This window comes from Coloeus monedula (assembly GCF_965178545.1).
Source record: "Coloeus monedula genome assembly, chromosome: 22".
Taxonomy (NCBI): Eukaryota; Metazoa; Chordata; class Aves; order Passeriformes; family Corvidae; genus Coloeus; species Coloeus monedula.
Window position 1 is genome coordinate 1,750,524 of NC_138802.1, and position 103,249 is coordinate 1,853,772.

Below are 103,249 nucleotides of genomic sequence, written 5' to 3' on the forward strand. Positions count from 1 at the left end.
ATTTAAAAAAAAAATCAAGCAAACTGAATTAAAAAAGAAAAAAATTCAGACAGATTTGGGAAGTTTAGTGTTGGATACAGTGAAAGAAACCTCAATATTTCATTTAACAACACCTGAAGGGGAAGTGTGAGGGAATCACACCTAAAAGGAAAATATTTCCAGATTTTCCAATGAAATTTGGGGTTGGGGGCAAAATATTTCCAGAATCCCAGATGAATTTTGGGGTTAGGGTTGGTTTTTTTTAAGACTTGAAGCAAAACTTGAAGCAAGTGGAACTAAACTGAAGGTTTTCCCTCAGCAGATGAATTTTGGGGTTGGGATTTGATGGTTTTAAAGAGTTTAAGCAAAACTTGAAGTGGAATGAAATTGAAAGGTTTACACAAACTCAGCTGCCTCTGAGGGAGCTGCTTCGTTATTCCCACTGAAATAATTGGAATTTTCCCCTTCCCAGGTGCTGTTCCCTCCATCCCCAGAGCCAAAAAATGCAGATTTTTGGAACACACAACCAACTCTCTCCATGGGGTGGGTGCACTTTTATTCTTTGTTTCACCAGTGGCCCCTCGTGATGAGAATGAACTGTTACAATTTCCCTCCCAAAATGAAAAGCTCCAAAGTGAACAACTCCAAACCAACACTGGATGTGGGAATTCCCACTGATTCCAAAGTTGTTGTTTTTGTTATTTTTTTTTGCCTTGCTGATGGCCAACTGCATTTCCTGGAGGCCAAAGAAAACCTGCAGTGATGTTGTGACAATTTTGACAACGCATTTGACACATTTGGTGTTGTTTTTCCCACTCATCTAATCACTACTGACTAGATATGCAAGGATGGGCATTTTATTTGAAATTAAAAGAAACCAAATTTCCTGTAAAATCAATATTCACCAACCCCTTTTCCCAAGTCCACGTGGAATCTCTGTTTGGATCCCTGCCCACCTGTCCAACCTCTTCCCTAAGGAAAATAAAAGATGCAGGAACGATGGGATTTTTAAAAATTCAATGGAGTAAAAAGTATGTGCTGAAGATTTTCCAATTTCAAACCACAGATGGGAGGAGAACTCTACAAATCAAAGCACTAAAAATGTAGTGTCTCATCAATAATGCTTTGACTTCTCAGCCAGCAGCAAAATCCGCTTCACCCAAACTCCCAACGCAACCCCATGGCAACAAATCCCAAATTTTATCCCAGTGCCAGAGCCAACTACCACTAAAATTTGGTCTTTTGGGGGTGTTTTTGTCCCCTCACTCTTGTGCTATGCTCCTCAGGACGTACTTGACTGTGTAGGCAAAGGCTGCAAAGCCCACGATGACAAACAAGTTCGCCAGGGCTCCTCCCAAGAGTCCGTGGTTCCTGTGGGGCTGCTGGAGCCCGGCGGGGTGGGCAGGGGCCAGGGGCACGTGCCCGTTCAGCAGGGGGTGCCCATTCTGCCCAAAGTGGGCATCCCCATCCGGAACAACATCGGGGAGAGGCAGCGAGGGCGGTCTGGAGCTCAGCTCTTCCTGTGCTTTCTGCTTTTGTTTGATCTCCTGCAGAGGGAAAGAGGAAATTCAGTGGTGAGAAGTGGAAGTTGTGGTGATTTGGGTGCTTTTGTTTCATCCTCTGCAGAGGGAAAGAGAAAACTGAATGGGAAAGTGGAAGTTGGATGAGAATGAACTGTTACAATTTCCCTCCCAAAATGAGAATCTCCAAAGTGAACAACTGGGATGTGGGAATTCCCACTGATTCCAAAGTGGTTTTGCCTTCCTGAAGGCCAACTGCACTTCCTGGAGCAGTTGGGTGCTTTTGTTTCATCCTCTGCACAGGGAAAGAGAAAATTCAGTGGTGAGAAGTGGAAGTTGTGGTGATTTGGGTGCTTTTGTTTCATTCTCTGCACAGGGAAAGAGAAAATTCAATGGGAAAGTGGAAGTTGGGATGATTTGGGTGCTTTTATCTCCTGCACAGGGAAGGGAGAAGCTTCCCAATCAATGATTAAAGGATTAAAGAAATGATCAAGATTAAAGAAAGCTCAGTGGTGGGAAGTGGAGAAATCAGAACACAAGTTCTTCCAGAAATGTGTAAGGTACAGTTCTTTAATTGTCATAAATTTATACTGAACAGCTCTTAAATGGAATAAATTTATGTAAACAGTTCTTTAACTGTAATAAATTTATAAGGTAATTTCTCTAATTGTAATACATTTATATGGAACAGTTCTTTAACTGTAATAAATTTATAAGGTATTTTCTCTAATTGTAATACATTTATATGGAACAGTTCTTTAACTGTAATACATTTATAAGGTATTTTCTCTAATTGTAATACATTTATATGGAACAGTTCTTTAATTGTAATACATTTATAAGGTATTTTCTCTAATTGTAATACATTTATATGGAACAGTTCTTTAATTGTAATAAATTTATAAGGTAATTTCTCTAATTGTAATACATTTATATGGAACAGTTCTTTAACTGTAATACATTTATATGGAACACTTCTTTAACTGTCATAAATTAACTGTGTTTCAATTGTACCAAGAGTTCCCCAACTCCAAAATGACCAAATTCAGTGCTTGACACCAACAATCACTGGTCAAAATTTTGCCCACTTTATTTTTCGTTTTTAAGACTTTTTTTCAGAAATGTCAAGTTCTTGTGTGTCCAGATTGGTTTGAACACAAGACATTAAAAAAAAAAAATTAAGGAAGCAATTAGAGGAGTTTAGGATTAGGACTCCAAGTATTCCATGTTAAAATATCTCCTGCTGCCTTCAGTTCACCAGGAAGCATCTCCCATCCTCTGGCATTTTTGGAAATGCTAAGAAAACACAATGAAACCCTTCCATTTCTAGTTCTATCTGCCTGAGGAAGAAAGGAAACAGAGAAAAAGCTTTTCTCTTCCAAAAGACAACAGAGGGAGAATGGGTCCTAAACCAGAGCTTTGTGAACTCCTTTAGGAACAGGAAGAGAGGAATCAAATCTGAAATCCCACACAGCTCAGGGATAAGGAAAAACCTGGAAAAAGGCTCTTCTAATAAATAATTAACACCTTTTAAAAGGTTTCCAAGATTAACAAATGAAGCTCCAGTCTGGGAAAATCCTGACCAGGAGAAGCTGAAGCAGCACAGAAAACTGAATTATTGTAGGGATAATGAATGATGAATGAATATTCCCTTACCTCCACCACTTCAGGGAAGAGCTCACAGAAGACTTTATCTTTTAAATTAAATGCTAAGCTCTGTGCAGCCAGCTGCCTTTTCTGGGGAGGAAACACAGATTATCAGCAATTGCATGAAAATTAAATCACTATGTTTCAATTCAACCCCTGATTCCCCACAGGAACGGTGCAAACCTGCAGCCAAGTGGTTTGTAACACTTAAACCATCAAATTTCTGAGTATTATTCACTAAAATATATGTTTATAGGCATAAATTATGTTAATTGTTGTTCCTGTGGGATCAGGGCTCTGTGCTAGAGGCTGGAAAGAGCAACAAAATCCCAACCACGCTTTATCCCTGAGACATCCCAAATTCCCAAAGCTTCCCCCAAAAGGCCATCCCAGCCTCTGGAACTCACTGTGAACTCGGATGTCTCGATGCTGCCCAGGGTGGGGCCTTTCTCCACCATAAAACTGAGGAGGCCTGTCAGGATTGTGGACACTGACCAGGCTGGATTCCAGGTATCCGGGTGGAAATCCGTGATGGAAAGACACAACCTTAAAAAAACCAACCAGGCACAGAGAGGGTTGGATTGGCCATGGGAATGCTGGGGAGTTGTGCACAGAGCTGGAATTGCTGAAGAGGTGGAAGGAAGTCCTTACCTTGTGTTACACTTAAACCTTCCATTGGGTGTAATCATATAAATACTAGGAGGTTTAAAGGGGAATTCTCGGGGGAATATTAGTTTTCCATGGTAATATCCACCTGCAGCACACAGAGAGAGGGCAGTCACTGCTTGGGCATCAAGATCAAGTCCTAAAGTACCCAAAAATGGGTTAAATAAACCCCTCTGATTCATTCCTTCTGCATATCTACCCCAAAAATGGGTTAAATAAACTCCTCTGATTCATTCCTTCTCCATATCTACCCCAAAAATGGGTTAAATAAACCCCTCTGATTTATTCCTTCTGCATATCTACCCCAAAAATGGGTTAAATAAACCCCTCTGATTTATTCCTTCTCCTAAACTACCCCAAAATGGGTTAAATAAACCCCTCTGATTTATTCCTTCTCCATATCTACCCAAAAATGGGTTAAATAAACCCCTCTGATTTATTCCTCCTCCCAAACCACCCAAAAATGGGTTAAATAAACTCCTCTGCTTAACTCCTTCTCCTAAACTACCCAAAAATGGGTTAAATAAACCCCTCTGATTCATTCCTTCTCCTAAACTACCCCAAAATGAGTTAAATAAACTCCTCTGATTCATTCCTTCTGCATATCTACCCCAAAAATGGGTTAAATAAACCCCTCTGATTTATTCCTTCTCCTAAACTACCCCAAAATGGGTTAAATAAACCCCTCTGATTTATTCCTTCTCCTAAACCACCCAAAAATGGGTTAAATAAACCCCTCTGCTTAATTCCTTCTCCCCCTCTCACTAAAGAAACCAAACTTTTCATCCTGGACCTCTAAAACTCAGGGATAATCATCCAAACCTGCTCTGGATTTACTCTGCAGGAATTTCCTCACATTCTCCCTTACAAACAGGGTTTTCTGCTGTCCAGGCTGGGATATATTTAAGGAAAACCAGCCAAAATATATTTAATCCAACACAAACTGGTCATTTTTCTAGGAATTAACTGAAGAATCCAAATTCCAAAGGCATTTTTGAGAGGTTCCAGAAGCCACTGTGAATTCTGTGACTACAACAGATCAATGAGGCTTTTACATTTCAACCTTTCTGCAGAAAAATTCCGAAACAGAATTTTAATCTCAGTTCACTGAGAACATTTCTGTGGTAAAAATGGGAATTTTGAGATTATTTTTGTCATAAATTAGAGAATATTTGCTGTAAAACATAATGAAATTTAATAAGAATATTTGTTGTTCAGTTTAACCTAAATTTTATTTTATTAAAGCCCTTGATAACAGGAAAATGATTGACAGCAGCATCACTGTTTCTTTATCTCTTTCCCATAGCTCTGAACTGGCACTGGAACTTTTTGGAGCTCTTTTTAGTGGGATTATTGTGCCTCTTCCCACCCCCCTGGAATTCCTGAATTTCCATGCAAACACCACAGGCAGGGCTTTACCTTCATAAGGGGTCAGCTCAGGCCCTCGCACCACGTAGTGCCTGGAAAAAAGGGAAATGGAACACTGGGAAACCACACAATATCCCAAAAAAACCCCAGGATCAATCCCAACCACACAAAACCATCAAAATCCAAAAAAAAAAACCCAAAAAATCAGGATCAACCTCAGGCAAAGTTTCCTTCTCCACCTCCCCAAACTCAAGGACAGAGGGAGCCAGACTTGAAAATCTTGTTCTGTCCTTGAGTGAGGAACCATCCACCCCAATTCCCACCCCAATTCCCTCCCCAATTCCCAATTCCCACCCTAATTCCTACCATTCCAGGATATTGGATGGGAGGGGCTCTGCACAGATGTAAGGCACTGGATCTTTTTTAATCCTCAGGTAGTCTTGTTTCAGCCTCTGGGTTGCTGTGGTTGGTGCTCTCTTATTGCTGTTGTTGCTCATCTAATCAAAACAATTCATAAATAGCATTTGAACAGACACAGAAGTTCATGGACACTGCTCCAGATTTGTGCAGAACTCACTTTATGGATTGTATTTGAAATATAAATTAAATTATCTTGGTTTTTAAGGAGCAAGAATCATGTAAAATCTTAATAACAAAACCCTAAGTGAACTGGATGATCCTTGGGATCCCTTCCAACTTGGGATATTTTACTCCATTCCTTTCTGTCCTAAAGGCCTTTTTGAGCAAATAATTATAAATTTACCCCTGTTCTAAATTAAATTCATCTGCTTTTTTTACTATTTTAACACACCCAGTTCTCTGAAATGAATAACAAACAAGAACCTGACTTGGGAGTGAAGGATTCTGAATTTCTGATGATTCTCTCCCAGGTAAATAAATAAAACTTCAGGGTGAGAGGAGGAAATTCCCTGCTGAATTACAGGACAAAGGAAGCATTATCCCTTATAACTCACCTACAGAACACACACTAATTAACAGCTGCTATTTAATTAACTTTCCCCTCAGGAGTTTGGGGAGTTATTTGATTTTACACAAGGAAATTCAGGCAGAAATAAATGAAAACACCAAGCAATGTCTCCAGTATGACATATTATTAAATTTCTATAGCTCTCTCTATTACAAATGGGTAAAATTTATTTTAAAAAGAACATTTAACCCATGAGTAACAGTTATATGTGGTCAAATATTCCACCTCAAGTCAGAATAAATTTGTTTAACCTGAATTTTGCCAGAATTGCTCTAAATCATTGATACAACCTACAGTATTTTATTTTTGAAGTCACACCTCTTGAAATCAAAAAATTAAAGATTTTTTTTTCTCTAAAGAAACCAGCTGTGACTTTAAAACATAAATTAAACAATACCTTTCTATTTTAACACAATTATTCGTTCTGATGCCCACTCCACAGCCACCTTCACCACGGGGCAGCAAAAAAAACAGCGAAATATTTCAATTATTGGGATTTAAACACGCCTCAAACCCTCACGTGGGTGAACATTTACATCTGAAAGGCGGAAAATAAAGGGCTACGACCGCAAATCCTCATTTCCCATCTGGGTAAGAAGACGATGGAGCAGAAGTGAGGGAGCACAGGAGGACAAAGAGGGAGGGGAGGGAGGGGGGAAAAGGGGAGAAAGAGGGAGAGAGAAGGAGGGAGGGGCTGAAAGGGAGAGGGGGAAAGAGGGAAAGGGGAGGGAAGGAATGAAAGGGAGAAGGGGAAAAGAGGAAGCAGAGGAGGAGGGAAGAAGGGAAAGAGGAAGGGAGGGACTGAAAGGGAGAGAGGAAAGGTGCACAGAGAGTGAAGAAAGGAGGGAAGGAGAGGGAGAAAGGGAGTGAGATGGGAAAAGGAGGGAAGGAGAAGGGGAAAGAGAGGGAGAAGGAGAAAGGCAGGGAGGGGGGGAGAGAGGGAGGCAGCCCGCCCGTTCCTCCCCGCTCGCTGCTGGCGCAGGCCCCGCTCACCTCTCCGCGACCGCCAGGCCCCGGGCGGTCCCTCCTGCCCGCGGCGGAGGGAGGGAGGCAGGCGGGGAGCGGGCGGCCGGGCCGCGATGGCGGCGGAGCGGGCGGGGCGGGCAGCGGCGGCCGCGGCTCCCTCACGGCTCCAGCCAAGATGGCGGCGCGGGGCGGCGCTTCCGGGAAGGAGCGGCGGCGCTTCCGGGGCGCGCGCGCGGCCTCGCGGCGGGTTCTGCTTCCGCTTCCGGTCCCGCCCTGGCGGGAAACGCTGAGGGGAGGGGAGGCCGCGCGGGGAACGCGCTCCTTGTCGCGATATAAAGTGACAGAAATACGCGATCGCGGCACGTCCCGAGCTGGAAGGGAGCCACAGGATGATCGAGTCTTGCCCAGCAATCCCACCCTGGGCATGGGAGCGTTGTCCAAACGCTTCCGGCGCTCTGGCTGTGACAACTGCTGGGTGGGGAGGGACTCACAAAGACCATCGGAGTCCAGCTCAGTGCTGTATTTGGAAGGGATCACGGCGTTGTCTGATTTTTCTTTCCTGAGGGATTGGCCATAGGCGGGTTTTTTTGCTATAAATCTGAATATTTTCCTCGAATTCCCGGTGTGCATAAAACGGAAGATGGAGAGAGGCTGTTTACAAGAGCGTGGAGTGACAGGACAAGGGGGAACGGCGTTAAGATTTAGGTAGATACTGGGAAGAAACCCTTCCCTGTGGGGGTGTTGAGGCCCTAGGACAGATTTCCCAAAAAATCTGAGCTTGCATCCAACCCAAGAGAGATTCCTGGCCAAAAGAGCACAGAGGTTATTTCAAATAATTACATCCTGCCTTCGTGAATTCCAGTTCCAGGTGCATGGGACATGCATCACTGCCAGCTCTGAGCAGTGGCATTTGCATTAAAGCACCTTTCCCGTCTGAAATAGCCCCATTTCCTTGAATTTTTGTTACAAATTTCTCATAAAGTGCTCCTGAGTCAGTGCTCCTTTAATCTTTGCCCAAAAAGCAATTTAGAGGTGTCTTCTTTTTCTTCTTTTGGGGATTTTGTCCTCCCGAGTGGTTTTATTCCTTTACCAGAGTGGCTTTTACTGAAAAAATTTCCCTGTGGTCACTGTTTTGTCACAGAAATACAATAGATTATTATCTAGCAGAATTGTGTTCTTTTCCAGAATCCCCCAAACCCGTTCCATTCTTCTTTTTCTCAACAGAAACTCAAACCTTGCTCATAAACATCTTTGACCCTCCGAGTGCCAGAGGAGGGCTCTGAGTCTCTCTGATTCATCGCTGAGCACGAGGAAATCCTTGCAAAGCTCCCATTTTTCTAAATGCCTGTCTAAAGAAGGGATAATTGGATTTATCCAGCTTCACTGATTCATCCTTTGGTGTCACCCAGGCTGAGCTCTCTGGAGCAAAGGTCCCACCTGGGTGAATCATCACCACCTTTCTTTTCCATCATCGCTGCTGCCATGATAACAATCAATGTTGTTCGTTTATAGGACAAGTTCACATTCCCAGGCATCATTCCCGCTGGGATTTCCTCCCTTTCCTCCTGGCTGAGCAGCACAGCAGCCAGCCTGGGGTGACCCATATTAAATGACAGCAATTAAAGCCAAGCATTGCTAAATCCCTGATAATTTTGCTGGAATCAGAGCATTTTTTCCTTTGATTTCCTCTCTTGAGCTGATGTCGGGCGTGACCTTGGTGCTGGGAGGGAGGAAATGATCCTGGCGTGATCCTGGCGTGATCCTGGTGCTTTCCTGACTCAGGAAGAGGAAAGCTCCATCCTCTTCCTTATTTATCCCCCCTGTGCTGGCTGAGCAGCTCCATCCCGAGGATCCAGCTCCCATCCTGCCTTTCCCAAGGGATAATTGGAGCCATCAGTGGCCTGGCAGTGACATCACCTGGAGGTGCAAAGCCACCTGCTGTGACATTCCATCACTTTCCCTGGCAGCCTTTCCCTGCTCCCACGTGCTCTCCCCTGGCATTTGAGCTCTCCATCCCCAGTTCCTGGGATTAAAACATCATTAATTTCTTAATTTATGTGTCCCTTCCAAAGCCATCCCAATGCCCGGGGTTTCTTTATTCCCAAACTTCCTTCAAAGCCAGGGAATCTTCACAGAAAATCATTCTTCGTGGGATCTGTTGGAATTCCATATTTTTGTGACAAAATATTCTGAATTGTTTAAAGCAGAATAATAGTTAGAATAGAAGAAGAATTTAGAAGATCCTTGCTGAGCTGAGCAGGGCTTTGTTTCCCTCACAAAATGAGCTGCTTTCCTCAATTTTTGGACAAATACTCCCCTCCCTCGAGCCAAAGGAATAATTTCCAGTGTTAACAGCAGGAATTGAGCCTTTCAGTGATAAAATATTCCCTGTAAATCCCTGCTCTCCCACTCCTCCTAATCAGTTTTTTTGATTTTATGCCTCCAGAATGGCTGGATCGGAATCCAGGAGCACATCCCAGTATTTTTCAGCCAGGAGTGGATAAAAGTTCCCCTCTTTGATGCAGTTGTGGAGCTGCTGCTTCTTTGAAGAAGAATTTTGGAGGTACTGGTACAAATAATTCCCAGAATTTCTCTTTTCCAGCCTGGTCTCTGGGCAATTTAATAACAAAAATACATAAAAATAAGGGCAAGGCAGGAGGAGAGTAACAGAATGATGTCCCACCTCTCAATTTATAGGGAATATTCATGGCAGAGTATCCTGGAGGGTTTTCTCCTGAGGGGTGCTCTGAACTCTGGGATGGATCCATTTTGTTCATCCCAAGAGCTGCTTGATCCTTCAAGTCAAAATCAACATCCAGGTTTTTCATGGGATAGGATGGGAATTTGAGGTTTGCTCCCCAAACCTGCCGGAAAACTCTGGCAAAAATGCCAGGGATAATGGAGAAAACCAGGAGAAAATGCCAGGGATAATGAGGAAAAGCAGGGCATTGTAACTTTCAAAAAGGAATACAAAAAGTATTGTAGTTTAAGTCAGTCCTTGTGTGAGGAGTGAATTCACCTCTCCAAGAAATTCAGAGTGTCAGGAAAAACAGCAGGGAAAGGCTCTAAACTTTCCCTTCTGGAGGCAAATGAAATGGATTGCACAGGAAATTCAAATTATAAGTGTTCCTGATCTCCAGATCTCTGCCAAACAGGCCTGGAAGTGAAAATAATCTCCAGATCTGATGTTCTGGTGCTGCTGGAGCGAGAAGAAAGTCCTTGACATTGAGCAATGGGCACTGCAAGGAGCTCATGGCAATGTCTGGAAGCCAAAAAATTTGAGATCTGATGCTCCCAGCACCCTTTGGAAAGCACAAAATAATCCCAGAGAACACAGGAGCAGGCACAGCCTCTCCAAATGCCAGCTGAGCTCGAGGAATATCCCATAAAAACATCTTTTTAACGAGGGTGGAATGACTCCAACGTGTCCTGGTGCAATTAGGGAGCAGTGGCAAAGCCATCCCAGGGCAGGTGACATCACCAGGGCTCTGGACAAACACCAATTAACAATTTACCAATTAACCCCTGAACAATGCTGCCCGTGTCATCAGGGCTGCCTCATGGGTGAAGCAACAGGGACGGGGGGGAAAAAGATTTGTCCGAGGTTGCACAGCCAGGGAAGGGAAGAGTTCAAGAGTTCACTGCTTCCCAGTTGGGTTTTTACAGGCTCTGCTGGAAGAGAGTTGGGAATTTGGGGATTTATTGCCACTGGTTTTGTGTTTCTGGTGAGTAGGGAAATGAAATCTCTTCTTCTGTGTTTGTTGTTTGTTTTGTCTGGGAGTTTTTTGGTCCTTTTCCTTTAAATGTGCTGGAAAATGGTCCCAATCCCCTTGGCAAACAGGATGTGAATTGAAACAAAATATTGTGAAGGATTTGTAGAGTTCTGCCTTTAGGGTCAATCCAGTGAGAAAACACAGAATCCCTCACTGGTTTGGGTTGGAGGAACCTTAAAGCCCATCCAGCTCCAACCCCAACACCTTCCCATACCCCAGGCTGCTCCAGCCTGCCCTTGGACCTTTCCACAGATGGGGCAGCCACAATTCCTCTGGAAAATCCATCCCAGGGCCTCCCCACCCTCCCAGCCAAGAATTCCTTCCCAATATCCCATCTTTGAAGCCATTCCCTTTGTCATGGCACTCCCAAGTGTCCCTAAGAGCATCCCCAAGCTCACAAACCACTCCTGATGCATCCCTTTTGGGGTTGGTTTGGGGATTTCTGCTGGTGCTGATCAGACAGGTCAGACCAGGAATATTTGTGCTGTTCAGGTGCCCTCCTCACTCCGTGTTACTCATGGAGGAAATGGGGCCTGGCAGTCACGTGGCAGCATTTTTATTCTTTGACTGATGAGTAAAGTCTTTTTGGGGCATGAAAAGAATTAAAACCAGGTTTTTAATAGCAAATCTTAAGGGTTATCTGGTGCTTTCTATACTTCATGTATGGAAAGAATGTAAATAAACACCCCCCCCCATCCATCAGAGCAGACAGACCCTGAGCACAGCAGGGGTTTTGGGGTCTCCCAAATAATTCCTGCAGGTTTGAATGATTCCAAACTAATTCACCGTTGCATTTGGCCTGGTGGTTTGGATTGCCTTTAGCAGCATTTAAAGGCTTCAAAATGATCTCTTTTTTCCAAGCCACACCACTTCCCTGAGGCTTTCCCTGCATCCAGGGAAATATTCCTGGGCTTTTCCAACTTCTTCCAGAGCTGTTTGTTTGCAATTCCCAACTCTGCTGTGGACAGCACTGCTGTGGGAGAAGGTGAGGAAATCCTCCAGATGGAAAACACGGCATTGCAGCTGGATTTATCCTAAAGAAAAGCCCCTGTCGGGAGAGGAATGGCAGCTGACACAGGCACTTATGTAATAGCTGGTTTCAATTAGGATTTGCTAATGACTGTTTTGCCCTTGCGCAGTTTGTTCCCGGTTTCTTCATCCCCTCCTTCCCTTGGTGCCACACTGGAGCACCTCTTCCTCTTGTTGACATCTGTTCCCAGCGGGAAAGGCTGAAGTTCCTGGATTGATTAACCCCTGGGAATTGCTGCTAAGTGTTGGGAACCAAGGTTTGGGGACTATTCCAGGAGCCAGGAGCGCTCTCCACCTCTTTTTCCAGGAGTTTGAGGCACTGCTTGGGAATTTTTGGCTTCATTCAGGACGGAGTGATGGTACCTGGGATTCCAGGATGGTTGCATCTTGCATGTCCACAGAGCAAGAAGGTTTTGCTGGTGTTCTCCAACCCCTGCCAGCCCTGATTGCCTCAGAATTCCTACAGACCCTGCAGCGGAGCTGGAGCAGGACAAAAACCCATCCACCAGCAAGCAGGATCTCATCCTGTGAATCTTTGGGGGACAGGTCTGGAGTGGGGGCACAGCGCTGATGAAGAGCTGGGAGTAAAGAAACCAGAAGAGGAAGAGAAGCCAAAAAAACAAAACTAGGAAGTGTTATCCCAAAGGGATGCCAGGAGCAGCTGCAGCCACCTTACTCAGAAAGGTGAGTGAGTGGAAATGAATGCTTGGTCATCCCGGGAGCCTGCAGGATTCTTTTTGGTGCTGAGGCTGGATTTTAACCCTCTGCTGGAGGCTGCACCGAGGGCAGGGCTGACGTGGAGCCTCCTCATTCCAGAGGGGTAATTAAGGAATATTTACACGGCTGGTGATTAGCAGATTATTCATGTGCTCATTGCTGGGCTCCAGAGGATGTGCCAGGGAGCTTTATTTTGGAAAACTGGGGATAAAAGCATGGCACAGGGAGCCCAGCACAGGTTCAGGGGTGTTCACCTCTGCCTGGAGCAGGTTTGGCAGCGTTGGGAGCTGCTCTGGCAGAAGGGACACGCTGCAACACCGGGGCCATCCTGATTCTGCAGGCACAAATCCATGGGATTTCCAGAGAGATCCCCCAGCCAGGCCTCAAAGCATGCCACAAAAGGAGATTCAGGGATTGTCAGAGGAAATGTTGGTGTGCAGAGCTCCACAGACATTCCAGGAGATGAGGAAAACATCCAGAAACCAGAGGAATTCAGCAGCACTTTTAGGGCAGGATCAGAGGGAGATGTGAAGCAACATCTGGAAGCTCTCCAGGACAGGCACTGCCTTTGTTCTGCCTCCTGAATAAACTGGAATTCTGCTTTGTAAGGATGACAGAGGTTTGGGAGAGCAAGAACTGGGAAAAACAGAGGAGACAGAGCCTGCTGGGAGCAGAAAGAGGGAGCATTGGGAGGTTCCTGTTCCTGGAGTTGCCCACAGGAGTTTGGAGTGGGAGGAGGGATGGACTGGCTGATCCAGTGGCCGTCAAGAAAGCAGGGAGAGGGAGGCCCCACAAAACCAGAGACAGAACTCATTCCAGAGAGGAGAACTGGGGTGGTGTGTGAGGGGACAAAATGTGGGAAGAGGGTTTGGCAGAGTAACCTGGGGCATTCCTGGGGAATAAACTCCATTCGTGCAGGAAGTAAAGGCAGATCTGCTCAAATGGAGATTAAACTGTCTGCAAAACCTCCTGAAGGCAGGATTTATCCCTGCTCCACATCCCCGCCTCTGCTCCAGGGAGGGGATGCCCAGGGCTGCATTCCATTCACAATCCAGAGGGAAAAGTGGGAACCTCTGGGAGAGACAGCAGTGGAAAGTCAGGAAACTGTGGGAGAGCAGGATAAGGTGGAACAAATGCAGTGAGGGAGAAAGTTCATCCCAAGGAGAGTTTGTGTGGTCAGTGGGCAGCAAATTACAGCGGAGCCTCCGTGTGGTGAGGCCCAGGGAAAGCCGCTGGAATTGGGATTTTCCGGAGTCCCTTCAGGTGGGGCTTTGGTTTTAGGCCCCTCAATGTTCAAGCAGCTGGGAAAGGCTGCAGGAAGGAGAGGCTGGAATGAGCTCAGGTGGGATTTTCACACCTCTGCCCAGTCAGAGCCTCCTCAAAGACCTCACAAGTTCTTCTTTGGGACATTTTCAATGATAGTGGGCAAAATATTTTAATATTTGAGTTCTAAAGGATGAGCCAGGCATGGCAAGAGAGGCTGTGGAAAACATCCCTGAGCTTCTCTCTTTCACTCAAGCCTCTACAAAACATTTTTCATGTGCACCAGCTGTAAGAAAACATTCAAGAATTTAAAAATTGATTGTCTGGCAGAAGATTTCCCTGATTTCTTGAGTCCATCCCACAAGGAACATGAATTTACTGCGTCACTTTTAGGTGAAGGAACTAAAATCTCCTACAGGATAATCCATGTGCCTCTCCTGCTATTGTGCCTGGCTGATACTGGCATCTTTTTATAATCTGATATTTATTTCTGCTTCAATAGTCTTATCAAATAGCTGAGAATCATTTTATCATCCATCTGAGCCTGTAAAATAAACATTATAATATATTATGGTATAATAATAATCAAGTGTAGGGCCAAGGACAGGGTTTGCACAGTTCATATGTGAAAGCTTCCAAGCCAAATGGCAAAATTCCTTAATTTTCTTTATCTCTGCTGTTTTTATCAATTAAATGGGATGTGATTCCATTAAAACCAACACATTAAAAACACCCAGTGGGAAAAACAACCTTCTGTACTTGCCCAGAGTTGCTGCTCCTCAGGACACACAAAGCATTTTCTCCTTCCCAGCCCTAACCAACATTTTCAGCCTTACTCAGGGTAATTACAGCCCTGCAACCCCACAGGACTTTCTCAGGGCTCTTATCTCCACAATCTCTGCATTTTGAAAGAAACACCGCATTTTTAAGCAGCGAAGGAGGTTTTTTTTTTCCCCTGCTCCTCCCACTTCAGGATCCAGGACTATGAGCCAACAGAACTGGGATCTTTTTGGAGGGATATTGATCCAGTTTTTCCCCATTTCCTGCAGGAAAAAAAAAAAAAAAAATTCCTGGAGGAAACTCTGAAGGGATTTTTCTGAGGTGCTGCCAGGGAATCTCTGCACTATCATGAGGCAACAGGAGCTGTCTTGTGCCTGCTCCTTGTGCAATAATTCCATTGTCACAGATTTATTGTTGCCATTTTGCATTGCACAACGTGGAATGGAGAGAGAAGGAAGGGTGGGGGACAGAGACACGAACGTGACAGAATAAGGCTTCCAGTGCTGGGAGTTTTTTAATGAGATTTTAGCTTTAGTTTTTTAATGAGATTTTAATGAGATTTTTAATGAGATTTTTAGCACGTGGCTCTGCTGCAGCTCTTCATTCAGTTGGGTTTCTCTTTTAATCGAAAGTTTCCAAAATACCAGGGTTTTTTAAAATTTAAACCAGGTTCCAGATATGTGTTTTGAAAATTCCTTGTAATATTGAAGAGGGGTGGAACAGAGTAATAGCAGCTGGTTAATAGGATTTGAGTTTTTAAAATAATAATTGGAAAATGGGAGGGGAACGTTCTACGTGGTTTGGGGTTTCTAAAGCAAAATCCAGCATAAATCAATCAAATCAGTCAAAATCAGGGGAGTTTGTTTCCCTTCATCTTTGTCCTTTCTCCCTTCTTTCTGAATCAAATTTCACAAGAAAAAAATCTCCATCTTTTTTTTTTTTTTTTTGCAAATGCTGATATTTCACAGCTTCCAGTGGGAGAGAAAACCCAATTTGGAAAGGCAGGCTCTTTTTTGTGGCTCTAAACTTCATCTGGATCCCAAATATTCGTAGAAAAAACTTCCTGCAGAGCTGTTTTCCACGTGGGAAAGTATCAGAAATAATTATGGGAATTTCCACCCTTCCAATGAATCCATTTCTCCATCACTTCTGCAACTCTTTAACTAAACCACCTCCTAAAACCTGATTTAAATGGGGTTGATTTGGTTCTGTTCCCATCTCAACACCTGAATCCTGGCTGGGGATGGGATGGGATGAGCAATATTCTTGGAGAAGCAGGAGGAAATCCATGTGTGCCTTGTGATGCCATGAAGATTTTTGCCTTTTCTTTTATACCCCTGTTATACCTTTTTACAACTTCTGTATTCCCAGTGCTTTTTGCCTCCATTCTTGGACTCGTTTGTCAAGCTCAGAGACTCAACATTTTAGAAGCTTCCTAGCCAGGGATCAGTGTGCCCCAGAGCCCAAGGTCCTCTCCAGAACACATCCTGTAAACCAAGATAGAACCATCCAGGGGAAGGTTCCTTGGGGAGGGGGGCTCACTCCAGCCTCTCATTGGGGAATCTTTGATAGATCTGCTAATTAGTAACACCTAGAATGTTATACCCAATGTTGGGAGACACAGAGACACAGACAGAGACAGACTGGGCGGGGTGCATCTCGATGCACATGACCTGGACGTGTGCACCTAAGGATCCTTAAAATAAATACCAAGGTAAAATCCTTTTTCCCCTTCTAACCATGTGTGCCTCTTGATTTTATGACCAGGAAAAGGCATCACTTGGAGTAGCTGATCAATTGAGATTACACTGAGGAATGCAATTCCTCAAGCACACCTTCACAGTTCCAATTCCCTGGCATCCTGCCAGGCTCTGGAAAACAAGGAAAGAAGGCAGAAATATCCTGCCTAGATGGAGAAATCCAGAGTGGGAAGAACATCCTGGAAATCCTGGTTATTTCCCTAGAAATGATAGCTAAGAATCCACTCTAATCAGGAGGGGAAAAACCCGAGATGAGCACGCCAGCAGCACTTAAACCGAGCTTAACTCCGGTGTAAGCTTCGTGTTAACCCGTCTGGCCAGTTTATTCACTTCCTATTATTCCCTGGATCATGCTTTGAATAATTTCCATGATCTGTTCCTCAAGTCCTGCCCCCTTTGATGTCACAGATTGGATCCATATAGGCTGGACAGCTCCCAAGGCCTCTGCACTCCCAAATCCCAGAGCTTTGGGCCAGCACTTGTCTTCTGCTCAGGATTAAGCCCAGGGCTGGGTTTAGTGGCTTCTCTAAACACTCAGAGATCAGAGTTTCTGCCAAGGTACAGTGAGGGGAGGGCTGGAATTTGGTTATAATTTGATTGTTGAATGTGTATTTTTAGATCTCTTATTCATTTGTAGCTATAAATACGGGGGTGTGCTGTTTTCCACATTACCTCGGGATTATTTTGCTTTCTATTTCTTTTTCATTCTAATTATTTTAACAATGCAGATTTAAATGGGATGAATGAGCCGTAAACTTAAAATCCCACTGACAACACCTGAAAACTCGGAATTGTTTCTGAAAACCAGGCTTTGTCTGGGGGTTTTAGAGTCACAAATAGACATTTTAAAAAATCTGTCTTTGATAAATTCTTTTAGCATTCACTTTGGGTAATTCGGGCCTTTTATTCCACATTTTTCTCACTGATAAAGACTCTGAGCTTTAATTCCATTATCAAAGAGCCTCTTGCAACAATTCTTTAGTGAGTTCTGCTCTCCTCATTCCCAAACTCTATCCCTGCATCCCTAAGTTTTTTTTTTATTTGGAGCTAAGGTTGCCCCAAAGTTTGGACTCAGTAAACTTCTCTTAATGACATGATGGGCAGGGTGACTCAGGGCTGCTGTAATGTTGGAAACTCACACCTCACAACACACGGTGTCATGTTCTGGACATGAAAATGTGACAACAATGTGTCCCAAACTGGCACCAGAGCCCGGGACACATCCTCAGCAAGGCTGGAGTTATCTCTGGAGTAGCACAGGAGGTGTTTTAATTACTGCAACAAAGGAAATGAGAGTTTTTATTTGGATTTATGCCACTCTTTTGAGTGATTTTCAATTTCTGTGCTTCCTTTTCGCTGCTGTAAAACACAGAGAAGCCTTAAATTCCTATTTCTGTGGCAAAATAGCTGTTAATAATATTAATTAATATTTTGGTGCTCTCCAGAAACACCCTGAGATCATTTTCTTTTCAGTGCTACCTACAATGCTTTATCCACACCCTAATTTGGCTCATCCCCTCTGTGGTTCCAACTGAGGTGTTTTTCTCCACTTCCATCCCTAAATTCCTGTCTGGACTCTGCAACACCCCCTGTATTTCATCTTGGAGGAGAGTTCAGAGGTAAATTAATCCTGTTTATTCTACAGAATGGGAGATCCTACAGCAAAAACGAAAAACCAGGTTCTAATTTATCCAGTTCAAAGCTGGATTTATCCCAATTCCTTGACTTAAGGATGAAGCCATAGTAGTAGTTTTAAGCCAGTCTTGTTTTAGGCCCATAAACCAGAATATTCCACTAGAAATATTCCCCTACTCATGATTTATAAATCTGTATGGATGCCCAATGAGTCAACACTTCAGGATTCAACCCTGCTCCTTGGAGTTCTTAGAAAGACAAAAATTCCCCACCCTTTTTGGCCTCAGACTTCCCAGCATTACTCACAAACCCACACTGGCAGAGAAATCCTATGGAACTGTGGGCAAACACCTCGTGTTTCTTCAGCAGCAGCAGCACAGCCTGAGCTCTTTGCTCCTGCCTGGATCCAGATTCTGCTCAGTTCTTGTTGGGTTTTTCTGATTGCAAACCCATTTGGGGCTTGTTTGGAAGAGACCCCTTTGGAAAAGGTCTCTTTGGTGTGTTCATCTTTTTTCCCCCTCATGGATTCCATGATGTTCTTCCCACTCTGAATTCTCCCACCAAGGGAGGCTCTTTGGAAGAGGCTTCTTTGGAAAAGGTCTCTTTGGTGTGTTCATCTGGGTTTTTTTCCCCTCATGGATTCCATGATGTTCTTCCCACTCTGAATTCTCCCACCAAGGGAGGCTCTTTGGAAGACGCCTCTTTGGAAAAGACCTGTTCAGAAGAGTCTTCCCCTCAGATTAATAAGGTTTTTTCCATCTTTTCCATGCCCAGAAAGACACTTAGAGGATGGAGCAGGAGCTGGCACGAGGAGAGGAAGAGAGGCAGGAAGGCCTGATCGAGTTTTACGACTCCTTCAAGGAGATGTTTGAGTTTTTCTGCAAAAACACCACGATCCACGGCACCATCCGCCTCGTGTGCTCCGACAGCAACCGCATGAAAACGGCTTTTTGGACCCTGCTGCTGCTGGCCAGCTTTGGCATGCTCTACTGGCAGTTTGCCCTCATGTTCAGCCAGTACTTGGCCTACCCCGTGGTGCTCACCATGTCCATGCACTCCGAGCCCAAAATGTTCCCAGCCATCACCATCTGCAACCTGGATCCCTACAGGTAACCTGAGCTGCTTCCCAGCACACCTGGATGGTCCCAAAGCTTTGGGAAGGGTCAGGGATGCATCCCCAGGATCCCTACAGGTAACCTGGGCTGCTTCCCAGCACACCTGGAGGGTCCCAAAGCTTTGGGAAGGGTCAGGGATGCATCCCCAGGATCCCTGCAGGTAACCTGGGCTGCTTCCCAGCACACCTGGAGGGTCCCAAAGCTTTGGGAAGGGTCAGGGATGCATCCCCAGGATCCCTACAGGTAACCTGGGCTGCTTCCCAGCACACCTGGATGGTCCCAAAGCTTTGGGAAGGGTCAGGGATGCATCCCCAGGATCCCTACAGGTGATCTGGGCTCCTTCCCAGCACACCTCGATGGTTCCAAAGGTTTGGGAAGGTTTGGGGTGCATCCCCCAGGAGGGACAGAGGGATCTCTCTGCCTTCAGCCATCCCCATCTGCTTCCCCTCACACGTGGATGGTCCCAAAGGTTTGGGATGCATCCCACAGGAGAAGCAGCCAGGTCTCTGTGCCTGCCCCAGCTGGAAAGGGACTGTTGTTGTTGTTTCCAAACTGGTTTCCAGATAAAGATCTTGTTGGGAATTGTGCAAGGACTTGTAGCAGTGAATTCCATGCGCTGAGTCAGGACAGAGGGAACGGAGCCCAGGCACTTGGTGGAAGCTGCTGGCTGATTTTGGGCTCTGATAAAATCAGCCTTTCCCTGAAAAATGGGGCTGCTCCATGGATTCCTTCCTAAGTCAGCTCCTGAGCTCTGGGATGGTGCGTGTCAGAGGCAGCTCTCCTGGGTGTCCCACAGAAACATGGAAATAACACAGTAAATGAGGCAAACCCCATGGAATTCTGTGTGGCTCTGCTTGTCCAATGAGGCTCACGCGACAGGGGCGAGTTAGCACGGAGTTTCATGTTACATAGTGAAGGAATTATGTAATTGCCTTGGAATAATTAGCTAATTGCTGACAGAAAGGCCAGTTTGTGCAGCTCTGCACAGCTGCAAGGTCTGAGGTTTCCAACAACTGGAAATTCAGCCACTGGAGCTGCTGATAAATTATTGCTGAGCATTGGCACCAGAATTCCCAGATATTCTCCCCCAGACTTCAAGGAACAACCTTTCCATGGATCCTGTGAGGGCACAAAGTGCTTTTTTTTCTGATAGAAATGTGAATGTTCCCAAATTCCTTCTGTTCCTGGCAGGTTTGAGCTGGTCAGTGAGCACCTGGTGCAGCTGGATCGCATGGCAGAGGAATCCATCACCTTCTTGTATGGAATCAACACCTCAGCCAGGTTATTCCACATGAATGACAGGAATATCCACGTCCAGGGTTTGGCCAACCTCAGCAGGTCGGGCTTCAAGCTGAGCCAAAACTTCTCCCTCTTGAGGATGTCGGACCTCAGGTCAGGGAAGAAACATTCCAGCGTGGGCTTCAGGCTGGTGAGTGGGGTCCTGGCAGGATTTCACTGGGAGCCAGGCAGGGAAAGGAGCTCTGGGTGTTCCTTCATGGATAGAGGGAGCCTTCCAGCAGGGCAGGATGGGGATTCACCCCAAAATACCTGAGTGGTGTCCAGGTCCAATCAAGAGTCCAGCTCATCAGGGAAATTGTGGAGCTGAGGGAAATTTAAGATCAGGATAAGAAATTGAGTCTGTGATGAGGCAGCAGCCCAGTCCCACTGCCCAAATTAGGGCTGGGATCCCCATCTGGGCTTAAATTTGCTCCTGGAAGTGTGGGTGGAAGTTCCAGGTGAGGCTGCTCAGGGCCTTTAAAGGTACATTTAAAAAAACCCCCAAAAAGAATGAAAAAAGAGATGATTTCAGAGCTGGGTAATGAGAGATTGGGGATGCTTCAGGACAGTTCATCCATCCCTGCCTCATCCCATCCATCCCTGTCTTATTCCATCCATTCCTGCCTCAATCCATCCCTGTCCATCAGTTTGTGCTGACCCAGGAACAGAAGCTGGGATTGATGTGGCTGGAAAGAGCAGCAATTTTGGGATGATTATTGAACTCCTGCCTTGTCCTGAAGTCCTTCACCAGCACTTTTGGGGTGATTATTGAACCCCTGCCCTGTCCTGGAGTCCTTCACCAGCAATTTTGGGGGGATTATTGAACCCCTGCCCTGTCCTGGAGTCCTTCACCAGCACTTTTGGGGTGATTATTGAACCCCTGCCCTGTCCTGGAGTCCTTGACTAGGCAAACTTTCCCCAGAACCTGTGGGTGTTCCCCTGAGTAAGAACAGAGAAAGCCTCTCTGGGCTCTGCTCATGATTCATGAGCTGCAGAGAATTCCCAGCCCTGTCATCCCTCCTCCCAAGCTTCAGCTCCCTCCTCCTGCCTCCTTCCCCCTAAGATGGAGCAGCTCCAAGGAGAAAACTCCTGAAATAATCAGAATTTTCACTTTGTGGGAAAACAGAGATTCCCCTCACCCCTGTCTCCAGCATTTCCTTTTCCCTGTGACCTGTCAGCCTCACCCTGAGCCTTTCCCTCTCTCCCAGTGCAATTCCACAGGTGGGAATTGCTTCTACAAGACCTATTCCTCGGGCATGGATGCCATCCTGGAGTGGTACAGGTTCCACTACATGAACATCATGTCCCAGCTGCCCGTGATCATCAACATCTCCCAGCACGAGGAGCACATCGAGGACATGGTTTACTCCTGCCAGTACGATGGGGAGCCCTGCAGGCCCAGGTGTGTGGAGATTGGGATTTGCAGGCAATTAACAGCTCATTCCCGTTATCCCAAACGCATCCTGCTTTAAATTAAGGTGTTGCCACACTCAGCATTAAAACCCCATCTGATCTCTCTCGGTTCTAGTGATTATGTTCACTTCCACCACCCAGTTTTTGGGAGCTGCTACACTTTTAACAGCAAGGGGACAGATCCCTTCTGGACAGCCACAAAACCAGGAATTCCTTATGGTGAGTGACCTGCCAAACTGGGGGAAAGGGCATTAATTAATAGAATTAATTAAATATGGCTTCTGTGTAGGATTTACTGACATGTTGAGGCCTCCTTTTTGGTCTGGTGGCACAGATTATTGGCTTGCCACAGGTGACAGCCATGCCAGGCACATCTGGGCTTAAAAAAGCAGAATATTCTTTTTGTTTTCGAGCAGAATATTCTTACAGTCGTTGTTGCAGAGTATTATGGGATTGTTGAAGGTTTGGAATAGGTGTCATTGCCACCAGGTTTCTAAGGAATAAAAATGGCTCTTCCGTGAGGGATTTGATCCATGCTGACAGTTCAGGATGTTCTTCTTTCACCCCGAGCTGTCCCACACTTCTCTCTCTCTGCTTGCCAGGGCTGTCCCTTATCCTGAGGGCAGAGCAGAAGGATCACATCCCCCTGCTGTCCACGGTGGCGGGGGTGAAGGTGATGATCCACAACCACAACCAGACCCCGTTCCTGGAGCACGAGGGCTTCGACATCCGGCCGGGCATCGCCACCACCATCGGCATCCAGCAGGTCTGGCACTGCCCCGGGGCTGGGAATGTCCCTCCTGCTGGCACAGGGACGCACAGCAGCCTCAGGCTCCTCTCCTTCCTCGCTTCACTGTGCTCAGGGCCAAATCAAATGGTCCCAAACGTGGCCTTTCAGCTCTCAAAATGTTGGAGCCTCGTTTGATTCACACTTTTGAGGGTTTTGCACCTCTCCAGTCCCATCCCAGCTCTTCCCAAAGAGCTGCCTGGGTGAATTGGGATCAGGACAAACATCCAGGAGGGATTTATTTGGACAGGATGTGTTGCTGTTGGTCAGCTGAGCCACTGAATCAGGAGGGGTTGGGCTGGAGACCAGGGAAAGGTTCTTCCCCCAGAGGCTGCTGGGCACTGCCCAGGCTCCCCAGGGAATGGGCACGGCCCCAAGAGCTCCAGGAATGTTTGGATAACACTCTCAGGCACAGGGTGGGATTTTGGGGTGTCCTGGGCAGGGCCAGGAGCTGTGGGTGATCCCTGTGGGTCCCTCCCAATACTCTGGGATTCCCCTGCACTCTCCCACCTTTCCCCTGTCACTCCCTGTGGTTTTTATCCAGGTCCAGCTCTGCTGCTCATTTAATTCCCTGCCCTCCCTGCCCTTCCCTGCTCCCTCCAGTGAAGCTCAGAGGGTGCTGGCTGGCCCCAATTAACACTGCTAATCACCCAGGCCTCTTTTCTGTCCCCACAGGACGAGGTGAATCGCCTGGGTGGCAATTATGGCAAATGCACAACTAATGGGGATGATGTGGATGTGAAACTGCTCTACAACAACTCCTACACCCTGCAGGTACAGCCTCAGGCCTGGCTGAGCCCAGCTTAGCCCAGCCCAGCTCAGCCAGGCTGGATGAGGAGCGAGCAGCTCATTCCTTCCTGTCCAGGGAGCTCTCCTGGCTCAGCAGTTTCATTGCTGGAGGTAACAGAGAGATCCCTGCCCATCCAAAAGGAGCTCCCAAAAAGGAGTTACAATCTGGGATGTGCTGGAATGAGTGGAGGATCCCCAGAGCCAGACCTGGGGCTCTTCTCACACGAGGCAGGGAGCACTCAAGGCAGCTGAAGTGTTCTAGGAGGATATTTTTGCCCATCAGGGCTTTATTTGTGTCAGGAATTGCTCCTGGCTCTGTTTTTCTGGGCTGTTTCACTGAGATGTCACTGAGCATCACGGAAAAGGGAGCTGGGAAAATTCTCCAACAGCATTTGCAGGGGTAAAGCCAAGCAATGAGGAGTGGAAACCTTTCCCATCCTCGTGGCTGGTGCCTTTTTGCTGTAACAAAATCTGTGCCTTGTCTCCTAAGAGCTGCATCCTACAGATTGGGAGTTTTCTTTGGTTTATCCAATTTTTTTTCTTTTTTGCCTTCTTTCTTTTCCAGGCCTGCCTGCATTCCTGCTTCCAGCACATCATGGTTCAGGAGTGTGGCTGTGGGTATTATTATTACCCCCTGCCTGCTGGGGCTGAGTACTGTGACTACAACAAGCAGCCTGCCTGGGGTAAGAGCTTTTCCTGCAAAAGGGGACACATTCCTGAATCCCTCTCTGCTGCTGGGACTCCTTGGATCACTCCCACTTTGTGCCCAAGCTCTGCTGAGGCTCTTCCCTCACATGGATTCGTGGACTCACAGAATATCCTGACTTCCAAGGGACCCACAGGATCACTGAGCCAACTCCTGGCTCTGCACAGACACCCCAGTGACCCCACCCTGTCCCTCAGAGTGTTTTCCAGATATTCCTTGAATCCCTGAATCCCAGCTGGATCCCTGGCACTTTTCTGGGCATTTGGATATCAAGTAGTGCTTAAAAATCCTGATTAAGGGCATTCATATAGGGTTAAACTCCTTCATCTCCTCAGCACTGTGCTGGTGTAGGAAATTTATGGATGAAATCCCTCTCTGGGAGGGTGGGGAGGCCCTGGGATGGAATTCCCAGGGATTTTATGGCTGCCCCATCCCTGGAAATGTCCAAGGCCAGGTTTGGAGCACCCTGGGACAGGAGAAGGTCCCTGCCTGGGCAGGAGGTGGGAATTGATCTTTAAGGTCCTTCTAACCCAGGATTCTGTGGTTTTATGATTTTAAGCTCTGAATTCGGATTATGATTCAAAATCTCTGCCTAAATCCTCTGCTCCTTAAGCTTGGCCCATCCTCAGCAGATCAGATCCGTGCCTGGCACTCTGGTGCCCCTCTGGAATCATTCCAAAGGCTCAGGAAATCTCTGAGCCTGTTCCTTCCATCCCTTTTTCCAGGTCACTGCTTTTACCAGCTCTACAACAGGCTCAGGAATCACCACCTGAATTGCTTTGACCAGTGCCCCAAGCCGTGCAGGTGAGTCCCAAAAGCAGGGCTCAGCAAGGGAAAACACACCTGGAACTGCAGGGAATTCAGTGGAAAATTCATGGATCCACTGGCATTGGGAGATTCCAGTTTGATGTTTGCACCCCAGAGCTGAGAAAGCAAAAAGATGAGAGCATTAAATTCAATTAAATTAAATCAGAGCTTTATCTGTGACACCAGAGAGATTTAAATCACCCTGAAATGTTTAATTAGGCCCAACCCAAACTCTTTGTGTCACTTTTCAGCCTGGAATTCTTTATTTTCACCTTTTTTACTGCCAATTTCAAAATGAAAAGATAATTTTAAAACAAAGTGTCAGATGTTTTCATTTTGGGTGCATCCCAGTGTTATCAGGACTTGGGAACCATTCTGATTTACCTGAACAATTTTCAGGCAACCTCTGGTTTTGTTTTGTGAGCTGACTTAGGAGGGTTCTCAAGAGCTGCCCCAGGAATTTTCTGCATTGTTAAATTCCCCCATGGTGAACATCTCTGCTTTTTCTCTCCTCAGGGAATCCCTGTACAAGGTCTCAGCTGGGACAGCCAAGTGGCCCTCAGCAAAATCCCAGGTACTGCACAAAACCCCTGAATTCCGAGCAAACTCACCCAAAAGCTGGGCCTAGGGGAATGATCCTGTGCTTAAACAGAAGGATACAATCCCAGACTGTTTGGGAAGGGGTTGGAAGGGATCTTAAATCTCATTTTATTCCACCCCTTCCACGGGCAGGGACAGCTCCCACAGCGCAGAGCTTCAGTCCTGTTCTAATTCCTTCAATCCTGTTCTAATTCCCAAATTCCTTGAGCAATCCCCTCAGTTCCCACCCCAAACTGGAGTTCCTGGCTCTGCTCCCAGTGGGAGCCCTGCTGTGGCTGTTTGGGAGGTGCAAACTCCTCATTTCTCATGTTCTAATGAGTAGGTAATTAACTCACCTGAGTGATGATGGAGATGCAAATCCAGTCAGGATGTTTTAAAAGAGGGAACTGTGTGGTGGGGTTGCCTTTAAAGGCAGAATTTAATGTTGTGAACACCTCAAAATTCAGTTTTTCCTTGATATCCTGGCAAATATTGCTTGGATTTGATAGCTCTCCCTTTATGTTATCAATCAATCAATTACAGCCTTTTTAATTGTTCAAAACTGACATTTTAGTGCTTAAAAACTGCAGTTTTAAAAGTGTTAAACATAAAAAACCTCAGGAGGTGGGGCTCCAGTGACAAACATTCCAATAAAAATGAGCATTCCAATAAAAATGAGGATTCCAATCACAAATATTCCAATCACAAATATTCCAATAACAACCAACCTCTGCTGCAGGACTGGATCCGCCAGGCTCTGAGGCACCAGAATGGCTACAACTCCACCAGCAACAGGTAAAACCAGGGATAAACTCCTCATCCTTGTAGGATTTGGGGCTGCCAAGGGAGGGCAAGAGGAAAATGGGCAGGAAAATCCAATCAACTCCCAATTTTTCTTCACAAAACTCTAAAATACTGAGGTTTTTTCCAAGTTCTGGTTGAACAACCTCAGGGTTCAGTTGGTGTGGGTGGGGGAAGCTCTTTTTTCCCAAAAGCCTGGAGCAGCAGCAGCACCTCCCAGCCAGGGAATGCCCCCCCAGTGCCAACTGCTCCTCTGTGCCCTGCAGGAAGGACATTGCCAAGGTCACCATCTTCTACCAGCAGCTCAACTACCAGGCTGTCAACGAGTCTCCTCTGCTCTCAGTAGGTTCCATCACCCCAAACTCTGTCCCCTGCCTTTCTTTTGGGGTGCTTGGGGTGCGTGGAGGGAGGGCTTTTAACAGCTGCCACCATGGGATTCTCCTCCTTGAGGAAAACTTAGGGAGTTGCACTTTTTCCACAATCCCATCGATTCTCCCTGGGTGCCAACAGCAAAATTCCTGTTCCCAGAGCTCTGCTGTGCCTGATAAAGAAAACTTTGGATTTTTCCCCCAGGAGAACCTGCTGCTGTCCAGCATGGGGAGCCAGTGGAGCCTCTGGTTCGGCTCCTCGGTGCTGTCGGTGGTGGAGATGTTCGAGCTGCTCGTGGACACCTTGGTCCTGTCCCTCCTCTTCTGCTACCAAAGGCTCAGGGCCAAGAAGACCCTGAGGGTCTCTCCCACCATCCCCAGTGTCAGCCTGGCCCTGGAGAACTACAGGGTGGTGCAGGAAGAGCCTGGGAAAGGAGAGGAGGGTGCCCGACCCTCTGGAATGAGGGACAGCACAGGGGAGCTGCAGCTGCAGCCCCTGCCCCAGAGGTGCCCAGAGGTGCTGCTGGATGGGTTTGGGTGCACCAAGGAGGAGGATTTGGGACAGGAGTGAAGAGCTGAGGGGCTTTTGTGAGCATGGAGAGGCTTGGAATTCCCTTAAGGCTGTGGGAAGGATGCCAGCGACATCCTGGATCCACAGCTGAGCATGGCAGCTTGGAATTCACCTGATGCTGCTGGAAAGGGAACAGGGACATCCTGGATCCACAGCTGAGCATGGCAGTGCTCCCTCAGCCACTGCAGGTTCCCCCTGCACATGCCTGAGTCCTGCAGCCAGAGATTTTGGATCCCAGGGAGTCTCTGGGAAGGGGAAGCTGCACTTCTGTTGTGGGAATCCTCATCAAAGGCTGCTCCCAGCTTTAATTTATAAATCCTGGTGAGGAAACCCCTCTGTGGCTCCAGCCAGGCCCAGCTACATTTCACAAACCTCCTCCAGAACTGGCTTTTCATGGGAAGAATTCCAGTGTGTGGGACAGTGGAAAGGGGGTTGGAATGGGATGGGTTTTAGGCCCCTTCCAACCCCAAACCATTCCCTGGCCCCATGATTCACATCCAGGGTTGTCCTGAGGGGATCAAAGCAAGAGGGGGCTCTGATTCCACCCTGAATTCCCAGACACCTCCTCACCCTTGCAGGATTTGGGGCTGGGAAGGGAGGGCAAGAGGCAGAGGAAACTTCTCCTGCTGCCATTTGAGGCCAAGGCTCAGGATGCTGCTGCTGAGATGCTTCTGGACTCACCCCAGGTCACTCCCAGTGGGTCTGACTCTCCCAGGGGGAAAGAAAAGAGAAGAAAATGGGGTTGGGAACTTTTTTAGGTGCCAGAAAAAGCATCCGATTTCTGTGGAAGGTGCCACAGTGCTGCGTTTTTGTTGCAGCCCGTTTACAAATAGAGATCATGTTAATATTTGACAGTAATTTATCTGTACATAAAATACAAAAAACAGCTTTATTTTTGATGGTGACTTTGCACAGGAGCATTTTACTCTGTTGGAACCTTGTTTATGACTTGCAGGAAACAAGAAACCCAAAAAGCTTTGTTTTTTAAAAATTTTTTTAATAATAAAAGGCTCTGGAATACAGATTTGGGGAGTTCTTTGTGACTTTGTTTTGCCTTCAGCTGATATTTGGGTTCATTTTTGCCTGACTGTTGTTTCTAAACATCTTAAATGCCCAGACACCTGAATGTACAAAGCCAAATTATGATTTTGGGACCTCAGTTTGCTGCTGGCTTCACTGAGAGCCAAGCCCCAACCTGATTTTGAGCCTTAATTTTGTTTGATTTGCTTAATCCTGGCTTCAATGCCCCCAAAAAAATCACTGCATCATGGAATTTAATTCCAGGAGGAGCCAATTTGGGGGCAGAGCATCAAATGCTTGGCCCAGGGGTCAGGAGGTGATTTCTGGTCTCGTGGTCAGATTTGGCACAGGAGGGCTGGGAATTCAGGACAGGGATGGGGAAAATCTGCCACCTTTAGTGGGATAAAATGGATTCTGAGCTCCTGGAAGCACAACCAACCAGTCTGAGGTAGCTCAGAGCTCTCTGCACTGAGAGCAGGGACTAATTTTGAGTTTAGGAGACTCCTCTTTATTCCAGAACCTCCCCCAGCCTGCTGGCTTGGGCAATCAGCCCCCCAAATTCTGCTTTAGGGTCACCCCTGAGGGCTTGGGACATCAGCACCTGCCCCAAATGGAGCTTTTTCCACCTGAGCTGGGCCCTTCCAGCAAAAATCCAGGCCCCAGAGGGAGTCAGTGACAAAACCCCACAGGAATGAACGCCAGGGGAGGGGATAAATCCAGAGCCAGGTCAAATCCGATTTTTCAGAGCTGCTTGGAGCAGGAACCAAACAAAACTCAAGGCCCAGGTGAAGGCACAGAGTTCAGGTGTCCCAGGACAGAACCTCCTGGGCAGGGATGGTTTGTGCTGCAATTCTGGGGGTAATTAAGCACCCTCATGCCATTAATGACGTCCCTGATTTCACATTTGAACTTTCTGGGGTAATTTTTACCTGGTGATGAACCCACAGGGGGGGAGAGAGAAGGGAGAGATCCCAGGAATTCGGTGTCCACCCTCACTCAGAGCTGCTGTGTCCCCTGGAGGCAGCAGGACAGGGAATTGCTGGGAGCTCCTGCTGATAAAATCATGGATAAATCCTAACAGGTCACTGATCCTCCTGCACCCCACTGAAATATCTGTTAGAACTCCCATTTTAAGACTCCCACTGTTGTAATAAAAGAGCAGCCCCAGGTTTTTGAAGCTATTTAAGCATTGAATTCTTGTTAATTAAGGAAAAAGGGTCAATCTTTTTCTGCAATCCCATCTCAGCCTGCAGTGTGCACCTTGGGGTGGTGTTTGAGCTAAAATCTCCATTTTAGGCAGGAAAACACAGCAGTGAAATAAATGGGAAAGGGACAGTGGGAGCAGGGCAGGCATCCCCCACATCCCCTAACTATAAATTCATTGTAATATCACAGCTCTACTCCCATAAATGCCTAAAAAATGCTCCTGATTTCAGAATATTCACCTTATTTAACTCTTCCACTGAGTGAATGAGTCCCCCTGAATTAAATCATTGGGATCTATTAAAAACCCAGAGATTATTCCCCAAATCTCCCCTTCCTGCCCTTGTTCTCTGTGCTAAGCAGGACAGAAATCACAAGGCCAGGCCGGTCTTTTTTCCCTTCTTCTTTTATTTTTCTGCCACAGACACACAGGATGGGAGAACCCAGCGGGGAAGGATTGCCCTGTGTGGGGAAAAAAAGGAGGATTTTTCCACGTAGTGCAAGGACAGAGCTCAGGATCCAGCACAGGAAGGGGTGGAATGGGGCAGGGGTGACCTGAGCCTGTCCCTTTTGTCCCAGCCTTCCTCCAGAGCAGCCTGGAGTCATCATCATCATCATCATCTTCACCACCAGAGAGTCACAGAAACCCCAGCAAAAAAAATCAGAATATTTATGTGCCATTCAGTGCCCCACAGCTCAGCCTGGAGGGTGCAGAGGAGAAGGGAAACAGGTTAAAAAAGGGATTTTAGATCCAGTTAATCCAGGCAGCAAGGCAAGAAAGCCTCCAGCAATAAAAGCCAAGAAGGAAAGGGAAGGATTTATTCAGATTTTTATTAACAGTGCTTCAAGAGACCATAGAAGAGAAAGGAGGAGAGGGGGGGAGGAAAAAAAGGCAGACGGCACAGCAAGAGCTTTGAAATTGTACAAAGGTAATTACAGAGAGAATATCTGGTTTTCCAGAGGTATGGGCAGCACAGGCTGTGTGGGGAGAAGGATTAAAAAACCTGGTACAAAGTGGCACCGAAAGCAGGAGGGTGAGGGAGGGGAGGGGGGACAGCGGCGTATTTACAGCGAGGGCAGAGCCCTCAGGGCTCCGGCCTGGCCACAAAGGGCCTCTGGGCTGGCCACAAAGGGTCCCTGGCCTGGCCAAAGCACCTCTGACCTGGCCCAAGGGCCTCTGACCTCCCCGAAGGATCTGTGGCCTGGTCAAGGCACCTCTGACCTGGCCCAAGGATCTCTGGCCTGGCCCAAGGATCTCTGACCTGGTCCAAGGGCCTCTGGCCTGGCCCAAGGATCTCTGGCCTGGCCCAAGGATCTCTGATCTCCCCGAAGGATCTGTGGCCTGGTCAAGGCACCTCTGACCTGGCCAAAAAGGATCTCTGACCTGGCCCAAGGATCTCTGGCCTGGCCCAAGGATCTCTGATCTCCCCGAAGGATCTGTGGCCTGGTCAAGGCACCTCTGACCTGGCCCAAGGGCCTCTGACCTCCCCAAAGGATCTCTGACCTGGCCAAAAAGGGTCCCTGGCCTGGCCGAAGCATCTCTGACCTGGCCAAAGCACCTCTGACCTGGCCCAAGGGCCTCTGACCTCCCCGAAGGATCTGTGGCCTGGTCAAGGCACCTCTGACCTGGCCCAAGGGCCTCTGACCTCCCCGAAGGATCTGTGGCCTGGTCAAGGCACCTCTGACCTGGCCAAAAAGGGTCCCTGACCTGGCCAAAGCACCTCTGACCTGGCCCAAGGGCCTCTGGCCTGGCCCAAGGATCTCTGACCTGGCCCAAGGATCTCTGACCTCCCCAAAGGATCTCTGGCCTGGCTAAAGCACCTCTGACCTGGCCAAAAACGGCCTCTCCCTGTGGCCACAGGACCTGTCCCTGTCCGTGCTGTTGGCAAGGGAAGCTGTGGCAGCCCCTGGCCAGCCTGGCTCAGGTGGCCCCAGGTCGCTCCTGCTGTGCCACCTCTGGGAACAGGAAGATTTCCACCCAAACTGCTCCATCCTGGGAGCAAGGTCCCACCCCAGGTGTCCTCTCCTGCCATCCCCAGTCCTCCTCGTGCCTTGGGAAGCACCTTGGCTACACCTCCCCCCTCATTCCCTCCCCATCCAGCTGCATTCCCCCTGGCACAGCCCCAATTCCCTGGGAGCCTGGGGATATGAGGGATACGAGCCCCATTCCTATGGAAACAGCACTCATCTGTTCTGCAATCTCCCCAAAAAATCCCTTTTTCCCCTCAGAACCCCCCTCTCCCTCAGCCCCTTGGTGCCCCGCCGCTGTCCCTGTGCCACCCCACACTCACTCGGGGTTGGCACCAGCTCTCCCAGGGCTCAGTGTCACCTCCCAGCCTGTTCTGTCTTTGGTTGGAAGCAAAAATGCTCCGGGCAGTGAGGGACACGTGGCCAGGGGACAGCCCAGCACAGGGGACAGCCATGGCCAGGGCCACTGGGCAGGAATTCAGTGCATTCCTTCAGGAGCTCCTGGGGTTTTCTTGCATAAATCATGGCCTTGTTTGCTGCTCTGAGATGTTCCTGATCTCTTGATTCCAAAATCCTCCCTCCAGTTCTCTCTTTGAAGCTGCAGCATCATTAATTTGATGACCTCAGAGGGCTTTTCCAACCTTAATAATTCCGTTTTATGCCCATCACAGCTCAGCTTGTCACACTTTATTTTTGTTAAAGGCATAAAATCTTCCAGCTCCACGTTTTTCCTTTAAAATACTCCAAGAAATTTCCCATCTCAGAGGCAGCAACACTGAAATAACCTGAGGCTTCCCTGGATTTCACTGGAGAGGGAGCACTGAAGGCGTTGCTTAAAAATCCAACAAGCTGAGCTCATCCCACCTGGAATGAGAGCCCAGAGATCCAAACCCAGAGACCCAAACCCAGACTGGATCCAAGTCCAGGCACTTAGTTACAGGGTTGGTCAAATAAAAGTGAGGATAGGGAGAGAAATATTCACCCAGATCCCTGAAAATTCCAAGGATGGAGGATCCTGGTGGCTGAGGGGGCTTTGGGCAGTGCCTGGCACTTTGCTTTCTACACAAAGGCAAATTCCTCCTGTTAAATGTGGTTAAAGTCCAGAGAAAACACTCACACACCCTTGGGAAAAAAAAAGGGAGAGTGAAAAACCAGCAATTTTGGGCAGCAAATATTCCAAGCAGGGTTGTACAACACAAATCCAGCTGCATTTGAGGCAGGAAAACCAAGAAAATGTTCATTTTCTCATCTTCCCCGGAGCCTGGAAATGCATTTCCTTGGCTAGAAATGAATTTTCTGTGCACCTTCCCCACTCTCCCCTCCAAGGTTTGGAGCGCACACACCCCCCCCCACACCCCCCAAGCAAAAATAAAAATCAAAGAAACACAGAAAATAGGGAGAAGTGCCTCCTTAGCGTGTTTTTCCTGGAGAAATTTCAGTTGTAGGGACTGCAGGGTGTTCTCAAGTGTTGGGTTATATCTCAAATTAGAGGCATTTAATGCCTCATGATGAAAACAGAAAGGGAAGGGGGGAAGAAAGGAAAATTAGGGGAGGGAAAAAAAGGCAGGTTTGGAAAAATATTCCCTAGCAATGCTACAAAAAAAAAAAAAATCCTGACATTAAATACAGACCAACTGTATTGAATAAAAATTGCACTAGTCCTCTGGGCACATCAATAAGAATAAATTAAATACTTAACAATTCCACTGATTAAAAAAGACAGCACAAAACCCATAACAAAAGAACATAAAACCCCCCAATACTGTCAGGTAGGAAAAGTGCACAAAGTTGCTTTATACATTGACTCTAAATAAAGTACCAATACATGTTAAATAGATCAATTGTCTTGCAAGACGCTGCTTTTTGCATCAATATTTACATTTTTTTTTCAACTTCATCTACTCCAGCAGTGAGTCTGAGCTTCCAGGGAGCAAACTGGCCAGGATTTCTGGCCAGAATTCCCAGAAAAAGTGAAATAAAACGACCCAAAAGTGGAAGCCACGGTTGTCCTTGGCTCACAGAAAGGATCAGTCGGGTTTCTAACTCCTCCTAAAAAGCTGGGAAAACCAATTGGGGTGTTTGAAGTTGCTGTACAGGTCAAAAAAAAAACCCCACAATAACCGTGCTGAAATCCATGAGCAGAGCAGGACCATGGCAGTGGTGAAACTTCACTCTCAAGAGCTCCGAAGTACCCTGAAAAGATTCCCAGCGTGGAAAGGGCACGACTCGAGGGGGAATCAGCACCAAAAAACCGCCCCAAGTGATGCAGATCAGCACAAAACGGGGTGCGATTGCAGAGGGAATCCCCTGCAGGAATCTCCCAGCTCCTAAGCCGGGAAGAAGAGCAGGATCTTGGATCTGTGGAGCACTCCAGGTGTCCCAGGGGGATGTGGGGGATGTCCCTGGGCACAGCAGGGTCCTGCTGAAGGCAGACTCGGATTTGAGGGTGGATTTGGGAGCGGGAGTAGCAGCACTTCCAACCCCATCCCAGCCGTGCCAGGAGCAGCCAGGGCACTGCTCAGGGCTGGCTTTGAAACTTTTAAACCCTGGTTTTAAGCTTTTAAACCGAGTGCAGCAGCAGCAGGAGGACCAAGAGGCCGGAATGCCAAGGAAGAGGTGACAAACGGGGCCGTGAAGGCAGCGCCCTGCTCGGGGCGGGGGGGGGGGGGGCATCGAAATCTGAGGCGATTTGGGTCAGAAAGAAGACAAAGCCCGAAGCAAAGGAGCGAAAGTGGAGCTCCAGGAGCTTCTGTCCCTGCCCAGGAGACACTGAGGGGGCAGCAGTGCTGGTGACACCTCCCAGGGGGCCGGAGGTGTTAAATCCAGGGAATGTTAAATGGAAAGTGAAGGAGACCCCGGAGCAGCCCTGCCACAGCTGGAATGCTAAGGGAGCCACTGTCAGAGCTACAATCTCTGCTCCCAGAGCTGTCCTCTGAATTCAGGGGTTTATCCATCCCAGCTTCTCTGAAATGGAATTGCAGCAATTTCTGCTTCATCCCAGGGGTGTTCCCGAGGCGCTCCTGAGGGTGCCGGAGCTGGGCAGGGATGAACGGGCCACGGGAGCTGCCCCTGCTCAGCCTCCACTTCCAACTCAGGAGAGTTCAGAGGGAGCACTGCCTGCTCCAAGACCACAGGAGATTTCCAGCCCAGGCACTGAACAGCCAAAAAGGGGGAATTTTCATTCCCCATGATCAGTGGAAGGAGATTGTTCATGATTTAAGGAAGCACAGGAGGCCCTGGGGGCAGATTTTGCACTGCACCAGGACCATTCCAGACTCGCAGCAGACACTGAGAGCAGAGCTCAGCCCTGGGAATTGCTCATCCCAAAGCTCCAGTGGGAATCGAGATTGCACAGGCAGGAAAGAGCAGCCTGGCTGCAGGAAAACCTGGGACAGCACCTTCCTAAGGAAGCAGGAATTCCCTCGAGCCAAGAGAGACCCAGTGAAGGCTCTTTGTTGTGTGGGACGGCTGCTGGCTGAGCCCCTGAGGGTGAGGAGCTGTTCCCTCAATATCTGAGGACACAATTCCAGCCCCAGGAACAAACCCTCCCAAGGTTTCTGAGCAGGGCAGCGGCCAGGAAGCGAAAACATCAAGAATTCCAGAGTGGATGGGATGAGAAATGGGATTGTGGATCTGCCGATGGAGTGCAGAGAGTGGGAAACTCTGCCTGCGATTCTTTGTTTCCTTGGAGCCCCTCAAGATCCTGGGATGATCCATAAGGCACTGTGGCCTGACCCTGGAGCCCAGGCAGGGATGTCACCCCCGAGCCCTGACAACCTCTGGTGCCAGGTGCAGCTGGGGACGTTGGGGAAAGGCTCCTACAGGAGCCTCCAATCTCCAGACAGGGCTCCAGAGGTCCCCGTGCTCCCTAAGCCCTCCCAAGACGGGATGGGACAGCTCCAGACACACGAGACAGCAACAAAGTGCTCCAAGGAAAATTCCCTCACTCCAGCCAAAAACCTTGGGGAAAAAAAAGGAGGGAAACACAAAATTCTGCTGCTCCCTGGAACTGGGGAGCTCCAAAGCCGCTGAGATGCTCCAGCATGCGGGGGGAGAGCACGGAGGGGACTCATGCAAGTGGAATTCTCCTCCACAGAAACCTGAAGGGAGCAGGGAACCGAGTGGAGTCAGATCGCACCGAGCAGCTGGAGCAGCTTCCCCTCCCTGCCCCGAGCCCATCGCCAGCGACAAGCTTCTCCCAGCTCCAGGGATCAGCGCTGCTGCTTCCAGGAATGCTGCAGGATGGCTGCTGGAAGCAGGGCAGCTATGGCTTTGAGCAGCCAAGCACCCAGGGCAGCAAACGAGGGGAGCATGGCTGGTTCAGTCCTGAGAGCAGTGAAAGGTGAGGAGCTCCCGATGCCACCCGCTCCGCTCGGAGCATCCCTGCCCCAAAACCAGCCCGGGAGGGCACCTCTGAGTTCTCCCAGGGGCACAGCAGGCTGAGGGCTCCACAATCCCTGCCCAAATTCCAAGCCAACTCTTCAGGGCCAGCTTCATCTGATCCTGGTGTTGGTGGCTCTCTCCTGGTCACTGAGGGCTTTTCCTTTTCTTCTCTTTTTTTCTTTTTTTTTCCTTTTTTTTTTTTTTTTCCCAACTCTAAGCTCCTCTCCCACACTTCCCACACATTCCAGCCCACATGCCAAGGTCTGTGGTTATGCCCTGGGAGGCTCCTACTCCAAAAAAACATAAAAATCAACCATCCAGTAGTCAAGCATGAGAACTTAAAGCTCACAGGGAAGACCCCCTTGGCCTTCCTGCGGGCAGCTCAACCCGAGGGGTGCAGGCATCAACAACAGACCAATCTGCAAGGAAAACACCGAGATATCCAAGGATGGGGCTCTCCAGGGATTCAGCCCAGCTCTGGGGCACCAGAGGGGATGGGGACTCGTCACTAACACTCGTCGATGTTAAGGCTGATGAACTCCTGGATGCATTTCCTGTACTGCAGCTCCGTGGGGCTGTTGCTGGGATATTGGCCCGGCTGCCCGAAGGGACCCTCTGCTTCCCGCATCTCCTCGTTCATCCGGGCCAGGCGCAGCCTGCGGCGGGACACAGAGCACGGGGGGCAGGATTTGGTTATTCCTTCCCCTGCTGCTGGCATTTCCCAGTGTTTCCCAGTCCCCAGGCAGTGTTTCCCAGTCCCCAGGCGGTGTTTCCCAGTGTTTCCCAGTTCCCAGGTGGTGTTCCCCAGTCTCCAGGCAGTGTTCCCCAGTCCGCAGGCAGTGTTCCCCAGTCTTTCCCAGCGTTTCCCAGTTCCCAGGTGGTGTTCCCCAGTCTCCAGGCAGTGTTTCCCAGTTCCCAGGTGGTGTTCCCCAGTCCCCAGGCAGTGTTCCCCAGTGTTCCCGAGTCTTTCCCAGCGTTTCCCAGTGTTTTCCAGTTCCCAGGTGGTGTTCCCCAGTCCCCAGGCAGTGTTCCCCAGTGTTCCCCAGTCTTTCCCAGCGTTTCCCAGTGTTTTCCAGTTCCCAGGTGGTGTTCCCCAGTCTCCAGGCAGTGTTTCCCAGTCCCCAGGCAGTGTTTCCCAGTGTTTCCCAGTTCCTGGGCAGTGTTTCCCAAGGTTTCCTGGTGTTTCCCACTCCCTAGGCAGTGTTCCCCAGTCTTTCCCAGCATTTCCCAGTGTTTCCCAGTCTCCAGGCAGTGTTTCCCAGTGTTTTCCAGTGTTTCCCAGTTTCCAGGTGGTGCTCCCCAGTCTCCAGACAGTGTTTCCCAGTCCCTAGGCAGTGTTCCCCAGTTTTTCCCAGCATCTCCAGGCAGTGTTTCCCAGTTCCCAAGTGGTGTTCCCCAGTCCCCAGGCAGTGTTCCCCAGTGTTTCCCAGTTCCTGGGCAGTGTTTCCCAAGGTTTCCCAGTGTTTCCCAGTCCCTAGGCAGTGTTCCCCAGTCGTTCCCAGCGTTTCCCAGTCCCCAGGCAGTGTTCCCTAGTCCCCAGACAGTGTTTCTCAGTGTTTCCCAGTCTCCAGGCAGTGTTTCCCTGTCCTCAGGCAATGTTGCCTGCTGTTTCCCAGTGTTTCCCAGCGCTTCCCAGTGCTCAGGCAGTGCTGCCTGCTGTTTCTCAGTGTTTCCCAGTCCTCAGGCAGTGCTGCCTGCTGTTTCCCAGTGTTTCCCGGTGTTTCCCAGTGTTTCCCAGTCCTCGGGCAGTGCTGCCTGCTGTTTCCCAGTGTTTCCCAGTGTTTCCCGGTGCTTCCCGGCGTTTCCCGGCGCCTCCCAGCCCCGGAGGCCCGGCAGCACTCACAGGGTGACGATGTCGGCGTTGGCCGCGGTCACGGCGATGCTCAGCGGGTCCTGCCCGTCCCCATCCACGGCGTGCTGGTTGGCCCCGCGCTTCAGGAACAGGCACACCTGCCTGCGGGGGCACAAAGGGCCCTCAGGGCAGGAATTCCAGCTCCAGAGGCACAGAATTCCAGGAGTCTCCACCTGAGGGTGTCCCTACTGTCCCTGCAGTGTCCCAGCAGGGACATTGAGGGATTAAACTGCTGTTTAATCAGTTAAGTCAGGTTTGAACCTGCTGATCCCACATCCTCCTCTCCCTGAGCTTGCATCCAACCCTTGAGCAATTATCCATCCCATGATTCCATGGATTTGATTGTCTTAAGGATAATTGCCCTCATGATGGCACAAAGGGGATAACCAGGCCCCTGTACCCCCATTCCTTTCTCTGCAGCGTTTCCTGATTTAGGCCAGCCTAAGTGAAGCTGTGCCTGCCAGTATTTGTAGAGTTTTGCCTTTATTTAGGGTAAATTCAGTGAGAAAAGAGAGAATCCCACACTGGTTTGGGTTGAAGGGATCCCAAAACTCATCTCATTCCATAGGCAAGGACACCTCCCACTACCCCAGCTTGCTCCAACCTGGCCTTGGGCACTTCCAGGGATAGGACACCCACAGCCTCTCTGGGAATTCCATCCCAGCCCCTCCCCACCCACACAGGGAAGGATTTCATCCCAATATCCCACCTAACCCTGTGCCACATTCATTGATATGCTCTAAAAGCCATATTTTACAAATCAATTCCCTAAAACCCCCTCAGCCCTGGCTCTCTGGGCTGAGGGGATTATCCAACTCCGGGTTATCCAATTCTGGGTTATCCAATTCTGGGTTATCCAGTTCTGGGTTATCCAATTCTGGGTTATCCAGCTCCCTGGGTTATCCAGTTCTGGGTTATCCAGCTCCCTGGGTTATCCAGCTCCCTGGGTTATCCAATTCTGGGTTATCCAGCCCCCTGGGTTATCCAGCTCCCTGGGTTATCCAGCTCCCTGGGTTATCCAATTCTGGGTTATCCAGCCCCTTGGGTTATCCAATTCTGGGTTATCCAGTTCTGGATTATCCAGCCCCCTGGGTTATCCAGCCCCCTGGGTTATCCAGCTCTGGATCCCATGCCAGACTCACCCGGTGTGCCCCAGGTACGTGGCATGGTGCAGGGGGGCCCGGCCCCGTGAGTCTCTTTGGTTGACATCTGCCCCGTTCTGCAGCAGGAATTCACAGGCTATCAAGGAGCCCTGGTGAGGGGGAAAAGGAATTTCCACATCAATTTATCCAGCAGGATGCACAGGCTGGACAATTCCCGTGCTCCAAACCAGAGCCAAGGCCTCACATTCCCAGCACAACGTACCCCCTTCACAGCCTGGATCAGAGGGGTTTTGTTCTCATCCTCGTCGTTCACCCAGTTGATCTCGGCCCCGTGGGCCAGAGCTTCTGCCATCAGGGGCAGGTTCCGGGCCTGAGCTGCCCTGTACATCAGCAGGCCGGGGTGCAGCTCCCTCAGATCCTCCAAATCCGACGCCTCCTGCTCGATCTCGGCTTCCCCGCTGCTCTCCTCCGACACCTCGCACTCTGCCAGGCAGGGAAGGGTGGGGAGAGATCAGCCCAAAGCTTCCCACTTCATTTTTTATATCCCTGCTCACCCATCCTGCCTAAGTGAAGCTGTGCCTGCCGTTATTTGGAGAATTCTGCTTTGATTTAGGGTCAATTCAGTGAGAAAACAAAGAATCCCACACTGGTGTGGGTTGGAAGGGACCTAAAAGCTCATCTCATTCCATGGGCAGGGTCATCTTCCACTATCCCAGGTTGGTCTTGGACACTTCCAGGCATGAGGCAGCCACAGCTTCTCCAGGAAATCCATCCCAGGGCCTCCCCACCGTCACAGGGAAGGATTTAATCCCAAAATCCCATCTAACCCTCACAGGGTAGAACTCCCTCCCAAAACCCCATCCAACCCTCCCCTCCAGCAGGGCCCAAGTTGTTGCTATGATACACAAGCTCTGTTTTACAAATCAATTCCCCCGAACCCCCTCAGCCCTGCCTCTCTGTGTTATCCAACACTGCATCTCCATCCAAGAAGATCCCAGACCAATCCCTCACACCCTTCCCTGTGTGCCACCCACCTTCCTCTGTCACGCTGTCCACCACGGAGCCGAACACCAGGATGTCGGTGCTGCCATCGGTGCTCCCTCCCAGGCCGCTGTCACTGCTCAGACCTGCGGGGCCAACAGGACACAAACCAAGGCCACTTTAACACCCAGGCCCCCCAGAGCCAGGCCCAGCTGAGCCCACGGGGGGACAGGGCAGCGCAGGACGTCACACACACACTGCTGGCACAGGGACAGGGGCGCTGCCACCCCGCTCAGCCCCCAAGGAGAAGCTCTGCAAAGCCTCACGGTGGCCGTGTCCCCACACTGCCCTTCATGCAGGGATGCTCCAACACTGCCATGGCACTTGGGGGCTGTTGGGGACAGCCCCTGCTGCAATCCCTGAGGGATTGTGACGGAGACTGGAGCGGAGCAGCAGCAGAGACAGCTCGGCAGGAGGTCGGGTGGTGTCACGGGCAAATCAGGACACCCCTCTGCTTTCAGCACTGATCGTCCCAGTTCCACTCTGGGATCTCTCATTTGTCACTGGGGCACTTTTTTGTTGATGTGGTTGGGCCAAATCACATCTTGAGCCAAACTCTTAAAGCTCATCCACCTTCCCAACATCTCTTCCGTTTCCCACAGAGCTTCCAACCTTCCCTGCTTGGCCACTGAATGCTACAAGAGCTGACTCCATCCAAGAAATCCATGGATCACGGAATCCCAGACTGGTTTGGGTTGGAAGGGATCTTAAAGCTCATCCTGCTCCTAACCTGTGGGCAGGGACACCTTCCACTATCCCAGGTTGCTCCAAACCCATCCAACCTGGCCTTGGATGCTTCCAGAGATGGAAGTGAAGAGATGAAGCCACTTGTCCAGGGACACACACAAGGTGCCAGTGGCAGGGAAACTTCCTCAGCCCACACCAAAAATTGTCAGGAAAACAAAAGAAAGGAAGGAAGAAGCAATGCAGGAATTGCTCCTGCAGGAAGAAGGGTGGCACATCCCCTGTGCCCTGAGGGGTGGCACATCCCCTTTATCCTGAGGGGTGCCTGGCCAGCCTTGGGAACTCTCTCTGGATTCAGCTTCTTGCTGCTTTCACTGCAAGGCCTGGGAGTGTCCATCCCCCCAGAACTCCACAGGTTCAATCCCTATGTCCTGTCCTCAAACCACTGGGATTAGGAAGGAAAACAAGCCTGGAAAAGTGTTCCTAAACCACTTTAGGAACAGGAATAACAGCAGGAAAGGCTGCAAGAACCACAAAGCTGAGCCTGGAAAAGCACGGCAGAACCAGAAACCTGAATTTCAGAGGGTGTTGAACTCCCCAGAGCAAAATCCCAGATAAAAATCAGGCTCTCCATGAGTTCTCCCAAAATCATGGATCACGAGGAATCCTCCAGCACTGCTCAGCAGCCAGGGGAGGGAATGAAGGCACAACAGGAAAGGTTTCAAGCAGCCCAGAGCACGAGTGGTTTTTTTTAGAGCTGCTGCAGATTTTTATAGAAAGCAAACCCACGGCCTGGGGAGGAAGGAAAACGTGACTGCAGCGAGGCCTCGTGGCTCTGCTCCACATTCCCAGCACAACAAGAAGGGAGGATCTGGCTCAGGACACATGGATATGGATACATCACATTCCCAGCTCTGTTCTCAGGGATAAAGTTGCTATTTTCTTCTCCAGGAGCAAGAAAAGGCTCGGAGGGATCTGAGGGACTCTGAAATCCTGCAATTCCCATGGGTTTTGTGGACTAAAAGCATGATATTCCTTGAAACTGGAACAGCCCTTAAAGCCCTGATGCAGACAAGCACTAAAGCCCCTTTTTCCTTGATTTCAAGAGATAACGTGGACATGGAGGAAAGCCTGGGAGTTTCTGCTGTGCTGAACTCAGGGTTATAAATATTTATTGTAAATTCCTACAAGGACAAGCAACCGAGCCAGGAAATGCAGTAACTCCTGAGCTAAGGATGATAATGGAGCACAAAAACTCTGGGATGTAGAACACTAAATAAATAAAATAAATAAAGTTCCTATCTGAGATCCAGGATTAGATCCTCTGAGGAATTTATTGAAAGGGAATGCTTTTATTTATTTATTTATTAAAGGGAATGCTGGAAAGCCTAGGAAGCATTTTGCCTGTGGAAAAACCTGCCCCAGCCAAAGGAGCTGGAATCCCTGACCAGAAATCCATCAGTGCCTCGGAATTTTGGGGTGGAACAAGTGAAATTTGGGTGTCTCTTTTGCTGCTGGCTGCCAGAGCGTCACCTTACCTCCGTCCAGGAGGGACCCAGCGGGACCCATCCCACTCCAAGGGCCACCTGCCAGCGGGTGCTGCAGAGAGATGTGGCTGGCACCTAGAGGAAGGTGGACGGGAATGTGAGGGGAGTTCATTGGCACAAACACAAAAATTAAAAAAAAAAAAAGAGAGAAAAAAAAAAATTGTCCGCAGCGAGACTCGGCTAAGAAAAAAATTTAAAAATAATAATTAAAAAAAAATATGGAAAGCCAAAATGAAAAGCAAAATTAAAAAAAAAAAAAAAAAAAAGCCAATGGAATGCAAAGTTTGGGAGTAAAAGATGCTGGGGGGAAAAAAAAAAAAATCCCCAGAATGCCGAATGGCAGTGGGATATTAAAAGAGGTGCAATAAAAGAGCAACGGGGCTGGAGTTTGTGCAACCAACTCCTCATCCCTCTGCTGGAATGTTTGGAATGTTCACCCTCTCCTGGCATAGCTGGCCTTGGCTCTGGGGCAGTGGCAGAGCTGGCAAGGAAGGGCAGGAGCTCTTGGTGGCACTTACTGCGAGGGCCGGAGCCAGCCCCGGTGTCGAAGTAGGAGAAGAGAGAGTCCAGCTCATCCGGGCAGAACAGGGAATCCCGGCGGAATTTCCTCTCCAGGGTGGCTGCTGCTGGACACGGGAAATTTGGAATTACTGGCGAGCAAAGGAGACAATTCCCCAGCTGTGCTTGCACACCCAGCACCACGCTTGTGGTCCCAGCACAAAACATCACTAATTGCTGACCAAACCCATCCCAGAGCAGCCAGAACCTTCCTCAGAACCCAAAACATCACTAATTGCTGACCAAACCCATCCCAGAGCAGCCAGAACCTTCCTCAGAACCCAAAACATCACTAATTGCTGACCAAACCCATCCCAGAGCAGCCAGAACCTTCCTAAGGTCCCAAAATATCACAAATTGCTGACCAAAGTCATCCCAGAGCAGTCAGAACCCTCCTAAGAACCCAAAACATCACTAATTGCTGACCAAACCCATCCCAGAGCAGCCAGAACCTTCCTAAGAACCCAAAATATCACAAATTGCTGGCCAAAGCCATCCCAGAGCAGCCAGAACCTTCCTAAGAACACAAAACATCACAAATTACTGACCAAAGCCATCTCAGAGCACTGGGAGCAGCCAGAACCTTTTCTAGGAAACCAAAACATCACAAATTGCTGACCAAAGCCATCCCAGAGCAGCCAGAACCTTCCTAAGGTCCCAAAATATCACAAATTGCTGACCAAAGTCATCCCAGAGCAGCCAGAACCTTCCTAAGAACCCAAAATATCACAAATTGCTGACCAAAGTCATCTCAGAGCAGCCAGAACCTTCCTAAGGACCCAAAACATCACAAATTGCTGACCAAAGCCATCCCAGAGCAGCCAGAACTTTCCTAAGGTCCCAAAATATCACAAATTGCTGACCAAAGTCATCCCAGAGCAGCCAGAACCTTCCTAAGAACCCAAAATATCACAAATTGCTGGCCAAAGCCATCCCAGAGCAGCCAGAACCTTCCTAAGAACACAAAACATCACAAATTACTGACCAAAGCCATCTCAGAGCACTGGGAGCAGCCAGAACCTTTTCTAGGAAACCAAAACATCACAAATTACTGACCAAACCCATCCCAGAGCAGCCAGAACCTTCCTAAGGACCCAAAACATCACAAATTACTGACCAAAGCCATCCCAGAGCAGCCAGAACCTTCCTAAGAACACAAAACATCACAAATTACTGACCAAAGCCATCTCAGAGCACTGGGAGCAGCCAGAACCTTTTCTAGGAAACCAAAACATCACAAATTACTGACCAAACCCATCCCAGAGCAGCCAGAACCTTCCTAAGGTCCCAAAATATCACAAATTGCTGACCAAAGTCATCCCAGAGCAGTCAGAACCCTCCTAAGAACCCAAAACATCACTAATTGCTGACCAAACCCATCCCAGAGCAGCCAGAACCTTCCTAAGGACCCAAAACATCACAAATTACTGACCAAAGCCATCCCAGAGCAGCCAGAACTTTCCTAAGGTCCCAAAATATCACAAATTGCTGACCAAAGTCATCCCAGAGCAGCCAGAACCTTCCTAAGAACCCAAAATATCACAAATTGCTGACCAAAGCCATCCCAGAGCAGCCAGAACCTTCCTAAGGACCCAAAACATCACAAATTACTGACCAAAGCCATCCCAGAGCAGCCAGAACCTTCCTAAGAACACAAAACATCACAAATTACTGACCAAAGCCATCTCAGAGCACTGGGAGCAGCCAGAACCTTTTCTAGGAAACCAAAACATCACTAATTGCTGACCAAACCCATCCCAGAGCAGCCAGAACTTTCCTAAGGTCCCAAAATATCACAAATTGCTGACCAAAGTCATCCCAGAGCAGCCAGAACCTTCCTAAGGACCCAAAACATCACAAATTGCTGACCAAAGTCATCTCAGAGCAGCCAGAACCTTCCTAAGGACCCAAAACATCACAAATTACTGACCAAAGCCATCCCAGAGCAGCCAGAACCTTCCTAAGAACACAAAACATCACAAATTACTGACCAAAGCCATCTCAGAGCACTGGGAGCAGCCAGAACCTTTTCTAGGAAACCAAAACATCACAAATTGCTGACCAAAGCCATCCCAGAGCAGCCAGAACCTTCCTAAGGTCCCAAAATATCACAAATTACTGACCAAAGTCATCTCAGAGCAGCCAGAACCTTCCTAAGGACCCAAAACTTCACAAATTACTGACCAAAGTCATCCCAGAGCAGCCAGAACCTTCCTAAGGACCCAAAACATCACAAATTGCTGACCAAAGTCATCCCAGAGCAGTCAGAACCTTCCTAAGCACGGCCTCTCTTACAGAGATAAAACCAAAAGGATTTAAAACTTATTAAAAAAACCAGGAATCACCAAAAAATGCCCAAAGCGAGCTTGGAGATCCCAGGGTCACCCTGGTGATCCCCTTTAGCCACAGGAACCCGGAAAACGTTAGGAAATGGCTTTAAAGGCTTTTCAAAGTCCGTTTGTGCAACACCATTTTTGCCCGGAGCTCTGACAGGTCCTGGAAGGGAACGCGGCCACGCCGGGGGCACTGGCAGGGATTCGGGGGCACAAGGAGGGGGTGCCCACCTGAGGACAGCATGGCTGGGGAGGCATTCCCAGTTTCCTGGCGGTACTTCCTGCGGGCTGTGGGGGCTCTGGAGCCGCTGTTGTGCCTCTGGCACTTCTTGACGCACCAGCGCCGCGGCTTCCGCTCGCTCTCGGCCAGCGCCTCGCCGCCCGGCAGCTTCTTCAGGAATTTCTTCTCCACGTATTTCACCTTGATCCAGGCCTCCTTGTCCTGCCTGAGGGAGGGACAGCGCAGAGATGAGCACACACACACCCAGAGGATCTGCCATGAGGGGATGGAGCTGCTGCTCAGGGGCGTTTTGTGCACCTGAGGCCTCCAATTCCTGTTTCTCCAACTTGAAAATGTCTCCTGTTTCAAGGCACAGCTGAGAAGGGCAGGCAGTGGTTGAGAGTGGAATGAAATTCAGCTCCAGGCACCACCACGAGCTTTAGGTGTTTGAGAGGTCTCAGGGCAGGGGTAAATCCTGCAATTCCTGGTTCCCAAGCAGATTCCAATGCCCCACTGACCTCCATCCAGGAGTCCAGCTCAGGTGAGTGAGGCATTTGGAGCCCTCTGAACCTGCTTTTCCGTGGATTTGGGGCCACTGGGTTTGCCCAAAGCAGCCATGAGAGGATGGAGCTGCTGCTCTGGGGCGTTTTGTCCACCTGAGGCCTCAAATTGAGGTTGCTCAAACTTAAAAATGTCTCCTGTTTCAAAGCACAAGCAAAAATTGCAGGGGCTTGAGAACAGAATGAGATGTTCAGCCCCAGGCACCATGAGGTGTTTCAGGTACTTGAGAGGTCTCAGGGCAGGGGTAAATCCTGCAATTCCTGGTTCCCAAGCACACTGAGAGCCCAGCTCAGGTGAGTGGGATGAGCTGGGGGTACCTGAGGCATTTGGAGCCCTCTGAACCTGCTTTTCCATGGATTTGGGGGCACTGGGGTTGCTCTGTGGCTTTCCCCAGGCCCTGTGTGTGCCCCCAGCCTCACCTGGAGCTCCCTGAGCCTGCTTTTCCATGGATTTTGGGCCACAGCTCACCTGGAGCTCCCTGAGCCTGCTTTTCCATGGATTTTAGGCCACAGCTCACCTGGAGCTCCCTGAGCCTGCTTTTCCATGGATTTTGGGCCACAGCTCACCTGGAGCTCCCTGAGCCTGCTTTTCCATGGATTTTGGAGCACAGCTCACCTGGAGCTCCCTGAGCCTGCTTTTCCATGGATTTTGGGCCACAGCTCACCTGGAGCTCCCTGAGCCTGCTTTTCCATGGATTTTAGAGCACAGCTCACCTGGAGCTCCCTGAGCCTGCTTTTCCATGGATTTTAGGCCACAGCTCACCTGGAGCTCCCTGCTGTTGGTTTCTTCAGCCCCAGCTCCTCACACTGCGCCTCGTAAATCTGGTTCATGGTGCTGTTGCCCAGCTCACACATCAGCTGCAAGTCAAATTCAGGGAGGGAATTAAATGAAACCCTCAGGGGAGGGGTTCCCTCTTTCCAGGGAATCCCTCCATTCCCACATTTCTCCCTGGCTGGTAAAGTCCAGCACTCACTTTCAGCAGCTCTGGCTCCCAGGAATCCAGCGTGAGAGACCGGACCTTGGAGCAGTGAACACCCAGGCTCCTGTTGAACCAACAGGAAGGAAATCCCAATTATTCCAATGCCATAAAACCCAGAACTTCTCTTCATCAGCTGCAATTCCAGCTCCACAACATTTCCCGGGATCCTGCAGCCAATCCCTGGCCATTTTTCCATGGGATCCTGCAGTCCATCTGTGCTGTTTTTCCTAGGAACCTTTTAGTCCATCCCTGCCCATTTTTCCCTGGGAGTCTCCAGCCCATCCCTTCCCATTTTCCCTGGGAGTCTCCAGTCCATCCCTGACCATTTCTCCAGGGATCCTGCAGCCCATCCCTGCCCATTTTCCCTGGGAGTCTCCAGCCCATCCCTGCCCATTTTCCCTGGAATCCTGCAGCCTGGCAGCACAGATCCCACAGCCCCTGGCACCTGTGGATCCCGGAGCACTCGATGCACAGCAGGATGCCCAGGTTGATGCTGGCCCAGCGAGGGTCTGGCTGCCCACAGTCACAGCACTGCTCATTCCCAGGAATGCTCTGCACTCTCTGCAGGATGGTTTCCCCTTTCCCGCCGCGCTCCCGGGAATCCGTGGCGGAGTCGATGCTGCTGGTGGAGGGGGAGGCTGTTCTGTCCAGCCTCTGAAGGGAAAAGCAAAAAAATCAGGATATTAACACCTGTAACACACCTGGAGAGGAATAACCCAGGTTTTCCATGGATCCTCCCTCACCTCGATGTAGTAGCTGTCGGGGCTCTCCCGGTAAGCCGAGGCAATGCTGGCTTGGACAGCCTGGATCCAGGCCTGGCGCAGCTTCTCCGAGTCAGCCTGCAGCATGCAGCTCCTGGAAAAGCAGGGATGGGGTGGCAGGAGCCAAAGGCCAGCAGGGATATTTTGGGTGAGGTTGTTCCTCTTCATCCTCAGCAGTAGGGTAAAAATTAACCCTACGAGGTTGGGGTGTTCCCTCTCCGAAGCTTCCAGGCACCAAATTAACCCCACGAGGCTGGACAGCCAGAGGTGTTCCCACTCCAAACCTTCCAATGAAAAATTAATCCTACAAGCTTGGGGTGTTCCCATTCCAAACCCTTCAGGCACTAATTAACCCTACAAGCTTGGGGTGTTCCCATTCCAAACCCTTCAGGCACTAATTAACCCTACAAGCTTGAGGTGTTTCCTCTCCAAAGCTTCCAGGCAAAAAATTAATCCTAAAAGCTTGGATAGCCAGGGGTGTTCCCTCTCCAAATCTCCAGGCAGGTCTGGAAGCTGTTTCTAAAAGCTGGGAATGATATAATTGGGCATTATATATATTAAGTATCAATTATAAACATAAATAATATAAAGGCATATATTATATAAATAATATAATATCTATAATTATCCACTCAGATCCAGCTTAAAGTGATGTCTGAGGAAATTCCCAGGGATTCTGGCGTCTCCCAGCCAAAATTTAACAGCCCAGGGCAGCCTCTGCTCCAATCTCATCTCCCACAGGGAGCCCCAAACTCACTTGGTGGGGGACACGACCTCAAAGCAGAACCTCCTCTCGATGTCCTCGCAGGGTTTGACTGTGCAGAGCCTCAGGTCCTCCACCACCACCGTGAGGACGTCCTGGGGGGGCACAGGGGGGCTTTGAGGGGCTTTGAGGGTGCCCTGGGTGTGGGGCACAATTGGGAAACTGCTGCCCAAGCCCTCGAAATTCCCTCCTGCCCAAAACCTCCAAACTCCTGCCCAAATCCTCCAAAATTCTGCCCAAACCCTCCAAATTCCCTCCTGTCCAAAACCTCCAAACTCACTCCCAAATCCTCCGAACTCCCTCCTTTCCAAACCCTCCAAAATTCTTCCCAAACCCCTCCAACTCCTCCCCAAACCCCTCCAACTCCTGCCCAAACCCCTCCAGTTCCTGCCCAAACCCCCCAAACTCCTGCCCAAACCCCCCAAACTCCTGCCCAAGCCCCTCCAGCTCCTCCCCAAACCCCTCCAGCTCCTGCCCAAACCCCTCCAGCTCCTGCCCAAACCCCTCCAGCTCCTGCTCAAACCCCCCAAACTCCTGCCCAAACCCCCCAAACTCCTGCCCAAACCCCCCAAACTCCTGCCCAAACCCCCCAAACTCCTGCCCAAACCCCTCCAACTCCTGCCCAAACCCCTCCAACTCCTGCCCAAACCCCTCCAACTCCTGCCCAAGTGGAGAGAGCAGAGCCAGCTCCCCCCCAGGTAACTCCAGGGCCATGGGAATGGGTTTTATGGAAATTTGTGTGGGATCACACACACAAAGATCAGATTTGCTGGGGAACCTCCCCAACTCCCTGCACTGAGCAGGAAGATTGAATCTAAATAAATATTTATTTAACAAACACCATTTGCTGCCACTTTTCTGACCCTGGAGCTCACTTGTGGCCTCGCTGTCCCTCTGATCCAAATCCCTGCTCCTGCCACCCCACTGCCAGCAGGAATCCCCAGCCAAGCAGCTGGTTAATGAAGCAGTTGGTTAATTAACCACTTGGTTAATCCCTGGGGCAGCCTCACTGACCTTTAGCTTCTTCTGGTAGACCAGCTGGCTGTTCTGGATGGAAAACCACCTCCTGAGGGGGGACAGATACACGGACAGGCATCAGGACATGAAAAGAGGGGGATTTTCCCATTTATATCTCCATTAAAAATCCTGTCATTCATTTATTCATTTATTTAGCAACCTGATCATCTTCAGGGGAAGCAAAGGAAGCCGTGGCCACCATTCCCACCAGGAAGAAAACGCTGGAATGCCTGAGTGTAAAGAGTCAGAGAGTTGCAGCAGGGTGTTTTTCATGTATGACACACACCGCTGGCAAAAAAAAAAAAAAATCAGGGAAAATGAGGTAAAACAGAATTCTCTGCCTTTTGTCACGGCTGAAATATCAAACAGATAAAAGGCAACAAAAGGATTTGACAGGTCTGGGGGAAAAATGGGGAAATCCAGGTGACTGGAGGCTGCCCCATCCACGTGGGAGCTGCCTTGGGCGAGCTGAGGAGGTTCAGTGTCGCTCTGAGTGCTGTGGCAGCAGCAGGCTGTGCTCAGCTCCTCGTGGGGCCATTCCAAGTCAGGATATTTTGGGATTCTGGGAGGATTTTGCTGCTCCAGGGAGAGGGAGGTGCTGAGCACAGCGAGGAGGTGATGAGTGGGCTCCAGGAGCTGGGAATAGCTGGGAATAGCTGGGAATAGCCGGGAATAGCTGGGTGTGGGTGGGAATAGAGACAGGGACAGAGCTGTGGGGAGGCTGCTGCTTGCATGTGACTGGGATGGGGGAGGATTCCTGGAAGAAAACTGGGATTTAGGGGCAGGGAAAAAATGTGGAGCCCTTGAGGCTGACATTATTCAGAGGTCAGGGAAAGCAGGATGCCTTGGAGGGTGGTGCTCCCTCTGGGATAGGCACCCTTTGGAGCAATCCATAAATTCACAGGGAATTTCTAGGAGAGAGGAACAATTTCAGGCAACTCCTAATGCCAAGACCTTGGCATTAACCTGGCACTTTTTGGGATGACATCCTGCTCCACACGTGGGAGCAGCTATGGATCAAGGCTGGATCAAGGAAAACAGCGAGCAGGAAATCCTGAAAGGTTGATAAAAACTCAGCCCAGATGCCTCCCCACAGCTCTGAACTCCAACAGAGCCCTGGAGCTGCTCCCTCCTTCCAGGGGAGCCTGAGGGACAAGGAATGATGCTGAATTTGCCTGGAATCTCCTCAGCACCAGGGGAGGCTTCAAAGAGAAGGAATTCTTATCCAACCCCTTCAGCAATCTCTAATTCCAAACCTTTTTCCCCATGCAAATAAAAGCAGTTTCTGTGCATACCATACACAGTTCATTGAAGCATTTAGTTAATTAATTAATTTTATTTATTTATTCCAAAGCCTCAGCACAGCCCAGCCTTGCTGTATTTATCCCATGGCCAAGGAAAAGATCCCTGATTATTGTCTCATTCCCTGTACATGAGAGAAGGGAATGTGGGTCAAACCAGCATCGATCCCAGGCATCAGAAATTCCCTGGAAGGGTTGGAATCCTTTGGCACAACCATTCCTGACCCTCTCAGGGGACACCAAACACACAAATATCGAGCAGGGGTGGAACCTGAAACCTCTGCTCCCACTTTTCTACATCTCTGGCAGCTCCAGAGGCTCTCCTGGCTGGAGCAGGAGGCAGAGGAGCCAGGGAGCTCCCAGATGGAATATTTGTAAATTATTAAGGGCAGGGTCAGGGCACTGAAAGCCATTTCTGGGAGCACAGTTGGTATTTGCACTCTCACATCTCCCCATCCCAGAATGGACAGGTTGGATCCCCCTGAAACATTCCCTGTGTTGGGATATTTCTCTAAATTGTTATGAATGCACTTTAAATTCTCTTTATTGTTATAAATCCACAGCTTTCCTGTGAGCTGCATTGGGCCCTCTCTTCCCTGGGAGGATCCTGGTCATTTTTCCATTGTAAAAAGCACTAAAAATGCAGAAACTCTCAAATTTTAACGGCTTTAATTATTCATCTTTTAACTGATTAGCTCAGAATCCCTCCAGGGATCTCCCTAGACAGCAAGTGTGTTCCTGTGCAGAGTCTGAGCCCAAAGAGCAGATGGAATTGGAGTTTTTCCTCACCTGTTCCATGTTTTGAAGGCATTGCTGGCTCTCTTGAAGAGGTACCCTTCCATCACCACCCCGTTGGGGGCATCCACGTTGAACTCCACCTTGGAGTCATCGTAGGAGAAGTCCTGGAAAAAGGAAACAGACTCAGACTCTGGCAGGACAGGGCTGAATTGCTGGGATTGTGGTGGAGATGGTTTAACAAAACATCAAAAAGAGACAAATCTGCCAAAATCCCGAGAGCTGTCAGTCCCTGTGCCTCAGTGAGGTGCAAACATGGATTATCCCCATTCCAGCAAACTTATTTATCCCTGGTTTTGCAGGAAATTGCTGGACATGCTGCATTTCCCTCCCCTGGCAGCTGATAAGGAGAAAAAGCAGGGAGTTTATCAGCAGGAGTGCTGAAAATTCCCAACATTTGGGTCAGGCTGAGGTGGGAAATGAAGCCAGGAGTGCTTTTCACTGGCATGGGGCTGCTGCCACCCCTGTGCCCTGCAAGGAGGCAGGATGACCCCAATCCCAAACCCAGGGAAAAGGAGTGAACTCCAGAGGGGCAGAGCCACCAACCCCATTCCTGAGCTGTCCTCAGATGCCACCTCCCTGTGCTGTGCCACCCGTCAGAGCCCATTTTGCCACCCCAGCCCTCCTGGATTCTGACAGCTGCAGAGCAGGACACGGAGCAGAGGGAAGAGCAGCTGCTCTCCAGCACAGGATCCTCATCCCTGGGCGATTTTCTGCCTCATTCCCAAGAGAAAATAGGTCAGGAAAGCGAAACCACTTCTCCACCCCGGGGCACGCTGTCTCTGCTCGCTGATTCCATCCTCTCTCTCCAGCACAAATATTCCAAGGGTTCCAAGACCCTTTAAAGGCCTTTCCTGCTTGGCATCAGCCCCTGCAGATGCTCTGTTGCCTGGCAACAGGCACTGGGCTCTCATTAGGATGAGTTATTTCTACAAACGTGCCTGGGAGGTGTCGTGACAAGAATAATGCTGATCCAGGAGGAGCAGATCCAACGGGACAGGAGGGAGGAAATCCTTGGAAAGGCAGCAGGATGCTCAGTTAGATCCTGGGAAATGCTGCCAGGCACCCAGTTAAAGGAGTTTCTGCTCAGCCCCAAATTTTCCTGCCATGAGAGGGTGAATCCCTCTCAGCTCTTGCACCTCCACGCTGCAAAGGCCAGAGGGGATTTTATTCTGATTCGTGGATGTTTGATTTTTGTGCGGCTGCTCCGAAGTGACAATTCTGTGCATTTGATGGGAATCTGCAGTGATTTGTATCTGCACTGGTTTGGAAACAATGCAAGCAGCCTAAAAAGCTCAGCAAAAGCTCAACAAGGGTAAAACCCATCTCAAAAATGCCCATTTTTAAGGGCCGTGCTTCACTTTGGGGAGCAGGATAAAGCAGGGGGAGGGTGTAAATCCAACCTCCTGCCTCCTTCAGCTGTCCCCATCCAGCAGAGTGGTGGAGAGGAGGATAAATCCCCAGGAGTGCAGGAGGAACAGATGGGCCACACACGTCACCAGTAAATCCAGTAAAAACCAGTGCAGTCAAGGCAGGTGGGAGTTTAACCTGGCTGAGCCTGAATTTGGAACACCTCTGCCCATGGAATGGCTGGAGCTGGGCAGCTCCAAAAGGAGGTGTTCCCTGCCTTTGGAAGAACTCTGAGCTGCACTTTTGGGACTTTCCACCCCAAAACATACCCCAAAGATGACTCCATGAAGGTCCCCCAGGCCAAATTCTGATTTTATTTCAATGAAGGTACCTCAGGCCAAATTCTGCTCATATTTCTGCTGCTTTAGGTCCTCCAGTGCCACCAAGAGAACTCCTGAGGGGCAGCCAAGGGCAGAGCAGTCCCCAGAGGTGGGAGGTGGATTTGGAAATCAGGGACAAATTAAGGGAGAAGGACCAGTCTGCCCAGTAGCCCGGGGATGTGGAGCCTCAGGGCCTCTTTGTTCCATCCCAGTGCTGGGAGCACCTGGAATCTTTGCTACAAAGCCACAGGGAGTGTTGAGACACAAATGAGGGGAAAGGGGAGAGAAAAATCCAACTTTATCCCTGTGCTCAGGTGAATTTTCCTGTTCTCAGCCAGGCCAAGGCCTAAAGGGAGATGGACAGGAAAGGCTCAGGGAGCTGAAAGGTGAAACCACAGCAAGGGCAACTGGGGAAATTCCAGCTTAAACTGTGGGGTTCCTGTACCCAGCTCCTGCTGCAGCTCAGCCAGGGAATTTTCACGCCACAGCCACTGCAAAGAGGAAAAATCTCCAGAAAAAAAATTACAAGAACGTTTCTTGAGAGCTGATTCCATGGTTTGGACTCTGTCTGAGGAAATCATCCTGCACATGGTGGGGTGTGGGCACACAGATGTGTGAGGATGAACCCTCTGAAGTGCCAAACCTGCTTTTAATGTGTCCCTGGATCCATTTTATTCGTTGAAAAATTTGGATCCTGGCAATTCTTGGGAATAACAAAAGGGTCCTGGCTGGCACAGCAGCAGCTCTGCCTCCTCTCCCAAGGGATGGATGTAGTGGAAAACCTTCTCCCTCTTTCTCCTTTCCCTTCTAATATTTATCCCTAAAATATAGCAATATTTTAATGCAGGATTTTAAGATTTTAATGCAGGATTTTAATAAAGAAACCTTTTCCTGAACTCTCCCCACACACTTTGGACACAGAGTTCAGACTGATTTATTCACTCTGCCTTTAGCCCCTCGTTGTCTCTGCAACAGAACAAATTCCTGACACAGAAAAGATTTCCTGGGATTGGGATCTGAGTGGATTTGGTTCCAACAGCACCAGCAGTGCCAGGTGGGATCACACCCTGCTCCAACAAACCTGACATCTTCCCAAATGAGACACCAGATCTCTGCTTCCCTTCCTCTCCCTGACTCCCAGGAAATCACTGGGATCCTGTCCCTGCTGCTGTCACCCCGAATTCCCACCCTGGGAGCTGAGATCCCTCCGGGAATGACCTCACCATGGTTTCCATGGGAGCAACAATGAAGGGACACATTCCCAGGGCCACATCCAGAGGGATGGGGGGGAAAAAAGGACATTAATGTGGATGCTTTCCAAGCAGCAAATGGGAATTAAAAACCCAGCACGGGCACAGATGGGCTCAGGAAGGAATTAAAAGGAAAAGAGATTTTTAAAAAGGAGAAAATCCTATTTGAAGGTGGCCTCGTGGCCCACCCAGGAAATTCCCTGTCCAGTTCCATGCTGGGAGCAGGGATTGCTTCCAGCCCAGACCCAGATAAACTCCTCCAACTGCCCCTCTGGAATGAGCATTTTGTGCAAAAATCTTTCTTGTGCAAAGAAAACGAGTGATTAAATCAAAACCCCTCCAGTGAACAGATTTCATGTGGAGAGAGAAGCTGCCTGGAATCTTTGGGAGAGGGAATTTTCTAAGCAAGGAGCTTTCCATACCCTCTGGAGCAGGGAGGTCTCACTTAGAGGTTCATTCCTATCCCAAAAATCACAACCCCTGGCTGAAAACAGATCAAACCTCTCTCTAAAATACCAACAACTCCTTAAAAGCCTTTAAAATAAATACAATCTCTGTGCCAGGAGTGATTCTCCCTGAAATTCCCTGAAAACCCACGGCGTTATTCTCTCAGTTACCCATTCCAGGTGGAAATAACGCTGAATAAAACCGAATTTTCTCTGCAATGATTTGATTTTTTCCAGATAGAAAACCTCCCCAAGCCTCAGCAAGCATGGGCAGGGAATCATTTCAGTCCAGCTGCGTTTAGATATTCCAAGAAAAAATATTTCTTCCCACCAAACCTCCACATTATTTTATTCTTTTATCACTTTGTTTTCAATCAATGCCCTTTAGGAGCAGCAACAACACAGGGAAAGCTTTCCCTCTTGGAAGACAAAGGCTTTTATCCCAAAGAATCCTCTTTAAGTGATCGATAACGCTCAGTATTGAGCAATGACATCATTTCCACCCTCACTGCATTATTTACACAGCACGGAAAAGAACTTCTCCGGGAGGCAAATCAGGAATTGTGCCCAGTTTGGCTGTTTGATTCCAAACAAAATAATTCCAAAGGAATATTCCCCTTCCCTAAAGCTGCACACACCCCCCTCACACACACAAACAAACACCATTCACACGTTCTCTCCTGGTGCCTAAATTCCCTTTTTTTTTTTCTCCCTCTGGCTCTTTTCCTGGTGCATAAATTCCAAGCTTTTCTCTCTCTGGCTCTGTAAACTCCATGGACAATCCCAGCCCCAGCTGGAATTTGGGAATTTGCACCGGCAGCTCTCACTCCTCCCGGCCAAATCCCACTCACAAACCCTTTTGTTTCCCGGTATTCCCGATGCCAGAGGCTCTCCCTGCCAGCAGCTGATGCTCAGGGAGCTGTTCCCTGCCCCAGAGCTTTCCCAAATTTAGGGATAAACCCAGTGACAAAGCCGAGCTTGGCTTTGGGGTCACACCAGCAAAGCCCCACAGCCACCATCTTCATTCCCACATTAAAAAGAAGCCCTGAACTTCTTCCCCTGCAGGATTTTCCTTACCAGGAGATATTCCAGCCTGCCGAAAATCTTCATGCTGCCAGCTGGGAGGCTCTGCTGCTTTTCCTGGAGAGCAGGAGCAGCTCCGTGTCCTCTCCCTGCTCCTAGAGCAGCATCCCCGTGGGCTGCCAGCGAAGGAGGGATTTCTTTTGCAGCCCCTTTCCTTTTACTCCTCCTCTTCTTCCCTTTTGGGAAGCTCTGGCGCTGTCACCGAGCAAAGGACGCTTGGTGGCCCTTGGGGACCACCTGCTCCCCCCTTCCCGAGCCTCCTATTGAAAGGCAATCAGCTTAGAGCCGGGCTAATTACCATACAGCTGGCAGGGAGGGCAGGGAAAAGCGGGAGCAGAGCAGGATGCGCTCCCAGTGACCCGACAGAGCCAGGCTTTGTGCCTTGCCCGGATCCCTGGAGCAGAGCCACGCTTTGGGCAGCAATTCCTGCCCCAGGAATCGGCCCTGCAAGGGCCAGATGGGCCCTGGATTGTTCTGCACCAGCTGGGCTCAACGAGGCCCAGAGCTCTGCCCACACTCAGTTCCCAAACTGCTCCGCACTGGGAATGGCTACGAGGCTGGGAAGGAGATTTTTGAGAGCCCTGTGTCCTTAAAATGATGGAATTAAAGTTGGGAAAGGTCTCCAGGGTCATTAATTCCAGCGTGGCTGTGCTCACCACCAAACCACGTCCCCAAGTCCCACATCCACACATTTTTTGGGCACTCCAGGGATGGTGATTCCACCTGTTCCAATGCCAGAGCACCCTCTCAGTGAAGAATTTTTCCCTAATTCCCAATCCAACATCTCCCACTGTCCCCTCAGTTTTGGAGCAGTGGAAGGTTTCAGGAAAATCGGGACCTGTGAGCAAGGCCTGCTTCAAACATTCCCATTTCTCTCCTCCTTTCCCACTGGGAAACATCCCCAGCTCTGTGTTTTCCACATTACCTAAATTACAGCATCAAAAGGAAACAGATTTGGGATGAGTTTTTCTTCCCCACTGGATTTCTTTTAATTAAAACAACAATGAAACAAAATGCCACAGACCACTTCCCTCTGAACTTGGCTCTCAGAAAGCCAAGGACAATCCAATTCAAAATCACAGTTCCCCACCCCAAAACCACTTAAAAAAATATTGTTTACCCCAAATTTCCTCCCTTAGCAGGGTGCTTGGGTAGACACTCGTGAGAAAATAAAGATATTTGTGCCACCACACTGATTAAGCACAACAATCTCCCAATCTTTCCAGAGGCCAGAGGGTTTTGTGGGCTCAGCTTGAAGATTTCTATTTAAATCAGGGCTGCAGAGGGCCCTGCTCCATCACGAAGGGAGAGGCAGCAGCACAGAGGGGCTGAAAAGCAGCTCAGGACAGTTCCAGGCAGGAAAATTTAAATCCTAAATTGCAGTGAGGATGTTCAGGTCCCTTCCAGGCTCTGAGGTTTTGTATCCTGATGGAGACTAATTGCTGCTTCTCCCTCTAGGAATCTTCATTCCCTGCTGCTCCAGGGAGAGGCTGAAGTGAAAAACCCACACTGGAGAGTTTTTTCAAGTCCCTTTGGATGAAATCATCGCTCCCAGGGGAGCTGAGGGGTCACAAATGGATTCACCTCTCCCTCATGACTTCATCAACACTCCCAGGCCATTCCCAGGGAATGTCACCCCTCAGAGCTCAAATTTCCATTCCATGGATTATGGCATTTCTGAGGGAGGGCATTAGAGGCCACTTAGCTCCCTTCTAAGGGGGAATATTGATCCCTGTGAGTGCCTGCCAGATGTGGATCCAATCCCACCAAACCCAAGCTCCTCAAATCTCCAGGCACCAAAAAAGAATCAGCCAAGGGTTGTTGTCACTGCAGTGCTGAGCCCTGAGCCACAAGTGAGCATCACACAAAGAATTAAAACCTTATTTTAACTCCTTTCATGAGGGTGAAACCAAAGTAATTTAAAACTGGGCTTTAAAATGCCAACTCCAGATGCCAGGCCAAGGCTTTTTTGTGTTGCTTTCAGTAAATACCCATTTTTATGAGGAAAAAAATGCCAGAGGAAGGAAATCTGGGTGGGTACTCACCTGCAGGAGGGTCTGCAGGGCCAGGGCAGCAACCCAGGGAGAAGAGGAGGGAAAGAAAAATAAATTAGTCGATGTTTCTGCAACCTTCAGGTTGGGAATCGCTGCCAAGGGTGGAAAATCTGAGCCCAGGTTAATCAGAGATGCTTCCTCACTGAAGGCTCAGCTTAAAGATTTTAAATCAGGGTAGACACTAGTGAGGAAATAAAAATATTTGTGCCACCACAATGATTAAGCACAACAATCTCCCAATCTTTCCAGAGGCCAGAGGGTTTTGTGGGCTGAGCTTGAAGACTTCTATTTAAATCAGGGCTGCAGAGGGCCCTGCTCCATCACAAAGGGAGCAGCAGCAGCACAGAGGGGCTGAAAAGCAGCTCAGGACGGTTCCAGGCAGGAAAATTTAAATCCTAAATTGCAGTGAGGATGTTCAGCTCCAAGTTGTGAGAGAGGGTGGCAGGGAAGAGCTGTGCCCTTTCCCCAAAACCAGCTGTGCTCTGCAATGGTTTTCACAAACCACATCTCTGTCTCAGAGGCATTTCCAGAGTTTAAATCCTCCCACATCCTCAGCAGCAAAGAGGGAGGCCAAGTGAGAAGAGAAAAAACCACCCAGGTGCCCAAGCCTGAGGGGTCCTGGAGTGTCACCATCCCTCCCACCCTCAGAAGAGTCAGGAAAATCCTGGATTTGAGCCAGCTGGAGCTCGCAGCAGCCACGAGGTGACATCCAGGTGGCACCCAGGCTGTGACAGCCAGGCCCCTGAGCAGATGGCAGCTGCCAGGGGCACCCAGAGGGGCACCAGGACTCACCCTCTGCTGGATCAGGGCGTGCTTGTGCTCCATCTCCCTCTTCTCCACGGCTGAGTCGATCACCAGCTGGTCCAGCTGAGGGCAGGGAGAGCAACAACAGGTGGAAAAGTTGGGAAGGAGTTTGAGGAGCTGCTCTGGGGTGACAGCAGCACTTTCCAAGATCCCAAATCCCCAAAAAGAGGGAAAAAAGGAGGGGGGAAAAAAGGAGGGGGGGAAAAAAGGGAAAAGGGGCAAAAAAGAGAAAAGGGGCAAAAAAGAGGCCAAAAAGGGGCAAAAAAGAGGCCAAAAAGGGGCAAAAAAGAGGCCAAAAAGGGGCAAAAGAAGGCCAAAAAGGGGCAAAAAGGGGCAAAAGGCTGTGTTTGGATGTGCACCCACTCATCCAGCACCCCCAGCACGACACTCCAAGCATTCCCTGCTGGCCAAATGTGCAGCTGGATGGAAAAGGGGGGTGTCCCTCCTCCTTTTAGGATGAAGGGGTGCAAGCAGAGCCCACCCCATTCCTGTCCCCTCACCTCTGTGGCCAGTTTCTTCATGTAGGGGTCCAGCTCGTGGAGGAGGCTGTAGCCCTGCTGGAAGAAGGTGTACTGGGCGTGCATGAAGGACAACATCTGGGGAGGGAAACAACAGCAGGGTCAGGGAGAGGGTGAAAAACCCTAATTCATTATCCCCCACCAGAAAATAAAAAGGGTTAACACTTTCTTTTTTTCCTTTCCCAAAGCAATTTATCCCTCTTCTCCTTGTTGTGGGCACAAAGCAGGGAAAGCAGCGTCCTCCACCCTGAAAATCCCATCCAGGGCTGGATTTGCTCCCTGGGGAGCTGCTCCAGCTCCTCTTTTTGGCATTCCTGCACCCCCAGGGCAGTGCCAGGGCTCCAGGGCTGCCCTTTCCTGCAGCCACTGAGGGCACCCACAGGGCTCTTACCGCATCCAGGATCTCAAATTTCTTCTTGGCTTGCAGCACGTTGATCTGTGGGGGGAAAAGCAAGACATTTTCAGCAGCAAATCCAGCCTGGAAGTCTCCCAAATTCACTGAGAAAGCCTCAGAAATCAATCACAAATTATTCCAAACCAATCCAAACAATTCCACACGGAAAGTGTCTGAAAGGTCAGTTCTGGTGAGTTCCAGGTGGGATAAAAAGGTGGAATAAATGCAGAACAGGTGGATTTTCTCACCTGGATGGGTTAAAATCACTGCTGGATCTGTGTCTGTACCCAAACCTTGCCCCAGTGAGGGGAATATTCAATATATCAATCACAGATTTCTTCCAGCAGGCCCCATATTTCAGATTTAAAAGAACAAAATAACTCCCCTCACTCACTAAAAAACTTGAATTAAAAACCAAAAGATACCTGGATAAATTCATGTCTTAAGACTTTAATTAAACACCAAAGGATACCTGGATAAATTCACATCTATACATTTCAAAACTGGTGGATTTAAGGTGACACCTCGCACTGGGCCAGCCTCCCCATGGATCAGCAGAATCCAGGAATTCCTGGTTTTCAGTGGGAGAAATGCAGGGAGCATCCTACAATGAGGCCTTGCATTCATGTCCAAAGGCAAAATGGAAAATACAAATGATTTATCCTTCGAGGGGACAGCGTGGCCCTTCTACCCCCAGAGCTTGGGACACCAGGGACAAGCCAGAAAGTTCCACCAGCTGGCCTGAGTGGCAGCCAGAGGGGACAGCCAGGGATCAGCACTGAGCTTCTCTGCTCAATCACTGCCTGAGAGCACAAAAAAACCTAGGAATGATTCCAAAAAATGACTGGAAAAACCCCCAAAGCCCGACCGTTCAGGGGGAAGTGAGTGAGGGCTGCTGCACTAGGAATTAAATAGAAATAAATAGAAATGGAATTCGAAATAAAGTAGAAATGAAATTCGAAATTAAGTAGAAACTGAATAGAAATGAAATAGAAATTGAATAGAAATTGAATTCGAAATGAAATAGGAATTGAATAGAAATTGAATTCGAAATGAAATAGGAATTGAATAGAAATTAAATAGAAATTGAATAGAAATTAAATAGAAATTGAATAGAAATTGAATAGGAATTAAATTCGAAATTAAATAGAAATTGAATAGAAATTGAATAGAAATTAAATAGAAACTGAATAGAAATTGAATTCAAAATGAAATAGGAATTGAATAGAAATTAAATTAGAAATTAAATAGAAGTTGAATAGAAATTAAATTGAAATTAAATAGAAACTGAATAGAAATTGAATTTGAAATTAAATAGAAACTGAATAGAAATTAAATTCAAAATTAAAGAGAAATTGAATAGAAATTAAATTCGAAATTAAGTAGGAATTGAATAGAAATTGAATTCGGAATTAAATAGAAATTGAATAGAAATTGAATTAGAAATTAAATAGAAGTTGAATAGAAACTAAATTCGAAATTAAATAGAAATTGAATAGAAATTAAATTCGAAATTAAGTAGGAATTGAATAGAAATTGAATTCGAAATTAAATAGAAGTTGAATAGAAATTAAATTCGAAATTAAATAGAAACTGAATAGAAATTAAATTCAAAATTAAAGAGAAATTAAATAGAAATTAAATTTGAAATTAAATAGGAATTGAATAGAAACTAAATTCGAAATTAAATAGAAATTGAATAGAAATTAAATTCGAAATAGAAACTGAATAGAAACTAAATTCGAAATGAAATAGGAATTGAATAGAAATTAAATTCGAAATGAAATAGGAATTGAATAGAAATTAAATTTGAAGTTAAATAGAAATTGAATAGAAATTAAATTTGAAATTAAATAGGAATTGAATAGAAACTAAATTCGAAATTAAATAGGAATTGAATAGAAATTAAATTTGAAATTAAATAGAAATTAAATTCAAAATTAAATAGGAATTGAATAGAAACTAAATTCGAAATTAAATAGAAATTGAATAGAAATTAAATTTGAAATTAAATAGGAATTGAATAGAAATTAAATTCGAAATGAAATAGAAACTGAATAGAAATTAAATTCGAAATTGTGTGAGGGACTAGAATTTCTCTGACTGAAATAAAGAGAATTTTCTCTTGATTTCTCTTACTGAGGTAAAACAATGAAAACTTCTCCTCTCAGCTGCAGGGTGCTGCTAAAGCCAAGGCTGGGGGCTTGATCCCTGCGTGGGAGCTGCACTCTGAACCCTCACAGCTCCGAATATTCCACGACCACAGCGTTTTAAAGAACAAAATCCCATCCTGAGCACTCCTGAGAGGGCAACATTTACCCACCTGCAGCACATAATCCAGGGCCAGGTGCCTGAAACATTTCCTGGTGATGCTCAGGGTGCCCGTGGCCTCCTCCACCTCGTGGGGCTTGTGCCGGGGCGCCTGGGCGTTCTTCACCAGCGAGATCTCCATGTCCTCCCGCACCTTGTCGAACTGCTTCTTGGTCTCCTTGAACTTCCTCACGTCCCTGGGGCCAGGGAGGGAGAAATGGGGGGGAAATGGGGAGAAATGGGGAGAAATGGGGAGAAATGGGGGGGGAGAAATGGGGAGAAATGGGGAGAAATGGGGGGGAGAAATGAGGGTTAGAAATGGGGAGAAATGAGGGTTAGAAATGGGGGGAAATGGGGAGAAATGGGGGGGAGAAATGGGGAGAAATGGGGAGAAATGGGGGGGAGAAATGGGGGGGGAGAAATGGGGGGGGAGAAATGGGGAGAAATCAGGAGAAATGAGGGTTAGAAATGAGGGTAAGAAATGAGGGTAAGAAATGAGGGTTAGAAATGGGGAGAAAGGAGGGTTAGAAATGGGGGGGAGAAATGGGGAGAAAGGAGGGTTAGAAACGAGGAGAAATGAGGGTTAGAAATGGGGAGAAATGGGGGGGAGAAATGGGGGTTAGAAATGGGGAAAAATGGGGGTTAGAAATGGGGAGAAATGGGGGTTAGAAATGGGGGTTAGAAATGGGGGTTAGAAATGGGGGTTAGAAATGGGGGTTAGAAATGGGGAGAAATGAGGGTTAGAAATGGGGAGAAAGGAGGGTTAGAAATGGGGAGAAAGGGGGGTTAGAAATGGGGGTTAGAAATGGGGAGAAAGGAGGGTTAGAAACGAGGAGAAATGGGGAGAAATGGGGGGGAGAAATGGGGGTTAGAAATGAGGGTTAGAAATGGGGAGAAATGGGGGTTAGAAATGGGGAGAAATCAGGAGAAATGAGGGTTAGAAATGAGGAGAAATGGGGAGAAATGAGGGTTAGAAATGGGGAGAAATGAGGGTTAGAAATGAGGGTTAGAAATGGGGAGAAATGAGGGTTAGAAATGGGGAGAAATGAGGGTTAGAAATGAGGGTTAGAAATGGGGAGAAATGAGGGTTAGAAATGAGGGTTAGAAATGAGGGTTAGAAATGAGGAGAAATGAGGGTTAGAAATGGGGAGAAATGGGGGTTAGAAATGAGGGTTAGAAATGGGGAGAAATGAGGGTTAGAAATGGGGGTTAGAAAAATGAGAATAAAGCATCGAGAGGGGCAGTGAGGCTGTGGGCAGGCCCCAGGTGCCAGTGGGATCCCAGCTCAGCCCATCGTGTCCAGCTGGAGAAACTCCAGATTAAATCAAATCTTTCTTCAGAGAGTTGGTAGGGAAGATATTTTTTATTTTATTTTTATTATTGGTTTGGTTTTATTATCAATTTTGTTTTTTTTTTTTTTGGTTTATTTATTCTTTTTTTGGAGGATCAGCCCTGCAGGGAGGTTGTGGTTCTGCTCCCAGCACACCCAGGACACGTGGAATGGGAGCTCAGGAAGCTGAAGACCGAAGGGAAAATACAAATACTCACTCTTTGACAAAATTGTGCAGCTGCTGCCGGACTGACCTCTGGGCCTGATCAAACAGGATCTGGAAGGAAGGAGAGGGGGAAAAAAGTCAATTATTTTGCAACGTGGAAACACTGAGGAGTCAGAAAATTCATGAGCAGCTCTTGAGGAGCTTCCGTGTGAGGGACTCCGAAAACTCCAGGGCTTTGTGGTGTCCATCACTTGGTCATAACAAATCACGACTTTTCCCACAGCTGCAGCATTCCCAGGTGTCGAATTCCTGCAGAATTCCTGCAGAATTCCCACCCGGGGCTCTGACCCTCACAGGGATGAGGTGCCACCATCACACCTCCACAAGCAGAGCGTTTGGAGGAGCTGCTCCCTTTACATCCCTGTTGCGAGGGCTCAATCCCGAGGCTCGAATTCCTCGTTTTGAGGCGTCATTCCCATCCCGAATTCCTCGTTTGGAAGCATCAATCCCATCCCGAATTCCTCATTTTGCCGGAGGAGGGCACTGGAGCCTCAGCGCTGCATCCAGGGAAGGAGGGAAGAGCCAAAAACACGCTGGGAGCTCGGGTGAGGGGTCCAGTGCACGGTACAGAGGCCGAGTTCTTAAAAACCTCTTAAATTTTACTCTCTTTTGCCAAATAAATCCTTCCAAGCCCCTTCCTTTACACCTATTTATTTGTATTTGGGTTTGTATTATAAAATAATATAAACGTATGAATAAATAAATGTAAACATATAAATCTAAATCTAAATATATGAATAAAAAAAATTAGATGTATTATAAAATTATAAATAAGCTTTGTTTATATTTACATTTATTTATATTTACATTTGTATTTCTCCACCTCCTGCTCTGTCAATCCTCCTCTCCCTGCTCCTGTCAGAGCACCTGGAGCAGGGATTAGAGTGGTTCCTGAGGGAATTCCAGGTAAGGAACACCCCTTTCCTGCCTGTGTTCCACACCCCCCTGTGACCCCATATCCCTTTAATTCCTTCATCCCTGATTTCGCCAGACAAAATCTCCAGGGGAACATTTCCAAGCGTGCCCTCCATTCAATTTTCAGCATAAATAAATCGAGTTTTAAGAGCTAAAGTTTCAAACATAAAACCCAACCCTCGGCTTTCCCTCCTTTCCCGGCCAGACTTGGAACAAATCCGTCGGTTTTCAGATTTTCCAGCCCAAAATCTCACCCCACCCTCCTTCCCTTTGCTGAGGTCCATGACTCAGCCACAGCTGTGCCTAAGGAGGGGCAGGATGGGAGAAGGGAATTCCCATCCTTCCCCCCCAACAGCATTAAAAACCTGGATCCTACATTCCCCTTTCCCAGGTTTCGGAGGCCACGGGATCAATCCAAACCTGGGCTTGTTAGGGGCAGGAATTTCAAGAAATGAAAGCAAGCTCAGGGCGTTATCCCTGGAATTTCGAGCCTAAAATCAGGATGGGAGACACCGGAGATCCAAAGGCTGGTGGCAAATCCATGCTGCTCATCCCGCCTGGAATCTGCCTGGAACCAGGACCTCCACCTGCAGAGGTCAGCATTGGATCGGCAGGAAATTCCTTCTGTCCCTGAACAGAACATCCCGGGAAGCCGAAGGTCCCAGGCTTTGGAAGGATATTTTTCCCCTGGATCAGCACGGTGGGATGTGACAGGAACTCATCCTCAGGGGCTCCAGGGCAGTGCCATTCCCAGGTCCCTACTCCAATCACAGCCAGCTGGAAAAATTCATTCCTGGACCTCTTCCTGCATCTCCATCACCCACCTGAGCTGCCTGACATTCCCTACAAAGCCATTCCCAGAAAAGCACAACCAGCCAAGGCCAGGAGCCCTGAAATCCTAAGGAGAAGCAGCCCAGGAAATCTTGGATCCCACCTTCCTGAGCACTCAGGAGTTCCCTGGGAGTGTGTGGCTGCTTTGGGAATGGCTCAGGCTGGATCCAAATCCAGCTGCTGGGGACACAGATCCCTCTGTGAGGTGGGAATGACAAAGCTGCCAGGAAAAGTTCAAAATGGAGGGAAGAAATGGGGCTAAAAGGACCCAAAAAAGGCAGAGGACACCGACTCCAGCTCCTGTCACCTGCCCTCTCAGGTGCCTTTGGTGTTTATTCCTCTCGGTGCATTGAAAGGAGAAGAAAAAGTGGGAATTCTCCAGAGCTCTGCATGTTTATTTCCACATTCCAGAAGCTCCAAGCTTGGATTTTGCTGAGTCTGAAGCAGGCCCCGTGCTCTGGCAACAAAATTGTAGAACAACTGATTTTTTTTTGGTGGGGGGGAGGATATTTTCCCTTTCTTTTTAACTGGTTCCAGTTGTACATACTGTCCTGGAAACATTCCTGGAGCGAAGCTCCGACATCCATTCCACAGCTGAGATCCTTGGATGAGCCAGACACACGCACAGACACACTCACACGCTCAGGAGACAGCAGCAGGCACTAAAAATAACTCCCTGAACCCCTGGAAAGGGCTGGGGATGCAGCTGAAGTCATTCCAAAGCCATTTCCTGGAGTAGGATTTGCTCTGCTGTGCTCTCCCAAGGCTGGGAAAGGCAGGATTTGGGAATATCCCCCCTGGGCGTGTGGTGGTGGCAGGGAGACACTGCTTGGGAGAGCTCCTGAGCCACAGTGGGGGACAGGGGAAGGGTCCCAGATCAGCTGGGAATTCCCAGCTCTGGGAAGGATCCTCCTGCTGAGGGAAAAACAATTCCCACTTCAGGGGAAGCTGCACTTGCAGATTTTTCGCATCCAGAGGTTCCTGGCTGGGGCTGCTTCCTCAGGGCTGGGCTGCAGCTGGAATGGGATCCCTGGGATGAAGGGGGAGCTTCTCAGGGCTTCAGGTGCTCCTTGGAAGGAAGGTCTTATGGAAGAAAATCAGGGTTTTCTCTGCTGCTGACACTCATTTATTCACTCCCATTTATTCTCCTCACACCACCACAAAAATTTGCTGTTTGCTCCCAAATCCCCCCGGCCCTGGCAGAGCTGCACGTGCATCCCCTGGCGCTTTTATCCTGGGAAAAAAGCCTTTCCACCTGCCTCATGAAATAATGAAAGGGACTTGGTGCAGCTTCTCCTCCAGCTGCAGTGGGTTTGTTGCATCCCAGAGCCTAATGGGCTCTGACAGGGCCCTCGTGGGCAGAAGTGGGTCAGGCAGAGCTGACACCCTGCAGCTCCTGCACTTTAAAGCACTTCTGCTTCAGGCTCTCACAGGCACAGACTTCAAATTGCAGCTTTGGAGCCACCCAGAGCGAGGCACCTTCCTTTCTCCAGGAGGTTTTGGGGTGGAGAAAGGCCAGATTTGGAACTCCTGGGGCTGTGTTGATGAGTGAAGGAAGAGTTATTGTGTGGGAATTTCGCTGCTTTGATCTCAGGGCAGGATTAACAGGTCCTGCGTGTTAAAATCCTTCAGCACCCAAGATCCCCTGAGCAGTGCTGGACTCCCAGTTTGACCCCTCCACACCCTCACCCATGGCCTGATGCCACTAATTTGGATGCCAGGCTCCAGAATCTATCCCAAATCTGCCCCAAAATCCTCCTCAGGCCCCTGTGTGTCCTCGCTACAAACCCCTCTGCTGCCCAAAAAGAAGAAGAAAAAATTCTGCAGTGCAGGACTTTGGTGAATCATCCTCTTCCTTTATGAAGGGGTTTTGTCACCCTTCCAGGAGCCCAAATGGCAAACACAGGGGACATCAGCAGTGCCACCAGCACCCGAGGGGACAGGAGGAAGCAGCCCCTTACCATGTGATAATTGATCATTTCCTGCAGGCTGTCCCCGAATTTCTCCAGGCACTCCTGCAAAAACAAAACCAAAAAAAAGGTGAAGTGGCAATGAAGAGAAGCAGCTGCCCCTCACTGCCAGGGGTTCAGGAGAGGCTCAGGAAGGCTCTGAGGAGCCTCTGCTGCTTGGCAGGGAGGTTTTGGAGCCATTTGAACCTGTCCTTGCCAGTCCAGAGCCCAGATCCACGTGTGCCTGCGTGGGCTGGTTACCTCCCAAATCCCAGATGCTCACTGACCTAGATTCCCACAACCTTCCTCAAAGTCTGCATCTGCCTGCAAATCGTGCATCTCACCCTGACCTTCCAGCTTGGTGTTCTCAGACAGCCTCTGCATCCCTCCAAGCGTAAAATCTCATTTTAAGTGGCTGCTTAAGCAGCAGAAGGGGCTTGGATTTGTGATCCATTGGATCCATTGCCAGCAGCAGGGATCTGAGCAACCCCCAGCCCTCCCTGTGCCCCCTGCCCCACCCCAAACTCACCGAAATCATCTCATCCTTCTTGCACTGCTGCGACAGGTCCCGCACCCCGCTGACAAAGTGCTTGTTGGTGGTGATGTAGACCTTGCCAGCCTCGATCATGCCACTGCAGAGCTTCACCAGCTGCACGGGGACACAGGGACAGGCTCAGCACTGGGATTGAACCAGCCTGGGTTTGTCCCACATCAACCCCAGAGCTTTGGGGCAAACACCCTTCCCATTCCTGCTGTGCTGGGAACCTTCACCAGCAGGAGCAGGGATGCAAATCCCACCCCAGGGCATGTCCTGCTGTCCACATGCCACTTGTCACTTTGGGACAGCAGGCCCAGGCTCTCCCCTGAGGGCAGATGGATCCAGCAGCCCGTTTTTTCCAGGGGGTTTCTCCTGCTTGGTCCATCATGAAAGGAACCTGATCACACAGATGGGCCAGGGAGGATCCAGGATTGACTCCTTGGTGCTCAGAGGAAGGGAAAAGCTGCCTAAAAATCTCTTTGGGAGCATCAATCAGAGCCCAGCTGACTGTTGTACTGGTGTGTACTGGCGTGTACTGGTCCTGCTCTTACCTAGGAGTGACAGGAAGCCAGAATTCAGCTTTTCTATCCTGTTTTCCTTTATTCATCTGCTTAACCCACCCCAGCTGTGAGCAGACAGTGCCAATCCGAGCTCCCTCACAGCTTAAACCATCAGGATTGCAGATTAATGAAATATTTCCCACATTCCTGCAGCTCCAGGAATCTTTGCTGGGAGGAATTCCACCTCTGGGACCTGGTGCAGCCTTTCAGATGGACCTGGGAAGAGCCTTTTTATAGGGATGTCACCAGGGAAAAACGGGGTAGCTTCCCCCTCTGGAATTTGCTGCAGCACCAGGCACCCATCCCCAGACAGCCTTTATTAACTCTGGATAATTTAACAGCTGCAGGGAACATTCCCAGACTTCCACAGCAAACTGGGAGTGGAGCTTTAGCTTGGAATTCTTGGCCATTGGCCTCTCTCCTTTCAGACCAAGCTCCTTGTAAAACAACCTAAAGATAAACCCATAAACCAAAGGATATTTGCAACAGCAAGGGCTGCCCACTGAGAAAATGTTTTTGGGGTTGGTTGGTTTTGTTTGCTTTACCTCATCCCTGTCCTGGGCTCCTGAATTAAGTGGAAAACTTGCTGCTGATAATGAAAAACAATATTTTACATCCTCAAAACCCAGCAGCTTTTTAGGGATATTCGTTTTCCTAATGAAAAATGGGGGCTTTTTCCTGCCAGCCAGCCTCACCTACAGGCTGGGAACGAGGAGCTCTCCGCTTTGGTTGGATGCCAAAGCCCCGTGTGCTGGTTTGGGGCTTGGGGTTTGTTCTGTTCCTGCAGCCCCGGGGCTTTGGGGTTTATTTTGGGGTCTGCTCTGTCTGCATTGCAGAACAAGCTCTGTAAAAGCACAGCTGAGCAGATCTGAGTGCATAAATAAAAATATCTGGGGTCACACGTGGCCCATCTGAACCTCCAGCCTTCTCTCTCACACCCTCCCCTGCCCCTGCAATCGCAAGATCCCCTCCAAACCCCGGGAAGAAAAGCAAACAGCTGCAGTTCCTTCACATCTGGAGCCCAGACTGCACTCGGGATTTGGATGGAGCCTCTGGAAAGGAAATCCAGCCTCTCCTGCAACGTGGCAGCTTCCAGAGCACCTCTGCAAACAAAGCCCTGTGGCCAAGGCTGTGTCCCCAGGAGCTCAGGGCCAGCCAGCAAAATCCCAATCCCAAGGGAGCAGTGGAAATGGGATAAAATGTAGGAAATCTCTGGCTGAATCATTGCCACTGTTTTACCCCCAGTTAAACAGGTGATAAAAGATAATAATTGATAAACCAAGGGCTTGGGGGCACAGGAAAAGGCAGAGTAAAGTCAGGCTTTGTCAGGCCAGTCCTGGCAGCTCTTTGGGACTAACATTCCCACCTGGAAAGGCTGCCCTGGGCATCTCACACAGGAGAGGAGCTGGGCCATCCCAGGCTGATTTATTAGGAATGGGAATGATTTATTAGGATTTATTAGGAATGGGAATGATTGAATCTGGTCCGAAGTTACCCTCAGAGGAATTAATTTGAGCTCCAGTGGTTCTCCAGCTGCAAATCCCAGCCCCACTGCCCTGGCCCCGGGCTGACAGTGACTCCTGCACTTCCAGCTCCATCCTCCTGGCTCCAGGATTGTTCCTGGCACTCCACATCCCCTCCCTGCAGGGCACTGTGCCACAATCAGAGCAGTTTTCACCCCCTGCTCTCTTTAGGGAACCCAAATCCCTCTGCAGCCTCCCCAGTGCCACCAGTGCAGACAAAGCACTCCCAGCAGCTTGATGAGTAAATAGGTTTTATAGGACACAGCCTTGCCTAGGGCTTGTGGCTTCCACACAGCTCATTTCTCCCTCAGACACGGGCTGTGGGGAATCTCAGATAAAAAGCCAGCAGCTCTTCTGGCTCCTCTCCTTCGTTTCTTTCTATTTTTGTTAAGAAACAACATCTCAGACGAGGAGGAGCGGGGGTGGAAAAGCCAACTTCCAGCACAAGCTAAAAACTGGGTGTAAAGAATCACCAGCCTAATGCAAAATGGCCAGACTGGTCCCTCAGAGGGCATTTCCAGTGTCACATCCCAGAGAGTGGTTGAACAGCAGGGCCCTTGGGTCCCCGTGAGGACACCAAACACCTGCAATGGGGCTGCAGCTGCAGTGGGGCCCTTGGGTCCCCGTGAGGACACCAAACACCTGCAATGGGGCTGCAGCTGCAGTGGGGCCCTTGGGTCCCCGTGAGGACACCAAACACCTCCCACCCCACACAATGTCACAGGCAGGAGGGTGGAGAGGGGACAGCCAGCACTGGAAGAACTGCCCAGGGCAGTGAGAGTCCTCTGGGATGCAGGAGCAGGGCGAGGAGGTCAATATTCACCAGCAGGTCTGGCTGGTGCTCCTGTCCCAACTCAGAGGTGCCCTGCCAGGCCTGGGGACAAGCCTGGGGTGTTAAACATCGATTTATGGGCTCAGGTTTTAGGGGAGACCCTGCAGGGATGTTCTTGCTGAGCAGGGACTCACCAGTCCCCCTCAGACCCCAAAGTGCCCTCACCTTGTCGAGCTTTGCCTCGATCTCCACCACATCTGTTTCCACCTCATCGATGGTTGCCCTGCAACGAAACAGCGACGAGGAATCATTAACTGGCAACAAGGAATCATTAATTAGCAGTGAGGAATCGTTAATTGATGGCTTGTGATGACTGGGGAAGAGGCCAGGAAGTGGTGAGCAAGGATCAGAGGGGCTGAGGGCTGCGTGGACAGGAGGAGGGGCTCGTCATTCCCACTTGGATGTTTCCTGCTGCTACAAAACCTCAGGGCTGAATCGCTCCGGGGAAGGCTCAGGAATGAATTCCAGGCATGGGGAAAGAGATGGAGATTATTCCATTATTCCATCTCCTGTCAGCACCACAGAGAAATTCAGGTGGGTTGGGAAGACACCCCCAGCAAACTCACTGAGTGGCTTCGTTCTCCTAATTACCAGCAGTGCTAATTGTCACAGGGAGAACCATTGCTCCATCCATTCCCATCAGGCACAAATTCCCTGTTCCAGCCTCACCAAACCCCATTTCCAGGCTGTACCTCTGCCTGAAGAGGTGAATGATGACCTTTAAACCTCAGGAACCAGCACTCAAACACAAACAGAGCAGCCCTTTGGCCACTGAACACCAAAAGGCTCCTCCACACACGTGGGGCTTTGCTTGGATGGGGATAACTCTGCTCCAGGATTCTGGGATCTGCTTCCTTTCCACGCCACCGGACAGATGTGACAGTGAGGAGCTGTCAGAGCCCAGCTGCAAAGGTCACCGGGCCTCCCTCTCCCAGTGAAACATTAACATGACATCAGCCACTTGCAGGAGGCATTCCCAGACTCAGGAATGTGGTTCTGGAATGATTTTTGGGAGGCCAGAGTCCAGCAGAGTCCCTGCAAACCTGAGAGTGTTCCCTGGCAGAGCACTTGAACACGGATTTCTTTAACCACACACCTGGGAATGTGGTCAGCCTCCCACCACCCCCCTGCTCCAAGGATTTGAAATCCAAATTTGACTGCAGGGAGCTTCTTAGGTTTGTGGGATCAGGAATTAAAAGGTTGCTTCCTGAAATATTCCAGCCAGGGTTTGAAAAAATCCAGGGTGAGCATGTGCCAGCTGCAGGGACAGCAGGGGAGGGATGGGATTCAGAGGGACATGAACTGATCCTGCCCTCAGGAAAAGGACAGGACACCCCCGATCCAAGGGAACAGCAGAAGGAACCATCAGGATTTATGCTAACTCTGAGGCTCTGGGTGTCTTCACCCCAGGAATATTCTCCAGTGAAAAACTCCTGGGTTGTCCCTTCTTTTTCCTCCAGCTGCCTCCAGAACCCCAGCAGAGCCCTGAACTCCCTCAGCCTCCCTGGAAAATGAAATCCAAGCTGGAGCCCAGCCGGCCCTGTGCCCAGGGCTTTGGCCACCATCGATCTGCCACCACCAGCCCTTGGAAAACACAGCCAAAAAAAGGGATTTTTTTTCCCTGGAAGAACGCAGCGCTCCCTCTCCGCTGCCTCCCATATGGCCACCCCACACAAAGGCAGCGTGGCTGTGCCCGGGGCAAAGCTTTTGGAAAGAAAAGGAATCATTAAAGAGGCTCCTTTCAGGCTTTTTCCCCTCTCCCAGCTATTTTTGTTCCCGGGGTTCGGGACTCGTGTGCCTTCATGCATCGCACTCTCGTTGCCAGATCCAATTTTTCCACTCGGTTTCCTCGTGCTGCTGATAGCTGGACACAAAAACCAGCCTGAAAAAGGAGAAGAGCTGGTTTTTCTGGGGATGCTTTTCTTTCCAGGGAAGCAGGAGCAGCCATTGTGGAAGCTGGCAGCAGATTTCCTGCCAGGAGGTGGAGAGAGCATCTATAATTTCCTCCCCATTTTTATCCCAGCCTGTGGATATATTTGGACTCCGTGGAGGAGGGAGACATTTTTGGGGCTGGGATCTGCTGAGGGGTGAACACGACGGGCTGTGGCTAAGAGGGCATGAAATTGGAGCTTTTTATTTGGGGTATGGGCTTGATGGGAAAGGTTCCAAAGGGTTTTAATCCAAGGGCAGAGATCCCAGGGATTAATTTGGCTGTAATGGAGTTCCAGGAAGCAAAGGGGGACATTTATCTATCCTTTTCAGGTACACTTTTATATCCAAAGGAAGTCCTTGGGGAGAGGAATTCTGAGGCTGAGGTGGGGCTGGGGTAGTGCAGCCATGCTTCCATTTGGGATAAGCTGGAAAAGGACCCCAATATTCAATCCCAACTCCTCCCACACACCTGATCCTGCTGCCCAAGGATTTTTCTTTCTGCATCTCAGGACTTGATCAACACCTGATTTCCCACCCTTCAAGGGCACACCATGCCCAAATCCATCCCTGGGTTTTGGGGGTTGAAAAAATATCCTTTTCCTGCTCACTGATTCAATTCCAGAGCCCACTGATCCTGCTTTCCTTGAGGAATAACGATTTCAGTGCAAGTGCTCGCAAGCTGAAGGCTCTGCCAGCTCCATTCCCAAATTTAAATCCTCCCACCACTCTCCCAGCGTGTCAGAGATGAAAGGCAGAGCCTTCCCAGTTACACAAGCAGGCTGAGGACCTGGAATGACTCCTCAGGGATGAGTTAATGCCACCTCAGCACTGCCGAGCTGCTCCATCCAGGAGGAATCTGGGAATGGGAATCCACATCTGCTCCCCACCCATCCCATCCCATCCTATCCCATCCCATCCCATCCCATCCCATCCCATCCCATCCCATGCCATCCCATGCCACAGCATTTGTGCCTCCTGAGCAAAGCCCAGGCTCAGGAGCACTCAGGGATGCTCAGCACAGCCTCTCCCAGCTGCAGGAATCCAATTCTGCCAAGAATTGGATCTTTTCACCCCCCCAAAAAAAAAAAGCTGGGCAGCCCCAGAGCAGCTGGAGCCATGTCCTGGCTGGGTGCCCTGCGTGTTTCCTGATGCTCTGCTCTTCCTGCTGAAGCTTTGCCAGGCCTTTTTCCGGCAGGAGGGGAGGGAAAACAATCCCTGGCCTCATCTAAAGCCCTTCTGAGTTTCCTTGCCCAGAGAAAGCAGCGATTCCCCACAGCCCAGAGGGCTCCACATTGTGCATTTTGCTTTATCCTTCAGAGAAGCCACTCAGAAATGGCAAAAATCCACCAGACGGGACAAAAATCTCACCAGAAGAGGTTTTTCTATCCCATGGGGATTGGAATAATGAGCTCTAAGAGCAGAATTTGCCTCATGCCTCCTCTGACTTGCTCCCAGTTCCAGCCAGGCACCAGGATCCCAATCAGCTGCATCCCAAAAGCGATCCAGGCAAAGGATTCCTGGAAAACTGATCGAGCTGAGGCTGTGGCTGTGTGGGAGGCCAGAACTGGATTTTACAGGCTGTGCTTGGAGAGAAGGATGGACAAAACCAAAGGGAAAATGTCCCCCTGCGTGCAGGTCTGGGATAGCACAGCCACAAAATCTCTCTTTAGTTGGATTTTCATCACCTCTGACTCCTGTAACAGCATTAAAAAGAGCTGGGTGGTGGCTGGAGCCATGATCAGGCCTAACAAAGCTGGGATCAGCTGAGCCTTGATCCCTACATTGATCGGCTCCCTTCCCAAGGAGACTGCAAGCACTCCCTGAGGAATCCACCTCTGGCAGGAGCTGGGGATCCTCCGGTGACCAAGGCCATGGATTCCATGGATAAATTCAGCATGAAATGATCTCCTTTCACCACAGCTGAGGCATGAAGCAATCAGCAGACATTGCCAGAGAGGCCTGGCTGCGTTTTCCTGCTTTTCCTCCAGGCTGGAATCGCGGCCGTGGTTTGCTTGGCATTTCTTTGTTCCCTGACACCAACACCCGCGTGAAGAGCAGCCGAAACCCAACCCCAAAACGGGGATTAAGAAGCAATAACGTGACCTAAAATTGCTCCGTTACCTCTGGCAACCAGCAGGAGATGGGAAACAAAAGCATTAAAAGTGTAATTCCCACTATTAAGTGCTCTCAAATCGGCCACTCACCCTCCCAGCTGTCAAAGCTGCCTTAATTAACCATTCCCTTCGTTCTCCTTGGGAAGTGCTGTTGGTTTTCCTCACTTTTCTGGCAGGGAAATTTAGAAATAATACAGAGGCTGAGGGGTTTTGATGGTCAGGAAAACACAGGGGTTTTCTGCAGGTTAGAGCAGGTGAAATGTGTGCGGGGAGGGCTCGTTTGTGCCTAAAATGAGCATTTTTACAGAAAATTGTACAGAAAATTGTGCAGAAAACTGTACAGGAAAAATATACAGAAAATTGTACAGAAAATTAAACACACATTTATACCCAAAACCTCTCTCAGTCACCACCCAGAGCTGCAGCTCAAAAGCACCTCAGAGCTTTTTCCTTCCCAAAGTTGCCCCCAAATGCAGCTCCAGCTCCTCACAGCTCCAAGTGAGCTCATCCCACTGGGATCCCAGCCAGCTCCCAGGGCAGTCAATGGGAAGAAATCCCTCCAGCAGGAGCAGGAATGCTTCCGGAGAGCTTCCCTCCCTCTTCCTGCGTCAGTGCCAGCTCCGGCTGATTTGTGGCTCTCCCACGTGGGAGCCAACTACTACAGGGTGTTACCACTCCCCTACAACTCCTGTGTTCCCATAAAAGCCTCTCCCAGCTGGAAAGGAGGGATGTTGGAGCTCCCCTGAGCTGTTCCCAGCTGTTCCCAGCTGTTCCCAGGATCCCAATCTCTCCCCTTTGGATGGATCATAAATCAGGAGCGCCGCACTCAAAGCTTTTGTACCTCGTGCTGTGCCCCGTCAACACCTGAGCGGGGAATTGCTAAAAATCCCTCCTTGCACCAGGAATTCCGAGGGGGATAAACCCCACTGGGTGAGCAGCAGCAGCAGGAATGACTGTCAGATCCAGGGAAACAGCAGATCCCTGCCTTGCAGCGACAGCTCCCCCCAGAAACATCTTGCATGGCCAGGGAAAGGCTCCTGCGTGAACCTGATGTGGTTGGAAGGGAGCCCCTGGAATGCTCAGATCCCAGAAAATGTTATTTATCCCCCCCTGGAGCAGCTGGAGCCCTGCTGAACCCAAATCAGGCCACTCAGGGCCCTACAAGATGTGGCACTGCAGGGATGCTCAGGGTCTCCCTCGGTTAATTCCGTGGCACAGAGTGATTGCCATGGCATTTCCAGAGGTCAGGATACAAGCCAGGAACTCCTGGATCCTGTTCCTGGTGGCCACAGCATCCCTGGGAGCTTTACCACCAACTCTGTGCCCCATTATTGCTGTTAAAGACTCAGGATGATTAATAAATAGCATAAGTAGCAGTGGCAAAATGCTCAGAGGTGGGACCTGTGGGTGTGCAAATATTACTACCATTATTATTACCACCATTATTATTATTATTATTATTATTATTATTATTATTATTATTATTTCTGACTGATTTCTATTTGAAACAGAGTGAAACCAACGTCTGCCTCGGTGAGACGAGCTCTGCCTGAAATAAAAAAGGGGGGGTTTGGCACAAAACCAAAGCATTTCTCATCCAGCTCCTTCTCCCAGAACCATCAGCAGCCTGACAAGGGCACTGACAGCTGCCAACTGCCCCAACTTTCTCCAGGAACTCAAATAAATGTTTTCCTTTAAGGAAAAGAGGATGAATTTTATGGATTTTAAGCTCCACCTCCCTATCTTTGTCTTCTGCCAGATGCTGTTTTTGGAGGTAAAATGAGGTAAACGCCACTCTTTGGATTTTTAGGTCGCTCTTTAGGGTTTTAGGTGGTTTTGAATAATTTATGAACCTCCCTAAATATCGATCTGAGGGCTCCTGTGCCCTCTGGTATCCACAGTTCTCCCTCCTTCCTTCCCAAGGATCAGCGCCCTTTGCATCTCTGTCCATGGGAGTATCACCATGGCAACGGCTCCACGGTGACGGTATCCATGGCAACCACACCCTCCCGGTGATTTCCATGGCTTTTTCCTCCTGGAAATGGCCGGGGAGTGGTCAGGGGATGAGTTCGGCCACAGGTGTGTGAGGGTGAGGAGTGGGGATTTGGGATAACATTGGAGATGGGAGTTTAAGGAGAAAAGAAGCTGGGAAATGACATCAAACAGCAGCTCAGCCTTCCCAGCTCACCTGGAAAAAGAGGATTTGGGAAGGGAATGAAGGGAAATCCTGGATCAGAACTCCCTCCATGAATCCCAGCCACTCCTGAATCCAAATCTCCCTGAAAACACAGATGGAGCCTTGTGTGTTTCACACACAGCTCATGGCTCAGGGGGCAACTAAGGCACAAAAACGGGGCTCAAATTGTTGAACTTCAAAGAGAAAAAAGTCCTCTCAGCCCTGGGCCCAGTTTTAAACCGGATTCCTGTTGGAAGACTCAACCCAGAACTGGGCAAAGGGGTTTTTTCTGCTTCTCCCAAGCAGCCACACGTGGGCCAGGCACAGCCCTGTCCCCTGCTCCTCTAAAAGCCACCAGCCACCATTTCCAAGCAATTCTAATCAAGCCAGGCTCCCCCATCACATTCCCAGCAATCCCAATCCTTAGCCCTTGCTCTTCCACACCGCCACTCATCCTCTTCAGAACCTGGCTTGGAGTTTCAATGGCAAGATCAAGGCAAGCTGGATTGAAACTCATTTTGGTGGAAGAGCAGTGACACTTCAGTAATGCTGAAATTCTGTTCCAGAGCAGCAAATTCGAATTAAAGAATATCCGGAGTTGGAAGGAACCCACAAGGATCAAGTTCTCCAAGTGCAGGTGATAAAGAACACAGAGAATAGAAATTAGAAGTTTTCGGTTCCCCCCGAAGTTGCTGATGGAGCTTAAAGACTAATGAGCAAAAAAGATGAAAGAATGTCCAAGTGGGCACAGGCTTCACTTCTCTCTTTGTGGATCAGTGGGAAATCCTGCCTTCCCCATCCTTGGGAGATGAGATCCCGGTCTGGAAATCAGGGAAAATGCCCCTCCACCATTCCCGAGCCTGCTGTTCCCTCCTCTCTCCCATCCTCGTCAAGCTCCTGAGCAGCTTCATTCGCTCCCTTCAGATTCCCGGGAAAGGCAGCCTTTCCCTTGTCCCCGTGTCATTTATCCCCTTTTATCCCTGTCCCCAGCTCCCATCTGGCTGCGCTGGGGGAGGGAATTCCCTCAGTCCCCGCTCGCACAAAGGAAAAGTCGATGTTTATCCGGTTCTTTGGGATGGAGATCACAGCCCGGCCCACCAGCCTGGGATAAACGCCTGGCAATGCCAAATTCCAAGGGTGGGGCTGGCCAGGGAGCTGTCTGGTGGCTCGGAGCGGAGTCTGGGCTGTGTCCTCACCTCTGGCATGACTTGGGCGAGTCATCACCACCAGCTCATCGCTGCCACTTCCACGTGCTGTGAACTGCCCTTAATGACAGCCGTGACACCCTCGCAGCGCTGCCGATGAAAGGCACCGCTCCCGACACTGCCAGGCATTTATTCACACCCCCTCCAGTGCTGACAAGGCAGCGGCACAAAGCTCCAGACAAACCCTGACCTACATTCGGAGGAGTTCTGCTGGAAGCTGCCACATGTGATGCTCCTGCCCGAGTCAGCAGCGTCCACCTCGGCAGGGAATGCACAGCTGGCCCTTTCCTGCTGCAAAGATTATTTTTTTCTCTTTTTTTTCCCAGCCCCAGAGCAAAGATTTTTTTTTTTTTTCTCTCTCTGTTTTTTTCCAGCCCCAAAATTGAGGGCTCTGCTGCTGGAGAGCAAAGCGAGGTTTGAAACACCCCGTGACACTTCAGATTCCACCCAGGACAGGGCAGCGCTGCTTGGAAATCCTCTCTGAGGCACAGGCTGGGCACAGGGGTGGCACAGCCCGCTCTTGTGATGCCAGCAGGGAAAGGAATTCCCACAGAACAGCTTAACTTGTCAGAGGAGGAGGACAAAGCTCCTTCCTGAGCTCTTGGAGCAGGTTTATCTCCCTGTCCTCATCACACCCTGCTGGAGTGCAGGGACGCTCACTCATGACTAATTATCTTGCTTAATCAGGTTAAGGAAAAAAGCCAATTTTGCTGGAAAACACAGATTTCCTCCCTGATTTCTGTCCCTGTGAGGAATTGGCTGCTGGAGCTGGAATCTCCCAGCACTGCTCCTCTGCCTGCCTGGTCCCAAAGGGAGCATCCACGAGGCTCCTGCCCCAAACAGCTCTGGCAGGGATAAAATCTGGCCCAGGTGAGTGCCAGGATGGATCCCTGACAGCATCCACAGCACCAGGACACCTGGAGGAGGGAATCCTCCAGCAGAAAGTTTGCTCAGTCCCTTGAGGTCTAACCTGGAGAGTTAAATTAATCAATAAATAAATGATCCCACAGTGCTTACACAGTGAGAGCATTCCCAGGGCACTGCTTCGTGCTCTGGAAGCAAAAACCAGGGAGAAAACTTCCAAAGGTGGGTGGACATCCCAGTCACCACTGGAAAAAGGCTCAGGAAACAACCCTGGGGAATATGGAATTGAATATGGAAAGTTCTCCAGCAGGGATTGTAAACCTTCCCCTCACTCCCAGCAAATTCCATGTGGGATCTGCCATGTCCCAGAAGCTTCCCCCAGCTCCATGAGCGGGAACCAGGGTGAAGAAACACCTTTGCCAAACCAGTTGCACTGGTACAGCCAGTGGAACAAACTGGATCCAGGGATATCCCCAGTATGGGATAAAATAAGGAGTTAATGTCAAATCCTGCTGCATTTAAACCACCCCCCCCCCCAGGTGCCTGGCTGTCCCAAGGCTGAGCTGGCAGACATGGATGGCTCTTCCTAAGCTGGGAATGGGGACAAATCCTGGTTTTTTGGCTCTACCTGCATTCCAGCAAAACTGGGATCCCACAAACTGGAACCCCACAAAAATTCCATTCACAAATCCAGTGTTTTCCTCATGGCCGAGATAAAACTGAGGGAAAGAATTCTCACCCCAAGCCGCAGCAGGTCAAGCTGCAGGTTGCTAAATTTCTCTAAATAAATAAAAATCTGTTCACTGTGCTTTTATTCAAGCAAACAGGGAATAAAGCCAGGCACAAAAGTGAGGAGGAGGCATTTGGAGGGGGTATTTTGGAGGTCTGTCCATATGTGCTCGTCCATGGAGCTGTGACTGCAGCAGCCACTTCCAAACACGTGACAGATCTTAAAATAGGAAGCATAAAATCCCTTTTTTTAAAAAATTTGCCTGTGGCCTTTTCTCTGGAACCACGAAGTCTTTGATTTCTCCCATGTGATCACTCATTAGCAGAAGCTGCAACTTTAATTAAAAAAACCCCCAAATATCACAAATTAATGATCAGCCTGTCATTTGGGCAGCAAGGGAAAGCAGACAGGTTGGATTTTCTGGCATGAGCCACAAATCCCCCACTGCTGCCACAAATACCAGCCTGAATTCTGAGCCAGAAGGGCAGGACAGCTGCAGAATCAGGGGAGAGAGGCTGTGGGTGGCTGAGGAATTGCAGAATTGACTGGTAAATGTCTGCATGTTAAACCCAGGCCTTAAATCACACCCCACGAGTGACAAATTAGGCCCTGCAGCTGGAGGCTGAGGCCTGGTCACTGATCTACATCAAATCAGAAGACATCAGTAGGGGTTAAACAGGATTTTAATTCGAAAACAAATCAGCTGGATGCAAAATAGGGCAGCCCTGCACCTTGCTGGTAACGGTGTGGTAAACTCAGGGCCTGTGACTCGCTGGAATTCCACAGGAAAGTTGTTTTGGGGGAAAAAAACCACCACTGGCAGCAAATCTTTCTGAGAAACCCTTCTGCCTCCAACCAGAAAGAGCTGGAGTGAGGACGTTGTTTAGTCTGGGATGTCATTGCTGGGGAGAAAGCTTTGTTTTATTCCTAAATATTCGCCCTGCCCCACACGGAGCACACCCAGCTTGGCTGGGATGCAGGGCCTGCGTGCTTGGAACCTCCAGCTGGAATGCAGAGGGATCCCAGGGAGCCACGGGAGCAGGGAACAGTCAAAGGACACGCTGGCAAAACCAGGGGATGCTGCAAGGCAGGAGGGGGCTGAGAAAATGATGCAGGGAGGGAAGGGTGGGTTAGCAAAGAGAAGTGGGAGAAAGGAAGGGAAAAATGCTTTTTTTGCCTCTCCAGGGCAGAGTTTCCACTCATCCATGAAGCTGCTGATTTATTCCAGCTGGGAATGCAGCCCTCAGCTCCAGTTCTGCATCCTGGCAGCCAAAGAGAGCTGTGGCTTTGCTTCCTGTGCCACTTTGTGCTCCAGAAGCCCGGGCACCGCTTGTGCACCTGGGCTGGCTCTGCTCCCTCCTCATCCCCTTCCCATCCCCTGGAGAGCCAAAAGAGAGAGAAAAAGGGGGAACTGTGGTGGGAAATGGTGAGAAAGTCCCATTGAGAGAGGCAGAGCAGTGGCAGGTGTCCCTCTGGGGCCCTGGCAGGGCTGAACATCCCCTGGCTCCCGGCACAAATGCTCCCACACGCTCACACTCCGGCTCTTGTTCCCAGGAGCTGCAGGACAGGGAACCATCTCTGCTCTGGGGGCAGGGGCTCATCCTGCACTGATTGCTGCTTGTCCTCGGCCTCTGCCCGCCGACTTCGAGCTCATGGAGTGCCCGTGGCCCCGCACGTGGGGCAGGGACAGGCTGGGCACGGGGACAATGCCCTCCCTTGTGGCAGCCGCCACAGGAGCCGCATTGTGAGCCCCACACTGGGGCTGTGTTCCCTTGGCTGCGTCCCCACGATTCTCCAGCTCTGTGAGATTCCCAACCCTCTGCCAAGGCTGGGCCTTTTCATGCTGGCCTTGGCCTTCCCATTTCCCAGCACTGGCAGCCAGGGATGACATTCCCAGCTCTCTGTCACCCCACTCTGCTCACAGAACCCCCAAATTTCTCCTTTCTGAACCCCAGAAAGGGCCTGGATTGCACAAGGAATGTGGCATTGGTACTGCTCCCTGTGCCAGCCTTTTTTCCCCTGTGTTTTCCTGCTCTCCCTGCTGAGACACCAGGAAAAATCAACCTCCCCAGAGGTTCAGGTGCCTGCTCAGCCCCTTCCCTGAGCACAGGTAAAACAGGGACACCTGAAGAATGCTGATGGGATAAACATCATCCAAAGCCATGCTAATCCATGGGAATTCATGAATTTCCAGTCTGGAAGCAGCAGGGACACTCAGGACTGTCCAGTCATGCTGGCATCACTCAGAAAATTCCCGTTGGTCACTGCAAGACCTGACCCTGCTTTGCCAACATCTGCTGATGTCCAGTGTTCCTCTGTTTCCAGGTGGAAGGAATTCCTTTTTACCCCAGAAAGCAGCGATATCCAGAATTAAACTTTTTGGATCCACAGTGCATGGAAGAAGACAGTAAACATGACATTAAAAATCCCCAGCCCACTGGGAAATACTGGGAGTTACTGGGAAGTGCTGCCCAGCAGATCCAAACCATCCCTGCATGATGCCTCAGACCCCCTGGCATTCAGGTGCACAGCTTCGAACCAAATTGCTGCCCTTGAATCCTGGGAAATCATCAAATAATCCCAGAAAATTATCAAATAATCCCATAATGTCATCAAATAATCCCAGAAAATAACGAAATAATCACAGAAAATCGTCCTGGCCCTACCCAGGACACCCCCAAAATCCCACCCTGTGCCTGAGAGCGTTGTCCAAACGCAGCCTTGGGGCCGTGCCCATTCCCTGTTCAGTGCCCCACCACCCTCTGCGTGAAGAACCTTTCCCTAAAATCCACCCTAAACCCCCTGGCACAGGGATCTCCATCCCAGCTGGAATCTCTCCCCCACAGGCCCAGAAGGAGCCGTGCCCCATTACCCAAAGGCAGAGAGAGCATCCACCACTTTCCCTGGATAATCCCTTAATTAGTGCGGCCTCCAAAATAATCCTGTTGAACTCTTCACACGCAGCCCAGTCGAAAACCAGATCCCAGGGAAATGCCCAGCCTGCCATTCCCAGTTGCCTTTTTTTGGAGGAGCTGCTTCATTCCCTTTTTCTCTCTGCTCCAACAGGTTGTGCCCAGCCCTCCCCATCTTCCCGCAGCCCTAATGAGCCTTTGATTAACACAACACAGCTTGCTGCACTTGCAGGCCAAAAGATTTTTTTCCCCCATTCCAAGCTGGCAACAGCTCGTCTGCAAGGAAAATCATTCCCATGCCAGCCCCGTGGAGGATGGAGGAGCAGGATGGGGATTAAGACATGATTAGCTCGGCCTCTTTGGAGGGGAGTGGGAAGAAAATGTTGTTACTGATTCATGCAGACAGATAAGGGAACAATTGCTCTGCTGATCCAGCGTGGCTGGGAGTCAGGGATGTTTGTGTGCCCTAAAGCACTGAAAACCAAGCTCCCATCACGTCCTGAACCCACACAGGAATCAGGGAATTAGAGGGGGGGCTGTGCTTTAGGCATTAAATCCCTGAGGGTCAGAAAGTGCTCCCTGAAATCAGACTCTGGAGGCTAAAAAGACAACTGTTATTGTTATATTAAATAATTATTATTCTTGCACCCCAACCCGTGTTTTGGGATACAACAACAATTATTTCTCCTTTCTCAGAGCGCACACATTGATTTCTGTGTGCTCTGCCCTTCCAGCTGCACGTTCTGAGCAGGACAATGTCTGGAAAGGTTTCCTCACGCTGCCAGAAGAAACAAAAGTCTTGGATGAGGGACGCTGGCTGGGGAAAAGAGGGGGCTGGCTTTGGACTGGGCTCTGAAAATGCCTTTTCTTCCCTCTTCCCACTCCCTGTTTCTCCTCTGATTCATGAGGAAACCACAAAGCAAACTCAGGGCTGGATGAGATTTGGATTTGTGAATGTTCTGGGTTTGGGGTTGTTTTTTTTTTTTCCATTCACTTCCACCCCCACCAGCCTCACTCTCCTCCCTTCACCCCAGCCCAAAAACCTCTGCAAACTTCCACGAGTGTAAAAACAACCAAAACCTGGCCTTGGGTTTAATTACCTTGTACTTAATTACCAGCACTGGGAGTGATAATGGCAGAATTCAATGCTCTTGTTTGGTTCAATGCTGCTTAATTTGATTTATCCTAAGCTTTACAAACCCTTTAAACACCTTGGTGTGAGGACAGGCTTAGATAAGCCAAAGACCAAAGTTATTCAGTGGTTTTAGGTGTTAGGACAGGCTTAGCTGAGCCAAACCCCAGAGTTACTCAGCGTTTTTAGGTGTGCATCCCTCTGCCTCTCCAAGCTCCTGCTCTGAAAATCCCATTCCAAGACTTTTTTGTGACCCTCCCCCTTGAGCTCTTCCCATCCCCAGAAGGTTCTGGTGCAAAATCCAGCAGAACCAATTAAAATTACCTCTATCACTGCTTTTAGAACATATTTTATGTACTCCAGCCTGTGTCTACTCGATAATGGGATTGAAGGGGATTTTTCTGAAATTTCACAAGCCACCCAGGTCTTTCTATAGGCACTGAAGTGCTTTTAAAATTCCCCCACCGACTCTAAAATGAGATTAATTCCCCATCTAACAAAGAATTGAGGGAAAAAAACTCTGCTAATGCTTGTTTACAAGCTCTGGGTGATAAAAGAATGGATTAATCTGACTGGAAAGGCTGGAAAAAATCTCCTGAAAAACATTGGAAAGAGCTGATGGGGTTTATCCAAGGCTTCCTTTCCTTGGGAAACAGGTCCTGCTGAGGGCTGAGTGGGAGGGATCACACATCAAAAGCTTGGATTATGCAATCCCAGGGCTAGGAGCAGCTCAGGCTGGGGTGGCACTGGATCCGTGGGGGGTTCCAGAAAGTGGGAGCTGCTGGGAATTTTCTGGAGGAGAAAAAAAAAAAAAAAGAAAGGAAAAAAAAAAGGTATTTTCTGGAGAAAAAGAAGTCCTTTTTTTGAGAAAAAAAAAGGTGATTTATGGAGAAAAAATAAGTATTTTTGGAGAAAAAAAGGGTGTTTTATGAAGAAAAATAAGCATTTTTTGGAGAAAAATTCCTTTGGAATTTCACAGAATTGTGGGATCATTTGAGGTTTGAAAAGACCTTGAAGCAGCCATCCACCAGCACCGTGTTCACCACTGAACCACATCCCCAAGTGCCACATCCACGTGGGTTTGGAACATTTCCAGGGACGGTGACTCCACCACTGCTCTGCTCCCAAAATTTACACCACCTTCCATTAAAAAAAATTCCCTGATACTCAGTCTAAACCTCTCCTGGCACAACTTGAGGTCATTTCCTCTCCTTGATTTCACATCATGGGAGTTTCTTCGACCGATTTTTCAATGCTGAGGTAAAAATTGGAATAAAATCCAGAAATTCCTGCAAAGCTGCGCTCCCAGAGCTCCAGGAAAGGCCAACACCCAAATCAAGAAGAGAATTGATCCACCTGATGCCTCATCCAGGGCTTAAAATCATAAAATGACACAAGGTTTGGGTTGGGAGGGACTTTAAAGCTCATCCAGTTCCACCAGGAACACCTTCCACTACCCCAGGGCGCTCCGAGCCCTCTCCAACCTGGCCTGGGACATTCCCAGGGATGGGAATTGGATGGGAATTCACCCTTCACACTGCCTGGCAGACAAATAGAACCCAAAAACACTGAGAGGCGATCATCAAAAGCAAGCTGGAAGCAGCAACGGAAAAGGACTGGGAGCTGGGAGGAAATCCAGACGTTCCCAAGCCTGCAGCTGCTCCAGAGTGGATCCAACAGCAAATGTTCCCACACAGCGTGGAGAAATGGCTCAGCAGCGCTGAGGAGAAGCCCATCCCTGCCCACCTCACACATTCCCTGCCTGGATTTTCAGTGGGAATGCCAGAGAGCAGGAGAAATGCAGAGCGGTGCTGGTTCCACAGCCAGCGTGGAGGGAACATCTCCATCGCTGCAATGGAGCCTCAGCTGCTTTTGATTTAATTAACGAAGGCCTCGTTAGCCTTGGGAAGCAGCAGCTCTGGGAGTGCTTTGAAAGGGCTTTTTTTTCTCCACACATGAGCACTTCTGTTCTGATAATCCCATTCCAAAGATTAACAAAGGGAATATTTCACCACGTGCCTCGTTCAAAGAAGGGGTGCGAACCCCACATCTGCCTTCAGCTGCCACAAACTGCTGGTAAAATATTCCTCCAGGCTGGATCTCCACCTCCACAGCCACTGTTGAGGCCATCCAGCAGGGATCCACAGGATTCCCACATTCCAAGGCAAGGATGCTGCTCTGGCACAGCCACCTGCTACATTTTTGGGCAGGTGAGAGGTGGCAGAAGAGGTTTTGGTTCTAAGAGGAGGCAGGTTGTGCTTGGAGACCCTGATCCACGGAATATCCATTTTTCCAGTGTTCTGCACAGCCAACATCCTCTCCCTGCCCTGGGAAGTTGGGAATGCAGAGCCCTGAGTGAGATGTCCCGGGAAGAAAAGGAACGAGGAAAGGATTTGGTGCCTGGGTTTGATTTGAGGCTGAGTCAAGGCCAAGCCACGGCCCTGGATTCTCCATCCCTGAGATCACACAGGCCTGGACTGGAAAACAACTGCCAAAAACTCCTCAGAACTGATGGCTCTGACACACCAAGAAGCCCGAAAAGCACAAAATTCAGCCTTTCCCCTGCCCAGAGCCACAGGGAGTTTGATTTGTTCCAGGGGTTAATGCTCCAAAGGGGTTTTTCCTCCATCCCAGGCACAGGAATGACCCAATACCACTTCAAAACCACCACGTTCTCCTGGGGAAAAGGCAGGAACAACACCCAGCACCCTGCTTTAGTTTCATCCTCACATTTCCAAGGCTCTCTGTGCAGGCACGAGCTCAATTTCAGCCCTGCCAAGCCTTAACGCGGCCTTTGCTCGTGGTGTGAGGGCTTCCTGCACATCCAGCTGATGTAAATAAGGAATAAGAAAGAGATGGATGCTTTTTCTGTGTGAGAACACCCAAATGTGTGCTGCAGCTAAGCAGAAATAATGGCTGGGGCAGTTTGGGCCTGGTCAGGAGCTCAGGGTGCCTTCAGCCAGGCCTGATCCCACAGCTCTGATCCTTCCCAAAGCTTTGCTATCAGCCTGGGAACATCCCCGAAATCCCTGAGCTGCTGCTGCTGATCCCAGTTTCCCTTTTCTGCCCAGAAGTGACAAAGCAGGAGGCAGCTCCTGCCTCACATTCCGGCGAGCCCACAGGAAACCATAAATCACCGGGAAAACACAACACCCAGGCAGAACTCGCAAAAGGCCAACACCAGGATGGCCTGAGGGGCTGGGGAAAGGGAACCAGCAAAGAAAACCAGACATAAAGTGGGCACTAAACCCCACTGCCACTTTGGGAGGGGTCCTGCTCCAAAAAGTAGAGGAAAATTGAGGGGGGGGCAAGTAGAATTTTCCCCTCTTTCAAGGGGATATTTAGAGGCACAAATATTCCTCTTCTTCATGGCCTTCCACCACCCCATTGCCTCTCCTGTAAAAAAATTATAATAATAATGACAATAATAATGGTAAGAATGGTGGTAATAATAATAATAATAATAATAATAATAATAATAATAATAATAATAATAATAAAAACACCCTTTTGGCAGGAGAGTGTTGAGCCCCCCCAAGTGTCACCTGGCAGAGGTCTCAGGTGGCTTCAGGGACACAGAATGACCCTGCCAGGGGCCAGGCCCCAGCAGGATGGGCTGTGGGGTGAGAGGAAAAGCTGAGTTTGTGTTCGGAGGGAAGTGGGAGAATCTGTGAGGTGCTGCCTTGGTTTGGTTCCTGGAACCCATTTGGGGTGTCCCAAATGGATCTGGTGGGGTCAGTGCCACCTGCCTGGCCACGGGAGCACAGTGCCATGGCATCCAAAGGGGTTTGGGCATTCCTGGGAGCTTGGCTGACACAGAGAGGTTGGTTCAGCACATCCTCAGTGGGACCATCCCCTGGGGAATCTCCTGGAAAATCTCTGGGACAGAACCTGCTCCATCACCCCCCAGGATGAGGGTTTAGGCAGCAAGGATCTGCTTTGTTTAGAGGTGACTCTGGTCAAAACAGCTGAGCTTTGCTCTGGCCCAGATAAATCTATTTATAGCAAGTGTTATGCTAATTTCACACGGATCGGATCCGCTGGCACTGCTGCAGGAATAATATTTTCTGCTACCTGTCCTTTTAACCACCCTGAGCAGCCAGAAAACCATTTAATTCTCAAATCACCAGCACTGTGTGTTCTCCTTCTGCTTCCCTTTCCAGACAGCTCCATTCCCTGATGATTTCCTCCCTCTGGAAATCGCTGCTTCACCGCAAAATTTACACTGGGCTTTGGAATAAGTGGGAGAAAGCCAGGTAAAAACAGATTGTAAAAATAATTTTAAAGCCACTCGCTTTTAGTCACTAAAAAAAAATTTAAATTGAATTGTTTTAATCACATTACCTGAGGTTCGTGTCAGGCTTTGTAAAGAATAATTCATTTACTGCCCTTCTTGTGAGCTAAGGAGTGTGGAGGGGATTGAACTCATTAAAATGTCTCTGTCCTTGGGATAAAGGTTTGGTTTTTTTCTCCCACCAATTGCTTAATGGAGAAATGGTAATAGAAAAGCTGTTTTTAGTGGTTGTGTTTTGCTCCAGGATAATGGAATAAGCTGTATTTCTAATCTTGACTAAAATCTCTCCACAGATGGCTGCGGGCATGATGCAGATGTGGGAGGCTGTGCCAGTGTGACCCTGGGAGCAGGAGAGAGTTTCCTGCAGGAAAAAATCCCAGGTGGAACAGCACAAACTCACACGCTGTGACACCAAAATCATCTCTCTCTTTGTTGTTTTATCCTCATTTGGGTTTGGTTATTTTTTTTTTTTTTTCAAAAGCCTGCTGAAAAATCTCTTCTGCCTTTCAGGGATTGCTCAAAAACTTGAATTTCTCATCAAATCCATCAGCTCCAGCTCCTTTCCCACAGAGCACCAAGTACCACCAGAGCCAAAACCTCACTCTTTATAATGCCCAAATCTGCTTTTCACTTTGCAGACATTTCCTGGTGTTTGGTGTTCTCTTTTTTCCCCATTTTCCACAGAGTTTAATGCAGGTACACAACCCCTAAACCCACTTTGCTCCGAGGTGAAGAGATTCTGTGCCCAAACTCAGCTCTGGCTTTGGCAGCAGGGCTCTGAATGTTTCTGCACAGCTCCACAAAGCCCCAGGTCTGTGTCTGGAACATGTTAAATGTCAGTTTACAGCTCCTACCCTTCCCTGAGAGGCTGGAGGTGGATGTTTAGACAAGGCTTTGAAGCACGATGAGTAAGACTTCGGAGTTTGGTTGCTTGGTGTGTTCAGTTGATTTTGTGCATTAATATTTAGCAAGAACCTGGCAGTTTTCAGGAGACATGATGGGGTTTTTTATGAACTCTTCTACACACACAAAATTCCCAGTATTTCTTCTCCTTTATGTTCAGACTGTAAGAATTTGGAACTGGAATTTAATCAAATATTTGAGTTTACTGAGTGTTTTTCTCCATTGCTACTTCCTGATATCCAGCCCGAGTTCCTGCAGCATCAAGGAGCTACTTGGGGAAGGTCACTGGGATTAGATGACCTCCAGAGGTCTTTTCCAACCTCAGTTACTCCAGGATTTAATGGCTTAAAGATGAAATCCTTCCTGAGCCCTCCTAATGCACTCCTTATGTCATGGATCTCATGGTAACAGGTTTTTCCTTGGGCAACTCCCACCCAAACCTTCCAGGAGCAGCGGGACCTCCCCAGGCCCAGCTCTGCGCGTAAAACAGAGGGGAAAAGCTGCACTGAAGGCACTTCAATGTTCACCACCCCTCACTGCAGCCCAGAGGGGAAATCCTGACAGAAGTTGCAGCAAATTATTTCCTAATTGTGCTTGAGGAGCTTCCCAAATCTTGGGAGGAAAGGGAAGCAGAGCACCAACGTCAGAGTTCTGCTGAATTTCCACTGCTGGTCTGTCAGGGTGAGTGAAAAGGGGAGTCACAGTAGAAAAGGGATTTGGAGAGGGCAGGTGGCTCTGGCTCCCTTCTCCCCAGAGCCCTGTGGTGGTTTCAGAATGCAGAATTTTGTGCAAATTGTGCTAAAACCAGCAAGGAACAGGAACCTCTGTGGGAGGGAATCAGAGTGGACTTTAAAAATGCTCCATCCTAAGGGCAGAGAGGGGTTCTGCTCTTGTCAGAGCAGTCAGAACTGCCCATTTCTTGTTTCATTAACACAGTTCTTGTGCCTTTCAGCTCGCTGAGAGTAATTTCTCAGCTCAGATGCTGAGCTGGGCACCTCCAAGTGATGGATTCTCCCCACGGATCATCTCCTCTGTGTGTTTAATGCTGATGGATGGGCAGAGAACTGACAGGGATCATCTGCTCAGCACCACACAGCAGCTCCCACACCTTGAGCTCCCTGCACCATTCCTGCTGAGGGCCAGGAATTTATCCCTTGCTTTCAGCCTGGATGGATCCCCACCTTTCTCTCTGCTCTGAATATTCATTTTTTTGCAGGAGAACAGCACAGCTGCAGGGTTGATTCAGCAGGAGAATTTAGCAGGAGATTTTAGCAAGAGATTTTAGCACCACTTTGAGGAAAGTCCAGTGAGAGATGTAGGCCTGGAACAACAGGGAAGCTGCACAGCCAGCACTGAACACAGGAATATTCTTTTCCTGAGCTGAAGAAAGACTCTTTATGTGCCACGAGCCCCCTTAGATGACATTTGTTTGCTTTCTTTGACAAGCAAAATGGACTTATCAAAAAACAACTCGCCTCAAACAGCTCTGTCTTCTCCCCAAGTGACCTTGGTGGCATCCGTTTACCCACAGGGCTGGAGGAGCTCCAGCAGCTTTTGTTGAGACTTCCCCCAGCACACAGAAGAGCTCAGGCTCCCCTCTGCCAGCAGGGATCTCTTTCAGCACTAAAAGCTCTTTATTTCTTTTTTTTCCCCTCCCTCCCCAGGCCTTGGCTGGGAGCTGGAGCTCCCCAACCTCTGGGCTCGCTTTGTTTGGGGCTGAAAAGGCTTTTCCTGTGTCGTGTCCTGCCAAGCCCAGCCGAGCTTCTGCCCTCCCTGGCTGCACAAGAGCTGAGGGACCAAGCAGGGCAGGCCCCTTCCTCTGCCCTGGCAGAGTTGGGTGGCACTGGGGTGACAAGTGACAATTTGTCACCCTCCCAGAGGTGCCAAATGGATTTTGCTGTGCTCCGGCGCCACGAAATAACTGGGATTATTTCCCACTGCCACAACCCTTTCCTAAAGGGATGAGAGTTTATGGGGCTGCTGGGGGAGTATGAATAAAAGCCCTAGAACTACTCATCCCTTACTTTTACTTATTCCTCTCAAGGCCTGGGTACAGTCCCAGTTTTCAAGCTCCAGCTTCCCCTGACACCTCTCCCGAGGGAATGTGGCTGTGGAATTAATCCCCATGTGAAAAATCAGTGTCTCTATGATCCAGCTTTGGGGAAGGACATTTTGGAGTGCAGCTGATGGGATTTTCACCAGCTACACGTGGTTTGTGTGCTCTCTGTGACAGACCATCCCTCTGAGGTTCTGAATCATCCTTGCAGGATGAGCATCCCTGTCCTGCTGCATTCCCAGACCCTGCTCTGCATTCCCAAGCTCACAGAAAAAGCCAAATTGTTGAGGGAAGAGGGAATCATCAGGCAGGAAATAGGGATCAGGGCTTGGAGTAAAATTAAAGCATCCTCTGTGCTGAGTGCTGCAGTCCAGGCGAGGCAGAACAAAGCTGGCATTGTAGGAACTGGGGCTGAGCAGAGGAAAAGAACTCCAGCACCAAGTCCAGGGGCAGAACAACAGAACTCAGCCCTGCAGGATTCACAGATTTCCATCCTCCACGCTGAGGATTCAGCTAAAAACCTCCACTCCTTCATTTCCTGGCATCCCACACGTTTCTCCACCCCCACGGCTCTGAACTGCAGGTGAAAGCTCAGGGAGCCGAGGGAACACAAGCGGAGATGAAAGCCCACGAGCCTGGATGTGCCATCTTCCCAGCCCATCCACACACAAATCCCAGCCTGGAGTTTTCCAGGGTCTCAGCCCTTTTTACTGATTTGGCCTCATCCCACATTTTCATGCTTTATCTCCCGATTCAGATGAGTCAGTGGCACATCAAGAGCTTGTTCCAAACTCCCCAGCTCAATCTGGCTTGGATTCCACTCTGGGAATAAAGGCAGGATGTCCCTCCACAAATGTCACTTTGCTGCCTCCCCGGCCCCCAAACTCCAGGTGGGCAGATCCCTGCAGCTCCAGGAGTGCCAGCAGGAAATCTGGGAACGGGGGAAGTGTGGGAAGTGTGGGGAAGGGGAAAGGAAAAGGGAAAAGGAGGGAAAGGGAGGGAAGGCAGAGGGGCCTCCAGCTCGGTCAGTGCCAGCACAGTGGTGGCTGTTCTGACATCCCGGGGCGAGGTCACGGCGCGGGGACAAATCCTCACTTCCTGCCAAAAGCTGGGTTTATCAGGGAACAAAGGGGGGAGGCTCTGCAGAGAGGCTGAGCTGTGGGAAGCAGCGCTGTGTCCCTGAGCTGGAATGGAGCAGGGACAAGGGACAAGGGGGCTGCTCTTCAGGAGATTCCTACACTCCCCCAACTCTGCCAAGCTGGCAGGACCCTGGGGATGCCTCAGTAAAGCCTGGCACAATCCCTGGGTGCTGAGAAAGGACTCATCTCTCTGCACATAGGACATTTTATTCCCATAAAATATCCTTTTACCTTATCCAGATGATTCCAAGCCCTGGAAGCACATCTGTATTTACACACACGTTCACACAGGCTGGTGCTGTGAGTAGCAGTATTTCCCAAAGAGAATGGGAATGATTAAGCCCTGCTGGAGTGTGCTGGAGCAGCCTGGGGATGCAGGGAAGGGATTATCTCACTCTCTGATATGATTTGATCTGTTTAGACGGTGCCCCTCGATGCTTATTTAAGGACTGAATGAGCCCTTCGCTCTGGGACGTGCCACCCATGAGCTGTGACATCAGCCCTCTAATCCTCTGGAAGGATGGAATTCCCTGCTCTGCTTCCCAGCCCTTCCCTGGGAATGACCCCGCTGGGATGGGTGGGAGTGTGCACACGGGGGGGTTATCCCACTGTGGGATCACAGAACCCCAGCACGGGAAAGCCCTGAAGGCCGACGAGTCCAAGCTGTGACCAACCCCCACCTTGTCACTGAGTGCCACGTCCAGGCCTTCCCTGGACACCTCCAAACCTCCCTGGGCAGTTCCAAGGCCTGAGCACCCTTTCCATGGAGCAATTCCTCCTGCTGTCCACCCTGACCCTCCCCTGGTGCAGCTGAGGCTGTTTCCTCTTCTCCTGTCCCTGTTCCCTGGCTGCATTGTCAGGGAATTGAGGAGAACACGAATTTTTTGAGGAGAACACCCATTTTTCACGTGGGGATTAATTCCACAGCCACATCACAACAGTTCTGTTCCCTCGGGAGAGGTGTCAGGGGAAGCTGGAGCTTGAAAACTGGGACTGTACCCAAGCCTTGAGAGGAATAAATAAAGTAAGGGATGAGTGGTGTGTAGGACTCATTCCCCCTGATCCCCGTTTCCTCTAGGCAAGATCAGTGATGCTGAACTCCATCAGAGCAGCAGAATGTTCTCCTTTCCCTCAAGGAGAGGCCTGGCATGGAGGCAAAGTCAACTTTTCCTGCAGAGGAGGTGAAGCAAGACAAGAACCCAAAGTGTGAGAGGCTCTGTGAACACCCCACACTGCGTTTGTTTGGTTAACCCCACCTTCAGTGGGTTGAGAACACACCTACAGCCTCTCCAGTCTTCTTTTCCCCTGGTCTTTCCTTCCTATAAATCAGAGTCTCTGAGCTGAATTCTGCCCTTTATAAAAAGGAAGGCCAGAGGAGACAGCAACGTGCAGAAATAAATGGAATTAAAGCCATTTGTGGATGTGCCACTTCAACACAAACCCTCTCCAGAAAGCCAAAACAAGCACCTACCCAGAGAAAAGCCTGGAATCCTTTTCCAGCAGCTTGTGCAGGGGCAATTATCCTGCTTCATTTGCTTCTTTGGGGAGCAGTGAGGAGTAATCAGCTCCTGCAGCACCACGTGGGGCTGGCTCAGGGCTGCCCCGACCCCTGTGGGGTTTTGTGTGCCCGGGGCTGGCAGGACAGACCCTGCACCCACCATGGGCTGGAGCACAGCCAGATCCTCAGCACAGAGGACTCCTAAATCCTTCCAGAGTGCCCAGCATACCCTGTGCTCTCTCCTAATCTCTTTTCTTGAACCACAACCCCTTTCCCTCCCCCCCAGCAGCTCCAGCACCAGCAGCAGAACATGGCCCAGGATGTTTTCCCTCACTGGTGCCCAGCCAGCCACGCTGGGGGCTGTGACTGCTGCCAAGGGCAGCCCTGGCTGGGCTGGGGGCCAGGCTGGCTGCAGCTGGGCATGGATGCAGTGGAGCTGCAGGAAATCAGCCTCCACCCTCCTCACAGGAATAAAATTGTTCATTATCCCAGCGCTGCTGCCTTGTCCTGGGGGTCCTGCAGAGAGGGAGGCTGGCAGACACATCCCAGAAATCATGCTGGGCTGGGAGTTGGATTCCATGATCCCTGTGGGTCCTTTCCAACTTAGTCTGTGATTTAGCCCAAATTCACCTCCAATTCACTTCTAATTCACCCCAATTCACCTCTAATTCATCCCCAATTCACCTCCAATTCACCCCCAATTCACCTCTAACTCATCCCCAATTCACCCCCAATTCACCCCTAATTCATCCCAAATTCACCCCTAATTCACCCCCAATTCACCTCTAATTCACCCCCAATTCACCTCTAATTCATCCCCAATTCACCTTTAATTCACCAATTCACCTCTAATTCACCCCCAATTCACCTCTAATTCATCCCCAATTCACCTTTAATTCACCAATTCACCTCTAATTCACCCCCAATTCACCTCAAATTCACCCCTGTGCAGCCTGGAAGATGCTCCCACCTCCTTGGACTTCCAGGTGAGCCCTCCAGTCCCTCCCCACATCCCTGGGATTAAGGAATAAAACTCCCAGTGCTCAAACACCCTCCAGGCAGGGAATTCTGCCCCTCAAATCCTCAAAATCTTGCCCATTCCAAGATTTTAACTCTCCAGCACCCCAAAGAAAGGAAAGCAGCAATCACAAAGCTGCTGGCAGGTAAAAACCTCCATTTTCCCTTTTTCCTCCTTCCCTTCTCCCTCAGAGCCTGGAATTGCGGTCAAAGAGGGAACAAATTCTGCTCCTGGTTCCTTTCCCCACAGGAACACTGGTGCTTTCTGCTTTTTTATCACTTCCTCTCCTCCACCCTCATTTTTACCTTCGATAGGAACCACCTCAACTCTGAGAGCCAACAATCCCTGTGTGGAACAAACACTTGGGAAAGTGCACTCAGGAAGGACTGCAAATGCCTGGAATCAGAATCCAGCCCTGAGAGAGAGGAGAGCTGCAAGCAAACAAGCACAAAAACCCTCAGCCCCAGGGAAACATTTGGTCCTGTCCCCAAAATTCCACCAGGCTTGGACTGCAGGTCCCTTTCAAGGGCTCTTTTCTTTATCCCAGATAACCAAGCTCGTACAGCCAGCAGCAGCCTGGCTTGATTTTAAGCAAAGCCAGAAAAACTCCTGGTTCTGTGGCCTTCCTGCTGCAAAATAATTCATCCTGTGGCTGAAATTTCATCGTGTTATGAAACCAGGCTTTAAAGGGGCCAGCGTCGCTTCTGAACAGCCTGGGATTCCAAAGCTGGAGTTTCATTCCTCCCTCCCCTCCAGAACAGCACTTCAGGACTCTTCCAGCCCAGTTTTGCAGCTTCAGGTTGGTTTTGGGTGCAGGAATTGAAGTGATTTTGCAATCACAGGAAATTCAGGGTGGGAATTGCTGGTGTGAGCTGGGGCCAGGCCATGCTTGGCCTGACAGACTGGGCGACAGCTCAGGGACAGCTGCAGCCAGCCCAAAAAGTCACTCCTGCAGCTCTGCTTACAGCTCCCAGCCTTCCTGCTGTTCCTCCCCTCAAACAATCCAGGGCACAAACGCTTTCCAGCATTCAGCTGTTCCTTGCTAAGCCCTGACACCAAACTGGGAGCCTTCAGCCTCCTTCCCTCTGCTCTGAGCAGCGTGGCCACGCCAGGATGTGTCCTACAAAGCAGGAAACGCTGGGAAAAGGGACTCACAGGATCCCCCAGCGTGTGTTTAATGAACTCTGGAGATGTAATGGAATTTGCAGCGCCCTGATCCCTACATTAGCAGTGCTTTATTCCTTATCCAGCGATTACAGGGCACGGCTGAACTGCCCTACTGACAGTGCAGAACCCTGCAAAAACCCCCAGATTAACGGGCTGTGTCACTGATAACCCTGAGGGATGCCTGGCACAGCAGAAAAATCCTCCAGGCACAGAGCCTGCCCAAAGTCTGGGCAGTTTAATCTTGAGGGGGGAAAAAAAAATAATTAAAAAATCCTTTTCTGATTTGGGGAGTTGGGATGGATCCCTGAGGTTTCACCTTCCAAACCTGTGAGATACCAAATTAACACAACTCCCAATTCATAGTTATGAAGGAAACTTCTTCCCAAAAATAAGGCATAAAGCAGCTCTTATTTATTCCAAGCCAGATTTCAAGTCAGAACAGTCAAGCTCACCCACGTGCTGACCTGGCCATGCTGCAATCCCTGGAGGAGCAGGGTTGGGATCCAGGGCCATTAAACAGTGCCAAGACAACCAGCAGAGCACAATTTTCAGGCCATGTGGCCCTCCCCAGTGATCCCCCCTGGATAATTCCACAGCACAGATAATCTGAATCAGCAGCTCTCAGCTTCATCACCTCTGGCTCTCACTGCCCTCTTCCACCACGGGGTTATTGCTATTTTGGGGTTTTTATTTTCCTTTTAGCAAGCTCTGTCATCCCACTTCTGACCCTTTCCCATTCCTTATAGCAGCTGGAAAACCAGCAAGTGGCACAGCTTGGAATCCTGGAGGGTTTGGGCTGGAAGGGACTTTAAAAGTCATCCATTCCCACCCCCTGCCTTGGGCAGGGACACCTCCCACTGTCCCAGGGTGCTCCAACCTGGCCTGGGACACTTCCAGGGATGGGGCAGCCACAGCTGCTCTGGGAATTCCATCCCAGCCCCTGACCACCCTCACAGGGAAGAATTCCTTCTGAAAATCCCACCTAAGTCTCCCCTTTTTCAGTTTGACCCCATTACTCCTCGTCCTGTCACCACAGCTCCTAATCTTTGGCTCTTCCAGTGGTTTTGGGACATCCTAAAGGACAAAGCTTATGGATCCTGCCTCTGGAAGGCTTTGAGGGGATGAAGAACACTCTCACTCTCAGATCCAGGCGACAAATCAGTCAGGATTTCTCCTCACACTCATGGGAAGCAGAAGAAGAGAGAAGAATGTCAGGAGACAAAGGGGATTTTTTCCATCTGTGTGTGGCCAGCAGAGAGACAACAGAGAGGACCAGCTACTGGAAAAGCAAGCAAAGCTTCAGATGAAAAGCAACTGAATATATATATAAAAAAAAAAAATTTAAAAGAATTTTAAAATAAATTAAAAAATAAAGTAAAATATTTTTTTTTAATAAAAAAAAAATACTCAGGAACTGCCCCGTTATTTCAAAGTTTGCAGATGTTCTCACAGTGACAAAGCAAGATGTGCCACACAAGTGGTGTTCCAGTAACAAAGACAATCATCCAATTACCAAATAACAAAATAACAAGATTTCCCTTGGCCTTGTGCTGCAGCAGGAAACTCCTGAGCTCCAGCTCCCACAAGCAGCCCTAGAGATGGCATTTCATAGTTTGGAGATGGCATTTTATAGTTTAGAGATGGCATTTCATTGTTTAAAGATGGCATTTCTTTCTTTAATAGCATCCACTGCAAAGTCTGGGCAGTTTTATCTTGGGGGGGAAAAAAAAATATAATTAAAAAAATCCTTCTCTGATTTGGTGAGTTGGGATGGATCCCTGAGGTTTTAGCTTCCAAAATTTGGGATACCCAATTTAGCCAGCTCACAATTCAGAGTTATTAAGGAAACTGCTGGCCAAAATTAAGGAATAAAGCACCACCTATTTTTTCCAAAGCCAGATTTCAAGTCAGAACTGTCAAATTCTCTCCTAGCAGGGGATTTTCCCTGACTACAAAGGGAATAAAACCCTTCAGATCTGCCCACAGCACTGCAGGCTGAGGGGCTGCAGCTTTTCCCGAGCACTTCAGGATTCCCAGGGGAATTTTAATGCCAGGGAACCTCAGATTGAGGGGATTTCTGCTTCCAGATATTCCTGTGCTGTGGAGGAAAAACCCCAGAGCCACGTGAGGGTCCTGGATTAAGGATGGACCCCACCACCAAACCTGTCCCAGTACAACCCCAGTAAAGCCAGGTTTGGTTCTGTGTTAATGATTTGGGGCCATCTTAAAGTGATGCTGAAAAAGGGAGGCTGGAAAGCAGGAGAGGGAACAAATCCTCACTCACTCCGTGGGGGAAAGCTTCACCCAAAGACATTTAGGGCTGGATGGACAGGATGGGAGACAGAACCAGGAGAGGGAATAAATCCTCACTCACTCCACAGGGAAAGCTTCCCACGGAATTATTTAAGGGTCTGGAAGGACAGGATGGGCAGCTCTAAGTGGTACCACGAGAGGAAGCAACTCCAGGGTGATATTTTTGCTTGGACTTGCCCCTTCCTCAGCCTCTCTGACTTTAGGAGCGCAGGGATGAAGAGATAAGAAATAAATAAAGAGATAAGGAATAGATAAAGAGGTAAGAAAGGAAGGGGTAAGAAATAAAGACACATGTTAGAGTGGATGCAGGTAATTTCAAGCTGCCTTTATGATAATTTCTCCTCTCTCGTGCTGCTGGAGCAGGAGCTGTGCTCATCAGGGGCTGATTCAGGCTCTCTGTGGGTGTCCTGTCAGGTGACTGCCATCAATATTGGGGACCCTGCTTCCTCAAGAAGCCTTGTGCAACAAAAACCAATTCCAAATCAATGCCAAAATCAATTTGTTACATTGATTTAGCTCAACAGATGAACATCCTTCCTCTGGCCATTCTGTAATTTAAATTTGCTTTTGAGTAGCAAGTCAAGACGTTTGGCTGCCCTCAAACTGCCTGGTGATGGTGTTCAGGGTCAGCTGAACATCACACTGAGGTGTTTTCTGTGGAGGCTTTGGCTGACACATTCACCCAGCACTAAAACTGGTTCTGCTGGCTTTAAACTTGTCTAATTCCATCTCTTATCAGACTGAGCTGGATCAGCTTGACTCAGGGTTTTAATTCTTCCCGCTCTGTTTGGAACACCCCAATCAGAGCTAGAAAATATTTCCTAAATGTACTCATTTTTCCACTTCCCTTTCCTCTGGCAAGCGACTTTTTTAATTCCCTGCCTCCTTCCTGGAGCTGGAATTACATCCCCGCACCTTTCCCTGCCTGAGGAGAGCCACAGCAAGGTGCAGACAGTGCCAGACAAAGGTCCCTGCCCATGGCCCTGGCTCTCAGCTCGGCCCCAGGAAATCCTGGGAATGTGTGAACCACAAGCAGGAGGCTGGGAGGGGTGGGGGGAGTGGAGCAGGCACCCCTCAGATCCTCAATCCCAAATCTCCCGTTCCTGCTCAGCAGCACGGAGCTCCCTGGAGCTTGGATGTCCATTCAGGGATGTTTTCACCATCCCACAGGAGCATCCTCAGGAGAAGATTCCAGCAGCTCTGGCTCATCCACACACAGGGAACCCTGACCTCACACCAGGGCTGATTAATCAGCATCATTAATAACAACAATTACAACAGTAATGTCAGTTATGGAAACAAAGGCTGGGCTCCCGCCCTTTGGGGAGTTATCTCTGAGGAATTTGGGGTTTTCTGGGGCCCACAGAGGGAGGGCTGCAGCCAGGCCCAGCCTCTGCCACTTGTTCCTGCTCTTCCCTCATTCCCCCGAGGGTTCCTGGAGTGCATGGACAGCCAGGGTGAGCAGTGATGTCACAGAGCCAGGAATGGGTTGGGTTGGGTGGGGGGGACCTTAAAAATCCTCCAGTGCCACCTCCCACTGTCCCAGCTTGCTCCAAGCCCCATCAGCCTGGCCTTGGACACTTCCAGGCTCCTCCATCCCTGGAAATTTGCAGGCTGGATGGACCCACAGCTTCTCTGGGCTTCATTTTTGCCAGAATGAATCAGGGAATCACAAAAATACTTCAGGTGGGAAGGGACCTTAAAAACCACCTTGTTCCAACCCCAAAATGATCAGATTTACTCATCTAAGCTGTTCCTTAAAGATCTGCAAGGGTCTGGACAGCAATGAGTCCTTTTTTGCAGCACTCCAGACCACCAGCTTCCCTGAGCGAGTGGGACAAGGCAGGAAGGTGTTCCTAGATTTCCCAAACTCCTCGTGGGAGATGAAAGCCAGGCTATCTACCGGGGCTGCACTCAGATGTGCAAGAACAGGTCCTTCCAGGTCATTAAATTGTTTACTGCAATTGCAGACACGCCTCTACAAGGTGCCTGGCAGAAATCAGCCTTATCTGCCAAGCTGGAGGTTAGACACATTTAAATTATGAAGTTTAAAACAAAAAGAGACAAGTTCTCCTTGTAGGAACTGGAATTTATAAAGTTGAAAGCAATGAGGGCGTTCTGAGGATGGATTTGACACAGAGTTGGAGGTGATTGCTAATTATCAGGAGATGTTTCATCCGGTGTTTGTTCATCCTGTGTAATTTTTTTTTTTTTGGGAGGATTTTTTTCCTCCCTGTGTGTGGCAAACAGAAGACAATTTGATTGTTTCAAAGGCTCTCCATGGAGGAGAATAAATCAGCTGGAAAACACGGGGCAAACCTTCTCTGGGAAGTGCAGAGGGGCTCTGTGGGTGCAGCAGGAAAGGGAGGATGATCCCCAGACAGGGAAACCTGCATTCCATTTTTGCCTCTTCCACAAATGGCAAAGGACTTCAATTTTTGCTGTCTCAGTCTCTGTTGAGAACGTGGAGCTTTCTCTCACCTCATTTCCATCTCTATTTCTGTATTTATTGGTATATTTTCCTTTTTTATAGTTGCAATATTTTAGGGACATGCCATGTTCTGTGGGAGAAGTCCTGTCCCTTACACACATCCAAGGATTCCCTTGCATTCCCAACAAATAATTACAACAAAAGAACTAATTAAAGACCTGGAAGGAAGGAAAATACAGGAAGAGGCTGAACCCTGCAGCCTTTGAGAAAGCCTGAATAATTCAAGTCGGTTCTTTTTTTCCTGCTCACGTCAGGATTTCTCACTATTTGAGGTGTTCTTAGTTTAAATATTCCCCTGCTCCACATATTCCAGCTTATTCCACATATCCAAGCTTATTCCTCCAGCCCGATCTCTTGTTCTCCCTCAAACAGGCAGACTGTGTCTGGCCATTGGGGAAATAGTTCATAATTCCAGGCTTAAATAAGTGGCTTTTGATAAAGGTCCAAGAGAGTGTTCTGAGAGCTGTTTTGTTTTTATGGACGGAGCAGACAGAGCAGAATGATGCTGCCTGCATGCTAAGAAACTTGGCCCGGAGCCCACACACACGCACACACCACGGGCAAAATAAATAAATAAACACATCAATCAATCCTGACGTCACCAGGAAAAGGGTCACTGCCATTTGGGACGAGACATCTGGACAGTGAAGTCACAGCTCTGGCTGGGTGCCACCGAGCAGTTCACATGCTCAGCAGCACAATGGGATGAAATGACAGGCCAAAAAAAGGGGGAAAAAGAGGTGGATAAATCCTTATTGATGCTAAGTGAGCAGAGGATTAAAGCAGGGATTTCGTACCTAATTTTTCCCTGATGGAAAACTCCCGTAATTCCAGCACCAGCCTGGGTAAGACAAAGCTGTCATCTCACCTGACACTGCCCATCACCTGTCAGCACCAGAAAGAGCAGGATTTCCCCACGGAGTTAAAATCAAACCACGTGGAGGAGGACCCTTCCCGCATTCCCACACGCAGGAATAAAGGAGGTGCACTCGCCCAGGTGTTCGCGTTACCTGCAGCTCTCCACAACCACACACAACCAGCCACAAAATGACAATTTGCCAGCCGAGCCTCAGCCACAGACCACTGCGGCCTTTCTGGACGGAGCCTGCACTCCAAGAAACCATTTTAAAATGCACTTCCAGCTGCTTTTTTTTTAATTAACAAAAAGATCCTGAGAAGGAACAACACGAAATGTCTGCAGGAAGCAGAGACCCCCTGACACTCCTTCCCCTGCACACGCAGCCAGCCCAAGTTGCTCCTGCAGGCTATTGTCTGTATTTCCCTCAGCCAGACCCAGCGCTGAGGCAGGGAATTGCTCCCTGTGGAAGCTCTGCTGTTCCCTCAATAGCCCAGGACATCCGAGTCCAACCGGACACGAAGGCAGGATGCTCCTGGCACAATGGAGCATCAGCCCCGGAGCGTGGCGGCTCCTTCTGCTCCAGCCCCGGGCATTTCTGGAGCGGCCTGATGCGGATGCAGCACAGCCAAGCCGGAGTCTTTGTTGTCACAGCCCAGATTCCTTCAAGACCGCTAAAAAAATCCACCCTCCAAGAGATGGGAATGTGACCGCATGGAAAATGAGTGTATTCCTCAGCCCTGGCTCTGCGGGCGGTTCCAATCAGCGGCGCCCGGCTGAGCCCCGCGGGGTGATGCCCGCTCGCCCTGCTCCCAACGGGATCCGGCACCGGCGAGCCCGACGAATCCTAATTTTTCATCTGCCAAGCGTCCGAACGCAGCGGGGGAGGGCGGGATGAGGGAGGGATGAGGGGCACGGGAGGGACGCGGGGTTCAGGAGGGCGGGATGCGGGAGAGATGCGGGGTACGGGAGGGTAGGATGCGGGAGGGATGCGGGGCGCGGGAGGGCAACGCCTGCGGCCGGAGGCATCCCCGGCTGCCGGCTGAGCGCGCTGGGCCCCGGCTCCAGCCCATCCACCGGCCCGAGGGTGCGGGGCCGGTCCCCGCTTCCCGGGCGCGGCCCCGCGGATCGCGGCCCGGTGGGGCCCTGCCCGTCCCCGCGTCCCCCCCTCGCCATTCCCGGAGCGGCCCCGCCGGCCCTGCGCTTACCGGAACCGGGGCGAGTCCTTGATGCACTCCTCGAACTCCACCGTCATCCTGCCGGCTCGGCCGCGCTGCGCTCAGCGGAGGAAGCGCATCGCCCGCCGGCCCCGAGACGCGCGGGCAGCGCCCGCCCCCCGCACCGGCCCGCCTCCCGAGGCACCGGCACGGAACCGGGTACGGCACCGGCCCGGAACCGGGTACAGCACCGGCACGGAACCGGGTACGGCACCGGCCCGCCTCCCGCGGCACCGGCACGGAACCGGGTGCGGCCCTGACACGGCACCGGGTACAGCCCAGCTCCGGGTACGGCACCGGCCCGCCTCCCGCAGCACCGACACGGCACTGACACAGAACGGACCCGCCTCCCGTAGTACCGGGTACAGCCCCCGGTACAGCCCTGACGCGGCTCCGATCCGCCTCCCTCAGCACCGACACGGCTCCGGTACAGCACAGACCCGCCTCCCGCAGTACCACGTACAGAACCGGCCCGCCCCCCGTAGCACCGACACGGCACCGATCCGCCTCCCGCAGAGCGGACACGGCACGGACACAGCACGGAC

The 103,249-nt window shown here is 49.5% G+C and overlaps 3 protein-coding genes across 3 annotated transcripts; 1 reads left to right on the top strand and 2 right to left on the bottom strand.

Annotated features, from left to right (window-relative positions):
• Positions 1-514: 514 nt before the first annotated feature.
• Positions 515-7,314, bottom strand: UBE2J2 (ubiquitin conjugating enzyme E2 J2). Its single transcript, XM_082295566.1, has 7 exons — positions 7,162-7,314; positions 5,547-5,677; positions 5,232-5,272; positions 3,798-3,900; positions 3,554-3,692; positions 3,156-3,236; positions 515-1,526 (listed from the first exon to the last, which is right to left on the bottom strand). The coding sequence occupies exons 2-7, from the start codon at positions 5,675-5,677 to the stop codon at positions 1,242-1,244; spliced, it is 780 nt and encodes a 259-aa protein (XP_082151692.1). The 5' UTR covers positions 7,162-7,314; the 3' UTR covers positions 515-1,241.
• Positions 7,315-18,880: 11,566 nt separating this feature from the next.
• Positions 18,881-27,305, top strand: SCNN1D (sodium channel epithelial 1 subunit delta; the record flags this gene model as incomplete). Its single annotated transcript, XM_082295575.1, has 12 exons — positions 18,881-19,200; positions 20,398-20,635; positions 21,693-21,886; positions 22,013-22,116; positions 22,500-22,663; positions 23,360-23,458; positions 24,039-24,156; positions 24,905-24,983; positions 25,503-25,560; positions 26,305-26,360; positions 26,633-26,708; positions 26,940-27,305. 12 exons carry the CDS (start codon positions 18,881-18,883, stop codon positions 27,303-27,305), a joined length of 1,872 nt encoding a protein of 623 aa, XP_082151701.1.
• Positions 27,306-36,271: 8,966 nt separating this feature from the next.
• On the bottom strand, positions 36,272-102,998 carry ACAP3 (ArfGAP with coiled-coil, ankyrin repeat and PH domains 3). Its single transcript, XM_082295669.1, has 24 exons — positions 102,696-102,998; positions 70,853-70,910; positions 67,764-67,883; positions 67,247-67,300; positions 63,532-63,590; positions 61,997-62,180; positions 59,671-59,715; positions 59,262-59,357; positions 58,750-58,824; positions 57,949-57,960; positions 51,389-51,501; positions 49,296-49,347; positions 48,276-48,376; positions 47,501-47,612; positions 47,203-47,411; positions 46,752-46,821; positions 46,541-46,635; positions 45,229-45,443; positions 42,625-42,729; positions 39,869-39,961; positions 39,097-39,317; positions 38,874-38,983; positions 37,723-37,833; positions 36,272-36,535 (listed from the first exon to the last, which is right to left on the bottom strand). Exons 1-24 carry the CDS (start codon positions 102,740-102,742, stop codon positions 36,388-36,390), a joined length of 2,505 nt encoding a protein of 834 aa, XP_082151795.1. The 5' UTR covers positions 102,743-102,998; the 3' UTR covers positions 36,272-36,387.
• Between the last annotated feature and the right edge of the window lie 251 nt (positions 102,999-103,249).

Excerpts from the sequence above, each read along its gene's own strand:
- UBE2J2 (XM_082295566.1), bottom strand. The coding sequence starts at position 5,677 with ATGAGCAACAACAGCAATAAGAGAGCACCAACCACAGCAACCCAGAGG. Across the intron at positions 3,693-3,797 it reads AGGTTTAAGTGTAACACAAG|GTTGTGTCTTTCCATCACGG; the intron begins GTAAGGACTTCC and ends GGTTTTTTTAAG. Across the intron at positions 3,237-3,553 it reads TCGAGACATCCGAGTTCACA|AAAAGGCAGCTGGCTGCACA; the intron begins GTGAGTTCCAGA and ends TTTCCTCCCCAG.
- ACAP3 (XM_082295669.1), bottom strand. The coding sequence starts at position 102,742 with ATGACGGTGGAGTTCGAGGAGTGCATCAAGGACTCGCCCCGGTTCCG. Across the intron at positions 67,301-67,763 it reads AGAAGGATGAGATGATTTCG|GAGTGCCTGGAGAAATTCGG; the intron begins GTGAGTTTGGGG and ends TTGTTTTTGCAG. Across the intron at positions 48,377-49,295 it reads TCTACCAGAAGAAGCTAAAG|GACGTCCTCACGGTGGTGGT; the intron begins GTCAGTGAGGCT and ends GTGCCCCCCCAG.